The sequence below is a fragment of the Thunnus thynnus genome, chromosome 5 (genome assembly GCF_963924715.1).
Source record: "Thunnus thynnus chromosome 5, fThuThy2.1, whole genome shotgun sequence".
Classification (NCBI taxonomy): domain Eukaryota; kingdom Metazoa; phylum Chordata; class Actinopteri; order Scombriformes; family Scombridae; genus Thunnus; species Thunnus thynnus.
Window position 1 is genome coordinate 35,450,319 of NC_089521.1, and position 120,000 is coordinate 35,570,318.

General features: G+C 42.5%; 5 protein-coding genes across 9 annotated transcripts in view; 1 reads left to right on the plus strand and 4 right to left on the minus strand.

Moving 5' to 3' along the window:
- mdkb (midkine b) overlaps window positions 1–2,160 on the plus strand; it is a 10,164-nt gene extending 8,004 nt beyond the window's left edge. Inside the window, exon 5 of the mRNA XM_067591043.1 lies at window positions 1,619–2,160. Within this exon, the coding sequence (XP_067447144.1) occupies window positions 1,619–1,638 (20 nt within the window). The 3' untranslated portion in view covers window positions 1,639–2,160. The remainder of the gene's footprint in view (window positions 1–1,618) is intronic.
- A 123-nt stretch (window positions 2,161–2,283) lies between these two features.
- On the minus strand, window positions 2,284–13,170 carry chrm4b (cholinergic receptor, muscarinic 4b). Of its 5 annotated transcripts, none has more exons than XM_067591041.1 (3): window positions 11,107–13,170; window positions 8,532–8,631; window positions 2,284–5,788 (listed from the first exon to the last, which is right to left on the minus strand). In XM_067591041.1, the coding sequence occupies exon 3, from the start codon at window positions 5,784–5,786 to the stop codon at window positions 4,458–4,460; it is 1,329 nt and encodes a 442-aa protein (XP_067447142.1). In that variant the 5' UTR covers window positions 5,787–5,788; window positions 8,532–8,631; window positions 11,107–13,170; the 3' UTR covers window positions 2,284–4,457. The 5 variants fall into 5 exon arrangements, 4 of the variants coding, with proteins under 4 accessions (XP_067447142.1, XP_067447140.1, XP_067447143.1 ...); XM_067591039.1 differs by having other exon boundaries at window positions 8,532–8,634; XR_010928530.1 differs by lacking the exon at window positions 2,284–5,788 and adding an exon at window positions 5,953–7,749 and having other exon boundaries at window positions 8,536–8,634.
- A 7,962-nt stretch (window positions 13,171–21,132) lies between these two features.
- On the minus strand, window positions 21,133–50,112 carry ambra1b (autophagy/beclin-1 regulator 1b). Its single transcript, XM_067591044.1, has 19 exons — window positions 49,806–50,112; window positions 42,304–42,509; window positions 39,812–39,870; window positions 39,485–39,668; window positions 38,697–38,869; window positions 37,943–38,009; window positions 36,291–37,834; window positions 35,903–35,989; window positions 33,464–33,649; window positions 33,047–33,127; window positions 32,539–32,639; window positions 32,189–32,299; window positions 31,077–31,265; window positions 29,308–29,462; window positions 27,140–27,279; window positions 26,296–26,400; window positions 25,693–25,880; window positions 24,312–24,440; window positions 21,133–22,269 (listed from the first exon to the last, which is right to left on the minus strand). The coding sequence occupies exons 2-19, from the start codon at window positions 42,433–42,435 to the stop codon at window positions 21,725–21,727; spliced, it is 4,176 nt and encodes a 1,391-aa protein (XP_067447145.1). The 5' UTR covers window positions 42,436–42,509; window positions 49,806–50,112; the 3' UTR covers window positions 21,133–21,724.
- Window positions 50,113–54,637: 4,525 nt separating this feature from the next.
- On the minus strand, window positions 54,638–76,048 carry nox5 (NADPH oxidase, EF-hand calcium binding domain 5). The gene is made up of 16 exons (XM_067591045.1): window positions 75,777–76,048; window positions 75,525–75,675; window positions 74,371–74,581; window positions 73,538–73,775; window positions 72,188–72,341; window positions 71,029–71,201; window positions 70,326–70,508; window positions 64,805–64,937; window positions 61,959–62,101; window positions 59,942–60,148; window positions 58,948–58,992; window positions 58,327–58,451; window positions 56,940–57,024; window positions 56,714–56,813; window positions 55,585–55,751; window positions 54,638–54,994 (listed from the first exon to the last, which is right to left on the minus strand). Exons 1-16 carry the CDS (start codon window positions 75,894–75,896, stop codon window positions 54,863–54,865), a joined length of 2,367 nt encoding a protein of 788 aa, XP_067447146.1. The 5' UTR covers window positions 75,897–76,048; the 3' UTR covers window positions 54,638–54,862.
- Window positions 76,049–85,971: 9,923 nt separating this feature from the next.
- Window positions 85,972–111,154, minus strand: rpgrip1l (RPGRIP1 like). The gene is made up of 25 exons (XM_067591046.1): window positions 111,049–111,154; window positions 110,156–110,239; window positions 109,503–109,647; window positions 108,976–109,289; window positions 108,655–108,754; window positions 108,022–108,165; window positions 107,245–107,350; window positions 106,007–106,153; window positions 104,323–104,396; window positions 103,580–103,719; window positions 103,013–103,119; window positions 102,530–102,580; window positions 102,253–102,435; window positions 101,234–101,351; window positions 100,392–100,844; window positions 99,791–99,933; window positions 99,030–99,390; window positions 98,010–98,230; window positions 97,774–97,866; window positions 93,794–93,929; window positions 93,155–93,252; window positions 91,916–92,102; window positions 91,572–91,656; window positions 90,570–90,706; window positions 85,972–86,916 (listed from the first exon to the last, which is right to left on the minus strand). The coding sequence occupies exons 2-25, from the start codon at window positions 110,229–110,231 to the stop codon at window positions 86,780–86,782; spliced, it is 3,756 nt and encodes a 1,251-aa protein (XP_067447147.1). The 5' UTR covers window positions 110,232–110,239; window positions 111,049–111,154; the 3' UTR covers window positions 85,972–86,779.
- Window positions 111,155–120,000: the final 8,846 nt, after the last annotated feature.

Below are 120,000 nucleotides of genomic sequence, written 5' to 3' on the forward strand. Positions count from 1 at the left end.
CATATAATAATCACATTGAATTTCAAGCAGCTGCAGCCGAGTTCTGATTGGATCCTTTTACACAATCAGGATTTCAGCTTTAAAATGAAGTCGATAGAAACAACATGATTCATTCAGATTTACACAGTTTAAATATCTAATAGCTTTTCATGTCTGACAGAAAAACAGAGTAAAACTAGCCAATAGGAGCGCAGGCACATTTGATCGGCAGCAAAATCAACCAATGGAAGGCCGTCAACTGTTTCTGCTGATCCGTTTGTCTGAGGTTCTCAGCTGGTTTCCTCCAAAAAGGCTGAACTCTCTGCAAATACGATGCAGGGAGTTTATTTCCCACAGCTTGTCTTCTCAGGTACCGCTGTGTCCTGAAGTACTCGGATACTTTACTACAGTAAAAGCAGCAACAGAAAAATACTCCATTGCAAGTCCTGCATGAAAAATCCTCCTACAGTAAAAGTACATCAGTATTATGAGCTTGATGTAGTTAAAGTATTGCAGTAAAAGTACATAAGTATTATGAGCTTGATGTAGTTAAAGTATTGCAGTAAAAGTAGTGGTTTGGTCCCTCTGACTGATATATTATTATATATGACATCATTAGATTATTAATAGTGAAGCATCAGTGTTAGAGCAGCATGTTACTGTTGTAGCTGCTGGAGGTGGAGCTAGTTTACACTACTTTATATACAGTTAGCTAGTTTAGTCCAGTGGTTCCCAACCTAGGGGTCGGGCCCCTCCAAAGGGTCAGCAGATAACTCTGAGGGGTGGTGAGATGATTAATGGGAGAGGAAAGAAGAAAAAACAAAGTTCTGATACACAAATCTGTTTTCAGTTTTTGGACTTTTTCTCTAATCTTTGATTTTTGCTGAAATATTGGATCATTTGAACATTTATTGAAATGAAAGCATGTGAGAAGTTTAGAGGGAAAAATCACTATTTGGTGGAGCTGTTAACAACTCATAGACATGTGAAATGTGACCCCGACTACACACTGCTTTTTGTAAGACGTCAAAAGCCAAAAAGGTTGGAAACCACTGGTTTCATCTTTAACAATGTGTTGTATTTTAAAAGCTTGTTATATTATCCATTGTGTCAAATCTTCATCTGAAAAGTAACTAAAGCTGTCAAATAAATGTAGTGGAGTAGAAAGTACAATATTTCCCTCTGAAATGTAGAAAGTAGCATCACATGGAAATACTCAAGTAAAGTACAAGTACCTCACAACTTGTACATCAGTGCAGTACTTGAGTAAATGTACTTAGTTACTTTGCACCAGTGGGACTCAACCATCTCTAATATAACACCATAGTGAACGGAGCGTGTTGGCAGGAAGCACTCAGACGCCTTAAAGACAAAAATCAGGAGAAAAATCATGTTGAACTTCCTCTTTATTTACCTGCTCAGGTTAACTCACTGAAACGTATCATTACATCATCTCTTCATCTTTAACAGCTGAGACACGTTTTAACTTTACAGCAGTTTATTTCAGAACATCACTACGTGTGTCCAGGAGGCTGATAAAGAAAAGTAAACAGTTTCATTCTGATGAAAGTTGATCTCCCTGATTAATTTTCGATCAGTGATGTCAGCATGTTAATTAACGCTCCTCTTCCTCCTCCAGGAGAGAAGAAGTCAAACTGAAGGACGGAGACGAGACGCAGAAGACGCAGCAGGTTTCTCTCCTCTTCCTCCAGCTGAACAATCGTCTTCCTCCTTTATCAAACACAAACAAACCGAGAGACTCCAAAACACACCGACCACCTTTTCACTTTGATTCTTGTATTTCCAGTTTGATGTTGTTGTGTTGATTAAGTGTGGAAAGCTTTCCTGGTGTCCTCCCTCTAGATGAATAATACTGTCCTCATAGCTGATAGTTTAACAGTAAATCCTGTTAGTTCAAAGCTTTTTACAGTAGCTCAAGTTTAAATTAACATCCAAGAAATGTTCTGATCTGTCTGAAAACTCTCCTCCAGGCTCCAGACGTCGCTCTCTGGACTGTTTGTTTTTAGACACATTTAAAATATGTAAAAATTGGGAAGCTTGGATGGATCTGTGATGGCACGTTCCTCTATAAAATCTATTTTTTGAAGTATGGATTATTGACGCTGCAAGATGAGACTTGTATAAAAGAACAAATTAAATACTGTACATTGTTTTGGTGAAGTTTGGTCTGTTCATTGTTCTTCTGAAGGACAAAATAATACACGATGATCCTGCACAACAACACTTCAACACGTACACTCACCACACTGACATGAAGCTGCATCTTCTTCTTCTGGTGACTTTCTGTTATTTATATCCTGTTCTGATGTCATGGTCAAAGTTGAGAGGCTAGAGGTGAACGTATGTAGAAATGCTGCCTGTAAGGCAAAGCTCAGCCCACTCTGTTCTGATTGGTCAGCTTCAGGAAGCTTCCTCCGGCTCCGGAGGCTACGTCAACAAACTATAGTAGTAGGATTTCACTTCTTTTTCTCCTTCTGTACTCCAAATGTCAACTTCATGTTTATGGACGTGACGAGCTGTGCAGAGCAGCCGAACCCTGGGTTTTGTCTTACAGGCAATATTTCTACATATATGTTCACCTCAAGTCTCTCAGCTTCATCAGAACAGGATATATATAACAGAAAATCACTAAAAGAAGAAGATGAACCCTTCAGTACAGTACTTGCTGTCCTTGTCTGACAGGTATCTGTCAGGAGATTCCTTCCTACAGGTGAGTTCAGACAGGAAGTGACTTCAGCAAACGTACCGACTACCCTGATGTTAGCTGTAAGCTTGTGTTCAGTCTCTCTTTTCTCCTGCTTGTCTCTGTATGTTTATGAAACGTATACATAAAGTTGTGGATTACAAGCACATTTAGTATAATCATATCTTTCTGTTGACCTTCTATGTAAACTCATTGCTGCTAAAACTCTTCTTCATGACATAAGTGAGCAAAACTGCATTTAAAAGTCTGTGTGAAGCTTCTATTCAGCTTCAGCAGTCTGAGTTAGTCATATCAAGTGGATATCTGACACATTTACAGTCTTTTTAGCATCAAATTCCCTCTTTGTGTTTTCTCGGACAGTGTTTCCCTGTTGAGCTGCAGGTGGAAGTATAGTAACAAAAAGAGGAACTTTGGCACTAAAAAGACTGTAACGTTGAAAGATATCTACTTGATTTGACTCATTTGGACGCTGAAGCTTCATATTAGCTTCACATAAACTTTAAATACATGTTTGCACAGAAGGAGGACTGTGGATTTTGTCCTCCATCACTTCCATTGTAAGGTCATTATGAAGGATCTTCTAATGGTCAGTATGAACAGGAGGAATGATTACAGCAAGAAACACAGCTTTAATGTTCATTTGAAGACTGACTGTTGGTTTAAGACTCACTTAAACAACTGTGAACTCGTCCTTTAATGTCTGTCTCAGCTAAACAAATCAAGTGTTGATCTTCCAAAGTTTCTTTTTAGTACAAACTGTCTCTTTATGTTTCTGTCCTCTGCAGCTCAGCAGGGAAACAAACATGGAATTTTGTACCAATCAGGCTGTAAATATGGCAGATCTCCACTTCACTCAACTCAGTTAACTTCAGCTGAACTTTAGACATTATTGAGCTGAATCAGTTTGATCTCAGCCAGTTTGGAATCATTACAGCAACCAATAACTCTCCCAGTGAGCATGCATGTTAGCTTTTAGCATGTTTTAGCATACATGCTAAAGCCGCTCTGTGTCCGCTTTGGTGCCACCTGGAGGTAGAACTGAGAACGACACTGGCAGACATTGTTTGCTTTATTAGCATTAACCTCAAAGTACAGGCTGACAGGAACTTCATGCTCAAACTCCACAGAGTCGTGCTGTTAGCTGGAAACTAGATAAATGACTTCCCTGATCTTAAGTCTGTTGGTGTAAAGTTATTTAAGGCCTCCAGGTTCCATCATTGCTGCTGCTTCTTTGATTACAAAAACAAACAAAAAAAGGTACAAGCCTTTGGACATGAGAACTGAAGTAAACTATGACTCCCAAAGTGCACTTCATGAACAAACATCCAATCACAGAGCTCACACTTTTCATATTCAGCTGTTCAAATCATTTAACTTTGAGACTCTGGATCAAACTTTGAAGTGTTCCGATACAACGAAGTTCCAGCTCTGATTCACAACTGAGGCTGATGCTCATGGGTATTGTAGTTTTTGGAGGCATTAGCTGTTCCAAACTGATGGGAAAAGTTCTAAGAAACAAAGCTGAAGAAATGGAAAGAAGAGAACATGACGCTGCAGTCTGGTGACATCATCCAGGAGAGGAAACCAGCAGCTGCTTCTCCTCCCGACTCTGTTCTGCAACAATGCAAACACATTCTCAGTCTGTGGAAACAGTCTCATCACTGACTGTCAGGTGACCAGTGACAAACGTGTCCTTCAGCTGAAACTGAGAGCTGCAGCGATGTCATCGCAGCTTCCTGCTGCGGCAGCGTCATTACAGTTTCCTTCTGCAGCAAAGTCGCAGCTTGGTACCGCGACAGCGCAGCAGGCTGCAGAAGGTCTTCCTGAAGGTGGTGTTGCACAGAGCGTAGCAGCCGGGATTGATGGCGCTGTTGACGTAGCACAGCCAGTAGCCGGTGGTCCACAGCACGTTGGGGATGCAGACATGACAGAAAGTGGCGATGACGGCTATGATGTTGTACGGCGCCCAGGTGAGGATGAAGGCCAGCAAGATGGCCAGGATGGTCTTGGTGACCCTCCTCTCCCTCGCCATCACTCGACGCCTCCTGCGCTCCTGAGAATTGAAGCCGGGGAAGGCGGAGAACGCTGCCGAGGCTGCTCTGTGGAGCTCTGTGTTGGACGATGAGTCGTTCTCCATTTTGTCATCTTCTTCGCTGGTGTGCAGCACAGTGGTGCGAGAGACGTGCTGAGGAAGAGACAGCGAGGAATCTGCCAGCTCGCAAGTGTCGCAGGGACTTCTGGACAGTTTCCTGTTCCTGCGGGGCGTTGGCATGCTGGACTCTGACTGGTTCTGAGAAAGCTCTGAGCCTGGGTCGCTGGTCACCCAGCTGCGTCGTTTCAACAGGAAGTCTTTAATGGACGGATTGGATGTCCTGAGCGTACCTTGCTCTGATTGGAGCGTGCTCAGTCGGCTGCGGCTGGCGGCGGACACACGGCCATACAGAATGATCATGATGAGCGCCGGCAGGTAGAAGGAGGGCAGCGTTGTCCCGAGAGTGACGGTGGGGCTGGCGAGGAGCTGTGTGTAACACTCTCCATCGCGGACCACACGTTTGCCCCCGGCGGACTGCCAGTAGAGGATGGCGGGTGTCCACAAGACGATGGACAGCAGCCAGGCAGCGGCGATCATCAGCCCGGCCATCCGGCCTGTCCGCTGCACCGGGTAGCTGAGTGGACGCGTCAGGCAGAAGAACCGATCCAAACTGATGATCAGCAGGTTCATGACAGACGCGCTGCTCACCACATGGTCCACCACCAGCCACATGTCGCAGACCACCGCCCCCAACGGCCAGAAGCCGCACGCCAGGTACAGCGTGTACAGGTTCATGGACACCAGGCCGACGATCAGGTCAGCCGTCGCCAGGCTCAACAGGAAGTAATTGTTGATGGTCCGCAGGTGACGGTTTACTTTGATGGACAGGATCACCAACATGTTGCCCACAACGGTGATGCCGCTCAGGGAGGTGGTTGCCATGACGATGAAGATCAGCTGAGCCGTGCTGTACAGGCATGACGCTCTGATTGGACAGGAGGTGTTGGTGCAGGGGCGGAGCCAGGCGGAGGTGTTCAGATCAGGTCCCATGTCTCCCTGAAAACACACACACACACACACAATCTGACATTATTTATTGCATTGACCTACAACGTTTTGTAGGATATTTGACTTTATTATTTTCAGACAATGAAAACATATTGTCTGCATATACATCTTATATATATATATATATGTGTGTGTGTGTGTGTGTATATACAGGACATGTGCTCATTATAGAGTTTTTAAGAAACAACCTAACATGCTCACTATTTAGTTTGACACACAAAACTACACACTGGGTGTCTTATGTCAGTAAAAAAACAACAATAACAACAACAACAAAACAACCTGACCAACATAACACTTTTTAAAGTTGTTTCTTATCATTGGGACCTAATTGCCACATCCTCTCTGATAAATGTCCAAAAATCATTGTTAAACACCTGCAAATTACTGAATGAATGAAAGCACCTGTAAAATGAAGCATCACCGATGTATGAAGCTTTAGAAACAGCTGTAGTTATTATTGACTATGGGTGTAATAATAAACTTTATTTATACAGCTCTTTGTCTCCTCTCTGTATGTCATCATATTCATATATGTATAATAACAGTCAGAATCCTGCAGACTGTTTCACTACAAGTAAAATTCTACAACTACAACAATTTTGCAGCATTACTGCTAAAAAACCCCATTTTTGTTCATGTCTAGATGCTGTAATGTGTAAGAGTACATTGATTTAGTTTGTCTTGTAATTTACTGGATGATTAGAAGAGATGGTTCATCCAGTAGCTCATACTGGTCCCATGAAATTAATTCATCATAAATCATTGTGGTATTGTTTTTGTTTGATTTGTATTTTTCAGTGACGGTGTACACAACATGGTTTAATTCTGTCAGTAAAAAATGCAACAATTCATGAAATCAAGTTAATTTTACTTGTGTATTGCGCCCCACCCCACCATCCTTAACAGCCTATTAAAAAGATAAATGTCTTAAATAAGTGGAGGGAATTATAAATACCCACTAACTTAAAGAAATAACGTGTTGAATGATGTTTTCCCTTCTTAAAATCAAATTTAGGATGAATCATGGGTGGTAATTAAATGCAACACATCTGCAGTAAAAACAAATAATTTATTGTAATTGGGAATTTTTTCTCTGAATAAACTCAGTATTCAGACCAGATCAGGCGTTGTGGAGGTGTGGGTCTGTTTATTTGTGCTGTGAAACAATCAGAAAATAATGTTTAATTGATCCGATTCACCGGCTCTCTCACTACCACCGCTCCCTCTCTTCATTCACCCTCTAGCTCGCTCGACCACAGCTGCTCTCTCTCGTCTTTTTAAAAATGAGTCGGGAAGCAACAGAAACATCTAACTTCACTTCTAATGTTATCAAACGAAGCGAAATGTCCTCCCTTCGCCGTAGTAACGTCTTTGTCCTCCTTCATGGCAGAGTTTACAGCTCGACTCTGGATCAACTTTCCTGAATGATGAATCCTGTCAGTATGCAGGAAGTACTCACACACAGGCCACATGCAACATGCAGCCTTACATCCAATCAAAGCCTGCAGATCACATTCACTGTTTAAAATTCCTCAAATTTCATAAAACCATATCAGGACATCCCCTTTGTCACAATCTATAGGATGAAGTCACTAAAGTCGTGACTGTTGAATGAAAAGTAGAGTAAATCTTTTATTGATGACAGGTCATGTGACAAAAACAAGATGAAGAATTAATACATTTGTACATCAACTGCACAAAGATCCAGTAAATTAAAATACAATGTTATTAATTAAATTCATTTTCAGAAAGGTGATATTTCTTCTTATTTATCATTGAGGTTGTGGTGGGTGGTGGTGTGCTGCAGTGCGTTTTAATGAAAAGAGTTCCTGATATTTTGTCCACCCTGAAGGGAGGGGGTCTTCTTTGTCTTAGTAGGTTCAGTTGGAGACTCAGAGAGCAGGCATGAAACTCCAGCAACACATCTCCACTCTATTTAACTCTGAAAAGAAAATGTTTTAAGTTTAACTCCATAAAGGAAATAAATGACCTTGATATGTTATTTTTTTCTCTTTGCTTTGATGGTGTTTACATCCACAGATGAACAGTGTAGGAATTGTAGCTTTAGTTTTTATTGTAACTAAAGTTCTCCCTCAGTGGACTAAAGATCATTTGACCAATTTAAACAAATTTCAGTCATGAAATATAATATTTGGTGTTAAACTGTTTTCAGTCATTGACAGAGGATGTTTACATCTCTCCTGGTGATTCAACTGCAAACTGGACTTTTGCCTTCAGTCTGATTTATTCTGTTATTTAGAACATTTCTTTACTTTGTAGTCTGCATATACAAACACATTGCTGGTAATGTACACATTTGTGAACACAAAGATACAGAAATACAGTAGATATTATCAGCTGCCAGTGATAAATGCAGTAACCTTTATGGCAGAAAGACAACTGATATTATTGTTACCTAACATTGCTAACTTTTCTCAGAAAAAGATGGTTTATCTCACTAGCTGCCAGTGATAAAACACTTGATTCAGCAGACTGGATGAAAATTTTCAACTAAATTTGCCTTCGACTGCTAAGGGGCTGACAGTAATGTTAGTTTTGCATTTCCTACAAAAATGTAGCAAGTAAGCTAACATTAGCTTGTTAACTTTCATATTTTAGATTTTGTTTTCTCTTAAGTGATAACAGACATAGTAGCTTAGCTACACAGTAACCAATAAGTATTTTGTATTTAAATAAACAGTGTAACTTCAATAACTTTAATACTTACCAATGAAGAAAGCTATGGATGGTTGGTCGAGAGCTGGATATGTGGTGAAAGTGAAAACGGCACGTCATTGGCTGGAGCCTTGTTTGATTCTATTGGCTGCTGGAGGAAAGTGGTTGGATTTCTGTTAGAAAGGCTTTCTGGCAGAAAGCCCTGAAGGCAAACTTCTCCCATATGTGGGTCACTTTGGGCCCCATAATGACCACTAGAGGGCCCAAAACCCTAACCCTCACCTTAACCCTACCCAAACCCTAACCCTACCCTAACCCTGCCCCTCACCCTAACCCTAACCCCAACACTACCCTAACTCTATCCAAACCTTAACTCTAACCCTAACCCCAACCCTAACTCTAACCCTAACACCAACCCTACCCTAACCCTAACTTTAACCCTAACCCTTACCCTAACCCTAACTTTAACCCTAACCCTACCCTAACCCCAACCTTAACCCTAACCCTAACTCTTACCCTAACTCTACCCTAACCCTAACCCTGCCCCTCACCCTAACCCCAACCCTACCCTAACCCTAACTTTAACCCTAACCCTACCCAAACCCTAACTCTAACCCTACCCCTAACCTAACCCTACCCAAACCCTAACCCTAACTTTAACCCTAACCCTAACTCTTACCCTAACCCTACCCTAACCCTGCCCCTCACCCTAACCCTACCCAAACCCTACTCTAACCCTACCCCTAACCCTAACCTAACCCTAACCCTAACCCTTACCCTAACCCTAACTTTAACCCTAACCCTACCCTAACCCCAACCTTAACCCTAACCCTAACTCTTACCCTAACTCTACCCTAACCCTAACCCTGCCCCTCACCCTAACCCCAACCCTACCCTAACCCTAACTTTAACCCTAACCCTACCCCTCACCCTAACCCTACCCAAACCCTAACTCTAACCCTACCCCTAACCTAACCCTACCCAAACCCTAACTCTAACCCTAACCCTTACCCTAACTTTAACCCTAACCTTAACTCTAACCCTACCCCTCACCCTAACCCTACCCTAACTCTAACCCTACCCCTACCCCTAACCTAACCCTGCCCAAACCCTAACTCTAACCCTTACCCTAACTTTAACCCTAACCTTAACTCTAACCCTACCCCTCACCCTAACCCTACCCAAACCCTACTCTAACCCTACCCCTAACCCTAACCTAACCCTACCCTAACCCTACCCTGACCCTAATCCTACCCTAACCCTAACTTTAACCCTAACCCTAACTCTTACCCTAACCCTACCCTAACCCTAACCCTGCCCCTCACCCTAACCCTACCCAAACCCTACTCTAACCCTACCCCTAACCCTAACCTAACCCTACCCTGACCCTAATCCTACCCTAACCCTAACTTTAACCCTAACCCTAACTCTTACCCTACCCCTACTCTAACCCTACCCCTAACCCTATCTCTAACCCTAACTTTAACCCTACCCTAACCCTATCTCTAACCCTAACTTTAACCCTACCCTAACCCTAACTCTAACCCTAACCTAACCCTAACTTTAACCCTAACCCTAACTTTAACCCTACCCTAACCCTAACTCTAACCCTAACCTAACCCTAACTTTAACCCTAATCCTAACTTTAACCCTAACTTTAACCCTAACCCTAACCCCAACCCTACCCTAACTTTAACCCTAACTCTTACCCTAACCCTAACTTTAACCCTACCCTAACCCTAACTTTAACCCTACCCTAACCCTAACCCCAACCCTACCCTAACCTTAACCCTAACTCTTACCCTAACCCTAACTTTAACCCTACCCTAACCCTAACTTTAACCCTCCCCAAACCCTAACTCTAACCCTACCCCTAACCCTAACTTTAACCCTACCCTAACCCTAACTCTAACCCTACCCTAACCCTAACTTTAACCCTAACCTAACCCTAACTTTAACCCTCCCCAAACCCTAACTCTAACCCTACCCCTAACCCTAACTTTAACCCTACCCTAACCCTAACCCTAACTCTAACCCTAACTTTAACCCTAACTTTAACCCTACCCCTCACCCTAACCCTCTCCAAACCCTAACTCTAACCCTACCCCTAACTTTAACCCTACCCTAACCCTAACCCTACCCTGACCCTAATCCTACCCTAACCCTACCCAAACCATAACTCTAACCCTACTCCTCACCCTTACCCTACCCAAACCCTAACTCTAACCCTACCCCTAACCCTAACCTAACCCTACCCAAACCCTAACTCTAACCCTAACCCTTACCCTAACTTTAACCCTAACTTTAACTCTAATCCTACCCCTCACCCTAACCCTACCCAAACCCTACTCTGACCCTACCCCTAACCCTAACCTAACCCTAACCCTAACCCTAACCTAACCCTACCCTAACCCTATCCTAACCTTAACTCTAACCCTAACCCCAACCCTAACTTTAACCCTAACCCTAACCCTACCCAAACCCTAGTTAGGAAACCCAAAGCTAAATGAGCAGTTGTAAATATTAAAAAAATATTTAAATTCTCCAAATCTGAAAAAACATAATGTCCTGACATTATGAGACAAGAAAAGAGCAGAAAGTGTCCTTCTGATCAGCAGCTTACCTGTGATGTTTCACTTGCAGTAAGTATCAGTCAGCTCCTCTCCTCCGTCAGTTATCAGTCAGCTCCTCTCCTCCGTCAGTTATCAGGCAGCTCCTCTCCGTCAGTTATCAGTCAGCTCCTCTCCTCCGTCAGTTATCAGGCAGCTCCTCTCCTCCGTCAGTTATCAGGCAGCTCCTCTCCGTCAGTTATCAGTCAGCTCCTCTCCTCCGTCAATTATCAGGCAGCTCCTCTCCTCCGTCAGTTATCAGGCAGCTCCTCTCCGTCAGTTATCAGTCAGCTCCTCTCCTCCGTCAATTATCAGGCAGCTCCTCTCCTCCAACAGTTATCAGTCAGCTCCTCTCCTCCGTCAATTATCAGTCAGCTCCTCTTCTCCGTCAGTTATCAGTCAGCTCCTCTCCTCCGTCAGTTATCAGTCAGCTCCTCTCCTCCGTCAGTTATCAGTCAGCTCCTCTCCTCCGTCAGTTATCAGTCAGCTCCTCTCCTCCGTCAATTATCAAGCAGCTCCTCTCCTCCGTCAGTTATCAAGCAGCTCCTCTCCTCCGTCAGTTATCAGTCAGCTCCTCTCCTCCGTCAGTTATCAGTCAGCTCCTCTCCTCTGTCAGTTATCAGTCAGCTCCTCTCCTCCGTCAGTTATCAGGCAGCTCCTCTCCTCCGTCAGTTGTCAGCAGTTTATGTAGCAGGGGAAATATCAGAGTGATGCTCCGCCTGAACGTCTGTTTGTGACATCAGCTCAGACTCTGCTTCATGTGGGATGTAATGATACTGACGTCCGTTACTACGGATACCGTCTGTCTCACTTTATTTCTCTTTCAGCAGGGATGTCAAAGAGTAAAAACTGATGAATATACAGACTTACAGTATCTGTCAGTCAGCAGCTCCTACTGTATTCCACCGCAGGCTGTTTATTATTTTCAATATCCATTCATCCTAAGATTTTCTGCATTAACTGAGTCTATAAAATGTCAAAAGTAGTAAAAATACGTCCATCAGAAATAATCTGGAGGCCTAATATTGAAATATATATATCAAAATTGTTTGTTTCAATGCTTAAACACCCCAAAACATTCAGTTTTTATCTCAGAGAAGATGATGGAAAACTGCAAATATTAATTTAAGCAGCTGGATCCAAAAGCTTTAATTTAATTATGGATCCAAACATTTGAAGACATCACCTCTGACTGAAGTTATAACAGCTGAGAGACTCCGAGTCAATTCATCACACTGTTGGACCGCATCGTCATAGATATTAGTGAAACTTGGCAGGTTCAACTACCAGTAGCACATCCTGGTGGCCCATCACAAGCGTATCAGGGCGATACGGGAAGGTTTATGATGGAGATGGTCCATGAGGATGCAGAAAGTTCAATCTCAATTCTCCAGTGCTGGGCATCGTCTCTTCAACACATCCCAGCCACCACTCATTATCATATGCAACCACAACGTAACCTTTGATCAAGTGATTCCTTAATTGAGCTGAAAAGGGTCTGACATTCACTGTCAGCAGACAATGGATGAGAGCTATGTAACTTCAGAGTACTCTGAAATTAGTAGTTGAACCTGTGATGGCAACAGGACAGACGTACACAATGTTGTGCAAAGACTCGATTGCTGCATCAAAGGCTCTGAAGGAGCACAAATTGAGAGTTTAGCCACTGCCTCCAAACTTCACGTCAACATCAAACATTAAGGGAAGAGTACTTTTACAATTAAACTGAATTAACATTTATCTTCAGATTCATGATTCCACCTGAAGGATAAAGTCTCTTCATGTTTCAAAGGCAGACAGCACAAGCCTTAAACACCGACCTGCTCTTTCTTCAACACCCCAGGAATGCTGGCCAATAATATATCAGTGAGAGCCCCAAACTCCTCACTGACCATCTAAACCACCTCCTGCACACAGAAAGGATCAGATGAGGAACCCCCATCTCCTGCAGGGTCACCAAACCAGACCACTGACCTAAACCACCTCTGATCCTTCAAGCTACAAGAGCAGCAAGATGGGAAGACCAATTCACACCCCAGTATGAACTGATGGTACCATTTGGATAGACGACCCCCACCATTGGTTATCATAACTCACCTCTAAGAGCCAATCACACACAGAGACGAGCTGCCACCAACTTTAATCCCACTGTGGACTTTGATTTTCAGGACTTGAGTGACCCAAGAACTGATCACTGGATAAACCAGCATAAGGCACAAGACATGCTGCACTATATGCCATGCTCCATTCACACACATACACACACACACACACACACACACACACACACACACATACACACACACATACACACACCCTCTCACTCCTCATGAGTTGAGGATCAAGCCTAGGAGAGCATGAACCAGGAGCTCTCTTCCTATGGAAACTTCTCAAGTCCGGACCGGCCGACTCACTCATCATTACCAGATCCAGACTCCAGCTCCTCACCCCAGCACATCAGACTCCATCTCCACAAGAAGCCGCCCCAGAGAGCAAGCAAGTATTCCTACAAGACCTTCAACGTGCTTAAACCCTGATGCTTGAATTTGTTACTTCAGTTGGTGATTCAGAACTAAGCTGTTGTACCGTTGATTTGACTCGCTGCTTCTCAGGTAACAGTCATCTCATCTGTTTATCAGGTCTCTCATACCAACTACACAATAGATAACTCTGCATCATGCATTACAATCATTCACTAGCCACAGCCTTGTGCACCAGTTTCCCTCTTGTTTGTAAAACGTAGTGTTTAGTACTTGTAGCTGTAGTATTAGTAATAAATGTGTATGTAACTAAAGTGAACTTGTTTGTATTTTCTTGTGCATCTCAGTCACTTTAACCTTAACAGACCTATACCCTTGCAAAATTACAATTAAGATGAATGACATAATTATAATTGACCTCTCTTGTGTGGCCAACGAGGAGGACTGTTTCCCTGTTATTATACCTGCTGTAATATGAGTTATGTCACTGGACGAATAATTTCATGTTGGAGTTGTGCACAATAATAACTCATAATTCCCCATAAAATCATTAAGCTATTTGAGTGTACAAATTCCCACACACCCATGCTGTATTTCTTTGAGCACACTATCCAGTGGCCTGGGAGCCCATCGAGAAAGTAGTGCATTGTAATTTTGCATGTGCTTGACCATGCACTTATCAGTAACTGCTGTTCACCAGCACTGTAAGGAATTAGTGATGTGATGCCACTTCATGACATCTCAGCAACGCCTCAAAAACCAAAGACCAAACCTTCTGGAGGTGTTGATGACATTATAACCTAACGTTGGTGAAAATTTCAACCATTTAAAAAAATCGTTTTTTTTTTAACAATTCAACTTTCAAGATTACAAACACTCATAACACTGTTACCTTTCATTTTGGGGTTAACATGGTAAAAGTAAAACAGAGCTGGAAAAGAGCTTTAAAACGATATGAAAAGCATTTCTCTATGACTTATATCGAGGGAGATATGACAAGTCAAAGTCAGAGGCACACTAATTAGTTCAAACTTTGTTAGCCCACATCTCCCTTAATAGTGATCAGAGACACATGCAGTTTCAGTTCCACGGGTCTCTTATATGACTGAATCAGCAGGCCAAGTTTCATTCATATCTACGACGTCCAAAAGTGTGATGAATTGACCCGGACCGACCCAGGTTATCTTCTACTGACACAACATGAAGATACTCAGCAGATCAAGTAATGATGTAAATGATGGTTTGTTGTAGCTCTGATAGATCTTCTTCCCCTGTAGTCTCCAACAAACTCACATTTAAGAAGCCAAAGAATCTTTAATTGAATTAATGATCCTGATAATTTCATGAAATAATTATCTTACAGCCATGCTAGCAGCTGAGGCTGATGGGAATGTGTGTAGTTTTGCAGGTATTTGCTCATAAACAAGTATTTTTGACCAGTTGATGGCGCTGGATGAAAACTTAGAGGATCACTTGTTCTACTTCTATCCATCATCTATCTGTCCGTCCGTCCATCCATCCATCCATCTATCTATCTATCTTATCCCCCAAATTCTTTTCGGAGGTCCTTCCTGTCATTGGCCCTGCTGTACTCACTATAATAAACATGTCCCTCACCTCTGGTTATGTCCCTGATCAGTTTAAGCCACCTCTAAAAAAACTTGGCCTAGATCCAGCTGTTTTAAACAATTTCAGACCCACCTTTCATTTCCAAAATACTGGGAAAAGTTGTTGCTGAGCATCTTCTCCAAGTTGTGGAAAGAAATATTATCTTTGATAAATTTCAATCTGGTTTTCGTCAAAACCACTGAAACTGCTCTGTTACGAGTCATGAATGACATCCTCATGCAGGCTGATAAGGGGGAACTCTCCATCTTGACTTGAGCGCTGTCTTTGACACCATTGATCACTCCATCATCATTAATCGACTAAATACATGTGTTGGTATCTCAGGGAAAGCTCTAGAATGGTTTATGTCATATTTGTCAAATAGAGGTTTTTCAGTCTCTGTGGGTAACGATGTGTCCTCATCCAGTCCGCTGCTATATGGGGTACCCCAGGGGTCGATCCTTGGTCCAGTTCTTTTCTCTTTGTATATGCTGGACAGATTATCAGTCGCCTTGGCTGTACATCCTATCATTGCTATGCAGATGACACTCAGCTATATTTTTCTGTAAAACCAGATGATTTTAGCAACCTAAACACTCTCCGCAGCTGTTTAGCTATGATAACGGACTGGATGTCTGTCAACTTTCTTCAGTTAAATTCTGACAAAACTGAGCTTCTCATTTTTGGCCCTGAAAATACTGCTGGAGGCATCATTCAGCATATTGGCCCACTTGCCCCCTATGCCAAAACTAACGCAGGAATCTTGGCGTTATATTTGACCCTAAATTGAAATTTGAACAGCATGTCAATAAAATGGTTCAATCCTGCTTTTTAAGTAGGACTGACCGCAGATCCCACATCACTCCTGTTTTAGCCTCATTGCATCGGCTGCCAGTGAAGTTCAGGTCTTACACGGTTTAGCTCCTGCGTGTATATCCGAGCTACTAAAGCCCGTATACCACCGAGCAGTCACTTAGGTCTTCCAACCAGAACCTGTTGGCCGTACCACGTGCCAAATAAATAAAATAAATTAAAGTGTGTGTCTCTGGGTGATGACTGTACGCTCGCTGTGTTCGTATGTGTGAGACGTCTGTGTCTTCTTGAATGTGTCTTTCATGGTTTTTGTGTCCCAACGTCACTGTAAAGCACTTTGTGTTAAAAAAGGGTTAAAAGTTTTACTTACTTACTACTATCTATATATCCATCTATCATGTCTATCATCTATCTATCAATCTATCTATCAATCTATCATCTATCATGTCTATCATCTATCTATCAATCTATCAATCTATCTATCAATCTATCATCTATCTATCAATCTATCAATCTATCATCTATCATCTATCAATCTATCATCTATCTATCTATCATCTATCTATCATCTATCTATCTATCATCTATCTATCATCTATCATCCATCTATCATCTATCTATCTATCATCTATCTATCTATTGTCTATCTATCTATCAATCTATCTATCTATCATCTATCTATCATCTATCATCTATCTATCTATCATCTATCATCCATCTATCATCTATCATCTATCATCTATCTATCATCTATCTATCATCTATCATCTATCTATCTATCATCTATCTATCATCTATCATCCATCTATCATCTATCTATCATCTATCATCTATCTATCTATTGTCTATCTATCTATCATCTATCATCTATCATCTATCTATCATCTATCTGAGGGGAACATGAGAAAACTAATTTCACAGATATTGATCGGACAGATGTTGAGATGTTTCCTGTGAACTGGTGAACTGACAGATGTTGACATTAGTGCTGTAACACGAGTAAAGTGATTATTTTACCTTTTGGCTTCTGCTGCACAGATTGTGTCTTTTTCTCCTGAGAGTCCTTCACCTTCATAAAAACACTAAACTAAACCTCTGAAGTTCTCGTTTCAGCGCTGCGACGACCAAAGAACTCAGAAACTGAATAAAGCAGCTGGTTCATGATTCTTCTTCATGAGCTGTTTACATGTTTCACTGGTTCAACAGGTTCACTTTACTTTATAGAAGCTCTCATTAACAACTTTTCTGCTTGTTTTCTGTATGTGTCCTTAAAATCAAATGTATTATTATTATTATTATTATTATTATTATTATTATTATTAAGTCTTGAATCCTTGCAAGTTTCTTATGAAACCTATTTAGATGTTTAATAAAAGCTTTAATAAGTCTGGAGGGTTCAGATCTTACTGATGAACAGTCACAGAAGTAAAACTCAGGTTTTTCAGATAAATTATTTATTAGCTGTTAATCTAAATGACTACCTGAGTGTTTGTTAATAAAAGCTCAGATTCACAGATGATGAAGAGATTTGATAGATTTGGAGAAACATTTGGATAATTTATCAGTTCAACACCAGGACAAAAGTTCTCAGCAGCGTTTTCACTTCTGATTTTAGAACATTTTGTTGATCAGAAACTTTTTTCCAAATAATCTTCAACAATGTGATGACAGAAAAACTCTCAAAGCTCTTTAATTACATCACGTCTAAAAGTCAAAGCAAAGAATCAGTCGAGCTGTACAAACTCCAGTCAGGTGGTGACACAGGTGTACCTTTTGTACTCACGGCGGCGCTCCGTTTCTCTCACAGGAAACGAGCGACGACTCGCCTCGATGACCCTCCGACACACACACAGACACACACACACAGACACGAGATCGTCTTTAAAGTGTTCATTGATCAAGTAAAACCAGGAGGAGCATTCAGATCACATCACGTCACCTGCCTGTGTTTGTGTTTCTCTCTTACATGCAGCTGCTGTCCTTGCAGGTTGCCGTGGAAACGAGATCCCTGATCTCACCTGCACAAATAAAGGTTAAATAAAAAATAAAAAGTAAACAGTTCCAATCGGGGCTCTTCCCTCCTCCAGTCTTCATTTCCATAGGTCCGTTAACCACCTGATAACCCGACACACATGTGCAGCTCTGTGCAGCGTTAACTGCAGCTCTAACTGAAGCACCTGCAGCTCTAACTGCAGCTCTGTGCAACAGTCTGGAGAGGAAAAGTAGTGCTTGATCAGAAATTCAAGTTTTCTTCTGCAGGAGGAGGATGGAGGGGGGGGGGGGTGTCTCACACACACACACACACACACACACACACGTTTCTGGAGGCTCCTTCACGCTGAGGTTTCGTTCTGATGGATAATCGTCCCGTCATTGACCTGCCGTCGGTATCTGACCTGCAGAGTTCTGGTTCACTAACTGACACCTGTACAGCGAAGGTCACCTGACTCCGCCTCTTCCTGCCGGTTTAAACGAGCCCTGAGAGCTCCGTGACGACCTGCCGGCTGAGCCTGTGGGAACTGAAGAAACGAGTAAAACTTTCTAAACCTGCATGTTTGTTTATTCGTTCATCTCCGTTATATTTACGTTATTAATTGATTAATTACAGTCGTGTCGTCGCTGATTCGTCGCTCGGCTCAAAGCTTCCAGCAGAGAAACGTCGGATCATCGCTGGAATTATTGAACAAACATCTAATTAAAGCTCATTAACAGCATCACGGAGCTGCAGCTGCTGACATGATGACTGACAGGTCGCGAGTCATCAAGCCCCGCCCACCTCATTTACATACTGAGATCCAATCACAAAGCAGGATCAATTAAAATAACGATCACCAGGTGGAGCCATGTGACGTCTCCAAACCGACCAATCAGAACACAACATGAAGCGACCAGCAGCACGTTTCCAATTAGCGATTAGTCGACTTTGATTATTGATTATCGATTTAGTCGTTTTTTTAAACTTTATCTGGTTTCAGTTTCACAAACATGATGACTGAATATCTGACGACACATGAAGAGGCTGCAACGATTGATCGATTAATCAATAATGAAACTAATGCAGCTCTAGCGTACACACGCACACACCAACAGTTCGGTTTGTGTGACGTTTCATTTCCTGTTTTGTGTTTCCATCACAACCGAATAACGACGTCAGTCTGAAGGAGCCTCACACATTCTCACAGGAGCGCGCTCAGTACGCCCCCCCGTCCACGAGCATGCTCAGTACGCCCCCCCCCCGTTCACAAGCATGCTCAGTACGCCCCCCCCCCCGTTCAGACTATGACACAGTAAACAGATTTATCCAGATTTGACCTTTTCTCTCTTTACACTTCAACATTCTTTCATTTCTCGTCTCACATGAAGTGAAACGTTGTGACTCGTTTCATCTGTTCAAACGTCCGTCTGGTGATTTTCTAGAGTTTTACTCGTGTGAAGAAGCGAAGCGACAGAACTGATCTGCTAACGAGTTCAGCTGCTTCATTTATTAATCAATCAACAGAAACATGAGAACGGCTGAGTCATCGTTTCACGTCAGAAATGTGCTGATTCATCTGAAACGTGAAGGTTTGATGTTTGACTGAAATAACAGCTGATATTTTACTAAATACACACATTTTACAGGCAAAATGAATAAATGGAGAAAAGTCAGATTAACTGGTAATAATGAAGGTTTGTTACAGCTGTAATATATATACATATATATATATATATGTGTGTGTATATACATATATATATATATATATCTCTGTATATGTTAGAGTGAGCAGCTGTTTGTCGTGACTGAGCCTTTTTAAAGATTTTAAAGAATAAAACTACAGAAAACCACCAGACTCATTATTTCATGTGTGTTTCCTTCGTTCCAGACGTCTGCTGGTTGAAACAGGAAGAACACGTCCAGCTGTGAACTGAAGAGTCGATCCAACAACTATTTTCATTATCGATCTTTTTCTCACTTGTTTGGTTTATAAAACAGAAAACGGCGACAAAACTCACAAATAATGAATTAATTTTCCTTTCAGAAAGAAAAGCAGCAAAGAGAAAATATATAATAATATAATATATAATATAATATATAATAATATAACAATATAATATATATATATAATAATATAATATAATATATATAATAATATGTCATATATCATATAATAATATATAATATATATCATATAATTTGTAATATAATATATAATAATATAATGTAATAATATAATATATATAATAAATATAATAAATAATCTGCTTTTGCTTTAAAAATGATTTCATTGATTATCTAAATGGCTGCAGATTAATTTCTCTTTGATCAATTGATAAATTCAGACTCGTCGATATGAACCAATCAATCTCACCTGAAGGTCCATTTAGCAGCTGTTCTGGAGCTTTCGATCATGTTTAGATGATGTTCATCAGAGTTTTCATCCGTGTTCATAAAATATCTTTAAATTGATGACTGAAAGCTCCGGAACAGCTACTCAATGGACCTTCAGGTGAGATTCTGATTCTTTAATGCAACAACTGATCGATTCACTGATCTTCAGAAGATTATCTGCAACTATTGATAATCACATTTTCAGAAAGTTAGTATTTAAAGTATTTTCTGTTTCTGCTTGTGAAGCGTCGCTGCTTCTGTTTATCTGGATTAAAGCTGCAACAATCAGTCGAATCTGCAACTATTGATAATCGATTCATACAACAACTTGTGAGGATTTGCTGCTTTGATCCGTTTCACTATTTCACAACACAAACGATTAATGAAAGTGATCAGCAGAACAATCGATAATGAAAACAATCATTAGTTGCAGCTCTATGAAGACGTCTGCAGTCGACTCCGTTGTTCAGGAAACTGTAACAAACGTTTTTCCGACTAAACGTTTAATTAATTAATTAATTGAAAAAAAAAATCGTCAGTTGCAGCTTTAGTTTATCGGGAGTCAAATTTACAGATTTGTGCTCAGACGACGAAAGACGTCATTAAAACGTGTTCACATGAACATTTATACTGTCAGACACACACACACACACACACACACACACAGGGCATGATGAAACAGGAAATGGTTCTTCTCCTCTTCTGTATCTGTTTGATGAACTGCAGCATTATTGAAGACATGCAGTGGATTCAGTCTCAGTTCAGTTGTCGATGATGATTGGTTGTCACGGTAACATCCTCCATGATATAGAGTCCCGCCTCCGACGCGACGTCTCGTCCTTGAACATCATAATTACACATGGTACAAAAAACAGGCTTCAAAAGAAACGTAGTGCTGAATTCACTTTTTAAACACTTCAATCACGCACTATTTCACATCAAAGTTCAACATCACATGGCACCGAATGCAGCACGTTGGAGTAAATGTGTGTGAGACCCCCCCCCCCCCCTCGCCCCCCCCCCACCCCGACATGGCACTTTAATAACAGGAACCTCGTCTCCGTCACGCCGACACTGAGAGAAACGGGCGGAGAGGAGCTCAGCTCTGACTGGCCTCCGTTCAAGTAGAAGCCCTTTCTGACGTGGAATGATGGCGGTTCAGCTTCAGTCAGGTTAGACGTGCAGAGGAAGCCGATGCCTCTGCAGGTTTACAGGTGAGGGGGGGGGGGGGGGGGGCGGGGGTTCTTGTGTCCCTTCTTTTCCAGGCGGGAGACCCTGTACAGAGTCCAAGCAGCACCCGTTCTTTGTGAGATAAGGCTTTGAGGAGCACCAACGCTCTGCTTCTCTCAGCCAATAGGAGGACTACCTGCTGTACGGGTCGCCGGGGTAACTGTTGGGGCCGCCTCCTCCCCCACCACTGCCGGGGAGGGGGCTGTGAGAGGAGGAGGAGGAGGAGGAGGGGGGGGAAGAAAGGAGCAGGGAGGAAGAGGAAGGGCCCGGCAGGGAGTCGTCGTCTGTTCGTCCCCCGTCAAACACGTCGTCCATGTCCACGGCCAGAGAAAGGCTGGGGGGCCGGGGGCCGGACAGGACCTGGGGGCCCCACATGGGAGCCAGCTGTTCAGACGGGCCGGAGGCCTGGGGAGGCGGGTAGATGTGGGCTGGGGGCTGGGTGAGGAGCAGGGACCCTGAGGAGGAGGAGGGGGCGGCGGGAAGCCTGGAGGCCCCGGAGCCCGTCTGGGAGCCGCGGTGGATGCGATGGCTGACAATGATGTTGTTCCCGAAACCGCCCATGGACGCCATGGTGGTGCTCTGCTCCCGCTGCACCACTGCCGTCATGCCGCCCTCCGCAATCAGCCGGCGGATTCGTGCCAGAGCGTCTTCACCCGAACCGACATCTGGAGATTCTCCTGAAGCAAGACAGCAGAGACAAGGATAAATGTCAAACTGTTGTTCACGTTGTTCACAAGTCATGGTGCACATTTATATATCAACGTCACACTGTTGTTCACAAGTCATGGTGCACATTTATATATCAACATCACTGTTGTTCACAAGTCATGGTGCACATTTATATATCAACGTCAAACTGTTCATGTTGTTCACAAGTCATGGTGCACATTTATATATCAACGTCACACTGTTCACAAGTCATGGTGCACATTTATATATCAACGTCACACTGTTGTTCACAAGTCATGGTGCACATTTATATAGCAGAGTATTGAATGAACAGCAGAGTGTTGAGTGAACAGCAGAGTATTGATCAGAGTGTTGAGTGAACAGCAGAGTGTTGAGTGAACAGCAGAGTGTTGAATGAACAGCAGAGTGTTGAGTGAACAGCAGAGTGTTGAGTGAACAGCAGAGTGTTGAGTGAACAGCAGAGTGTTGATCAGAGTGTTGAGTGAACAGCAGAGTGTTGAATGAACAGCAGAGTGTTGAGTGAACAGCAGAGTGTTGAGTGAACAGCAGAGTGTTGAATGAACAGCAGAGTGTTGAGTGAACAGCAGAGTGTTGAGTGAACAGCAGAGTGTTGAATGAACAGCAGAGTGTTGAGTGAACAGCAGAGTGTTGAATGAACAGCAGAGTGTTGAGTGAACAGCAGAGTGTTGATCAGAGTGTTGAATGAACAGCAGAGTGTTGAATGAACAGCAGAGTGTTGAGTGAGCAGCAGAGTGTTGAGTGAACAGCAGAGTGTTGAGTGAACAGCAGTGTTGAATGAACAGCAGAGTGTTGAATGAACAGCAGAGTGTTGAATGAACAGCAGAGTGTTGAATGAACAGCAGAGTGTTGAGTGAACAGCAGAGTGTTGAGTGAACAGCAGAGTGTTGAGTGAGCAGCAGAGTGTTGATCAGAGTGTTAAGTGAACAGCAGAGTGTTGAGTGAACAGCAGAGTGTTGATCAGAGTGTTGAGTGAACAGCAGAGTGTTGAGTGAACAGCAGAGTGTTGATCAGAGTGTTGAGTGAACAGCAGAGTGTTGAGTGAACAGCAGAGTGTTGATCAGAGTGTTGAGTGAACAGCAGAGTGTTGAGTGAGCAGCAGAGTGTTGAGTGAACAGCAGAGTGTTGAGTGAACAGCAGAGTGTTGAGTGAACAGCAGAGTGTTGAGTGAACAGCAGAGTGTTGAGTGAACAGCAGAGTGTTGAGTGAACAGCAGAGTGTTGAATGAGCAGCAGAGTGTTGAGTGAACAGCAGAGTGTTGAGTGAACAGCAGAGTGTTGATCAGAGTGTTGAGTGAACAGCAGAGTGTTGAGTGAACAGCAGAGTGTTGATCAGAGTGTTGAGTGAACAGCAGAGTGTTGAGTGAGCAGCAGAGTGTTGATCAGAGTGTTGAGTGAGCAGCAGAGTGTTGAGTGAACAGCAGAGTGTTGATCAGAATGTTGAATGAACAGCAGAGTGTTGAGTGAGCAGCAGAGTGTTGAGTGAACAGCAGAGTGTTGAGTGAGCAGCAGAGTGTTGAGTGAGCAGCAGAGTGTTGAGTGAACAGCAGAGTATTGAATGAGCAGCAGAGTGTTGAGTGAACAGCAGAGTATTGAATGAGCAGCAGAGTGTTGAGTGAACAGCAGAGTATTGAATGAGCAGCAGAGTGTTGAGTGAACAGCAGAGTATTGAATGAGCAGCAGAGTGTTGAGTGAACAGCAGAGTGTTGAGTGAACAGCAGAGTGTTGAGTGAACAGCAGAGTGTTGAGTGAACAGCAGAGTGTTGATCAGAGTGTTGAGTGAACAGCAGAGTGTTGAGTGAACAGCAGAGTATTGATCAGAGTATTGAGTGAACAGCAGAGTGTTGAGTGAACAGCAGAGTGTTGAGTGAACAGCAGAGTGTTGAGTGAACAGCAGAGTGTTGATCAGAGTGTTGAGTGAGCAGCAGAATGTTGAGTGAACAGCAGAGTATTGATCAGAGCGTTGAGTGAACAGCAGAGTGTTAAATGAGCAGCAGAGTATTGATCAGTACCTGCAGCAGAGGTGGACGTGTCGGCCTCTGCTGAGGCTTCGGTCTGGCTGCCGTCCTGAACTCTGCTGCTTTGAGACTCCAGCTGCGCCTGAGCTGCTCGGCTGGTGGACGGAGTCTCAGGAGGGACATCTGTGGAGAGAAGAGACCACGCTGAGGAGAGATTCAATCATCCTTTCATAAACACTAATGTTTTAAACCACACATCATTACCTACGAAGCAAACCAAGCTAGAGATCAGCGGAGTAGAGCTGTATCAGTGTATGTCGGAGCAGGTATGACAGGTGTATCAGTGTATGTCGGAGCAGGTGTAACAGGTGTATCAGGTATAACAGGTGTATCAGGTGTATCAGGTGTAACAGTTGTATCAGGTGTATTAGGTATAATAGGTGTAAGAGGTGTATCAGGTGTGACGGAGGTGTTGGAGCAGGTGTAACAGGTGTATCAGGTGTAACGGGTATAGCAGGTGTATCAGGTGTAACAGGTCTATCAGGTATAACAGGTGTATCAGGTGTAACAGGTGTAACAGGTGTATCAGGTGTAACAGGTGTGTCAGAGCAGGTATAACAGGTGTATCAGGTATAACAGGTGTATCAGGTGTATCAGGTATAACAGGTGTATCAGGTATAACAGGTGTATCAGGTGTATCAGGTATAACAGGTGTATCAGGTATAACAGGTGTATCAGGTGTATCAGGTATAACAGGTGTATCAGGTATAACAGGTGTATCAGGTGTATCAGGTATAACAGGTGTATCAGGTATAACAGGTGTATCAGGTGTATCAGGTGTATCAGGTATAACAGGTGTAGCAGGTGTATCAGGTGTAACAGGTGTAACAGGTGTAACAGGTGTATCAGGTATAACAGGTGTATCAGGTGTATCAGGTGTATCAGGTGTATCAGGTGTATCAGGTATAACAGGTGTAGCAGGTGTATCAGGTGTAACAGGTGTAACAGGTGTAACAGGTGTATCAGGTGTAGCAGGTATAACAGGTGTAACAGGTGTATCAGGTGTAGCAGGTATAACAGGTGTATCAGGTATAACAGGTGTATCAGGTGTATCAGGTGTATCAGGTATAACAGGTGTAGCAGGTGTATCAGGTGTAACAGGTGTAACAGGTGTAACAGGTGTATCAGGTGTAGCAGGTATAACAGGTGTAACAGGTGTATCAGGTGTAGCAGGTATAACAGGTGTATCAGGTGTATCAGGTGTATCAGGTGTAACAGGTGTAACAGGTGTATCAGGTGTAGCAGGTATAACAGGTGTATCAGGTGTAGCAGGTGTATCAGGTATAACAGGTGTATCAGGTATAACAGGTGTATCAGGTGTATCAGGTATAACAGGTGTATCAGGTGTGACGGAGGTGTTGCAGTGTTTCAGTACTGAGTGCTGGCTGGGAGGTGCTGGGCTCTGATAGGTCCCTCTCTGTTTGTGTCTCGGCGTTCTGCAGCTGGATGATTGGTGTCTGGGTTCCTTGTGATGTCACTGAGGGGGCGGGGTGTCGGGGCTGAAGGCCAATGGCGTTCATCAGTCCCATGTCTCTGTCCAGCCTCCAGCCTGAGCGGTTTGGCCTGACGATGAATCACAGAGCAGTGTGATGGTTAGTGAGTGCTGATAAAATATTATTTACATTTAGTAAATTATTATAAGTTAAAACTTGTTTTGCTCTCAGATCAAGTTACTTTCACACTTTTTAACTCTAATGTTTATTTTTTAAGTCGTGTTTTCATGTCCTGTGTTTGTGAGATGCTTCTGTAGTTGATTTAAGACTTTAAAGAACGATTTTACTTCCAGATGTTGATTCAAACATCTGTCTGCTGTTTCTACATCTAAACTGTTGTTTCCACTTTAGGTCACATGGTGCAAAGGTCAGGAAGCACATGACACACTAAAATACAACTGATGGTCATTTTGGGACTTAAAGGTAAATAAAATCAGATTATTGGTGTTTTATTGAGCAGCCTGATGTGTGCTGCAGGTTCTCACCCTGGTCTATCAGAACCTCGGCTCCGGCTGGTTCCGCTGTTGTTGACGGAGAATAAAGGCTCGCTGCTCGACTCTGCAGGACTCTCGCCGTCGCTTCGGTAGAACCTGCACACACACACACACACACACACACACACACACACACACACACACACACACAGAGTTAATTCACTCCTATGCAGGAAGTCTTAAAGCAGAGGAGGGATTTCTTCGTGGAATTGCACAGACCATGACCTCGTTAGAAGCACTAATTGAGCCTCTTCAATTAATGGTCTTCCTGTTCAGATTGCCCATTAAGATAATCACATCAGGTCACATCTCAGTGTGGAGGGACTGGAGGGGAACATCAGCTGCCAGTTTATTAGGTACACCTCCATAAAACTTATTTCTGCTTGATTATCGATTATCAAAATATTTGCCAATTAAATTGATCAATTCTCAATTATTTGACTAATGCAGCTCTATTCTAAATGAACTGATTTATTGTTTGGTCTATTAAATGTCAAACATCCAAAGATATTCAGTTTATGATCCCATGAAGCAGCAGTTTGAGGTTGTTTAAATACTAAAACAATGAATTGTGTATTAAAATGTTGCTGCAGCTCTGAAGTCCAGTTCATCTTGTTTATAGATTAACTAGTTACAGATCTATATTATATATCTATAATCAATCAACACGTCTGTTAATATAAACTGAACCTTGCTGAAAGGACAGTTTGTTGTATTGATCTGCAATAGTTTGATCAAACTGGTAACTGAGTGAATATTAACTCCAGTAGGTTCAGAGAGGAAGACGTGAGCAGCATGAAGGATTAACGGCGGCGGCGGCGGCGTGCAGACTCACACAGGCCGGCAGATCACCAGGTCCCCCTTGTTGGTTCCATACGCCAGACCCATCCCCGGATCCGGCAGCCAGCGAGCTGAGTTGATACTGACGTGGCGCCGCTGGTCTGGAGCCATCGGATAGACGACGTTAAACACCATCTGAAACACACACACACATACACACACTTATTACACACACACACACTGATTACACACACACACTTATTACACACACACACACACTGATTACACACACACACACTATCTGAAACACACACACACACACTGATTACACACACACACACTATCTGAAACACACACACTGATTACACACACACATACACTTATTACACACACACACACTCATTACACACACACACTTATTACACACACACACACACTGATTACACACACACACACTATCTGAAACACACACACACACACTGATTACACACACACACACTATCTGAAACACACACACTGATTACACACACACACACACTGATTACACACACACACACTGATTACACACACACACACTATCTGAAACACACACACACACACTGATTACACACACACACATACACACACTTATTACACACACACACACACACTTATTACACACACACACTTATTACACACACACACACACATACACACACTTATTACACACACACACACTGATTACACACACACACACTGATTACACACACACACACACACACTTATTACACACACACACACTGATTACACACACACACACTGATTACACACACACACACACACTTATTACACACACACACACTGATTACACACACACACACTTATTACACACACACACTGATTACACACACACACACACACTTATTACACACACACACTTATTACACACACACACACTGATTACACACACACACACTTATTACACACACACACTGATTACACACACACACACACACTGATTACACACACACACTTATTACACACACACACACTGATTACACACACACACACTTATTACACACACACACTTATTACACACACACACACTTATTACACACACACACACACACTATCTGAAACACACACACACACTTATTACACACACACACTTATTACACACACACACACACACTATCTGAAACACACACACACACACTATCTGAAACACACACACACACTTATTACACACACACACACTGATTACACACACACACACTTATTACACACACACACTTATTACACACACACACTTATTACACACACACACACTTATTACACACACACACACACTTATTACACACACACACTTATTACACACACACACACTTATTACACACACACACACTTATTACACACACACACACTATCTGAAACACACACACACACACTATCTGAAACACACACACACACACTGATAGCTGTGTCGTAATCTATTATATTAATAATAATTATTAATAATTAATTATCAATAATATTTATTAATAATTAAAGCGACCACGCTGCGCTCCACTGGTGAGATGATGAAATTTTGCAACTGTGTTTTAAAATCACTGATGTGTTTTAAGTTTTGATCAGATTTAATAGTTATAGTCGACAGTATAATATATATATTATATAGTAATAGTATTATATATATATATATATATATGATATAATACACATATATATGTATACATATATATGTGTATATATATGTATACATATATATGTGTATATATATGTATACATATATAAACACATATATATGTATACATATATATACACATATATATGTATACATATATATGTGTATATATATGTATACATATATATACACATATATATGTATACATATATAAACACATATATATGTGTTTATATATGTATACATATATATGTGTATATATATGTATACATATATATGTATACATATATATACACATATATATGTATACATATATACACACATATATATGTATACATATATATACACACACATATATATACACATATATATGTATACATATATATACACATATATATGTATACATATATCTGGGGGGGGGGGTGCCCACAGTAACGAGGTAATTAATTAATAAAGTACTACTACTCTAGTATTAGTAGTACTGGTCTGTCCTGCATTATTAAGTGCAGCAGTGATAACAGCGTTAGAGGCAGGAAGTGGTTCTGTTAGCACCGTCTCACCCTGATGGACGTCTCTCCTCCATGCGGCTGTTGCAGGCGGAAGACTTGCGCCACCATGTGGTCGGTGGTGGGATGCAGCAGGATCCTGCGAGAGGCCAGGCCCACCATCACGTAGCAGCCCATCGGAGACAAGCTGACGGATATCGCATTCGGACCTGACGGAGGACAGACATCAGTGAAGGTGGTTAGCATGACGCTAGAGACAGATATTACATACATACATTCACTTTTCATAGTGATACAGTACTGAGAGGTATTCATCTGTACTATCGTCTCCCTTCTGCCAACACAGAACTCCATAAGACCTGGAACAATAACCAGAGCTGTTACAAACGGCGCAATCATCCGCTCCCATGGTTTCTCACTCCATTGCTATGCTGACGACACTCAGCTCTTCCTGTCGTTCCCACCGGAAGACCACACAGTCTCGGCTTGGATCTCGTCATGCCTTGCCGATACATCAGCATGGATCAGCTTCAACCTCTCTAAGACTGAGCTCCTTACCATCCCAGCCAGTCCCTCTATTCAAAAAAACATCAGCATCCAGCTGGAACCAACCCAACTCATGCCCACAAAGTCTGCCTGACGCTTGGGTGTCATGATCGATGACCAACTAACCTTTAAGGTTCACGTAGCCTCAGTTGCTCAGTCGTGTGGGTTTGTCCTGTACAACATCAGGAAGATCAGACTCTACCTGTCTGAGCTTGCAGCACAACTCCTGGTCCAGGCTCTCGTAATATCACACATCGACTACTGCAGCTCCTTACCGGCAGGCCTCTCCGTATGTACGTTCAGACCTCTGCAGATGATCCAGAACGCGGCGACGCTTCTGGTCTTCAACCAGCCCAAAACAGCACATCACCCTGCTGTTCATCTCCCTCCACTGGCTCCCAGTTGCTGCCCGCATCACAGAACAGCCACTAAACCAGCTCCCGCCTACCTGAACTCCCTCATTCAGGTCTACACTCCCTCCCGCCCACTACGCTCTGCCAATGAAAGGCGCCTGGTACCACAACAGGACCCTCAGTCACCAGCTAGACTCTTGTGCTCTGTAGTTCCCCGGTGGTGGAACGAGTTACCAAACTCTGTTTGACCCGCAGAGTCCCTCTCAGTCTTTAAGAGAAGACTAAATACCAGCTCTTCATGAACAAAAGAAAACAAAAATCTGCTTCTATGCATCTCCTCTGAGCCTTTTGGCATCTACGTGCTACTGGACTGAAACTCTTTCTGACCCGTACTCGTGTCGTCGTCTCCTGAACAGATCCTTGTTTGTGTTGTATCGTCGCTTTGGATAAAAGCGTCTGCTGAATGAAACTGTAAACTGTAAATGAACTGAACCAGACCTGCTTTTAATAATAACTATGATTTAAGATCATTTTTCTGTACATACACAAACATCTGGAACAAAATTAAAATTGTGTTCTTACAGTTTAAACATTTACTAAAACATTTCCTTCTTCTCTGAACTTCTACACATCTAACATCTGTTTACTCTTGTTATCTTTAGTTAAATGCTTTATTCTTTTATAAAGAGCAGGTATGTTTCAGCCCACATGTACAGCGAATATTCTGCCTGTTGTTGTATAGTTTTATTGCTGGTCATGTTGTTATTTCCTGCTACAAATAAAACATGAAAATAATTTTTCCTTTGGGTCATAATAATAAACATTTAACTGAATAAACTGAAATGCAAAAGGAATTCATATTATACACAATTAAAGGTGAGCTTGATGCAAGATTTAAAATGAAATGAACATGTGAAACTGTACCGAATCTCTTGGTGTAGAGCATCTCTCCCAGGTTGTGAGGAGCCAGAGAGTAGATGGCCAGGATGCCTTCGTCTGGAAAACCCCGCTGACTGCTGGGAATAAAAACAGCCAGCAGCTGACCGTCTGCAGAGATGTCACAGCTGGCGTCGTTGTAGATCTTACAGTTTGGCACCAGGACGTTGACCGAGGCTGAGCAACAAACACACACAGACTCAGAACCGCAAGTCCATAAATCTCCTCAACATTCAGTATTTTCTCCAGATTTGGATCAGAGCTGCAACTAACGATTGTTTTCATTTCATCAATTACTCTTGATTATGTTCTGGTTTCATTGATTAGTTGTTTGGTCCATAAAATGAATGACGAATATTCAGTTTACTGTCACAGAGACTAAAGAAACCAGAAAATATTCACATTTAACAAGCTGCAATCACAGAATTCTCAAAACAATTAATCAATTATCAAAGTAGTTGGTGATTAATTTAATAGTTAAGCTTCTAAAACAGCTTTTAGACGAGTAGTTCCTCCACTTCTTTAGTCTGATCTACAAAGTTCTTCAGATGAAACACAAACAGGAACTTTTAAGTTCCTGGATCAGTTCCTGAGAAGAGTCCCTGTGGTTCCACAGTTCCTGGAACTTTCTGATCAAAACGGACAAATAAAAGAACCGAAGAATTATTAAACAAAAACAAACACAAACTAGAGCAAAGACATGAAAGAGAAACCACGTAGTGACTCCTCAGATGAGGAAGAGTGACACCAGCGCGCTCTTCCTCCAAATCCTGTCAAAGCTTTCTTAAAAACTCGTCAGCAGCCAGAATGAATGAATGAATGAATGAATGAATGAATGAATGAATGAACGAATGAATGAATGAATGAATGTCATCTGGGAGCTGAAACACTATTTTAAAACCTTTCTCCCTTCTTAAATCTCATTATCGACGGGTTTATCAATCATTTTTACGTTGATGCTTGATATCTTATTTATTTAATAAGTAAAGTCTACTGTAGTCTTTGTTCTACAGATAAACTTCATAGTTATTATGAGCTCCATGTGATGAAGCTCTCGCGGTGACGCTGCCAGCAGGCGTCCCGGCTCACAGCTGTCGTACCGTTGCTGATTTCAGGCAGATCAAACTTGGTGAAGTCCCACCACTGCAGGCGGTAGGTGGTGTTGGCGATGTTGCTGGCGACCGCAGACTGTCCGTCCCCGATCGATGCCCCTGAGGAAACAAGTAAACACTGTCGATATTACACGTATTCATTCAGTTGGTCGGATGTTTTCTGATACAAGATAACGTAAGTAGCACAAAACGGAGAACTGAACAACATGCAGCGACGCTTATCAGCATCTGGCTGGTGGCTGGAGGTGATTTCCAAACTTTAAATGGTGTTTTTGGTGTCAGTGCAAAGTGTGTGTGTGTGTGTGTGTGTGTGTGTGTGTGTGTGTGTGTGTGTTTACCGGCCAGTACTCTGTTGACAGAGGAGTGTGTGGCCAGGCCAGGCTGCCCTCTTTCATGGAAGATCCCAGCGTAGGGCAGGTACTCAGGAAGGAGGAAGCGCCTGGAGGAGAACAGACATAAAACATCTTCTAAACTCAGCGTTAACTTCCATTAAACTGCAGACTCATCAAACACAGATTAAACAACAGTAGAAGAAGAGCAGCGGAGGCTTTTAGTCTCTAGTATGGATCCTACACTTCCCACAATGCAACACTGTTACCCCCCCCCCCCCCTTGCTTCCTGAATGCCCACATCTTTCAAACTCCACTCCTCCAGTCTGTAACACAGTCTTTCTGTTAAAACTCTCAGACCCAAGTTAAGGTCACGCTGATGTCATCCCTGTGACATCATCAGGATGATGAGTAACCTGAGCTTCATGTTTAACCCGGTGAAACGTCCCGGGTTAAACGTCCCGGGAACGGACTCTGCAGACTGTTCTACACGTCGTGGTGATGAGAGCTGACTCACCGAGGGACGAAGCGACCCAGCGAGGGCGCTGACATCCTGGCGTTTCGTGGCGTCCTGTGCCTCGCTCTGTCTCCGTTATCGCTGAAAGAAATGATTCCGTTAGAGACAGGCCTGCAAACTCAACTGGGATGAAATAATCTCTCCACTACAACCCAGTAACCCAGACTTCAAAGAAAAATAAACAAACTATCTGTTTGTCTGTTTTTTAACTTTTGGGCCCATTTTGTCCTTGTTGGGTTGTCTTGGCACAGCTGAGCTGCAGACATGCCATAACGCTTCATCTCCCCACAGCTACTGTTTAGACAGATTAATACAGTTTGTTTTGTGCAGAGCAAACAGTGTTTCTCTCCTCTCGTCTCAGTCGGCTAAAACTGATGACATGAATTATACATCCAGCTTATAATGTTCTTTTCTTACTCCAGCTCCTCAAAGTCCACGTCACTGTTGTCCATGGAGCCGGACGGGTTACTGGCAGGGCCGTCGGAGGACGACGACATGGCCCGCAGGCGGTTCTGCTGATAGCGAAGCGAGCGCTGGCGGATGCTGTCACGTCTGGACAGATACTGGATCATCCTCTGGGCGTAGTAAGCAGCTGGAGAAAGCCTGAACAGCACAGAGGACAAACTTCAGACTTATTGTTTCATCAACAAACTGAAAGTAGGTGTGACTGAGGTAGAAAGAATACAGACAACCGTTTTCTTTGTGTATAACTTCTGGTTTCTAATGTCCCGAGACAACAGAAACAGTCCACAGAGACAGAAAAGCAGCCGTCTTAACCACATTTACATGTTAATTTCACTGTTAGAGAAGTGAATATTGTTATATTCTGTCTGATCTCTTTGCAGTTTTGATGAGAGACTCGTCTATAAACCCAGTGACCTCTGGCATTCTGCCTCTGAACAGAAAGTCCCTGTTTGATCCTCTGTTGTTCTACTGACAGAGTTTATTACTGAGAACCAGCAGCTGGCTTTCATTTCTCCCACAGCCTCGTCTGAAAACCTCTAACGAGATAATTACAAGGTTGCTGTTCACTTGTACAACTAACAGAGCTTCATATCACCAACTCTGCATTTACAACTACTGTTAGTTTACCTGGCTGGAGCAGGTTAATGAGGTGTGTTAGTTTACCTGGCTGGAGCAGGTTAGTGAGGTGTGTTAGTTTACCTGGCTGGAGCAGGTTAGTGAGGTGTGTTAGTTTACCTGGCTGGAGCAGGTAGATGAGGTGTGTTAGTGTACCTGGCTGGAGCAGGTTAATGAGGTGTGTTAGTGTACCTGGCTGGAGCAGGTTAATGAGGTGTGTTAGTTTACCTGGCTGGAGCAGGTTAATGAGGTGTGTTAGTTTACCTGGCTGGAGCAGGTTAATGAGGTGTGTTAGTTTACCTGACTGGAGCAGGTTAGTGAGGTGTGTTAGTGTACCTGGCTGGAGCAGGTTAATGAGGTGTGTTAGTGTACCTGACTGGAGCAGGTTAGTGAGGTGTGTTAGTGTACCTGACTGGAGCAGGTTAGTGAGGTGTGTTAGTGTACCTGGCTGGAGCAGGTTAGTGAGGTGTGTTAGTTTACCTGACTGGAGCAGGTTAGTGAGGTGTGTTAGTGTACCTGGCTGGAGCAGGTTAATGAGGTGTGTTAGTGTACCTGGCTGGAGCAGGTTAATGAGGTGTGTTAGTTTACCTGGCTGGAGCAGGTTAATGAGGTGTGTTAGTTTACCTGGCTGGAGCAGGTTAATGAGGTGTGTTAGTTTACCTGGCTGGAGCAGGTTAATGAGGTGTGTTAGTTTACCTGGCTGGAGCAGGTTAGTGAGGTGTGTTAGTTTACCTGGCTGGAGCAGGTAGATGAGGTGTGTTAGTTTACCTGGCTGGAGCAGGTTAATGAGGTGTGTTAGTTTACCTGGCTGGAGCAGGTAGATGAGGTGTGTTAGTTTACCTGGCTGGAGCAGGTTAGTGAGGTGTGTTAGTTTACCTGGCTGGAGCAGGTTAGTGAGGTGTGTTAGTTTACCTGACTGGAGCAGGTTAGTGAGGTGTGTTAGTTTACCTGGCTGGAGCAGGTTAGTGAGGTGTGTTAGTGTACCTGGCTGGAGCAGGTTAGTGAGGTGTGTTAGTTTACCTGGCTGGAGCAGGTTAATGAGGTGTGTTAGTTTACCTGGCTGGAGCAGGTTAGTGAGGTGTGTTAGTTTACCTGGCTGGAGCAGGTTAGTGAGGTGTGTTAGTTTACCTGGCTGGAGCAGGTTAATGAGGTGTGTTAGTTTACCTGGCTGGAGCAGGTAGATGAGGTGTGTTAGTTTACCTGGCTGGAGCAGGTTAGTGAGGTGTGTTAGTTTACCTGGCTGGAGCAGGTAGATGAGGTGTGTTAGTTTACCTGGCTGGAGCAGGTTAGTGAGGTGTGTTAGTTTACCTGGCTGGAGCAGGTAGATGAGGTGTGTTAGTTTACCTGGCTGGAACAGGTTAGTGAGGTGTGTTAGTTTACCTGGCTGGAGCAGGTAGATGAGGTGTGTTAGTTTACCTGGCTGGAGCAGGTTAGTGAGGTGTGTTAGTTTACCTGGCTGGAGCAGGTTAATGAGGTGTGTTAGTTTACCTGGCTGGAGCAGGTTAGTGAGGTGTGTTAGTTTACCTGGCTGGAGCAGGTTAGTGAGGTGTGTTAGTTTACCTGGCTGGAACAGGTTAGTGAGGTGTGTTAGTTTACCTGGCTGGAGCAGGTTAGTGAGGTGTGTTAGTTTACCTGGCTGGAGCAGGTTAGTGAGGTGTGTTAGTTTACCTGGCTGGAACAGGTTAGTGAGGTGTGTTAGTTTACCTGGCTGGAACAGGTTAGTGAGGTGTGTTAGTTTACCTGGCTGGAGCAGGTTAATGAGGTGTGTTAGTTTACCTGGCCGGGTCGGGGTATATCGGGTGGTCTCTGGATCCCGACATGTCATAGCGAGACAAAGATAATAGAGATGATTCCAACAGTCGCCTGTATGAAAGAGATTATTAATATTATCATTATGACATTTTATTTGGATTAATGGTAATATTTAACTCACCGTGTGACACAAAGTAGCTGTTTGACAGAATTTCAGCTATTAACAGTTAAAAGACTGTGAAACAGATTTAAACTTAGTCTCTAAAACAAAACTAGATTAAGATGAACCCAAAGACAGATACTGAGTCTACTTCTCACACGTTTTAATCACTTTATTCTCAGACTTGTGACTGTGTTTGATCTGCTCTGTGTGTTCAGGCACCTACAGTGAGAGAACATGCAGAGCACGTACCTCCTCAGCGAGTCTTCATCTGGGGGGTCAACAGGCATTTCTTGGCTTAAGGCCTCCGGTGGCTCTGCCGATCGGCCTGCGGCAGCCTGCCGGTACACCCTCTCCCACTGTGCTGTGTCCTGGTTGTACACCAAACCCACCGTCTGCTCACCAGGCTGGCTGGAGGACGGGGCTATAGGGAAGGCCACTGTTCCTGTCCCTCCACCTCCGGGCGGAGGTGGCTGCTCGCTGGGCTCCGGAGGCACTCTCCTGTCCTGGGTCTGAACTTCTAGAGTCCTCCGGCCCTCTTCAGGCTGCCACGGGGAAGAAGAAGAAGAAGGGAAGGAGGAGGAGGAAGAGGAGGGCTCCAGAGTGGAGGCAGAGGTGGAGGAGGCCTGGTTGGTGCGCTCCCAGCGCTGAGAGTCATGGTTGAAGGTCAGCAGGTTGTGGCAGGCCCGGCAGCGGTTCAGGTGGCCTCGGGAGGCGGGGGGCGGGGTGTTGTTCTCCAGGCTGTGGGAGGCGGGAGGGGGAGGGAGAGGAGGCTGGTAGTGGATGATAGTAGGGGAGGCGGAGGAAGAGGAAGATGAGGAAGGCCCAGGTCTGTCTGGGTCCATGTTATTATTCAGCAGCTCTTGGTTCTGCTCTTGGCCTCCGTCCGCCATGCCGCCGCCGCCGCCCCCCAATGGAGGCTCCAGGTCCTGCATGCGGTCAAACTCCATGAAGTAGCGGCTCAGGTTGCACTGCAGCACGTTGCGGAAGGAGGCCGTGTTGCTGCGGGAGCCGTCCCAGAACGGGTGATGCCCGCTGCTCGTGCCGGCGGCGTCTCGGGCCCCCAGCTCTCCCTGTTGGGGGAAACCCCGTCCTTCAGTGGCGGAGGTGTAGACGGGGGAGTGAGACGAGCCGTCCTGCTGTCGGAGCACCGAGAGGAGGCTGATGGAGGAGGAGGAGGAGGTTCTGGGAGGCAGCATGCCCGGACCGACCGCCCCGCTCTCCCTCATGCTCAGCAGGTTGCGTGTCCAGTCGGGTCCCGGCCTGGAGGTGGAGAGCGGCTCGATGCTCGGAGCGGGAGGGTTCAGAGACGTGCCGGTGCTGTAGTACACGGAGGTGAAGGCTGAGGGGCGTTCAGGCGGCTGTCTGGGCTCCGTACGGGCAGACGAGAACGTGGAGGCCGAGGGGGGCTGGGGAGTGTCGGCTGACACCCTGGGATCAGGGGGGGTCGCGGAGGAACCGTCGCCGGCCAGGGAGGGGTTACGATTGATGGAGCAGCGACTACACAGACAAACCAAGCCCAGGTGCTGGGTGCAGCCGGGGAAGGGGGGCCCGCGTTCAGGGGTGGGGTACTGGGCCAGAGGCATGCTGGGAGATTCTCCGACACTGCTTCCGTTTTCTCCCAGAGGGCGCGGCTGCTCCCCTCCCGCCTGAGCCCCCGGGGAGCGAGATGACAAGATGTGCAGGAAGTTGTGGAGGATGGGCGTGCGACGGACCGGCTGGGAAGGCAGGAAGGAGCGCTGACGGAAGTGAGGCATCTCCACACTGTCCATGGGAACCTCCGAGTCCTCCTCGTTCTGGAACAGAAGGTTCAACAGCTCTGAGAATTCAACCACCACCTCTCAACCTCCCACAACACCTGACACACCTGACAGTTCTTACTCGTTACTGGCCTGATTACTTACTTGCTGATTGGACGGATTCACTATCGCTGTCAGCAGGTTGTGACCCAGCGGGTCGAACCTCACCAACCTGGAATCAACACAATTGTACAAATTAAGTTCTGTTATGTTTTTCTGTGATGTCTGAACACTTTTATCTACAGAATGTAATCATCATTTATTTAGGCCACATGCATCAACCTACACACAGAAACATGCAGACATCACTTCCCACATCAACTGGTTTCTATAAACAGAACGTGTGGTGGGAACGTGAACCAGCGAACCAGTTTCTCTAAAGCGATCTGAGGGTGATGTGATGAGTGAAATATAAGACGACAGATGGAATCTTTTAGTAAAACACAGTTTGTTCAGGTTGATAAACTGCTGCATTCACACATCAATCTGTAAAATGCCGATCAAAGCTGCATTTATCAACGTGAGATTCATTTTGTGATTCTGTTTATATGTACAGTCAGTTTAGATTTGAGCGCTACAAACTAATTTAACATTTCTGAGATGCTGTGAAATGAAGCTCAACAGAACCATGTGTATGTACGGCTTTATCTGATCAGAACTACGTGTCTGTATATTTCTGTCTCACACACAGTTTTAGTCGTGCATCTACAGAGTTTATGCATCTGGCGCTTGTTACTCAGCAGCACCTCCTACTGTCCGATCCCTGTTTTCTGCAGCATGTAGATATGACGACTCTCTAAACCTCTTTACAGTCACCACAGATACCAATAACACGTCACGGCTGCTCCATCAGACCCACCGGACTCTCTCCGTGTCGCTGCCCGTCTTGACCACGGCGAAGGGCTCCGGTCGGCTCCAGTCCCAGAAGTGGAGCTCGTTGTTGGTGGCGATGAGGAGGAGCTGAGCAGTGGGGTGGAAGGCCAGGGAGGCGATGGCGACATTACTCTCTGTAAACCAACTCTCACTACCACCCTGCAGAAAGAGCACACGCTCCACATTATCACTTCATTCAGAACTGACGGGGATTCATAATCCTTTTAAACTTCTCTAGTCACTTAAACCCAAAGAGTGTTGCACGTCGGATTGAACAAACTCTTAACTGTCTGAACTTGTTTCTGGTTTCATCATCAGCATCATTGACGCCCCTGAAATGTCGTATAAGACGACCTGTTTGTTCCATTTGTGGGCGAGTTTCATTCACAGAAATGTTCCCAAAGAGCTAAAAGGCAAAACGCTCCATGACTCATATGAGAGGTGTCATGTGACGTCACAGAGATATTAGAGGAGAGAGTTCAGTGGCTGATGTTATACTGCGACATGATGCTGCACAGAGACACTGAGACAAGTTTCCAACAACTACTCAGTAAACTCAGTGAACTGGCAGCCACGGTGATGGTGAAATGGTGAACAGAATATTCATTTTGCATCACGTTTGCTTTACTTATACATTTAATTTTTGAGGTGTGATTTGTGTACGGACCCGTACACAAATCTGTTGGTACGAGTGATTCTTGCGTGAGGCCCGTTGTGTCGTATTTCACAAGGTAACAACACTCCATGCAGAACCTCAGAGGTACTAGTACTCACATGCAAGTCCCAGATGCGGACTTCGCCATCAAGGCACCCAGAGGCCACCAGGCCAGGGATAGTGGGGTGAAAGGTCACACACCAGGGGGTTCTACGGTGGCCCACTAGGGAATGTAGGCACTTTCCAGTCTTCACTTCCGTTATGTAAATGTTGTGGTTGACATGTGTGGAAGCCATCAGGGTCCTGTGAGAGGAGAGACAGTTGACAAGTGTGATATATTCTGATACAGCTCAGTGAATGGTCCCCTTACTACTGTTACTGTGACACAACTTCATGTTTTAGAGTCATTCCTGAAATATTCTCCACTCTGTTGGAGTATTTCTCACCTGTCGGGGCTGAATGCCAGCAGGAATGTTGAGCGAGGGCTGTCCGGCAGCTCCACTTTCTGTCAGGCACAAACAAACACATTTACACTCAGGTAAGTAGATTCAAACTCTGTGAAAACATACAGATATGGTATGATCACAGCTGTTCACATCAAACTCTGACATCATGTTTGATGAATCTGCTGCAGATAACAACATGAATCCAGTGAGTATCAGCGTGTTGCACAGCAGGAAGCATCAAACCTGCTGCAGAGTCACATTTAGACAGAAGAAGATAGAAATACGCTGCTGTCAACATGACATCAGATACAACACTGTTAGAAAGCTGTTCCCTCTGAAAATCATTCTTTCAGAATGCAGAGGGAGGACTGATTACTGTCATTATTGATTAACCTGCAGATCATTTTCAAATTAATTAATAATTTTATCTATAAAATGTCAGAAAATGGAGAAAACCGGCTGTTATCATTTCCCAGAATCAAAGGTGATGTCTTCATTTTGTCCCACCAACAGTCCAAAGTCCAAATATATTCAGTTTATGTGCAGATATTAAGTCACACAGCTGACGGACTGTTAGCCTAGCATGCTAACCCTACAGTCTATCTGTAAAGGTGTTAATGGTTATCAGGCCATCAGCCAGTTGATGTGCTGGATGATTGAGACCGATATGCTGCCTGTCAGTGTGGTAGTGTCAGTGACTGAAAGAGCTACTAATCCCCGTAACCCTAACCCTAATCCCCCAACCCTAACCCAACCCTACCCCCTAACCCTTATCCCATAACCCTAACCCTACGCCGTAACCCTAACCCTTATCCCCTAACCCTACTCCATAACCCAACCCTAACCGAACCCTACCCCCCCTGACTTTAATCCCCTACCCCGTAACCCAACCCTAACCCTACCCTCTAACCCTTATCCCATAACCCTAACCCAACCCTCTAACCCTAAACACACTGAAAACACTTTGAGGAGGAGGAGATGAGTTAAAAGTCAAACTAACCAGAGCAGACAAGCTAGCTCACAAACAAAAGATTAACCAGTTAGTTACCAGTTAATTATCCATCATTCAGTGCTTTATATCCAGATGTGTGTATACGTTATTTATGCTTGTATATATGTAAATATACAGTATATAATTAAACTGAGCACATCCCTGTGCAATATCACTAAAACCTTAAATGATTCAAAACTGTATCATCTTACTATAATTTTAGTATTTTTATGGTGGAGTGTCGGGTATTTGATCTTATTTGGTTAGACAGACTCCATCAGCAACAGCGAGCACACCTGAGACTTATAAGCAGCTTATAAAAGAACCAGTTTAGTCCTGGGTTGTGTTTAATGCTACAAGGCTCTACATGGTGAGAAACTGCCTGAACAAGTAAGAAACCAGATTGTGAGACTTCATGAAGATGAAACAGCACAAAACTGCAACATTAAACTTTGTCAAAGAACATGAAAAGAAGCCTGATGAATACTGGCAGCACTTTCTCTGTTCAGATGAAACAGTAAAGTAAAGTAGTTTGGATCCGATGGGTCCAGCATGTGGACTACCACAGTGACTGCATAGTGCCGACTGTGTGCTGATGTACGTTTATAGATGGACTATGAATTACAGGTGTAACGGTACACCTGTGATTCAGTTTATTGCGTTTTCAATACAGCAGAAAAAATAGAAAGCAAGAAAAATAACATTTTGGTCTTTTATTTTGAAAAATGTAAACATCCAACAATGGCTCATTGGCTCCTTTGACATATATGTATAAAATCTGGCTTAAAAAAAGCCTCCTGGAGCCAAACCCTAAATCCAACAGGAAGTCAGCCATTTTGAATTTAACAAACTCCTCCTAAAGATTTAACCCAAGCGACAAATTTGGTTGGTGACATCTAAAAGACCTTAATGATGCTAAATTGCAAAGCTTTTTAGTTTTCATGGAACACCCGTGGCGTGCCGGTCAATTATGCCCAAAACGTGAAACAGGAAGTTGTTTTAACTCGGCTTTCCATTGTCCAATATGCCCCAAATTTGTCATGTTTGATGAGAGTCCAGGTCTGAGCACATCTACATGTCAATATTTGGTCATAGCGCCACCTACTGACAACAGGAAGTCAGTCTTATGTGACAAACATCATCCGATTTACATGAAATTTACATGGTGTGGTCTAAACATGACGTATGATTAGTGGGTGTTCTCTAGCGGCACATAGTGGATACAGGAAGTGATATTTGACTCCTTCCTGTAACATCTAATATTCATGAAAATACACGTGCATGTCAGGTGACCTCCTTTAAATGTAGTGATACCACAGCTGCCTGCAGCTTTAACTCATTAACATATCTTGACAATGAAGAGTGAAATGGTTATTGGATTATTGAAATGGTTGCTATTGATCTTCTGTGCATGGACTAATTGATTAACGCTGGGCTTTCAGTTCCAGCAGATTAAAGTTGAGTTTGTCTCGTGTGGAAGGAAAGAGTGAAAGCAGCGTACCTGACTCTGCCATTTCATCCAGCGCACTTTCTCCTCCACCAGCAGCTGCAGGAGCCGCTGCGAGCCAAAGCTCTGCGAGCCTCGCTCCCGGCTGGACAGGATCCGGACCGAGTTCCTCTGACGGGACGCCATTTTGCTGTCAGTGGCCTCGGCTGATTGGCTGCTCACTCCCGCTGCTGCCAGTCCGTCGCCATGCAGAGTCTAGGCTGAGATTCAGAGTGAATACATATGAGAGGAAGTTGTCATTACTGCTGCTTCATGAAGTCAAAACAACTCATCAACAGAAACGTGATATCTGGTTAATTTATGAGGTCAGAAGACTGAACTCCAGCCGGTCTGATCAGGATTAGACCTGGACCAGCCTCCCGCTGCCTCCACATGCTGTCAATAATCCACAAAACTAATTCAGTTACCTTTTAAAGATCCTTAAAATGATCAGTTTCAAGAATATTAATGATTTTTATAATGGATTCATTATTTCTGCCACTTTTCAAGCACAAATATGAAACATTCTCCGGTTCCAGCTTCTTTAATGTTTCTTCAATTCTTCAACATCCTGTTAAATATGTGAAGCTCTGGACTGTTGGTGAACCGAACGCATCACTGCGGGCTCATCTTTCAAGAATATCATCTGCAGATTAGAGCTGCAGCTAAACATTATTATGATTATTACTGATTAATTGATTAGTCCATGAAACGTCAGAAAGAAGTTGAAAAACGCCCAGAGCTCAAAGTGACATCTTTAACGAGCTCATTTTTATCCAACCAACAGTCCAACTAAACGATGACGCACCATAAACACGATCATCGTATTTATAGACGCTGGAAGCAGGTTTTTATTTTAATTCACATTTAAGAAGCTGGAATCAGTCAATTCTTCTTAAAAAATGACTGAGAACAATCAATGATCAAAATGGTTGGTGATTAATTTAATATTTGGCAACCAATCGATTAATCGACTGATCGTTACAGCTCTAATTCATACTCATAAGGCTCTTTCACACAGCCTGTTCAAGGCGGGAACGCTGCGGCTTTATTCCGCCTCGCTGTTCTGTATAAAAGGTACAGACATGGGGGGGGGGGCAGAGACCTGACGCTGCTGTGTTCCACGCCACGCCACGCCACGCCACGCCACGCCACGCCACGCCTCTGAACCCGGAGCGCCAGCACACGTGGGCGGCTTTATAGCGGCTTTGCTTGGTTCAGTGTAAAGAAACAATGGCGGCCTAATGACGGACCTTCTTTACAGCTGTAACGGGGAATATCTATATAGAAGAGTCCGTGCTCTGCAACCCTGAACTGGTCTAGTCTCATATTCCTGCTTTACTCCTCTTACTCCTGTTTAATTCCTGCTTTATTCCTCTTACTGTTGCTTTATTCCTCTTACTCCTGTTTAATTCCTGCTTTATTCCTCTTACTGTTGCTTTATTCCTCTTACTCCTGTTTAATTCCTGTTTTATTCCTCTTACTCCTGTTTCATTCCAGCTTTACTCGTGTCTTATTCATGTCTCTTTCCTGTTTAAATCTTGTGAGCTCCATAAGAGCTAACAGAGCTAACAGAGCTAACAGAGTGCACAGAGCTAACAGAGCTAACAGAGTGCACAGAGCTAACAGAGCTAACAGAGAGCACAGAGCTAACAGAGCTAACAGAGAGCACAGAGCTAACAGAGAGCACAGAGCTAACAGAGCTAACAGAGAGCACAGAGCTAACAGAGCTAACAGAGAGCACAGAGCTAACAGAGCTAACAGAGTTAACAGAGAGCACAGAGCTAACAGAGCTAACAGAGCTAACAGTGTGCACAGAGCTAACAGAGCTAACAGAGCTAACAGAGAGCACAGAGCTAACAGAGCTAACAGAGAGCACAGAGCTAACAGAGCTAACAGAGAGCACAGAGCTAACAGAGAGCACAGAGCTAACAGAGCTAACAGTGTGCACAGAGCTAACAGAGCTAACAGAGCTAACAGAGTTTCAGGGTTTCTGCAGGTTTCAACAAGTTAAATTTAAGACTTTTTCAGACCATTTTAAGACCTGCTTCTCGTGTCCATACTGGAGTACACCTGTCATGTTCAGGGATGGGATTGATACCAATGCAGTTATCAATTCTGCTTATCGGTTCAATTCTTTTTCGATTCCCTTATTGATTCCTGATCAATTTTCTGTGTGGGAAAAAAGTGGGCCTACACAGGTTTTCAGCGTCAATGCAAATATTTTATTATCTCCACTGTTTTTCAATGACCTTACATGCTGATGAATATATGAAACATAACTGGTAGAAAAGATAAATAGTCCGCGAACAACAGTTAACTGCATTAATTAATGAATGAATTAATGTGAAAGCATCTTACAGTCTCCTGACTGCATGAGAATAAGAAACTGAAGGGGAGGAGGAGGAGGAGCAGGAGTGCTCCTCTGTGTTATTAACATCATGTCTCCAGCAGTGGAGAGCAGCCTCTCTGCTCTACTGTGTTATTAACATCATGTCTCCAGCAGTGGAGAGCAGCCTCTCTGCTCTACTGTGTTATTAACATCATGTCTCCAGCAGTGGAGAGCAGCCTCTCTGCTCCTCTGTGTTATTAACATCATGTCTCCAGCAGTGGAGAGCAGCCTCTCTGCTCCTCTGTGTTATTAACATCATGTATCCAGCAGTGAGCAACCTCTCTGCTCCTCTGTGTTATTAACATCATGTCTCCAGCAGTGAGCAGCCTCTCTGCTCCGCTGTGTTATTAACATCATGTCTCCAGCAGTGAGCAGCCTCTCTGCTCCGCTGTGTTATTAACATCATGTCTCCAGCAGTGGAGAGTAGCCTCTCTGCTCTACTGTGTTATTAACATCATGTCTCCAGCAGTGGAGAGCAGCCTCTCTGCTCCTCTGTGTTATTAACATCATGTCTCCAGCAGTGAGCAACGTCTCTGCTCCTCTGTGTTATTAACATCATGTCTCCAGCAGTGAGCAACCTCTCTGCTGCTCTGTGTTATTAACATCATGTCTCCAGCAGTGAGCAGCCTCTCTGCTCCTCTGTGTTATTAACATCATGTCTCCAGCAGTGGAGAGTAGCCTCTCTGCTCTACTGTGTTATTAACATCATGTCTCCAGCAGTGGAGAGCAGCCTCTCTGCTCCTCTGTGTTATTAACATCATGTCTCCAGCAGTGAGCAACCTCTCTGCTCCTCTGTGTTATTAACATCATGTCTCCAGCAGTGAGCAACCTCTCTGCTGCTCTGTGTTATTAACATCATGTCTCCAGCAGTGAGCAGCCTCTCTGCTCCGCTGTGTTATTAACATCATGTCTCCAGCAGTGGAGAGCAGCCTCTCTGCTGCTCTGTGTTATTAACATCATGTCTCCAGCAGTGAGCAGCCTCTCTGCTCTGCTGTGTTATTAACATCATGTCTCCAGCAGTGGGGAGCAGCCTCTCTGCTGCTCTGTGTTATTAACATCATGTCTCCAGCAGTGGAGAGCAGCCTCTCTGCTGCTCTGTGTTATTAACATCATGTCTCCAGCAGTGAGCAGCCTCTCTGCTCCTCTGTGTTATTAACATCATGTCTCCAGCAGTGGAGAGCAGCCTCTCTGCTGCTCTGTGTTATTAACATCATGTCTCTAGCAGTGAGCAACCTCTCTGCTCTACTGTGTTATTAACATCATGTCTCCAGCAGTAGAGAGCAGCCTCTCTGCTCCTCTGTATTATTAACATCATGTCTCCAGCAGTGAGCAGCCTCTCTGCTCCGCTGTGTTATTAACATCATGTCTCCAGCAGTAGAGAGCAGCCTCTCTGCTCCTCTGTGTTATTAACATCATGTCTCCAGCAGTGAGCAGCCTCTCTGCTCCTCTGTGTTATTAACATCATGTCTCCAGCAGTGAGCAGCCTCTCTGCTCCTCTGTGTTATTAACATCATGTCTCCAGCAGTAGAGAGCAGCCTCTCTGCTCCGCTGTGTTATTAACATCATGTCTCCAGCAGTGGAGAGCAGCCTCTCTGCTGCTCTGTGTTATTAACATCATGTCTCCAGCAGTGGAGAGCAGCCTCTCTGCTCCTCTGTGTTATTAACATCATGTCTCCAGCAGTGGAGAGCAGCCTCTCTGCTGCTCTGTGTTATTAACATCATGTCTCCAGCAGTGAGCAGCCTCTCTGCTCCTCTGTGTTATTAACATCATGTCTCCAGCAGTGGAGAGCAGCCTCTCTGCTGCTCTGTATTATTAACATCATGTCTCCAGCAGTGAGCAGCCTCTCTGCTCCGCTGTGTTATTAACATCATGTCTCCAGCAGTGGAGAGCAGCCTCTCTGCTGCTCTGTATTATTAACATCATGTCTCCAGCAGTGAGCAGCCTCTCTGCTCCTCTGTGTTATTAACATCATGTCTCCAGCAGTAGAGAGCAGCCTCTCTGCTCCGCTGTGTTATTAACATCATGTCTCCAGCAGTAGAGAGCAGCCTCTCTGCTGCTCTGTGTTATTAACATCATGTCTCCAGCAGTGGAGAGCAGCCTCTCTGCTCCTCTGTGTTATTAACATCATGTCTCCAGCAGTGAGCAACCTCTCTGCTGCTCTGTGTTATTAACATCATGTCTCCAGCAGTGGAGAGCAGCCTCTCTGCTCCTCTGTGTTATTAACATCATGTCTCCAGCAGCAAAGAGCAGCCTCTCTGCTGCTCTAAGTTATTAACATCATGTCTCCAGCAGTGGAGAGCAGCCTCTCTGCTGCTCTGTGTTCTTAACATCATGTCTCCAGCAGTGAGCAACCTCTCTGCTGCTCTGTGTTATTAACATCATGTCTCCAGCAGTGGAGAGCAGCCTCTCTGCTCCGCTGTGTTATTAACATCATGTCTCCAGCAGTGGAGAGCAGCCTCTCTGCTGCTCTGTGTTACTAACATCATGTCTCCAGCAGTGGAGAGCAGCCTCTCTGCTCCTCTGTGTTATTAACATCATGTCTCCAGCAGTGGAGAGCAGCCTCTCTGCTGCTCTGTGTTATTAACATCATGTCTCCAGCAGTGGAGAGCAGCCTCTCTGCTGCTCTGTGTTCTTAACATCATGTCTCCAGCAGTGAGCAACCTCTCTGCTGCTCTGTGTTATTAACATCATGTCTCCAGCAGTGGAGAGCAGCCTCTCTGCTCCGCTGTGTTATTAACATCATGTCTCCAGCAGTGGAGAGCAGCCTCTCTGCTCCGCTGTGTTATTAACATCATGTCTCCAGCAGTGGAGAGCAGCCTCTCTGCTGCTCTGTGTTATTAACATCATGTCTCCAGCAGTGGGGAGCAGCCTCTCTGCTGCTCTGTGTTATTAACATCATGTCTCCAGCAGTGGGGAGCAGCCTCTCTGCTGATCCGTCAGCTCCGGGGAAAAACATCAGTGATGGATTGGACAATAAAGTTATAATAAAGTACTGTTATAATACAGTTAAATAAAGTACTGTCCTCCTTCTGCTCCCTCTGTCCTCCCTCCTCCTTCTGTCCTCCCCCCATCCTCCTGTCCTCCTCCTATCCTCTGTCCCCTGTCCTCCTCCCCCCATCCTCTCCCCTCTGTCCTCCTCCTATCCTCTCCCTCCGGTCCTCCCCCCATCCTCCTGTTCTCTGTCCTCCTCCTGTCCTCTGTCTCCTGCTGTTAGCCTTCCTAGCGTGTTGTGGTTGTGTACACCACGCCTGCGGTGGATGAGACTGCAGACAGATTAAAAAATGGCTTTTCTACATGTTAATGCTTGTTCAACAGGTGCATTGATAAATTATTGGTTTTTTACTCATGAAGGTTTTATTGACACAACAAGCCTAACTGTCGTCAACTTGAGTTATCTTCACTCCCACAATGCTTTGCTGTTTGCTGATTTATTTGGGGTCTAGACCATAATACCTCCTCACAACATGACATCTTCTCTTTGAATGGATAAAGTAGCTGTGAAAAAACAACTCCTACATGGAGTGTTGCATTATGGGTTGTTTGTAGCATTAATGTTGCTAGGCTAGCAAGTGTCTTAATGTCAGTTTATAGAGAGCGTGTTAGAGTCAGTCAGCACTTCAGTGTTTAGTTGGTCCAGATCAACCTGGAGGAGTCTCTGAAGACAGAGGAAATAAATTCATGATGAGTGAAAACGAGTCCAGAGTGTTTTCTGACGGGATATATCAAGCTGTCAAATACCACAGTGACAGATGATGAGCAGTCGTATTAATGCTAACTTCTGACTGCTTCCTAGAGCCTGCTGGGAGAGAGTGCGAGTATGTAGCTATACTATCATTTATATTCAGAAAGTATTTTTCCAGAAGCAGGTGTTGGAAAAGGGGGAGTCGTCTTATATTCAGTGTCGCCTTACATTCAGGCCAATACAGTATTTACAGACCAATTATTTTATAACATGCCGCGCTTCCGCTTCCTCGCACACCGCTTTCAGCATCTCTCCGGGTGGTCGTTCACATGGGGCGATGACGCCGAGGCGACGCAGACTCCAACGTAGCACGTAGCCTCCTACGTCTCCACTGTATTACCATATATAACGCAGTACATACTCAAACACATTGGACTACCATATATACCAGCTGTGGTAGGCATTTTTAAAAAGATGCCGTGATGACAGTAATGAGCTCGACCCTGCGGTTCGCATCACATGACCACGGTGATGCGGTTATTGTCACAGCTCTACCAGTTCACTTCTTCTCTGCTCCTCAGGAATCCTCTCACTTTCCAAGACTGTGTTAAACTATCTAGTGATGAACTCCGCTGCCATCTCTCCTAAACATCTCCATGCCTCCACAGTATGTCTCTACTCTCCATCCTCTTCATCACTTCCCTTACTTCCTCCTTGCTTATCCACCCACCTCCTGATTCACTATCCCCACATCATCCAACAGTGTCTCTCATTTTCTTCATTCATCAGCCCCTCAGCGGACTCCTTCCACCTTCTCAGCACTCTCCTCACCAGTCAGCACATCTCCATCTGTGTCCTTCATCAACCTGACCTGCTGCACACCTTCCCTCTGTCAGCCAATCAGCACAGGTCCTTCTCTGTCCTTACTGTCCAACCTCTCACAATATATATATATATAAATATATATATATATATATCATATTTGTACATAAACAGCAGACATTATTCTGCTCAGTTATATATTAAACATCATATTTATACAATAATAAACAGCAGATATGATCCTATTCAGCTACATATTATATATGTAATATTTATACAATAATAAACAGCAGACATTATCCTGTTCAGTTATATATAAAATATTCAGAAGACATCGGTCCGTAACATACAACGTTAGTTTATAGTTTAGCTCGATAGTTAACATTAACAACATTTTACATTTCAACGTTTACAAACATTAAAAGTTAATTTAAACACCGTTAGCTGCAGCTAGCCGCGGAGCTACATTAGCAGCTAACGAGCCAACAATCTGAAATGAGGCGCTGAATTATTTGGATTTTTAAAGATGTGTGTTGGCTCACAGCCGTAGACACATTAATAAGAAGTGGTTTCATGGATAATAAAGAGAAATATGATTAAAGGAGGACTGTCGGGCCTACCTTTCCTTACGAAGCCATCCAGCGATGCTAACGGGCTAATGCAGAGCTAGCAGCTATGCTAGCAGGTTAGCTAGCTCGATGTGGCCGCTGCAGAAAATAACCTAAATAAAGGTTAAACATCGGAGTTTACCAGCGCTTCTAATGAACAACGTCCTCTGAGATCAACAGACAACACTCATATTATCTGCGGGAGAAGAAGAGAAAACGTTTTTAAGGCTATGTTCTGTTTCTCTGCTGCCGACGACAAACTGATACTGCGTAACTAGCTAGCCGCTAGCTAGCCACACACAGGCTTATCAGCAGAGTGCCGATCACAACTCATCGAGCTAACACAGACCTTCATTCAAATAAATTAGTTTTTTTACGGTGAAATCCGGCGACCAACTGAGAATGGTGTTCATGTTACTTATGAAAATATGTTGATTCTATTTAGATAACCTTATTATAACTGGAAACACGTTTAAGTCGCTAGAAAATATCTTCAGTGGAACCTGCAATGGGCTGCTCTGTGATCGACAAGAAATCCTAGAAGTGGTAGCTTTTATCATTCAGGAGAAAATTAGATTTTTCTGAAAGAACAAAAAACAAATTTACTCCTATAAATAAATCAATAATTTACAAGACTTTCACTATAATAAATAAAACATAACATGAACCACGAACTTAATATAAAACATGCTGGTTTAATCATTTTAAAATTGTTTATTATTATTGTTAAATTTCAGACTTTCAGGTTGTTTATTGCTGAAATGTCCATGTGGCTTGATGTATGTGAGAAAGACAAAACAACAACTGGACATTCAGGTCTTCAGAACACAAAAGCACCATTAGGAGACAGAATCTAACACATTTTTATAATATGAAATGGAGCTGGACTAATAATAATAACTTTATTTATATAGCACCTTTAAAAACAGTTTACAAGACAGTTTTAGGTCATTCCAAAGCTGAGGAGTCCTGATGGCAAAAGCACGGTCACCTTTAGATTTAAACCTTGACTTTAAAACATCCAGAAGGCTCTGAGTTCAATACCCGCTCAGGGCAGCGCTCCTCTTAGCTCTGCTCTTCTAAACAAAGATGCTTTACATGTTTATCATGTACCATCATACTGTGTGACTCCAGCCCCCTTTAATATTATAAGAATGTCAGAGCTGCAACCCTTTTTTATGTAATTAAAAGTCTAAATATGAAAATCTGCTCTTGCTTACTGTTTGCTGTGTCACATGTTAGCAGAGCTCATAGCGTCGCTGTCATACAGACATGAGGTTGTAGGTTTGATCCATCTGCAGGCAACGTTAGTCTTGGTAGAATTTCGATGAAATTCAGCTTCCAGCAATGCAGCACAATCAGTTTCAGCTCATATCTATCCTCAGTATCTACTCTCTTTGCATTTTCTAATTAATATTTTTATTAACTGGTCCCACACGCTTACAGCTAGAAACACAGTTCCAATTCTAACATGTTGAGCATGTTTCCACCATGTGTGCTATTCCTTTTTTTTCTAGAATATTCCAGTGATTTTATATGAAGTTTTATAACTAAACACACTTGCATCGCAAACACTTACCTTAACCCTGGACCATGAGCTCCTTCTCAAACCATCAGACAGTGATCCGTTTGAAGAGGATCAACATATTCCTGAAGTCTCTGAGTCCTCTCCATCTCCTGATATCCAACCTTTTCAGCAACCTCGGTTGCACTCAGCATTCCCCAGCGCTTTTTGGTTTTCATCCTTTGACAACGCCAACGCTGTTGGGCCTTCATCTGCCAACAGCTTCAGGGGAAGATCCCGTCTTCGGCATTTGAGGGATGTCATGCGTTTCAGACACCTCTTTTTGACCCACTTGAGATCCGGTCACTCAGACAGGCGAAGCCACCGCAGGCCGAATTCACCCGCCAACACTCTGACCATCCCTCAGCTTCAAACATATCTGCACTCAGTCAGTGAAATATCTCCACCACTCTGACAGTAAAGCAAAACTTTTCCAACTGTTCACGGACTCATATGAAAAGATCATTCGCCCTCTCCGAGCTTCCCAAACACTTCTGGGTTCCCAGCGTTGCGTCTGTCGCAACGCTTATGATGTCACGGCGCATCCCGTTGGCCAAAGAGTCTCAGCCTTCCACATCAGCCCTCGCATCAAACTGTGTGTAAACTCTCTGTTTCAGAACGACCTAATTTCTCCTCTATTTTCTGTCAGGCTTTAAAAACAGTCTGAGCACATGCATCCCTCCATCCCAGCATCCTTTCCTCTTCTCTTGCTCCAACATTTCCTGTCCCATCTTCTTTGGCCACCTCAGCTCTTCCCACCTTGATAACCAGCTATCACAGCCGCACAGAGCGCACCCACAACACTACTACTAGCCACTAACCCTAACCCTGCCACCCGCAGCCCCTCCAACCACCCTCGGCCCCCTTCCCAATGGTGTGGAGTAAAGAGGAAGACCAGTCCTCTACCAGGATGGGAGGATGGTCTGTAATAAGGTGGAGCCTATGCCAGACCAACTTGTCCTCATAATCCAACTAAGCACAGCTTGTGTCAGTATCTCAATACCCCAAATTAAAATCAATGTTCCAGCTGCTGCCTTAAAGAATCACCAAGACTGCAAGTTTGTTCACTTTCTCATCCAAGGTTTGTCGACAAAGCCGACAGACTCCTGCAAAAAGAAGTAAAGAAGCATTCAGGATCAGCCGACTTTCCCCACATTTAGAATCAGTCTGATTGGTGTAGCTATAAGGACATTAGAGACTCATCATAGACCTCTCATCCCCCCCCACAGCTCCTCTGTCCCAAGCATTAATAGCCTAATTCCCAGCCTGTACTTCTCCATGCAGTATGCAACAATCTCCCTCATCCATCTCACAGGACAAAGAGCTTGGTTGTCCACAGCAGACATTACAGCACCTTCACAGTCCGTCCCATCCACCCTGACTACTGGCATCTTCTCAGTGTCCTCTGGAAGGGCGCATACGTCTCTGCAGTGTTTCTGACCTTCAGGCGCAAGAGCAGCCGAAAACATTCGACTCTATCTGAAGCACTCTGCTGGATCCTGACAAACAACTACAAACTCCCGAATATCATCCGTCTCCTTGATGACTTTCTCACTGTCAGGCCATCATCTTCACCCCATCTTACAGTCTCAACACTCTGATTTATGCAGTTTACGAACTTGGAGTTCCTCTCTCCTCAAAGAAAACAGAAGGTCCCAGCACATCCCTGGAATTTGTTGGCATCATCCTCGACTCCGTCTCACTCCAAGCATCCCTGCCTACTCCTTTCAAATGTCCTTCTGGTTCACAGATGCACCAAACATCAACTACTCTTACTGCTAGGCCACCTCAACTACACCATCCGTATCATCCCTCAAGGTCGATCCTTCCTGTCACACCTCCTTTCCAGAACCACCACCGTTCTATATCTCCATGATGAAGCATGCAGATGGAGCTAAAACTGTGGCACCAGTTCTTCTCCTCCTGGAACGGCATCTCCCTTTAGCTCCTTGAGATGATGACCACGTAACAGAGCCAGAAGACATCCAGCTGTTCACAGATGCAGCCCCGTCTGTCGGCTCAGGCAGCTACTATGGTGGCAGGTGGTTCTCAGCCGATTGGCTTCCCAAACTCTCAATCTGAATCCATCCCTCCTACATCATCTTGGCTCTCCTCCATCCATATTATCCAATAAAATATTCCAAATCCATATTTTGATTGGCATGGTCTTTGTTAGTACTAAGCAGCGGTGTACACAACTCCAAATCTTGAGATTGTATCAGTGCACAGTTGTGATAAAGACTAAATAAACAAAACAACGGCACTCACTAATCCATCATGTCGCTGATGATGGATTAGTGAGTGCTGTTGTTTTGTTTTGTTTATGTGGTCTTTGTTAGTGAAATGACTTTTTTTAAATATTAAACTTTATAATGGCAGTCTATGGGAGGAATGATCCTACTACGTGGGAATGTTGGAAACTCTTTGTAACTTTGAAACTCACGTACTTGGACGTATGTTGGCCTACAGACAAAGTTTAAAATGTTCAGCAAATTTTGATTTTTCAACGTTGTGTTCTGTGTTGTGATACCTCTTGTACTTTTGGAGCAATTTAAGTCCAAAGTGAGACCAGAGCAGCGATTCTTCAAGTGTCCAAGCACATATCATAACTGAAAATGTTTCCACAAGCCTCCTCTCTCTCAACATGTAAACATATAATCAGTGGGAGTTATAGTGTTTTAGATCTAAACCTTAATTAATAGGGAGAGCGCTGTCAAGCTTTCATTGACTGCAATACAATCTGCAGGTGTTTCTTAAAGTTACAGATTCTCTCCTCATGCTCAGTCAGTCCTGCTGCCTCTAATAACGTTCAAACCTCCGAGCTCGAAGCTTTGATTTATGCAGGTTCTCCCCAACATTTCACTGTATGTAGCAGGGATGTCTGCTGACTCAGTGGTTAAGCACTGTTCTCATGGTGAACTTCCTGGTGAGATAACAAGGTCATGAGTTCGATCCTCCTGCTCTTTCTAAGGAAATGTTTCCATTTTACCAGTAGAGCAGACGCAGCTGGTTCCAGTCAGCTGACTGAGACGCCTCTCTGCCTTTTAACTGTGAGGACATTCAGTGGCTTCATGGTTTCAGCTTCAGTCTCACACACACACACACACACACACAACACACACAACAGTAGCATTTATAAACATGAATAAATAATTGTAGAAATTATTCTGATATCTTGGTCAGATCTTGTTTAGTAAATGCCAGCAGTGTTACTGGTGCTGCAACGACTTCACGACAAAACAACTGAACTGTGTTGAATATTAAAGATTGATCCGAACACTGAACTGATCAGTTTCCTTTAATGAGAGGAGAAAAAATGATGCACCGGGCCACAAAATGTTTATTACCTGATTAATTCTCTATGAGTCATCAGCTGATCTACACAGATACATGATACAGATGATGTGTCACCAGTAAAACCAGTGTAAACATACAGTAGTTCAACAGCTAACACAATGAATCCAACACACACACACACACACATATAGGGTATCAGATGACGTCCTCAGAAGTTCTCCTTGTAGAAGTTGAAGCCGAAGTGTTCACACTGAGCTTTGATGACTTTAGCGAGAGCCGGAGAGCCGCAGTAGAACACGTGGACCTTCCCTTTCTTCTCCTCCGACACCTTCTGGAACACCTGACACACGACATGTTTACCGCACACACGTACGGTGAGCAGGTGTAAATATATACTATATATATATATATATAAATATGCTGCATATATACTCAGATTATATACAGTATATAGTAACCAGGACCATTTCACCAGCTGATCATAGAACCATTCATGCTCTCAATTTAACAGAAATGATCCATAGTTCTGATCTTGGACTAAGATGTGTGGATTTACTTTAAACTCCTGCAGATTTCAAATAGTTCAAAGAACTCAGAGTTGCTGCAAACTGAAGTAAATCAAAGAAGTTTTGGCTTCTCTTCATTTAACATGCATCAGCACATCAAGAAGTAACTGATGATACAGTTCTTCTTTGTTGCTTTCTTCAAACTTCCAGCTGACTGAATGTGTTCCTCTACAAGAGGTTGAACTGGCAAATAATTAAATTGAGAGCATGAATAATTAAATTGAGAACACAGATTTAAACTGGAAGTGGAAAGTAAATAATTTTCTTCATTTTCTTGGTGTTCTAATGTGTGGATATGTTTGCTTTAAATGTCAGAAAACAGAAATATAAAGCAGTGGCGTCTGAAACATCACAGTGTCCTCACCTTTCCCCACTCCGGGCGTCCAGGTTGGGTTCTAGTCCTCAGCCCGGTGATGGAGTCTCTCTTCTCCTTCTTGGCCAGAAGGTCCAGTGCCATCTGCAGGCCAATGGCCTTCATGTCATTCTTACTGAGCGCTGACGTCATGTACATGTGCATCTCCAGGAAGCGTCCTGAGAGACATCAGCATGATGTAAGTAAACAGCAAAGACTCTGCCACACTTCCTGTTCTCTGGTTATATTCTGGTCTCCTGATTGCAGCTCTGAGCTCTCAGCTCCGGGCGTCTGGAACTCAGACGTTTGTGGCTCGATCAGAGTGAGTGTGTGAACCATTTTGTCTGCTCAGGTAGAAAAACAAAAGTGCATCCCATTAACCATTTACAGTTTTCTATGTTAGCAGCATGGCTTCACTTTGAAATGTTGTTCACCACCACAACAGGGCCCTGAGTCGCTAGCCAGACTCTTCTCTTCTGTAGTTCCCTGATGGTGGAACCAGTTACCAAACTCCATTTGATCGGCAGAGTCCCTCCCCATCTTTAAGAAAAAGCTAAAGACCCAGCTCTTTCACAAACACCTGCGCACCTGATAAACTGATCAAATAAATTATTATCCGCTTCTTCGCACTCTATGCGTTGCCTTTATGTTCTGCCTGTGAGCACGTTACGTCCCACCTGCCTGTCCTGTTTCACTCAGGAATACGTCACGATACGGAGGTCAGATACTCTGGAAATGCTGATTCATCTGGACTTTAACAGTGATGTGTGACGGTTCTGGGAAACACAGACAGATGATGTCGTCCTGCAGATTACAGCTGATAGAGGCGCTAGATCAGAAAACGCTCCTATGTGTCGTTCTGGGGTCACGTGATCAAACTACGTATGTAGAGTTTCATTTGGAGGATTAGTTGGTGTGTTTTAGTGTTTTTCAGTACGTACAGCCTTCCTGCAGATCAGTGGAATACTGTGAAAGGTTTGGTAGGACCGTCTATCACGTCACAATGCAAACCAAACCTAATTCACCCATAAAACGGCTCCACAGCTACTGGAGGTCAGAAACTCCAGAGACCTTCAATACATCCAGCATCACAGAGCTGCTTTCATGCCTGTAAAGTCTTCTATCTATATCTCTGTCTCACCCTCTGGCTCCTCGTCTGCCTGGTCCATCTCCAGTTTGGTCAGTAAACTGACGAACCATTCAAAAGACTTCTGGTCTCTGTTGATCCAGATGAAGTCGACCTGCAAATCAACATTAAAAATACTGATCCCAGAGCAAATCTAAACTCAACACGTCACAGTTACATGAAACATATATATTTATAAAAGTGTATTTTCATTGCTAATGAACTGATATTGTTTTCTTACCTTCCGTAACTTCATCTCGCTGTCTTTGATGTTCTCACACCAGGAGTAGTTACAGTTGGGACAGTTCTGCTTCCTCCTGCGGTATCTGCACAACACAACACCTCGTTATCATTCATCTGCTTCCTTTAAAGAACCAGCGAGGAGCCGCTAACAGCTTCCATGTTGACTGAAAATGTTAGAGCTGCGACTAACAGTTATATTTATTATTCATTGATTCATCTGCTGATTATTGTCTAGATTCATTTTTTACTCTATAAAGAGAAAATGACGGCTCAAGGTCCATTTACTGGCTTCTTCTGAAACTTTCAACCATATCGGCTGCTCTTCATTAGCTCTCAGTTGTCATGGAGATGGATCTGAAGTCCCGGATGTGATACTGGCAGCTGCGGTGCTTGTATGATAACACTAACACATCCATCTCCATGACAACAAAGCAAAACCCATCTACTGATACAGTTGAAAGCTCCACTAGTAAGTGGACCTTGAGTTGGAACTGTTTCATCAAACTGCTATTTTCAAAGTTGAGAATGATGTTCGACCTCCCAGCATGCTTTGGGTCTGCCCAGAACACCAACTTTAGAGCCTTAGAGCGTCAGAGCTTTAGAGCTTCAGAGCCTCAGAGCTTTAGAGCTTTAGAGCTTCAGAGCCTCACAGCTTTAGAGCTTCAGAGCCTCAGAGCTTCAGAGCTTTAGAGCTTTAAAGCTTCAGAGCTTTAGAGCTTCAGAGCCTCAGAGCTTTAGAGCTTTAGAGCTTCAGAGCCTCAGAGCCTCACAGCTTTAAAGCTTCAGAGCTTTAAAGCTTCAGAGCTTTAGAGCTTCACAGCTTTAGAGCTTCAGCACTTTAAAGCTTTAGAGCTTCAGAGCTTTAAAGCTTCAGAGCTTCAGAGCTTTAAAGCTTCAGAGCTTTAGAGCTTCACAGCTTTAGAGCCTCAGAGCTTTAAAACTTCACAGCTTCAGAGCTTTAAAGCTTCACAGCTTTAGAGCTTCAGTGCTTTAAAGCTTTAGAGCTTTAAAGCTTCAGAGCTTTAGAGCTTCAGAGCTTTAGAGCTTCAGAGCTTTAGAGCTTCAGAGCTTTAGAGCTTTAGAGCTTCAGAGCTTTAGAGCTTCACAGCTTTAGAGCTTCAGAGCTTTAGAGCTTTAAAGCTTCAGAGCTTTAAAGCTTCAGAACTATAAAGCTTCAGAGCTTTAGAGCTTTAAAGCTTCAGAACTTTAAAGCTTCAGAGCTTTAGAGCTTTAAAGCTTCAGAGCTTTAGAGCTTCACAGCTTTAGAGCTTCACAGCTTTAAAGCTTTAAAGCAAGCTGGGAGATGTTTTTCCGGTTTCTCTCAGTAGACCGGGATGATGCTGCAGCTGCTCTCTGACGCAGGTGTTTGGATTCAGGTGTCTCACCTGTACATGATGCTCTGCAGGATGGAAGCAAAAGGTGTGATGCCGATGCCGGCCCCGATCAGGACGGCGTGCTCAGAGGCAAAGATCTGTCTGGTAGGAGTCCCGTACGGTCCGTCTACGTAACACTGTTTCAGAGCATTTAAGTTTCAGTCAGCTGTGCTTTTTACATCTCTCCATTTAAATGACACAAATATGAGTCAGAATAAAGCACATTCCTACATCACATCTGGCCTTTACGCAGAAAGTATAGTTTTATATATAGTAGAATGTATAATGTGTAATACAGCACTGTATTTACCACCATGAGCAAAAATAACTGCTCAGTAGTTTCTCATTATAATGAACAAAAACAACTTGTTATAACGAGATGCTGGTTCATGTTAAAACAAGTACATTTTCTGGTTCTGATGAGGAGCAGGAACTTTTTCTATAAGGAGAAACTTTTCATTTAACGGGACCAGAAACTTTTTTTTAAAGGAGAACATTTTTCTTTAACAAGAAACTTTTTCTTTAATGAGAAACTTTATCTTGTTATCAGAAAGTTTTCCTCTGTAAAAGATGTTTTTCATCATAACACGTAGTGTGTCTGTAAATGAAAATCTAAATGTGTTGTTTGCTCACCTTTATGTTGCAGAATCTGTGGTTCTCACCAAACTTAGCAGGAACCTGCAGTTTAAAAAGAGAAGCAGTTGATACCAGATGAACATACAAGTTAACCAGAAAAGAATCATTCTGGTGATATTCTGTATTTCTCTTCATGTTTAGACTCAAACCAACACTGAGTCCTGTGATTTATCTTCTTCCTCTGTGCTGAAGAGCTCTGTTGTCGTCCAAAATTTAATCCCAATTAAAAACACATCAATGAAAATAAACTACAGCGAGCAGCAGTTTTCTGAAGTTACTGAGACTTTTTAAACATGAAACGATATATTTGTGTTTTTAGGGCAGAAAGTGTCGAGAGATGCACTGACTTGTTGTTGGTTTTGGTCTTTTTAATGAATTAAATAAGAAACATAGCCATAGAGAGACAGCCTGTTGTGTTGTTTCACTAGGAGTGTGTGTGCGTGTGAATGAGTTCACATAAATAAATGTTCATGTCACATGTCAGCATAAGAACTGAACATATAAAAGGACTAGAGCTGCAACTAATGATTATTTTCATTAATTAGCATGATGATCAGAAAACAATGTTTTGCCACAAAATATTTTTAATTTACTGTAATGATTAATTGATTATACATCTCCATCCATAAGTGCTGTAAATACTCACTATAGAGCACCAAATGTGGATTAATCTGCTGCTAAAAATAGTCCCCAACAAATGCACTATTTCCTGCTGTTTGTTTGTTGAAAACTACAGTGAGCAGCTGTTTTAGGAAATGACTTTAAACATGAAAGTGTTTATCTGTGAGCTGTTTTTAAAGTCTTCAGGAGGAACCAATGAGCTCTGAGCTGAGAGACACAGACAGGAAGGAGAAAAGCTTTGACAGATGGACTGACATGTTGTGTTTTGTTGACAAGAAGAATATAGAATAACATCAGAATGATCCTTTAATGCTTTGAAACAGCTGAGACTGAAGATATCGAGGCAGAGTGACGCCTCTCTGAACCTCACGTCTCTGAGTGGAGGCGCTTCTCCTCTCTCTGCGGGCCCCAGTTCGTCTGGAAGAGGCTCCGCCAGCCCCTGAGCTCCGGACCCCGACACCGACCCAGGGGCTGGACGGGACTGTGAGCGGTTCTGACGGTACATCGTCAGCTCGATGGCGTCGTCCTCATTTGATGCTACGGCTCCATTACGGTTCGTAGAGCTGAACAGCTCCTCCTGCAGGGAAATCAGAGGAGAACTTCACTACGTCATCAGGTACGAACCGACTGACGCTGAGCTTCACTACGTCATCAGGTACGAACCGACTGACGCTGAGCTTCACTACGTCATCAGGTACGAACCGACTGACGCTGAGCTTCATTACGTCATCAGGTACGAACCGACTGACACTGAGCTTCACTACGTCATCAGGTACGAACCGACTGACGCTGAGCTTCACTACGTCATCAGGTACGAACCGACTGACGCTGAGCTTCACTACGTCATCAGTTACGAACCGACTGACGCTGAGCTTCATTACGACATCAGGTACGAACCGACTGACGCTGAGCTTCACTACGTCATCAGGTACGAACCGACGGACACTGAGCTTTACTACATCATCAGGTACGAACCGACGGACGCTGAGCTTCACTACGACATCAGGTACGAACCGACGGACGCTGAGCTTCACTACGACATCAGGTACGAACCGACTGACACTGAGCTTCACTACGACATCAGGTACGAACCAACGGACGCTGAGCTTTACTACATCATCAGGTACGAACCGACGGACACTGAGCTTCACTACGACATCAGGTACGAACCGACGGACGCTGAGCTTCACTACGACATCAGGTACGAACCAACGGACACTGAGCTTCACTACGACATCAGGTACGAACCAACGGACGCTGAGCTTCACTACATCATCAGGTACGAACCGACGGACGCTGAGCTTCACTACGTCATCAGGTACGAACCGACTGACACTGAGCTTCACTACGTCATCAGGTACGAACCGACTGACGCTGAGCTTTACTACATCATCGGGTACGAACCGACGGACGCTGAGCTTCACTACGACATCAGGTACGAACCGACGGACGCTAAGCTTAATTACGTCACTTTTTACTCATTTATTAATTCTCTTTATTTCATTTCAGGGTGAAAACATCCCCACAGACAGATGGTGAGCAGTGTTTGTCAGTGTGTATTAGTGTGTATAAATCTGTATATAAGTGTGTATTAGTATATATTAGTGTGTATAAATACGTATACAAGTGTGTATTAGTATATATTAGTGTGTATAAATACGTATATAAGTGTGTATTAGTATATATTAGTGTGTATAAATACGTATGTAAGTGTGTATTAGTATATATTAGTGTGTATAAATACGTATATAAGTGTGTATTAGTATATATCAGTGTGTATAAATACATATATAAGTGTGTATTAGTATATATCAGTGTGTATAAATACGTATATAAGTGTGTATTAGTATATATCAGTGTGTATAAATACGTATATAAGTGTGTATTAGTATATATTAGTGTGTATAAATACGTATATAAGTGTGTATTAGTATATATCAGTGTGTATAAATACGTATATAAGTGTGTATTAGTATATATCAGTGTGTATAAATACGTATATAAGTGAGTATTAGTATATATCAGTGTGTATAAATACGTATATAAGTGTGTATTAGTATATATCAGTGTGTATAAATACGTATATAAGTGTGTATTAGTATATATCAGTGTGTATAAATACGTATATAAGTGTGTATAAATACGTATATAAGTGTGTATTAGTATATATCAGTGTGTATAAATACGTATATAAGTGTGTATTAGTATATATCAGTGTGTATAAATACGTATATAAGTGTGTATTAGTATATATTAGTGTGTATAAATACGTATATAAGTGTGTATTAGTATATATCAGTGTGTATAAATACGTATATAAGTGTGTATTAGTATATATCAGTGTGTATAAATACGTATATAAGTGTGTATTAGTGAGTATTTTGAACCTGAGCCTTCATCAGTTGCCGGCGGTTCTTCAGGCTGGTGGCCAGTCTCTTGGGACTGAGCGTCGGACTCTCTGGTTGTCTGAAGTACTCATACAGCCGGTTGGTCCACTGGCCCATTGAGCGGATATGAAGCCACAGAGAGTCTGCAGGTCAAAGGTCACAACACACACACACACTGAGCTTGTTAATATCACCTTATTATAGATGTTTAGATTTGTTTATATGATTAAAGCATCTGTCAGATGTTTCTGATGTAGAGGTGCATCAGCGCACATCCACAGGAACCTGCAGCCAATCATGTTTCAGTGAGTCGAGTACTCTGTTCCCTCACTTTAGTCTTGTAGGCAGAGCCTCCTCCCAGGAGACATCAGTTGCCTTTATAGGCATGAAGTCTGGAGAGGAGCTGCCTGAAGGACAAACTTTCCTTATTGTCGTTTCTTATCCCACAACCTTCATGAGGATGAAGTGGATGAGCACAGTTAAAGATGAACTGCAGGTATTTTCCACCTCAGTGAAGGGCTGTCAACTCTGACACATTGACCATGAGACACATGCAGTTGACACTTTTCACACCTCAATTCATAACTGATAACATCGCAGCACGAAAAGTGCACACTGATGGTGCACAGACAGACAAGACAGAGCAGCACAGTGTGACAACTGTGCTGCAGCGAGTTATTCAGAGCATCAGGGGAAAGCCAGAAATATACACAAATCTATATTGTAATGTATGTAATCTCTGTCAGCATCTGTTCTGGCCTCATGTATCTTTCCAAATTTGCTCCTCCATTTTAAAACATAACCATGCATCCAAGGTGAGGAGCATAGATCTTTCATATACTATGTTTCAAAGAAAAAACATGTAATATCTGGAGTGTGTTTTAAGAATGCTGCCCAATAAACACAAATTAGCAAAAGGAAAAAAGTCTTATGAAAAAGGTATTGGTTCATAAGGCCAGAGAGAGGTCGAGTGGCTCAATTGACTATGAATAATGCTCATTGTATTATTTAGTATGAACAAATGTACTGTACTCCTGAAGTCGCCCTCGGAGCCCTGCCTCAGAGTGTTTCCAGGTGTTCTCTGTGTAAAAAGTAGGATAATGCCTCCAGAGGGAGCTGTGTGAAATCTGATCAATTGTTAAGACAAAGTTAAATAAATGAGATGATTTTAGTGAAAACTGGTGATTATAATTTTTCTCAGTGTCCGTGAGTCATTTCTGATACTACCACCAGGGGCACCCTGGCATTGATCCTACAGACTCTGAACTCTTCATCATTGTTCATAAAGATCTTCCTCATGTGGTGCTGTGATGATGATGATGGAGAGCGCTGTCTAACACGTCAGCTGGGTTGAGATCTGGTGACTGTGAAAGTCATAACATGTGATTCACATCATTTAATACTCATCAAACCATTCACTGTCATCCTGGAAGAGACCACTCCCATCAGGACAGACATGTTTCATCACAGGATAAAGCTGATCACTCACAACTACTTTTCATTGATTAGCAGTGACCCTTCCCTCTAAGGGGACAAGTGGACCCAAACCATGCCAGCAAAATGCCCCCCACAGCATAACAGAGCCCCCAGTCCCCCTCAATGTAGGGGTCCAGCATCCAGACCTGGACCAGGTTTTACTTTCATTTGAGACACAAACTGTACATACACCGATCAGCCAAAACATTAAAAGCACTGACAGGTGAAGTGATTAAGGTTGATTATCTTGTTAAAATGGCACCTGTCAAGGGGTGGGATGTATTAGGCAGCAGGTGAACAGTCAGTTCTTGAAGTTGATGTGTTGGAAGCAGGAAAATGTACAAACGTAAGGCAAAACTGTGAAGGCTAGATGACTGGGTCAGAGCATCTCCAAAACAGCAGGTCTTGTGGGGTCTTCCCAGTATGCAGTGGTCAGTACCTAAAGTGGTTCAAGGAAGGACAACCGGTGAACCGGCTACCGGGTCCTGGGCTCCAAGGTTCATTGATGCAGGTGGGAAGTTAAGGATGGTCCATCTGGTCCAATCACACAGAAGAGCTACAGTAGCACAAATTACTTAAAAAGTTAATGCTGGCTATGATAGACAGGTGTCAGAACACACAGTGCATCACAGCTTGCTGCGTAGCCGCAGACTGGTCAGATTGTCCATTCTGACCGCTGTCCACCGCCGAAAGTGCCTACAATGGACACGTGAGCATCAGAACTGAACCATGGAGCAATGGAAGAAGGTGGCCTGGGCTGATGAATCACGTTTTCGTTTACATCATGTGGGCAGCTGGGTGTGTGTGCATCATTTACCTGGAAAAGAGACCAGGATGCACTATGGGAAGAAGGCAAGCTAGTGGAGGCAGTGTGATGCTCTGAGCAATGTTCTGCTGGGCAACCATGTGGATGTTATTTTGACACGAACCACCTACTTAAACATTGCTGCAGACCAAGTTCACCCCTTCATGGCAGCAGTATTCCCTGATGGCAGTGGCCTCTTTCAGCAGGATAAAACTCACCGCCACACTGCTAAGTTCTTCAAGAATTGTTTGAAGAACATGACAAAGAGTTCAAGGTGTTGCCTTGGCCTCCAAATTCCCAGATCTCAATCCGATCGAGCATCTGTGGGATGTGCTGGAAAAGCAAGTCCTACCTCACAACTTACAGGACTTAAAGGATCTGCTGCTAACGTCTTAGTGCCAGATACCAGAGGACACCTTCAGAGAGTCCATGACTTGACGAGTCAGAGCTGTTTTGGTGGCATGAGGGGGACATACACAATATTAGGCAGGTTTGGCTGATCAGTGTATATACACACATACATACCATCTAACAGTACTGTGAGTGTGAGACAGGTGAGCCGTACCTGACTGCTCTGGAGCACTGCTGATAGTGAATGGATGCCACTCGTATTTAGCGATCACCGGGATGTTGATGTAGACGTAATCTCCAGGTTTGAAGTGGAAAAACTGAGGACGCTTGATCACCAGATGAGTCACCTGCACACAGGTGAGAAACATACTAAAATATAGAAAGTAAAGGATCAAAGGAAATTCAATCACTGAACTACAAACATTCAGCAGTGTTATTGTTTACAAAATGGATCCAAACATATAAATGATGTGTGATACATGATAACTAAATGATGTATTTCATTTAAAAACATATAAGACAAATATGAAAACATTTCAGTGTTTCTGTGAACTCATCTGAAACTGACAGTGTGAATCACATCCAGATAAAACTTTATCATCCATCAACACGCCGTCATCTTTAAATGACAAACCAGTGACCATCATCATCCTTCAGACAAACCAGTGACCACCGTCATTATCATCCTTCAGACAAACCAGTGACCATCGTCATCATCCTTCAGACAAACCAGTGACCGTCATCATCATCCTTCAGACAAACCAGTGACCATCATCATCCTTCAGGCAAACCAGTGACCATCATCATCATCATCATCATCCTTCAGACAAACCAGTGACCATCATCATCATCATCCTTCAGACAAACCAGTGACCATCATCATCATCATCCTTCAGACACACCAGTGACCATCATCATCATCATCATCCTTCAGACAAACCAGTGACCATCGTCATCATCCTTCAGACAAACCAGTGACCATCATCATCATCATCATCATCCTTCAGACAAACCAGTGACCATCATCATCATCATCCTTCAGACAAACCAGTGACCATCATCATCATCATCATCATCCTTCAGACAAACCAGTGACCATCATCATCATCATCATCATCCTTCAGACAAACCAGTGACCATCATCATCATCATCCTTCAGACAAACCAGTGACCATCATCATCATCATCATCATCCTTCAGACAAACCAGTGACCATCATCATCATCATCCTTCAGACAAACCAGTGACCTTCATCATCATCATCCTTCAGACAAACCAGTGACCATCATCATCCTTCAGACAAACCAGTGACCATCATCATCATCATCCTTCAGACAAACCAGTGACCATCATCATCATCATCCTTCAGACAAACCAGTGACCATCGTCATCATCCTTCAGACAAACCAGTGACCATCATCATCATCATCCTTCAGACAAACCAGTGACCATCGTCATCATCCTTCAGACAAACCAGTGACCATCATCATCATCATCCTTCAGACAAACCAGTGACCATCATCATCATCATCCTTCAGACAAACCAGTGACCATCGTCATCATCCTTCAGACAAACCAGTGACCATCATCATCATCATCCTTCAGACAAACCAGTGACCATCATCATCCTTCAGACAAACCAGTGACCATCATCATCATCATCCTTCAGACAAACCAGTGACCATCATCATCATCATCCTTCAGACAAACCAGTGACCATCATCATCCTTCAGACAAACCAGTGACCATCATCATCATCATCTTTCAGACAAACCAGTGACCATCATCATCATCCTTCAGACAAACCAGTGACCATCATCATCATCATCCTTCAGACAAACCAGTGACCATCATCATCCTTCAGACAAACCAGTGACCATCGTCATCATCCTTCAGACAAACCAGTGACCATCATCATCATCATCCTTCAGACAAACCAGTGACCATCGTCATCATCCTTCAGACAAACCAGTGACCATCGTCATCATCCTTCAGACAAACCAGTGACCATCATCATCATCATCCTTCAGACAAACCAGTGACCATCATCATCATCATCCTTCAGACACACCAGTGACCATCATCATCATCATCATCCTTCAGACAAACCAGTGACCATCGTCATCATCCTTCAGACAAACCAGTGACCATCATCATCATCATCATCATCCTTCAGACAAACCAGTGACCATCATCATCATCATCCTTCAGACAAACCAGTGACCATCATCATCATCATCATCATCCTTCAGACAAACCAGTGACCATCATCATCATCATCATCATCCTTCAGACAAACCAGTGACCATCATCATCATCATCCTTCAGACAAACCAGTGACCATCATCATCATCATCATCATCCTTCAGACAAACCAGTGACCATCATCATCATCATCCTTCAGACAAACCAGTGACCATCATCATCATCATCATCATCCTTCAGACAAACCAGTGACCATCATCATCATCATCCTTCAGACAAACCAGTGACCATCATCATCATCATCCTTCAGACAAACCAGTGACCATCATCATCCTTCAGACAAACCAGTGACCATCATCATCATCATCCTTCAGACAAACCAGTGACCATCATCATCATCATCCTTCAGACAAACCAGTGACCATCATCATCCTTCAGACAAACCAGTGACCATCGTCATCATCCTTCAGACAAACCAGTGACCATCATCATCATCATCCTTCAGACAAACCAGTGACCATCGTCATCATCCTTCAGACAAACCAGTGACCATCATCATCATCATCCTTCAGACAAACCAGTGACCATCATCATCATCATCCTTCAGACAAACCAGTGACCATCGTCATCATCCTTCAGACAAACCAGTGACCATCATCATCATCATCCTTCAGACAAACCAGTGACCATCATCATCCTTCAGACAAACCAGTGACCATCATCATCATCATCCTTCAGACAAACCAGTGACCATCATCATCATCATCCTTCAGACAAACCAGTGACCATCATCATCCTTCAGACAAACCAGTGACCATCATCATCATCATCTTTCAGACAAACCAGTGACCATCATCATCATCCTTCAGACAAACCAGTGACCATCATCATCATCATCCTTCAGACAAACCAGTGACCATCATCATCCTTCAGACAAACCAGTGACCATCGTCATCATCCTTCAGACAAACCAGTGACCATCATCATCATCATCCTTCAGACAAACCAGTGACCATCGTCATCATCCTTCAGACAAACCAGTGACCATCGTCATCATCCTTCAGACAAACCAGTGACCATCATCATCATCATCCTTCAGACAAACCAGTGACCATCGTCATCATCCTTCAGACAAACCAGTGACCATCATCATCCTTCAGACAAACCAGTGACCATCATCATCATCATCCTTCAGACAAACCAGTGACCATCATCATCATCCTTCAGACAAACCAGTGACCATCATCATCATCATCCTTCAGACAAACCAGTGACCATCATCATCATCATCATCATCCTTCAGACAAACCAGTGACCATCATCATCATCATCCTTCAGACAAACCAGTGACCATCATCATCATCATCCTTCAGACACACCAGTGACCATCATCATCATCATCATCCTTCAGACAAACCAGTGACCATTGTCATCATCCTTCAGACAAACCAGTGACCATCATCATCATCATCATCCTTCAGACAAACCAGTGACCATCATCATCATCATCCTTCAGACAAACCAGTGACCATCATCATCATCATCATCATCCTTCAGACAAACCAGTGACCATCATCATCATCATCATCATCCTTCAGACAAACCAGTGACCATCATCATCATCATCCTTCAGACAAACCAGTGACCATCATCATCATCATCATCATCCTTCAGACAAACCAGTGACCATCATCATCATCATCCTTCAGACAAACCAGTGACCATCATCATCATCATCATCATCCTTCAGACAAACCAGTGACCATCATCATCATCATCCTTCAGACAAACCAGTGACCATCGTCATCATCCTTCAGACAAACCAGTGACCATCGTCATCATCCTTCAGACAAACCAGTGACCATCATCATCATCATCATCCTTCAGACAAACCAGTGACCATCGTCATCATCCTTCAGACAAACCAGTGACCATCATCATCCTTCAGACAAACCAGTGACCATCATCATGATCATCCTTCAGACAAACCAGTGACCATCATCATCATCATCCTTCAGACAAACCAGTGACCATCATCATCATCATCATCATCCTTCAGACAAACCAGTGACCATCATCATCATCCTTCAGACAAACCAGTGATCATCATCATCATCCTTCAGACAAACCAGTGACCATCATCATCATCATCCTTCAGACAAACCAGTGACCAACATCATCATCCTTCAGACAAACCAGTGACCATCACCATCATCAACCATCATTGCTGTTTTCTGACCGATGATGTTTTTAATATTTTAAAGGCATCGCTGTGTTTTCTCTTGACCAGTAATTATGTAACTGGTCTCATCAGATTGTTTTATGTTTCATGTTTTTTATGATTGGTGTATTTTTGCTGTGTTCTCACTGACTGTCTGTTTATTTGTTTATTTATAGTGAAACTGCAACACAGATTTCAATCTTGAGGACAGTCGGTGTCAGAAACTCTCAGGAAGTGACTCTGTGGATTTTAAACTTTCTGGTTTGATACGTTGAGCAGCAACAGACATCATTAGATTATTTATTTAACATTTTCCTCTCATCAGTTAGTGTTTGTTTCTATATAAAGAAACTAACGAGTCGAGCTGTAAACTGAGCAGTTTAATGTAAAAAACAGCAATAAGAAGGAAAACTGCAACAGTTCACGACTTTTCTAGTGTGTCTATAAACCAACAGTCAGTCATCAAATGAACATTAAAGCTGTGTTTCTTGCTGTAATCATTCCTCCTGTTCATACTGACCATTAGAAGATCCCTTCATAATGACCTTACAATGGAAGTGATGGAGGACAAAATCCACAGTCCTCCTTCTGTGCAAAAATGTATTTAAAGTTTATCTGAAGCTAATATGAAGCTTCAGCGTCCAAATGAGTCAAATCAAGTAGATATCTTTCAACGTTACAGTCTTTTTAGTGCCAAAGTTCCTCTTTTTGTTACTATACTTCCACCTGCAGCTCAACAGGGAAACACTGTCCGAGGAAACACAAAGAGGGAATTTGATGCTAAAAAGACTGTAAATGTGTCAGATATCCACTTGATATGACTAACTCAGACTGCTGAAGCTGAATAGAAGCTTCACACAGACTTTTAAATGACTGTGTGGACACACTGTGGGTTTTATCCTCCATCACTTCTATTGAAAGCACATTTGAAGGATCTTTTAATATCCAGTATGAACAGGAGGAATGATTACAGACACCTGACTGCTGGTTTAACACACTGGAAACACTGGGAACTGTCCTTTAACATCAAAAATATCTGTAGCAACTTAACAACTTCACAATATTAGACAGCTTCTATCATTTCCTCTTATTGGCAGCGATGTGAAGATATGAAATATTAAACGGGAATAAATGCAGAACTTCTTAAACTACAGATGTGTTCTTATTGACTAATCTGTGAGGAGCAGCAGGTTTAACCCTGTTAGACTTACGAAAACAGACATAAAACACACAATTACTGACAGACACATTGATGTAAAAATGTGATTTGAGTAAGAATGAAACTAAAAGTGTCGGCACAGTCGGGCACCTTGGACGGCAGCAGGTTGACTTCCACGATGTAAAGACCTCCCATACGGGAAACTGCGATTCCCACGATCTTCTCCAGCAGGAAGACCAGACCCGGAACCACAAACCACTTCCAGAAGTTGGCACAGTGCACCATCAGCAGGGACCAGACCCACACATAGGACAGGTGAGACCAGTAGAACACCTGGAGGACCACAAGAGTCTGTTTTAATGCAGGGAGCCAGAGTGGGCTGCTTCATCACCTCATTCGTTTAAAACTGATTTAATCTTTCACCTGTTAAACGACACTTTAGCCTCTGTAACTTTGGTTCAGGATCACACACTCATTCTGATGTTTTGGTTCTAAAATTTAAAGAATTGAAGAGTTGAAGAACAGTAACTTTCACATATTGGGTACATTATTTTGTGTACTAAAATGGGGGTACCTTGTAAGAGGATATGATGGATCTTTTTCACTTTTCCAACCATTTAACATGCAGACTTTCTATATTTTTGAAGTAATTTTTCAGATTTTAGTGTCACACTGTGTACTGGATGTGCAGCTCCAGATCAGGATCATGTAGCATGATGTAACCCAGATGAACATCCAGGTGACTTCAGTCCAGGTTAATATTGTCATCACTGCAGTAACTGTCCTCAGACACCAGAGGGAGCCACTCTCACACAAACCCCGAACACAGGAGCATGATGATGATCCGACTCACCTCGAAGTGTCCGCTGCGTCGTACGAAGGTGCTGGAGCAGAGCACCATGAGGCAGATCACCACCTGCAGGACGACCCCGGTCACTGAGGCGGTTCCTTTAACCCAACCGATCCCGGGCCGAGTGGTCAGCAGGTACTCCCACACGCTGAACCCGCTGTGCTCTGACAGCTGGACTGAAACACAGAACACAGAACACATGTAGTGAACAACTGGCCTCTTTCATTCATATGTTGTGTCTGATATTTAAGACAAAATACAAACAGTTTGATTGTAAAGCTTCTTATTTTTAATGCAGAATTTACAGAGTCTGTGTGAGAATGAAATATATATTAGTTATAGTCAGTTAGTGATATTTATATATATATATATATATATATATATATATATATATATATATTAGTGTATATTTCTGCTTTAAATCATAAAACTAAATGATGGTTTCAGAAGTCTCGTCTGTGCATCCACAACTGGAAAGAAACAACGAGAAAAAGTTCAAACCACAGAGCAGACTGTTTAAGACATAAAATACTCTGTTAGGTACAATAATGTGTGTCTCATGGTTTTTCCATAAAAAAGTATAATTAACACTTTAAAATCCTTAAAATTACATCTCTGTTTGCCTCATTAAAATCCAGAATCTATGAATATGCAAATTATTTAATTTCTCCAGTTTTCCTGCTGGACGCCGGATGTTTCCTCCTTCACTGTAAAGTTCATCCTCAGTGTTTGTGACATCACACTGTGTCGGTTGAATACTGAACCACGAATGGCTCCAAACTAGTCGTGATGTCACATCCTGCTCACGTGTTAAAACCAGATTTTCGTTGAGCTCAGAGAAACTTTCCTCCTTCAGCAGATGAATGAAAACAAAGAGAAAAACAACAAACATGTTTCTGACTTTAAGTTAAGAGAGAATTTAGAATTACATGAAGGAAGACAAACGTGTCTGAACCGACCTGAGACATTATAGCTCCTTTTATTATTAGTTTAGTCACTATTATTATTATTATTATTGTAAATGCTATTACATGTTCTGTTTTTATTTCAGTGTGTTTATTTTTCCAGATAATATAAAGATCTCATATACAGATATTTACAAAAGACAGATAAGATGTTTCCTGCTCATGTGTCATGAATATAAATAACTGCATGTTGGTACCAAAGTTGCAGATGTGAGCAGTGGTGTGCACCAGCGTGTAGCAGAGGATGGCGTAGCCCACGATCTGATGCAGCAAGATGTTCTGATCCAGAGGTAAAACTCTCACCACCCACGTGACCCGCAGCCACGTCAAGCAGCGCCGCAGCATCAACACCTGCACACACACACATTCATTGTCATTTATAATCCAACAACATTTAAAGGACAAGTTCACATTATTTCAAGTCTGTCTTTGTGCAAAAATAAAAAGTAAACATTTATCTGTGAGTCAATCAGGTGGAAATCTTCCAGTTTCAGCCTTTTACTGTTATTATACTTCCACCGCGGCTGAACCTGTCCTTCAAGGCTTTTTTTCATCATCCTTACCTTTGCTTCAAATCCATGCAGAAAAACTAAATGTAACAAAGACACACACCTACAACACAACACCACCTCATCTTCTCAGCATGTGACTGAACGCAGTGATGAGACACACTGAGCCAGAACTTCTAATCTCTTTATTTATTGTTTGTCTAGCTGCAGCTGCAGTACTGTTTCCTGTACTACAACTAGAGTGCAGTAGAGTACAGTACAGTACAGTACTGTAGAACACAGTACAGTAGAGTAGAGTACAGGACTGTAGAGCACAGTACTGTAGAACACAGTAGAGTAGAGTAGAGTAGAGTAGAGTACAGTACAGTACAGTAGAGTACAGTACAGTACAGGGTAGTACAGTACAGGACAGTAGAGTACAGTACAGTACAGTACTGTAGAACACAGTACAGTAGAGTAGAGTACAGTACTGTAGAACACAGTAGAGTAGAGTAGAGTAGAGTAGAGTACAGTACAGTACAGTAGAGTACAGTACAGTACAGGGTAGTACAGTACAGGACAGTAGAGGATAGTACAGTACAGTACTGTAGAACACAGTAGAGTAGAGTAGAGTAGAGTAGAGTACAGTACAGTACAGTAGAGTACAGTAGAGGGTAGTACAGTAGAGTACAGTAGAGGGTAGTACAGTACAGTAGAGGGTAGTACAGTAGAGTACAGGACAGTAGAGGGTAGTACAGTAGAGTACAGTACAGTAGAGGGTAGTACAGTAGAGTACAGTAGAGGGTAGTACAGTACAGTAGAGGGTAGTACAGTACAGTACAGGACAGTAGAGAGTAGTACAGGACAGTAGAGTACAGTACAGTACAGTAGAGTACAGTACAGGACAGTAGAGCGTAGTACAGGACAGTAGAGTACAGTACAGTAGAGTACAGTACAGGACAGTAGAGCGTAGTACAGGACAGTAGAGTACAGTACAGTACAGTAGAGTACAGTACAGGACAGTGCAGTGGAGCAGTGAGTGCAGTGTTGCAGTGTTACCATGACGAAGGTGCAGTTGAAGTTGAGGCACTGGCCGCAGCCCTTGGCCAGCATGTAGCAGACGCCGCCCTGGCTGTGCTGCAGCATGGCGGCGATGAACAGCAGCAGGCTGAGGCCGGCGTACACACACAGGAACAGCAGCTTACGGCTGTTGTTGTGCCAATACGCCCGAGTCAGGTAGCGAGGAGTCTGACGCCTCTTCTGGTCCACGTCAGGAGGCTTCAGCCAATTAGCAGCACTGAGGAGGAGGAGGGGGGTGATCAATAGTTCAGTCTATAGAATATTAGAAAACAGGGAAACATGTCTCCAACAGTCCAAAAACCAAAATATTCAGATTTGTCTTGTGTAATAGTTAATCAATAATTTGGTAATCACACTGTTGATCAGAACCTGAGTAACAGATCAATTTTCACAGATTTATAGATCAAACACTTCCAGAGAAATGTAGAAAATACTCAGCAGATTAACTGATAATAATCAAGTTTTAATTGATTGATCAGTTGTCTCTCTGTAAATCAGCTGAGTTCAACATATTCATGGAAGTTCAGTTGTATGTGAGAAACTAATATCTTCATTTATAAAAATGTCAGTTTTGATCTGCAGGTCGTGTTTTTGATCATTAAACTGAAAAATCTGAATATTTCTTCCTCCTCTTCTTCTTCTCGTATGTTACAGCAGACTGCACTCAGAGGAGGCGCGTCGCTGCCCTCCGCTGGTCACACGTAGAACTCAAATGATTGCAAAGTTACTGAGATGCAGAAAACCTGATGGTATCATTTAGAGACTTATTTACTCATCATTAGTTACAGCCAGCTAGTGATTAAACATCTGACCTGATGGTGAGGTTCTCCATGACCTCGGGGAAGTTCTCCAGCTCAGCTTTCAGCTCCTCGAAGGTGATGGAGCCGCTGTTGTCTTTATCAGCTGACTCGAACAGCGCCAGTGTCAGGTCATCCAGCTTCTCCTCCGGCAGAGAGATGGCGCTCTCACGCAGACATGACTTCAGGACTGTTCGCAGCTCGTCAGGATCGATCGAACCGCTGCCTGAAGACAAAAACACAAACTGCTGAAGAGGAAGAATTTCTGAACTTTTCCTTGAAACTTTTAGAAAAGATGTGAAAATAGAGGAGAAACGTTGTCAGAGTCACTGTCCTCAGAGCTGTTTGGACTCAATAGACCAGAATGCACTGCAGCCCCAAGGCAGGCTGGGTAAGAGAGGTCAGCTCTGTCAGGACTCAAATTCACAGGTCAAAGTTCACCAAAGTTGAACTTGATGTGAAAAATCAGACGTACTTCACAGCTGCGAGTGAATCTGTGATTCTGGTGGAATAAGTTTAAACACTGATGTCATCGAGCGCTCAGTTCGTCTCTGAGTGAGTTTGAGCTGAGAGCTTCACGCCTTGATCCCACGGGCGCGGCTGCGTCGCGTTCTGTCCTCCGTACGGCGTCATATCACACTGAGAGCGTTTTGCTCCGGCGGCGGCGGAGAGAAGAGAACAGCCCTCTACCTGGAGAGGAAGCCAGGAACCCGGCAGCGTCCATGGTGACGGATATCTTCTGACCTGCTACCAGCGGTTCTAACGTGATGTTGATGTAGTGATGTGATAAATGATCAAGGCGATTTATTTTGAAACATTGACCAGATGCTCTACGCTGTTCCTGTGTCTGACTTCCTGCCCAGCTCGATCTGCTCTGTGCAGCTTGACGCAGCTTCCTTCAAAAATAGACTAGGGAGGAGCGGCGAGCTGCTTCTAAAACACGCTGCGGCGCGTCTGGTGGAATCACAAGCGTTGATTAGTGGCTGCAATCAGCTGCGACCGCCATGCCGAAGCCAGAACACGAGGCAGAAGCACCAGGTGGGATCAAGCCGTCACACAGACGAGACTTCCCTCCATCTATCATTCGTCTCTATGAATATATGCATGAAGCTCCCACATTACTTCCTGTGTGTTTCTACGGTGTGTGTGTATGTGTGTGTTTCTCTGACCGTCTACATCGTACACCTGGAACAGGAACTTGAGCTTGTCGGTCTCGCTGCCGTGGATCAGCAGGTTCAGAGCTTTCAGCAGCTCATCCAGACTGATGGAGCTGCTGCCGTCAGAGTCGAACAGAGCGAAGAAACGCTCTGCGAAGAAAGACTGAAGACAAACACGTCAAAAACACATCGTGAACGTGTCACCAACACGTCACATGACAGGAAACTCTCTGTAAACAGGCCTCGCTTACATCTCCGACTAACCTCTTTGACCTTGAGAGCCGTCTTAAACTCATCCAGGTCGATCTCTTTGTCGTCTCCTGCGATGCTCTCAAACTGTTTGGTGACCCACTCCAGCCAGCGGGCGTCCTCGTCCAGACTCATGGTCACCTGCTGAAGACATGAAGGTGAGACACACAGGTCGTCAGGAAGAGAAGCAGCAGACAGACGCAGCAGCCAGAATGAACCGAACAATGTCTCTTTATTGAAGCTCGAGTGCAGGCAGAGCAAAACCGAGCTGAATAAACTGAACTAACAAAGCAGAACAAAGGATCCAACAACACTAAAGTGAGAACCAGGTACAAACTGAACTAATGAAACAAGGAACAGGTGGCAAGACACAACGGAAGGCTGGGAGCTGGTTGGCTGGGAGCTGGTTGGCTGGGAGCTGGTTGGCTGGGAGCTGATTGGCTGGGAGCTGGTTGGCTGGGAGCTGGTTGGCTGGGAGCTGGTTGGCTGGGAGCTGATTGGCTGGGAGCTGGTTGGCTGGGAGCTGGTTGGCTGGGAGCTGATTGGCTGGGAGCTGGTTGGCTGGGAGCTGGTTGGCTGGGAGCTGATTGGCTGGGAGCTGATTGGCTGGGAGCTGGTTGGCTGGGAGCTGATTGGCTGGGAGCTGGTTGGCTGGGAGCTGATTGGCTGGGAGCTGATTGGCTGGGAGCTGGTTGGCTGGGAGCTGATTGGCTGGGAGCTGGTTGGCTGGGAGCTGGTTGGCTGGGAGCTGATTGGCTGGGAGCTGGTTGGCTGGGAGCTGATTGGCTGGGAGCTGGTTGGCTGGGAGCTGATTGGCTGGGAGCTGGTTGGCTGGGAGCTGATTGGCTGGGAGCTGGTTGGCTGGGAGCTGGTTGGCTGGGAGCTGATTGGCTGGGGGAGAAACAGGGAGCAGGAGCAGCCTGAGGAGGCGCACAGGAAGGAAACACAGAGCAAACAGGAACTACAAACCCAGAAAACACATTAAGTAGGATCAAGGAAGCCAAAATGCAACCATTAAACAAAACATTCTCATTCTGAACCAGTTGAAGACAAAAGTATTATAGTTTACACTGTTAGTGCTGTTTGCTCTTCCAGCAGAACTAGTTCAATACAACGAGCATCAGTGTCTCTAGTGGTCCTTTAATATAATCTGATCTGTTCTTCTCCCACTCAGTCCAACACACATCTGGTGTACTGGTGCATAATGGTGACCATGGAACAGCCAGACTGGGACAGAACCAGGAAACAGGTCACCTGCTGCTGGAGATGTACAGGCAGTGGTGCAAAGTAACTGCGTACATTTACTCAAGTAAATTACTGTAGTACAGTTTGAGGTACTTGTACTTTACTTGAGTATTTCCATGTGATGCTACTTTCTACATTTCAGAGGGAAATATTGTACTTTCTACTCCACTACATTTATTTGACAGCTTTAGTTACTTTTCAGATGAAGATTTGACACAATGGATAATATAACAAGCTTTTAAAATACAACACATTGTTAAAGATGAAACCAGTGGTTTCCAACCTTTTTGTCTTTTGACGTCTTACAAAAAGCAGTGTGTAGTCGGGGTCACATTTCACATGTCTATGAGTTGTTAACAGCTCCACCAAATAGTGATTTTTCCCTCTAAACTTCTCACATGCTTTCATTTCAATAAATGTTCAAATGATCCAATATTTCAGCAAAAATCAAAGATTAGAGAAAAAGTCCAAAAACTGAAAACAGATTTGTGTATCAGAACTTTGTTTTTTCTTCTTTCCTCTCCCATTAATCATCTCACCACCCCTCAGATTTATCTGCTGACCCTTTGGAGGGGCCCGACCCCTAGGTTGGGAACCACTGGACTAAACTAGCTAACTGTATATAAAGTAGTGTAAACTAGCTCCACCTCCAGCAGCTACAACAGTAACATGCTGCTCTAACACTGATGCTTCACTATTAATAATCTAATGATGTCATATATAATAATATATCAGTCAGAGGGACCAAACCACTACTTTTACTGCAATACTTTAACTACATCAAGCTCATAATACTTATGTACTTTTACTGCAATACTTTAACTACATCAAGCTCATAATACTTATGTACTTTTACTGCAATACTTTAACTACATCAAGCTCATAATACTTATGTACTTTTACTGCAATACTTTAACTACATCAAGCTCATAATACTTATGTACTTTTACTGCAATACTTTAACTACATCAAGCTCATAATACTTATGTACTTTTACTGTAATACTTTAACTACATCAAGCTCATAATACTTATGTACTTTTACTGCAATACTTTAACTACATCAAGCTCATAATACTTATGTACTTTTACTGCAATACTTTTACTACATCAAGCTCATAATACTTATGTACTTTTACTGTAGGAGGATTTTTCATGCAGGACTTGTAATGGAGTATTTTTACACTGATGCATTGGTACTTTTACTGCAGTAAAGTATCTGAGTACTTCTTACTGTGTACAGGTGTGTCGTCTGCATACTCACCGGCTGCCTCCTGAGTTTAAGTTTGTCTGCTGATGTCAGCTGGCTGTTCGCCCAGAATATTAAGACAGAAAAGCTCAGTTCACCCAAAATTCCTACAGATGTCTTCTCTCTGATCTGCTGCTATGTATATTTACATAACTCTGGTTTCTGTCAAACTGTGAGCAGAACAAACTGAACTGTTTCCTGTTTTGTGTTGAATCTTAAAACCAAAACAGAAAACGGATTAAACCTTCTGTTCAGAACAAGATGGATCGTAGTTTATCATCTCTGTGCCTCGAATGTCAGAGTGAAAAAAGGGCATTATATTCATCTTCTCTGGCTCATATTTTTGGAACTTAGTGGTATTTTCCTGCTGAGGATGTGTCACTTCCTTCTCTGGAATTTAAACTGCTGATTATTTTTGGCTGGAAAATGTTTTTTGTTCAAAGATCTGCTGAGTGGAAGAGTTACTTTACTTCCTGTCTTTACCTGTGAAGTGGAAACTGCTTCCCTGAAGATTAATAGCCAAAAGCACATCGTAAGAGCTTCCTGTGTGAAAATGTTCCCAACAGGTACCATCAGAGGTGAGCTGGGACTTTACTGCTCATCAGACAGAGGAAGATTCAGCCTTAAACTCTTCATCCTCAGCACAGATCCAGTGAATTAGTGAGTGATTATGGGATGTTTCAGCTGAGCAAACTGGGAGAAATGTGAACTTTGTTTATTGCAATAAAACTCCGTAATACAACTTGCTCTCTGTGAATTCATCTTTAAATTCAACCTGCAGACAGAATAACTCACTCCGACTGAGGACAGGTCAAAGGTCACATCTAGAACTCTGGATGTACACGTGAAAGAAACCAGGTGTATGTTGTTCCACATGTTGTGGAGTGTGTTTCATATGATTTAACTAAATAATACAATTGTTTGGTAAAAAAAACAACCTTAAACTGCACACAGATTTAGAGACGTTCTCTGTCAGTGTTTTTAACTGATCAACTCTTATTTACCGCTCTTATCTGTTTTCATTCAACACAATTTCATTTATGTGGCAAAATATGATCAAAATGCTGCAGAGAAACGACTCAGCAGTCAACAGATCAGACTGATGAAGCAACAACGAGCTTCAAGTTACAACAAGTTTGACTTCAATAATACATGAAAGGGTTAAACGGACGGCTGTGACAGCTTTGCTATAAATCACATCATTTACCTGAAACTGATTGAGAAGAACTTGTGATAAATGTGATCTATTAATAAATAAGGTCGTATCGTCCTAAATGGTTTAACATACTTTCATACTTTGGTCAGTTTGATGGTGAAACTTATATTAAATTACTGTTGTTCCTTAACTTTTACTTTGTGAACCTGCAGAAACTCAGACTCAGACTTCAGCTTTCTGGTATTTACTCGTGTTGTTGTCTCCTGACTAGATCCTGCTTGTGTTGATTCAGTCTCAGATGTACGTCGCTTTGGATGAAAGCGTCTGCTAAATGAAAATGTAATTTAATGTAAAGAATCTGATCCGTCTCCGTCTCAGCAGCGTTTGTTGAGACACAGATTGATGTGAATGTTAAGGAACGTATTTCTGTGTTTGTGAGCAGCAGCTCAGCCTTCATGAGCAGCTGAAGGCGTGTGGACGTCCTGCTGCATCTCTACAGACGGACCACTATTGATAGACTCCAGCAACATTTAGGATGTTGCCATGGTGATGTCAGCCACAGAGACAGAAACACAACAACACATGTTGGGATTAAAATCAATACTTCATTTTACAGCTCTTTTAATTTTACACTAATTTCCTGAAACATTTCTGAGTAATTTGCAGGTATTTAACATTTTTTAGAACATTTTACAGAAATGGTGGTGTAGTTTGGTACAAATAATAAGAAACAACTCTTAAGTTGGATTAGTTGGTCATTTTTCTTTAACTGACAGAAAATACTCAGTTTGAAGTTTTGTGTCATTTTAGGTTGTTTCTTAAAATACAATGAGCACATTTCCCATAAACTACCAGATGACATCACCCTGTCAAAGACTGTCACTTATCAACTTAACACTTTTTTCTTACATACAGTTTTTTCTTATAATTTGTAGCAAATGTCTTAAAAATGAACCGTTAGATACCTGAATGCAATTACTCAAAACATTCAGAAATTCCAGGAAATCAATATAAAAATATATTGTATACCTGTAAAATATGATGCTCATTCATAACCTCGATTTATTTATTAGTTTCATATCAAATATACTTTGAATAATAATAATGAAACTATTTGCTGACCTGCACTTAAAAGTCACTTTTTCTTTTCTGTCTAATGATGTTTCTGTTTGTTGTTAAAAACCTTTAAAAAAACAGTTCAGTTTGTTTTCTACAATTTTAAGTGAACAAAAAACTTTGTTTCATTAAAACCTATAAAAACATCAGATTACACTACTGATACACTACTGATACACTACTGATACACTACTGATACACTACTGATACACAACCATTACACTACTGATACACTACTGATACACTACTGATACACTACTGATACACAACCATTACACTACTGATACACTACTGATACACTACTGATACACTACTGATACACAACCATTACACTACTGATACACTACTGATACACTACTGATACACAACCATTACACTACTGATACACTACTGATACACTACTGATACACTACTGATACACAACCATTACACTACTGATACACTACTGATACACTACTGATACACTACTGATACACAACCATTACACTACTGATACACTACTGATACACTACTGATACACAACCATTACACTACTGATACACTACTGATACACTACTGATACACTACTGATACACAACCATTACACTACTGATACACTACTGATACACTACTGATACACAACCATTACACTACTGATACACTACTGATACACTACTGATACACAACCATTACACTATTGTTACACTACTGATACATGCCTATTACACCACCGTTACACTACTGTTACACACCTGTTACATTATTGTTACATTGCTGTTACACTACTGATGCACCACTGTCAGACTACTGTTGCACTATGTTTACACCAGTTACACTACTGTTACACCACTGTTACACTACTGTTACACTACTGATGCACCACTGTCAGACTACTGTTGCACTATGTTTACACCACCGTCAGACTACTGTCACACTACTGTTTCACCACTGTTACACTACTGTCAGACTACAGAGTAACAGACTGGATAATATCATAAACTGCTCAAACATCCCAGTAAATACTACAAACCAACTTTTAACAGCACTGACTGTAAAAGCAGAGGGAAGTTTTACCTGCTGCTGTGACTGGATATTCCCAGGAGCTGTGACTGGATGTTGCTGGGAGTTGTGATTAGATGATGCTGGGAGCTGTGACTGGATATTCCCAGGAGCTGTGACTGGAGGTTGCTGGGAGTTGTGATTAGATGATGCTGGGAGCTGTGACTGGATGTTTCTAGGAGCTCTTCTCCCCTCTTTCTTCACCTCTTCTTGTTCCTCACAGCTCCTGTCTGTCAGCTGGAGCTGACATCCTGCCGCCCACTGAGCTCAACATGTTTAACCCTCTGTGAACACAAACAGCAACACTGACATGACATGAAACAGCAAACAGGAAAAACACAGTAGATATATTATATATAAAATATATTTTTATAATTATTGGTTATGGTTCTGTCCTAGTCTGGCTCTATGTCCCTCCACCAGTCCACCAGATGGTTTTCTGGTTCTCAGGTATTCTGCCTATTTCAGACTGGACTGATGGGAAGAAGGACAGATAAAGAAGGCTGCAGATTATATTTGAGGACCATTTGAGATATTGCTGCTTGCTACATTGACCCTTGTAGGCACTAAGTGCTAAAGTGAAGTGAAACACTAGTTGTGATATTCAGAGCTGCAGTTGTCTTTTAGTCTGATTTATGTGAGTAGATGCAGCTTTAATATGCAGTTTATTTTGCTGTGTGCTTGTTGTGACTTGTGCACTTATTTAAATTGTGTTTATGTGAGTTCTGGGACGGTTTGTGCATGGTCATATTATGTTTTCTGGGTTTTCTTTGGTTTTTTGTTCTGTGTTCCTATGCTTCACACCTGCCCTGTGTCTCCCCCAGCCAATCAGCTCCCAGTCTGCCCTTGTGTCTTGCCACCTGTTCCTTGTTGTTTCATTAGTTCAGTTTGTATTTAAGTTCTGGTTTTCGTGTCAGTGTTGTTGAATCCTTTGTTCTGAGGGTTGTACTACGAAGCAAGTTCAACATATCTGGCTCGACATACTTGCAGTCAGAGATAAGTGGTATCATGACGGTAATTATCAGCTGTCTTTGTTAACTCAGGCTTTCTGCTTCAGGTTCTGTGCGCGTTCTCATAAAAGGGGGCGTTTGGCGCATCATTTGACTCTTCTTCTACACAAAATGGAGAGATGGCGTGCCGCCTACCTCAGTCAGGAGGAACAGGTCATTATAACAGAGAGCTATGAAGAATATAAATACATTATCACAGCAAAAAACAACACTGTTGCTGCAAATAAGGCGAGAGAGGAACGCTGGCAAAAATATGCTGATTGTGTAAATTTGTAATATATTTATTTTACCTCTCAGTGCGTCCCACATTCAGAGCAGCAGTACTCAACAAGTACGTTTAGGTCTGACTCTGTCCCATCATGAAGGAAATCGACTGAATATTATCTATGATAAATACCAACAGACTAATCAATTTTCTTTTATTTGTTCAAAGTATTTTTTTCATCAGTTTTTAGTTTATTAATAGTTTTTACGATTCTGAAATATAGTTTGAGATATTTTAACAAAATCCCGTCCAACAAGTAACCTATTGCACCATTACAGATTTACAATATGACACATCAAAACAATGGTAATAATGATAAAAGACTAATTTCCAAACATTTTCTAATTGGTGTTCTAACAGCTGCAGCACCAGCAGTGTTAAACAGACCAATCAGGACCAAACATAAAAACATCCTCCAAAGTGGTCTGTAGTTGTTGTGTCTTCATCATTCTTTCAGTGTTAAAGTGTTAATATTATCTGAAGCAAACAGGAAAAAAGGAAGTCTGGAGGGGGCCAGCTGGCGAGTAATGGAGGGGATTAAAGGGAGTGTCACACCTGACCTGGTGCTGGCAGCTCCCAGCAACATTTGTTTGTCCTGAGTATGTACAAGTGGTATAAGTGGTATTAGTGGTTTAGTGGTAAAGTGGCCGTCAGGTGTGAAAAGTCTCTTTCTAATTTACAGTGGAAGGAGACACTATGGTTTTGCTGGAAACACTCTTGTTGACCTCACATAGAGGTAACTTATCAATGTTTGCTGATGTGTTGAATCCACTTCATGCAGCTCTTCAATAATGTTTCAGGAGATCAATGAGGAGATGCTGTCTGTGCACTCAGGATGGCTATGAGGGTAAATTTATCTTCATCATATGGTGAATTATGGACCCAGTTATGTCTAATGTATCAATGACATGCTTGAGGTTTAGCTGCTTCAGGTGGCCTCAAAAATTTAAAGGAATTAAGTGGCTTCACTTGCTAGATTATTTCACAGGAAGAGGAAAATGTCCAACACTCCCCTCAGCCTGTGGCCTCCACAGGGTCAGTTTTATATTCTCTAGTATCCTATGTCCATCCTTCAGTTAGTCTGATGTAGGGTAAAGTTCCTGCATGTTTCGAAGGCAGACAGCACAAGTTGTATAATGTTGTTTTGGGTTACACACATAACTTCAAGATGTTCAAAAGCGGGGAAATAAAACGGTGAAAGTCTGATCACGCCTGTTGCCGTCCTTCATCTGCTGCTGCTGAACGCAAGTGACGAGGGCGGGTCCGATGCACTGACTCTAGACACTGATTGGCCAGGCGTCTAAAGACAGAGAGACTGATTGGTGCGGTGAAAGAAACACATGAACATCAATATTCATGAATGCTTTTGTATCGAGCATTCATGGTTGAATGTGGGCGTGTAGAGGCGGGATATGAGGCTGATCCACGTGCACACATTTCCAGATGGACTGTGATTTATAAAGGTATATATATGTGCATTCGTGTGTACGCAAGGTTTTATAAATCTGATTATTTTTTGGCGCACGTACACTTTTAGTATGAATCCTACGCACTGTTTTATAAACAAGACCCGGCTCTTTCTTCAACATCCCAGGAATGCTGGCCAATAATATATCAGTGAGAGCCCCAAACTCCTCACTGACCATCTAAACCACCTCCTGCACACAGAAAGGATCAGATGAGGAACCCTCATCTCCTGCAGGGTCACCAAACCAGACCACTGATCCAAACCACCTTTGATCCTTCAAACTACAAGAGCAGCAAGATGGGAAGACCAATTCACACCCCAGTGTGAACTGATGGTACCACTTGGATAGACGACCCCCACCATTGGTCATCATAACTCACCTCTAAGAGCCAATCAGAGACGAGCTGCCACCAACTTTAATCCCACTGTGGGTTTTGACTTTCAGGACTTGAGTGACCCAAGAACTGATCACTGGATAAACCAGCATAAGGCACAAGACCTGCTGCACTATATGCCATGCTCCATTCACACACATACAATTATTGTTGTATGTTGATATGTGTGTACATGACAATATGTGATGTTATGTACTTTATTTAGACTTTTATTTCACTGCCTTTAAGCCAAGAAATGTACCACTAACATATTTCCATCATCCATGATAACACTATGATGTTTGGTACCATTCTGCTTGTTTCACTGTCAGAACACTGAAGTTACTATCAAAGATGCAAAATTAGGAACAACAAGAAGCCGCCCCAGAGAGCAAGCAAGTATTCCTACAAGACCTTCAACGTGCTTAAACCCTGGTGCATCATGATTTGTAATTTCAGTTGGTGATTCAGAACTAAGCTGTTGTACCGTTGATTTGACTCGCTGCTTCTCAGGTAACAGTCATCTCATCTGTTTATCAGGTCTCTCATACCAACTACACAATAGATAACTCTGCATCATGCATTACAATCATTCACTAGCCACAGCCTTGTGCACCAGTTTCCCTCGTTTGTAAAACGTAGTGTTTAGTACTTGTAGCTGTAGTATTAGTAATAAATGTGTATGTAACTAAAGTGAACTTGTTTGTATTTTCTTGTGCATCTCAGTCACTTTAACCTTAACAGACCTATACCCTTGCAAAATTACAATTAAGATGAATGACATAATTATAATTGACCTCTCTTGTGTGGCCAACGAGGAGGACTGTTTCCCTGTTATTATACCTACTGTAATATGAGTTATGTCACTGGATGAATAATTTCATGTTGGAGTTGTGCACAATAATAATTCATAATTCCCCATAAAATCATAAAGATATTGGAGAGCACAAATTCCTACATTGACCAAGAACACACAATGCTGAGTGAAACATGAACACAGTACACCAACATGACTGAAGAGTCTCCAGTCACCTGTTGCTTGATGAACATCTCAACGTTCTACTTGATCAGCTGTTTATACCGGTTGGAGCACAGAGTGACGGTTCTCTATGAAAGGAACCTGGAGCTGCACATTAAAAAACAACTGACTCAAAAAGCTCAAATTAGAAATTGAGCAGCTGGAGAAGTTATTGCAGTCCTTAGAGTTTCTTTGGCTAAGTGTGATTGATAGTGTATACTTGTGACTTGTGACAGCAGTAAAATGTAAAAATATTGATTTTCCCCCACATGTACAGAAAATCAGCTCTTTATTGGAGACAATACAAAACATCATACAGTAAAAAGATAATTTAAGGCACACTGACTTCTTTCTCTGTTTCTCAGTAATAAACATTATTCTGCAGGTTTATAAGAGGTCAGAGTCACAGGTGAGATCACCTGTATCAACACACTGAGAAACAACCTCAGATCAGCTGACTACAGTAAAAATAACAAACAAGTGAACACATGAAATAACTGGAAATTATTTCACATTTGTAATGTTTAACAGCAGAGTTTAAACTCATAAATTAGATCAGATGGTAGTTTTTTAATCAGTAGATTTGTCTCCATACAGTTTTCTCTTATCTACAGATTTCACATGATGGCTGTTTACCTGCCAACATGTCACATGACTGACACAGAGGCTCACCTGTCAGACAAAACTGACCAGCGATTATCCAGAGGAACTTTTTAATCTTGTCACACACACACACACACACACACACACACACACACACACACATTACAGAATGAATATGTAGTTTGGATTTGGGGCACAAAGTTTTTACCTGCTTGTATTTTGACCTGCAAACAACAAATTCAGCAAAAAGGAACATCAACAGACATTCACAGTGTGAGTGCTTCAAAACACACCTGACCTGTTAAAATCACACCTGACGTGTTAAAATCACACCTGACGTGTTATTATCAGTGTGTCAGCTGATCTGGAGAGTCCACTGTGTGTTTCAGAGAACAGTAGACGTTTTACTGAAACATACATGTACGAGGAGCCTCCCGCCGCCGTGTTTGTGTGCTGTGTAGCGGCCATGTTGCTGCTTCATGCTGACGGAAGCGGGATTGAGACGGGCATCTGCTGTAGCTCCGCCTCCTCCATGACGCACTGCAGAGCCTCCAAACCTTCCAGAGACACCAGCAGACTGCCCACCACCTCACTGCTGTCCTCCACATCCACAACTACACACAGAGACACACACACACATTATATGTACTTACACACACATATATACTTACACACACATTATATATACTTACACACACACATTATATATACTTACACACACATTATATATACTTACACACACATTATAGATACTTACACACATTATATATACTTACACACACACATTATATATACTTACACACACATTATAGATACACACACACATTATATATACTTACACACACACATTATATATACTTACACACACATTATAGATACTTACACACATTATATATACTTACACACATTATATATACTTACACACACACATTATATATACTTACACACATTATATATACTTACACACACACATTATATATACTTACACACACATTATAGATACTTACACACATTATATATACTTACACACACACATTATATATACTTACACACACACATTATATATACTTACACACATTATATATACTTACACACACACATTATATATACTTACACACATTATATATACTTACACACACACATTATGTATACTATGTTTATAACGTGTGAATGTATATATATATATATATACATATATAATGTGTATATATGTATATAACGTGTGTATATATGTATATAATGTGTATATATGTATATAATGTGTATGTATGTATATAATGTATATAATGTATATAACGTGTGTATATATGTATATAACGTGTGTATATATGTATATGTGTGTATGTATATAATGTATATATATGTATATAATGTGTGTATATATGTATATGTGTGTATGTATATAATGTATATATATGTATATAACGTGTGTATATATGTATATGTGTGTATATGTATATAATGTGTATATATGTATATAATGTGTATATATGTATATAATGTGTATATATGTATATGTGTGTATGTATATAATGTATATATATGTATATAACGTGTGTGTGTATATATGTATATAACGTGTGTATATATGTATATGTGTGTATGTATATAATGTATATATATGTATATAATGTGTGTATATATGTATATGTGTGTATGTATATAATGCATATATATGTATATAACGTGTGTGTATGTATATAATGTATATATATGTATATAACGTGTGTGTATATATGTATATAATGTGTGTATATATGTATATGTGTGTATGTATATAATGTATATATATGTATATAACGTGTGTATATATGTATATGTATATAACGTGTATATATGTATATAATGTGTATATATGTATATAATGTGTATGTATGTATATAATGTGTATATATGTATATGTGTGTATGTATATAATGTATATATATGTATATAACGTGTGTGTATATATGTATATAACGTGTGTATATGTATATGTGTGTATGTATATAATGTATATATATGTATATAATGTGTGTATATATGTATATAATGTGTGTATATATGTATATGTGTGTATGTATATAATGTATATATATGTATATAACGTGTGTATTTATGTATATAATGTGTGTATATATGTATGTGTGTATGTATATAATGTATATATATGTATATGTGTGTGTATATATGTATATGTGTGTATGTATATAATGTATATATATGTATGTGTGTATATATGTATATGTGTGTATGTATATAATGTATATATGTATATAACGTGTGTATATATGTATATGTATATAACGTGTATATATGTATATAATGTGTATATATGTATATAATGTGTATGTATGTATATAATGTGTATATATGTATATGTGTGTATGTATATAATGTATACATATGTATATAACGTGTGTATATATGTATATAATGTGTGTATGTATGTATATGTGTGTATGTATATAATGTATATATATGTATATAATGTGTGTATATATGTATATGTGTGTATGTATATAATGTATATATATGTATATAACGTGTGTATATATGTATATAACGTGTGTATATATGTATATAACGTGTGTATATATGTATATAATGTGTATATATGTATATAATGTGTATATAATGTGTATATATGTATATAATGTGCATATATATGTATATAACTTGTGTATGTATATAATGTGTGTATATATGTATATAATGTGTGTATATGTATATAATGTGTATATGTGTATATAATGTGTGTATATGTATATATTGTGTATATGTGTATATAATGTGTATATATGTATATAACTTGTGTATGTATATAATGTGTGTATATGTATATAATGTGTATATATATGTATATAACTTGTGTATGTATATAATGTGTGTATATATGTATATAATGTGTATATATGTATATAATGTGTATATATGTATATAACTTGTGTATGTATATATGTGTGTATATATGTATATAATGTGTGTATATGTATATAATGTGTATATGTGTATATAATGTGTATATATATGTATGTAATGTGTATATATGTATATAACTTGTGTATATATGTATATAATGTGTATATATATATGTATATAACTTGTGTATGTATATAATGTGTATATATATGTATATAACTTGTGTATGTATATAATGTGTATATATGTATATAATGTGTATATATGTATATAATGTGTATATGTGTATATAATGTGTATATATATGTATGTAATGTGTATATATGTATATAACTTGTGTATATATGTATATAATGTGTATATATATATATATGTATATAACTTGTGTATGTATATAATGTGTATATATATGTATATAACTTGTGTATGTATATAATGTGTATATATATGTATATAACTTGTGTATGTATATAATGTGTGTATATATGTATATAATGTGTATATATATATGTATATAACTTGTGTATGTATATAATGTGTATATATATGTATATAACTTGTGTATGTATATAATGTGTATATATATGTATATAACTTGTGTATGTATATAATGTGTGTATATATGTATATAATGTGTATATATATATGTATATAACTTGTGTATGTATATAATGTGTATATATATGTATATAACTTGTGTATGTATATAATGTGTGTATATATGTATATAATGTGTGTATATATGTATATAATGTGTATATATGTATATAACTTTTGTGTATATGTATATAATGTGTATATATGTATATAATGTGTATATATGTATATAATGTGTATATGTGTATATAATGTGTATATATATGTATATAATGTGTATATATGTATATAACTTGTGTATATATGTATATAATGTGTATATATGTATATAACTTGTGTATATATGTATATAATGTGTATATATGTATATAATGTGTGTATATATATGTATATGATGTGTATATATATGTATATAATTTATCTATATATGTATATAACGTGTGTGTGTATATATATGTATATAATGTGTATATATGTATATAACTTGTGTATATATGTATATAATGTGTATATATGTATATAACTTGTGTATATATGTATGTAATGTGTATATATGTATATAATGTGTGTATATATATATATATATGTATATAATGTGTATATATGTATATAATTTATCTATATATGTATATAACGTGTGTGTATATATATGTATATAATGTGTATATATGTATATAATTTATATATATATATGTATATAATGTGTGTGTATATATGTGTATATAATGTGTATATAATGTATATATATATGTATATAACGTGTGCGTACCGGTCAGACTGCTCTCCACCAGGTCTTGTCGTCTCTCCAGGATTTCGGGGATCCTCAGGAAGGCGACGCCCACGTCCTCACACTCCCTCTCCTGCTCTTCTTCCTCTGGAGGCTCGCTCACCACTGTGAACCGGATCCTGTCCAACAACCATCATCATCATCATCATCATCATCATCATCATCATCATCATCATCATTCATCTCTTAACTAAAGATGTGTTTCTGCTCTGAACATCCCAAAGAGCACCTGTCAGTCAAACTGTCTGGGTTTCACTTTAACTTCATTACATTATATTTATATTATTTCTGCTGGTTTGAACATGTAAATCACTTTGTGACTTTGTGTTGAGAAGAGCTGCATGAATAAAGTTAATTCCACATCCTGGCAGCTCAAACTGAAGAGGACTGTGAATGATCATATATATATGTATGTATATATATATATATATATATATATATATATATATATATATATATATATATATATATATATATGTATATAACATATAAAATATTTGAATATTTGTTTATTTTCGTCTATTTACGTTCAGTGCTGTGTGAACTGAACCTTTTTTCTCCCGAATATAAATGAGTAAATTAGCAACACAGGACAGCATCAATACAACCAGACAAATCAAAGTTAATGGAAGCACAATTCAGCATTAGTGAGTGATGATTTATTGATTAGAGGTCAAACAATTAGTCAACTGAATGATGGACAGAGAGCAAACGGCAACAGTTGATTAATCTGCATTTGTAGAAGCAAACATACCAAATGTTCCCTGCTTCTCTGGTGTCACATATTAATACGTGTTAAAGCTAATAATATAAATGGTGTCGCTGTGTGGATGACGTCTATAACAGATGAAAACAGGTTTTCTGATTCCAGCCTCTCGTGAGGATTTTCTGCTTTTCATTGTAAAGTCAATAAGTTGTGTTTGATCAGTTTGACAGTAGAAACTACTATAATAAACTCCAGCTGCTCTCCAGATGTTTCCTCACCTCTCCATCGGAGGGTTTCGTCCCTGCAGGACTTCCCTCAGCAGCTGACGTCTCGCCCCGTGAGTCTCTGCGTCCACAGGAACGACTACCGGGACAGAACGACAACCATCAGGTCAAAGGTCAAACTCATATTCAACACACACAAACACACACGAGTCTCCACTTACTGTTGGGATTTACAAACATATTCTTATTGCAGAAAATATTAAATTCATAATGAACTATGTGACTGTTTAGTGACCTTAAAACAGCAGAGAATCTGTCTCAAACAAACGTCCTTCATATATGGGACACCTGAACAGACTCGTAGTTTTACCATCATGCAGCTGCACAGTGACTCTAACCTTTGCTGTAGTTGTAGTTGATGCTTTTGCCCTGCGGGGGTTTGGGCAGGGACAGGGGGGTTTCCTCTGTGGGCAGATCCAGGAAGGAGTACTCCACAAACAGGCGCACCACACTGCTGTCCCGGGACACCCGAGATTCTGGTCTGAGGCTCAGAGAGACCACCTCCACCCGCATGCGCTCAGCGGCCTGAGGACCGACACACAGATCTCAGTTTAAACGCACCAAACACAGGCTTGCTTTAGTTCTGCTGCTTCTAAAGAGGTCGAGAGTAAAAGCAGCAGGTCAGCAGGACAAACACAGACAGGATTCACTCTTCATGGTCCAACAATAACACAGTGAAGAGAAGCAACAGCTTCCTCTGAGCTGCTTTACTGCTAACGTTAGCGGAGTAACAGCACATTAACGTTTGTGCCTCTCATGTATCAGTCACAGGATAATTAAGCTTCCTGCTGTTCTAAAGGTATTTACAGAATCCACAAAGACTCTTCTAACCATCTGGATAAAAAATATTCTGCTGTACAATCACAAAGATTTTGGTTCTGTTTCCTGTCCAGGTAGCCGCCAGGCTGCCATCTTTGTTCTGATACAGACAGAGAGGGGCAACCTGGGAAACAAGCTCAACATCTTCCTGATGATTCAGCAGGTGAAATATTTTAGTCTTTGAGGATCAGAACAGCAGGTAGCTGGTTAGTTACTCTGAGACTGATACAAACTAAATAACCTCTCATTACTGACAGCTACCAGTGTCAGACGCATCCTGTCCTCAGGTCTTTTAGCTGCTTCAGGCTGCGTTATCGTCTCTTTACTCCACAATGAGGCTGGTGAGTAAAATGTTCTTATAACTGATCAATGAAAACAAAAGAATGGGTTCATTCTCTTCATCTGTCAGAGAAACACTAAGTGTGTTTGGAATAAAAGATGTTTTTATTCAGATCTTTAAATCTGAATAAAAACATCTGAGAACAGTTCAGACTGACAGGAGATCAGCTGTCATTACTACACAGTGCACAGATAATTAAATAAATGCATTTAATGACTGGACTGTTGCTGGCTGACTCGATGACACGTACAACACCACAACATTCACACCGACTCTGTCTGGAAGTTTGTGGTTTCAGAAACAACCTCCTGCCTGAACGCAGAATACAGATCGAACTCCGTACAAACAAAACACCTTCACAACACACCATCCAAGGTCTCCTTCTATGTGTGGAAGGTAAACAGAGGCGTTCACTGACCTTCCTGCCCACAGCCTGGCCATGAACGATGCAGTCATCGCTGTCGGACTGGGTCGATTCCCTCTGATCCTCTGCAGCTGCTGGGACCTCCTCAACATCTGGACGGATCCGGACAGGAAGCAGGGAGGAGAAAACACAGATCAATCACTGGAACAACAAGAGAAGAACTCTGATTCTTTGACAAACTGTTTCTATCTTGAACTCATTGCCTCCTTTATTGCGTTTGGTGAGTGGACGCTTATTAATAAGCTGGATATTCAGCAACAAGCAGAGTCCGCTGCCTCTCAGAGTCGTCATTAACTTTTCTGAAGTCTGCTCTAAAGATTATTCACAGCCACATTCAATATTTATGTTCGTGTGCTCGGGAAGCGTAAGAAAAAAAAGCCCATCTGCACCTTTCAGACAGAGCACAGGGCTTAAAAACAGGCTGTGCAGGGAGAGTTTGGGGAGATGATGATGAAGAGCAGCTGCTTGTTTTCTTCCAGTGTGAAGAAAACAGAAAACAGCCAAGAAGAACAACAACAAGTGTTTTGTAAACAGAGAATTAAAGAAGCAGACAACAGTAAAAATCAGTATTCTCTTACCTTCTATAATATTTACAGTGGCGCTAATGATCAATACTAATCAATATTTCCTCACCTTCAATAATCTCCTCGGAGATGTCGGAATCGTCAGAGTAAGACTGAGCGCTCGCTGCGACCAGCTGTCCTTCAGAAAAGTGAGACTCTTCATCCTCCTCTTCCTCTGCCGTGATGCGAGCAGCTTCAGACACGAGCTGCAAAAACACAAAAGACGTTTCATACGAGGCGTTTCATACGAGGCGTTTCATACGACGCGTTTCATACGAGGCGTTTCATACGAGGCGTTTCATACGAGGCGTTTCATACGAGGCGTTTCATACGAGGCGTTTCATACGACGCGTTTCATACGAGGCGTTTCATACGAGGCGTTTCATACGACGCGTTTCATACGACGCGTTTCATACGAGGCGTTTCATACGACGCGTTTCATACGAGGCGTTTCATACGAGGCGTTTCATACGACGCGTTTCATACGAGGTGTTTCATACGAGGCGTTTCATACGAGGCGTTTCATACGAGGCGTTTCATACGACGCGTTTCATACGAGGCGTTTCATACGAGGCGTTTCATACGAGGCGTTTCATACGAGGCGTTTCATACGACGCGTTTCATACGACGCGTTTCATACGAGGCGTTTCATACGACGCGTTTCATACGAGGTGTTTCATACGACGCGTTTCATACGACGCGTTTCATACGAGGCGTTTCATACGAGGCGTTTCATACGACGCGTTTCATACGAGGCGTTTCATACGAGGCGTTTCATACGAGGTGTTTCATACGAGGTGTTTCATACGAGGCGTTTCATACGACGCGTTTCATACGAGGCGTTTCATACGAGGCGTTTCATACGAGGCGTTTCATACGACGCGTTTCATACGAGGCGTTTCATACGACGCGTTTCATACGAGGCGTTTCATACGACGCGTTTCATACGAGGCGTTTCACACGACGCGTTTCATACGAGGCGTTTCATACGACGCGTTTCAAACGAGGCGTTTCAAACGACGCGTTTCAAACGACGCGTTTCAAACGCTGTTTCATACGATGCGTTTTATACGATGCGTTTCATGAGCTGCGTTTCATACGAGGCGTTTCAAATGAGGCGTTTCAAACGACACCTTTCATACAAGACGTTTCATACGAAGCATTTCATACGAGGCGTTTCAAACGCTGTGTTTCATACGATACGTTTTAAACGATGCGTTTCATACGACGCGTTTCATACGACGCGTTTCAAACGAGGAGTTTCAAACGACGCGTTTCAAACGACGCGTTTCAAACGACGCGTTTCATACGACGCGTTTCATACGACGCGTTTCAAACGAGGCGTTTCATGAGCCGCGTTTCATACGAGGCGTTTCAAACGAAGCATTTCGTACGAGGCGTTTCAGACGCCGTGTTTCATACGATGCGTTTCATACGAGCCGTTTCAGACGCCGTGTTTCATACGATGCGTTTCATACGATGCGTTTCATACGATGCGTTTCATACGATGCGTTTCATACGACGCGTTTCAGACGCCGTGTTTCATACGATGCGTTTCATACGACGCGTTTCAGACGCCGTGTTTCATACGATGCGTTTCATACGAGGCGTTTCAGACGCCGTGTTTCATACGATGCGTTTCATACGACGCGTTTCATACGATGCGTTTCATACGACGCGTTTCATACGATGCGTTTCATACGAGGCGTTTCATACGATGCGTTTCATACGAGGCGTTTCAGACGCCGTGTTTCATACGATGCGTTTCAGACGCCGTGTTTCATACGATGCGTTTCATACGACGCGTTTCATACGATGCGTTTCATACGAGGCGTTTCATACGATGCGTTTTATACGACGCGTTTCATACGAGGCGTTTCATACGACGCGTTTCATACGACGCGTTTCAGACGCCGTGTTTCATACGATGCGTTTTATACGAGGCGTTTCAGACGCCGTGTTTCATACGACGCGTTTCAGACGCCGTGTTTCATACGATGCGTTTTATACGAGGCGTTTCAGACGCCGTGTTTCATACGATGCGTTTTATACGAGGCGTTTCAGACGCCGTGTTTCATACGACGCGTTTCATACGACGCGTTTCATACGAGGCGTTTCATACGACGCGTTTCATACGACGCGTTTCATACGACGCGTTTCATACGACGCGTTTCATTAGCCGCGTTTCATACGACGCGTTTCAAACAACACGTTTCATACGAGGCGTTTCATACGACGCGTTTCATACGACGCGTTTCATACGACGCGTTTCATACGACGCGTTTCATTAGCCGCGTTTCATACGACGCGTTTCAAACAACACGTTTCATACGAGGCGTTTCATACGACGCGTTTCATACGACGCGTTTCATACGAGGCGTTTCATACGAGGCGTTTCATACGACGCGTTTCATACGACGCGTTTCAGACGCCGTGTTTCATACGACGCGTTTCATACGAGGCGTTTCAGACGCCGTGTTTCATACGACGCGTTTCAGACGCCGTGTTTCATACGATGCGTTTTATACGAGGCGTTTCAGACGCCGTGTTTCATACGATGCGTTTTATACGAGGCGTTTCAGACGCCGTGTTTCATACGACGCGTTTCATACGACGCGTTTCATACGAGGCGTTTCATACGACGCGTTTCATACGACGCGTTTCATACGACGCGTTTCATTAGCCGCGTTTCAAACAACACGTTTCATACGAGGCGTTTCATACGAGGCGTTTCATACGACGCGTTTCATACGACGCGTTTCATACGAGGCGTTTCATACGAGGCGTTTCATACGACGCGTTTCATACGACGCGTTTCATACGACGCGTTTCATACGACGCGTTTCATACGACGCGTTTCATACGACGCGTTTCATTAGCCGCGTTTCATACGACGCGTTTCAAACAACATGTTTCATACGAGGCGTTTCATACGACGCGTTTCATACGACGCGTTTCATACGACGCGTTTCATTAGCCGCGTTTCATACGACGCGTTTCAAACAACACGTTTCATACGAGGCGTTTCAAACAACACGTTTCATACGAGGCGTTTCATACGAGGCGTTTCATACGACGCGTTTCATACGACGCGTTTCATACGACGCGTTTCATACGAGGCGTTTCATACGACGCGTTTCATACGAGGCGTTTCATACGAGGCGTTTCATACGACGCGTTTCATTAGCCGCGTTTCATACGACGCGTTTCAAACAACACGTTTCATACGAGGCGTTTCATACGACGCGTTTCATACGAGGCGTTTCATACGAGGCGTTTCATACGACGCGTTTCATTAGCCGCGTTTCATACGACGCGTTTCAAACAACACGTTTCATACGAGGCGTTTCATACGAGGCGTTTCATACGAGGCATTTCATACGAGGCGTAAACTGGGACCTGCTGAGCTCCAGTCTTCAGCCTGTGACCAGTACAAAAACAGACTTTTAGTCGATATTTCCACCATATAATTAAATCCTGTTGAGTTAAAGTGAGACTCTGCTGCAACAGGTGGTAACTGCAGCAGGTATCTGACGCCTCAGCACACTGACTGACGGCAGTAAGGGTCTCTGTAAGGGTCATTTGATCCTGTCTGAATAAAAAGACTGTCAGACTTTTAACTAAAACAGGAAATTCAGTCCTATTCCTCCAGTTTTATTCCCTCCACCGGCTGCCTGCTTGTCTTAGAGGAGAGAACTTTTACAGCGCATCGTGAAGACCTTCTCAGGAGGTCAGGAGTCTCCTGGTCGTCCCTGGCAACCTGCTCGCTGAGTCTCTTTCCTCTTTCAAACGCCTTCTTAAAATGTTCTTTTACTCTTCAGTGTATCCGGATTTAGCTCGTTACGGCATGTCTCCATTTATTTTAATTAAAGGTCTGGTTGTCTTTATTCTTACCTGATTATATTTCAGTCTTTTATTGCTCCACATGTTTTATTGTTATATTTATTGTTTATTTATTGTTTGTAATCTTGTGATCTTTTTAATAATAACCAAACAGGATGTGAACAGGCTTCTGAACATCATCTGACATCACGCATGAAAACATCTCACCTGCTCGTCTGCAGCGGAGCTTTCTATGAACGTGACCTTTTTAGCCGCCGGTGCCTTCGCTTGTGTCCTCTGTCTGAGCTTCGGCAGCGGTGCCTGATGGGAGAAAACACTCAGGTAAGAGGATGTTATGATCATTAACACCATGAGCTGCTGCTGCATGTCTCTGTTGGCTGAAAGTGTCAGAGCTCTGTTCTCTCTGTTCTTCATGGATGTTCAGGATGTTTTTATCTGCTGACCTTAGAGGCAGCACCGTCAGGGAGGGAAGAGGGATGAAGAGCCTCATCTTTGTCTTTCTTCTCTTCCTCAGCTGTTTCCTCTTCACGCTTCTCTTTGGGGATGAATTCGGGTTCTTCAACAGTCATAACGGAGCCTGGAGGACGGTAAGCGAACCTCCACTTCAGTGTGACTTCAAGATGGCCGGCAGGAAGTCCGGAGGGGTCGGTCAGCTCAAACACACCTGCAGCACAAACAGGAAACACATTCAACTTGTTAGAAAACACTGAGAAACAGCAGGACGCAGGGCGGGACAGTAAAATCATTCAGAGGCTTCATGAAACTCTTTCAGGTATATTTCTTGTGTTCAGGACCTCTCTCTCTGTGTGTCAGGTTTTCTCCAGGAAGTTGTTTAGCTGATGTGAGGACGCACCCAGAACGGATTAGTTTGTTACTAAATGACCCTAAAGAGGCGTCTGTGGCTCAGGAGGTGGGGGGGGGGGGGGGTCCTCCACGCGTAGGGTTGGTGGTTCGATTAATTAACTAATTAGTTAAACCTCTGAGACATTAGTTTCTTTCAGAATGAATGAATAATGAATATAGTGGACCTGAGGAATCCAGTGGTACCAACCACATCATGCTAGCTCCATGTGTGATGACTGTAGTGAAGCTTGACCTGACTGGATAAAATGACCTGTAGTGACCTCGAGGGTGATCACAGACTGTTCTGAGGATGTTTTCCTGGGTACATCAAATGGTTTCAACTGATGAGACATAACTGCGTATGAGAACGGCCTTCATATGTCAAAGGCGTCTAAACAAAACAGTGTTTATTACAGATTTATGACTACAAAAACCTGACACATCTCAACATCATCTTGAGCTTCTCAGCTCTCAGATGATGTACCAGCACTTCTCTGTGGCAGATACTGCTGACCAGACAGAACCGGTCTGTGGTGGGTCTCTATGGGTCTCAGTAGGTGGCTGAAACCATTAAAAAGCTGATTTAGATCAGATGACACTGTGAGAAGACAACGTCTCACCGCTGATGCTGTCGTCCCGGGACAGAGGCAGCAGAGACACTCGGGCTTTGCCCACATACACGTCCATCTGCTCCTCCTCGTAGTCGAACACGTAGAACTGAAGGGCCTCGGACTTCAGGTACCGGTCCAGATCCTCGTCCATGGGGACGGAGTAGGACTTGACGTCGTTGAACTGGGGGTGGGAGCAGGCGTGGACGGTGGCGGTGGGATAGTCGGGGAAGTCAAAGAACTTGTAAACCACATAAGGGCTGAGCTGCTGGGAACCGACGGGCCGCTGGGAGCCGGCGGGCTGCAGGTCTCTGCAGCGCTGCACGTTGATGCAGAGTTCATTCCAGCTGCTACTGCTGCTGAGCGGCTGCAGCTGAAGAAGACGGTTAGTTTCAGTAAATGTGTTACAGAGCTGTGTTACTGTACATTATATAAGAGTAAAAGAACTGAAGGTTCATCACAACCCTCACTTTGATTTTCATGTTCTGTTAAAAGACACACAAGCAGTGAGACGATCAGACTGTCAGAAACCTGTTTGGAGGAGAAAACTGACTGGTTCAACTTTGACTTACTGTGTCTGTGTGCACTGTCTGTGTAATGAGGGATTATTTGGAGCATTACAGGTGTGCTCACTTTCACTTTTACCTCTAAATAAAGTAGTTTAGATAATCTGACAAGCTGTTTGACTGTCTGACTGCTGGTGTCTTTTTCGGAGATGCTGGCCGGAGCGTTTTTCTTTACAATGAGGGACATGTAAAGCGCAAGTACTGTACCTGTCCGTCCTGGCTCAGTGCGGTGTTGATGTAGCCCACAGCCTTCACCTTCTCTTTATACAGACAGATGGTTTCTGTCATCGGTATCCTCAGCCTCATCCAGTAATCCACAGAGCCGAAGGACCGCGCCTCCTCACACTTACCTGACAAACAATAACAGCAGCAGCACAGTCACACACTTCCTAAAACTCAAAGTCTCTGTGTGAGTTTGACAAAACCTTGAAAAATAAGCAGTTTCTTTCCAAAAATCTCTTTGAGAATTACAGTAGAGATTCTTTGCTGTTGAGGCTTTCCAGGAGATTTGTTCTGTTTACATGAAGTCTCAGGAGTAAAACCGCAGTCTTCACCTTCAACACACAGCGCAGGAACTGCAGCTTAAACGCGGCGCTCAAGGTCAACAAACACAAGGTGTTTCTCTCTTTACAGCTAAACCTTCATAGTGAATCAGAGGACTTGGACCTGTAGCTTCAGGTCAAAATCCCACCAGCTAGCACCTAGAGCTGGTCTACATAGTCTGTATCACAAAGCAAGTTCAACTGTGTGTGTGTGTTTCTTTATGTTTACTGCGTTACCAGCTGCAGTTTGATCTGCTCTCACTCACCGACCAGCGGTATGGTCCCATGAACCTTCCCGTCCTGTTCCAGGAGCTGCTGCAGCCGAAGCTGTCCGCTGGCCAGAGTCCTCCAGTCCAGTCCTAGAGCCTGATGTAGCTCCACGCTGACAGAGTACCTGTGCAGGTAGTCCAAGAAGCGCTCGTCCATGCTAACCACATACTTGGATGTGAAACCGTACTGCGGCCTCTGGCCCGTGGCCACCGGCGTGGAGTGCAGCTCAAACAGATAGAAGGAGTAGGTGCAGAAGGTGGAGGGTTCGGCGTCACCCAGAGTCTGCAGGGCGGACGCAGACAGAGCGGCGCCGACTATCTGCAGCTCCAGAAGGTTCTCTCCTCGCTCCAGATGAAGACTTTCATCGAGCTCATCTGCCTCGTCTTCATCGGTGATGTCCGGTTTGAAGACGTGGGCTTTGGTGCCGTAGGCGATGTCTCTGAGCTGAGCTGAGAAACAGGAAGAGAAATGAGACCTGATGGAGAACAGACACAGAAACTGCAGTTCTCATCTTCATCACATTACCTCCTGCTTCCTACATATGAAGCTGTAAAGTAGAAAGTGTTTCTGCCTCATTCTGTTTGACGTTTTTGCTTAACTAAATGAATAATTGATTATTAAAGTAGTTTCCCATTTATTTTCTTTGGATTATAATCAATTAATTGGCTAATTATTGTCGCTCTAACAGACGTTGAAAACAGTTTGTTTGGCTGCTCTTCTGTTGGACTTCTGACAAAGTAGCTGCTCAACTAGTGTTTTCTGTAGCTGCTACCTCGTTAACCACAGGAAGTGAGGGCATCAAAGTGGATGAAGTGATGATGACGATGGAGAGAATTACCTTCCAGCTTCTTGATCTTTGCTGCTCTGGTGTCCAGCAGCTGAGCCTGATGTTGCAGCTTCTGCTCAGACTGGAGTCTGTCGCTGTCCATCTTCTGCAGCACCGCCGCCAGCTCCGCCTCATCACAAGAGCAGAGGACACGTCTACTTAGCATGGTTAGCTTGGCTAGCATGGTTAGCATAGTTAGCATGGTTAGCATGTCAGACTCTGATCATCACAAACTCTGAGCGAGGAACATTTTGACTGCACAGGGGGAATTAATATCTTATCAGGTTTACTCTGTGTGAGAGGAGTTAGTTAGTTAGTTAGCTAGCTAGCTAGTTAGCTAGCTAGCTAGTTAGTTTTGGTTCAGTAGCTGATATATGAAACAGACCTCAGAGTTTATTACGAGTAATTATCTCAACGAGGCAGGACTTTCACTTCGTCCACAGTCCAGCAGTTTTAGGACGACGCGCTGATCAGAAGCAGGATGTTAGTCATCCAGCTGCTCTACACATGTTTATAGTCAACTGTATATCGTGTTTCCTTCCTCTGTTATTGCGTGTTTATATTGTTTCATGTTTTAAATTCATGCGTATTGGCTCTTTTTTTTAAGACACTTTTCACTGTCTGTGTTCTCTGCATTGTATTAAGACAACAAACCTGGACTGAACTAAAGCAAATATACTTGGGCTGCAGCTCACCATTATTTCCATTATATTTTTTAGATAAACTGATCACATTTTGCCCAAGACCTTGGTGATGTCATCAAATGTCTTGTTGTGTCTGGCCAACAGATATTCAGTTTGATATAAAACAAAGAATCGCAGCAGCTGGAAACCAGAGAACCAAACGGTTCCATCAGACGACCTCAGCTGAAACGATCAGGTGTTTAACGGCTGGAGACTAAAGGCAAACAGCCCCTGAAACAAGAATCAACATCATCTCCATCACCAGAGAAGGTCCGCTGATTCTGCTCTGCCTTGTTACTCTCTGAGCTCAGTTTCAGGCTCCTGCAGTGAACCTGGTTTCACAGATACCTTGTAGTCTTTGCTGATCTTGCTCTCCATGCTGAGGATGCTTCTGGTCTTCTCCAGCTCCTGGATGGTTTCAGCGTGAGCGGCTCGCAGCTGTCTGACGGCGCTCTCTGTGCCGCCGCTCGCTCCGTCCTCCTCCTCCTCCTTCAGGAAGCCCAGCTCGCCGCTCTTCTGACATTTACGCTTCTGTGTTTAAATGTTTCATGTGTTTAACTGACCTTTTCCAGGTAAAGTATACCTGACAACATACTGCAGATTTCACCTTTATTGTTCCACTGACCTTAATTAGCAGCAGAGCCTCTGTGAGTTCGTCCACGTCGTACTCGCTCTCCTTTAAGGAACATACACAGAGAATAAGTTACTGGTTTATAGCATATATAGTGTCTCTATATGTAAGACTATCAAAGTTTAAACAGTTCCTGAATACTCTGAATCCAACAAAATCTACTTAATAACTTGATGACACATTAAAATACATGCAGCTGAAGGTACTGAGGGATATTTACAGGGTTTTCATCTAAAAGGAGAAAAGAAACTTCACTATTGCAGCTGGAATCATTTGTATGTTTGACTGTTAATGTTGTAAAACTGAAGATGAAATCTGCAACAAGCAGACAAACACTGAACTGCTGCAGGTTTACTGGAAGTCAGCTGTTTATTTAAAGTCACTCTGAGTGTCTGCAACTGTGTGATGTTTAATGAAATACAAACCTGGACTGAAATGTATGTGTGTTTGGATATATTGATTACTGATTGATCTCACCCTGCTGTGGGACTTCAGACGATCAGTCAGTTCTTCCAGCTGCTGCTTCTGTTCCACAAACTGAAGATGAAGCTTCTGATTTTCTTCTGTCAGCTTCTCGTTTGTGTCTGAAAACAATAAATCTGATTATTTTCATTCAAAAATATCTTTTGAACATCAGTGTGATTTATGATCCACTCTGCAGCAGAACATGATTCTTAGATTAGATTAGATTAGATTAGATTAGATTAGATTAGATTAGATTAGATTAGACTGGATCTGCAACTGTTTTGATAATCAATTAATGAGGATTTGCTGGTTTTCTTGTTGTAATATTTTGAAATGAAATGTTTTGGTTTCAGGCTGTTGGTCAGTCACACAAAAAACATTTTAACTCTACACATTCAGACTCTGGTTTTATATATATTTTAATTATGAAAACAATAGTAAGTTGTAATCCTACATCAGACAAAGGTCCAGTTACAAACATGAGCGTGATACTTTAGTCGACCCTCATCATTCACTGGCTGACTTGCAGATGAGATGTTATATGAGATGATGTATGATGTCATAAAGAGGTGCCGGTACCCCTCTCAGCCTTGATTTTGTCGAGGATCTGGTTTTTGTCGACGAGGTCGGCCTTCAGCGCCGTCTCCAGCTGTGCGATTTGTAACTTCAGCTGCTGCTCCTGAACGCTCCACTTCTGCTGCTGAGAGACGTCGAAGGCACTGAAGACACACAGAGAACATCATGATTCATCTAAGCTGAACTATTGATCATCATCAATAAAGACTGAAGAGTGTGAAGTGACAGATGTACAGTATCTGTGTAATAACACTCTAAACAACCTAACTTAGTCATATCAATATGTTCCATCAACTCCTTCCTTCATACAGGAGGCCGGTTTGTCAGAAAATAAATGTTTCAGCTGTTCTTAGTTTAGTTCAGCTGCAGCTGAGAAGAATGATGGAGGAAACGCTGAAGATGGCTTCAGCATCTGTCTGTCAGCTGGCCGTTAAATAACGTCTCTAAAAGATCCAAATGATGGATATCGATGTAACAGAAGTCATAAAAGTTGATCTATTTGTAATTTCACTTATTTTAATAGTTGCGAGTTATGTTCAACTGAGCCACATTTTACTTTGAATTTCCTGTTATAGTGTTAAAGGGAAAGATCTCCTCCACACGTTTTATGACGTGTAAAAATACTCTAATGTGAATAATAATATTTTCCACAAAAAAGTTTAATTACCTCTTTAAAACAAATCTTGAAATGAGATCTACTCCCACTGAAAACAATAAGAGCAAAGCATCAGAGTTGAGCTGCTCACCTGTTCACCAGTTTGTCATTATTGTCCTTCAGCAGGTCTCGTTCCTGCTGCAGATCACCGATTCGCTCCTGCAGCTGCAAAACACCAGATTACCAACACGTAGTTTAGTTATACTCTGTACTACAGGAGGTAACATGTTACTGTGATTTACTGTGTAGTTATACTCTGTACCGCAGGAGGTAACATCATGTTACTGTGATTTACTGTGTAGTTATACTATCATGTTACTGTGATTTACTGTGTAGTTATACTCTGTACCGCAGGAGGTAACATCATGTTACTGTGATTTACTGTGTAGTTATACTATCATGTTACTGTGATTTACTGTGTAGTTATACTCTGTACTACAGGAGGTAACATCATGTTACTGTGATTTACTGTGTAGTTATACTCTGTACTACAGGAGGTAACATCATGTTACTGTGATTTACTGTGTAGTTATACTCTGTACTGCAGGAGGTAACATGTTACTGTGATTTACTGTGTAGTTATACTCTGTACCGCAGGAGGTAACATCATGTTACTGTGATTTACTGTGTAGTTATACTATCATGTTACTGTGATTTACTGTGTAGTTATACTATCATGTTACTGTGATTTACTGTGTAGTTATACTCTGTACTACAGGAGGTAACATCATGTTACTGTGATTTACTGTGTAGTTATACTCTGTACTACAGGAGGTAACATCATGTTACTGTGATTTACTGTGTAGTTATACTATCATGTTACTGTGATTTACTGTGTAGTTATACTATCATGTTACTGTGATTTACTGTGTAGTTATACTATCATGTTACTGTGATTTACTGTGTAGTTATACTATCATGTTACTGTGATTTACTGTGTAGTTATACTATCATGTTACTGTGATTTACTGTGTAGTTATACTATCATGTTACTGTGATTTACTGTGTAGTTATACTATCATGTTACTGTGATTTACTGTGTAGTTATACTCTGTACTACAGGAGGTAACATCATGTTACTGTGATTTACTGTGTAGTTATACTATCATGTTACTGTGATTTACTGTGTAGTTATACTCTGTACTACAGGAGGTAACATCATGTTACTGTGATTTACTGTGTAGTTATACTCTGTACTACAGGAGGTAACATCATGTTACTGTGATTTACTGTGTAGTTATACTCTGTACTGCAGGAGGTAACATGTTACTGTGATTTACTGTGTAGTTATACTCTGTACCGCAGGAGGTAACATCATGTTACTGTGATTTACTGTGTAGTTATACTATCATGTTACTGTGATTTACTGTGTAGTTATACTATCATGTTACTGTGATTTACTGTGTAGTTATACTATCATGTTACTGTGATTTACTGTGTAGTTATACTCTGTACTACAGGAGGTAACATCATGTTACTGTGATTTACTGTGTAGTTATACTCTGTACTACAGGAGGTAACATCATGTTACTGTGATTTACTGTGTAGTTATACTCTGTACTACAGGAGGTAACATGTTACTGTGATTTACTGTGTAGTTATACTCTGTACTGCAGGAGGTAACATGTTACTGTGATTTACTGTGTAGTTATACTATCATGTTACTGTGATTTACTGTGTAGTTATACTATCATGTTACTGTGATTTACTGTGTAGTTATACTCTGTACTACAGGAATTAACATCATGTTACTGTGATACTCTGCTTTGTGTCACCTGCTCCATCTTCTTCGTGGAGATGACGGAGCTCTGCAGCTGTTTCTCCAGCTCCAGACTCTTCAGTCGTTCGTCCTTCAGCTGAGCCGACAGCTCGTCCACCTTCATCATCGCTGCGTCATGACTGACCTTCAGGGTCCTCTGACTCTGAATCACACAAATACACGTTCTATTAACAACATTTACTGTCATCTTTTACTCTGAGTGTTGCAGAAGACGTCAGCGTCTCAATGTCCTCTGCTGTGAAACTGATGCATGTGCAGCATTGAAAGCAGCTGATTGGATGAGATCAGTGAATAGTGCAGGTACATCTGGAACATCTGGAGTGCTGAGAGGCTGAAAACACACATGTAAGACACTTTCCAATCTTACGTTTGGTGACCAACAAATTCAAATTTCAGTTTCCTGCTGTTGTTTGTTTCTGTCGGATCGTGTGGAGGATTTTCCTAAACATGAGACATTCCTCCTTTATATAAAAAAACTCTTCACATAATTAATTAATAATTCTCAAACCAGGTCAGCATCTTCCTCAGACTCCTACTGACTAAATATTTGATGGCTTTCTTTTCCACAGTGAAAACCTCTGAGACAGACAGTGAGGACGTTATATATAAAACTTTCAAAAGAACCCAAACTAAGATTGATTTGCCTTTAAATTCAGACTTTGAGGACACAGTGAGTGTAGCGTGTTTTAGCATCAGGTTGTCTCATCTGACAATAAATGTACTACTTAAACAAAGAGCAGAGGAGGAAGGATTGTTCTGTTTACACAGCCTGTTCATGGCGGGAATGTTGTGCCGTTATTGCCTCGCTGTTCTGTGTAGAAGCTACGAACACAGACCGGTGCTGTTCGGACTTTAGCCGGCAGAGGAAGTGGTCACACTGCCGGATCAACGTCGGCGTAAAAGGGACAGCTGGAACACTTGACGCCATCCCTGTTGTGATACATGTCACGCCTCTGGTTGCAGAACGCCAGCATACGCGGGGGCGGAGCTACGCCGGCTTTGTTTGGTTTAATGTAACAAAGCAAAGCCGCCATGACGGGTCTCTGTATGAACCCTCAGACTCACTTCCTGTCTGATAACCCATCTGTGCTTCATCACAGACTCCGTCTCAGACCGTGAGGATGTTTCAGGTGTTTGGTGAAGACACAGGTATTGATCTGTCAGTGCTGAATTGATTATTTGCCTCATGGGTGGATGTTTCTGCGGCGAGGACGAGGCCGTACGGCTGCTCACCTCTTGTATTTGCAGGAATCGACCCTCCAGCTCTGCGATGGCGTTGGACCTGTCAGCCAGCTGCTTCTGCAGTTTGATCATCATCACGTTGCTGTTGACATGTGACCTGAGAGAGAAACACGAGCGTTACTGTGAAACTCTGACAGACGCAAACACCTCCTCCTCCGTCTGCTGTAATGAAGAAACAAACACAATCAATAGAACACGGAGCTGCAGGTAAACACTGCTGGAGAGTCTCCCAAACCGGTTCATTAACAGACACGTGAGCTGCTGATGAGAGGAGACACGAGGGCAGCAGTTACTGAGGACGACCACAGAGAGAACATGAGACTGAAATTTAATGTTTCCCTTCATTTCATCCTGCTTATTGATCCTATATCCATATTATTATATATGTATAAATATATATATATAATAGACTCATGATGCACAGGATGAAAATCGATTCTGCAGAAACTCTTTTTTTATTCCTTATTAAAAGCTGGTGCCTACATTACCCACAGTGCACCTGGAGACGGCGGTGTGTTGCAGAGCTCCTGCCTGCATCAGAGATTTCCTGCAGGGTTTGCAGGTTGTTGAACGAGGCTTTAAACTAAAGGAGACCTCCTGCTGTATCAATAATGTTACTTACAATCATGTAAAACACAGAAAATCCAACATAAGACAATATTTATCATTTCTGTGTGATGAGACTTAAAGTAAAGGTTTGCAGTCTCTGAGTTTTGGGGTTTTGGGTGATTTTGGGTGAACTGACCCTTTACGTCAGCAGGTTTTTACCTGAGTTTGGAGGTCTGCTGCTGTCGGACCTGCAGGAGTCTGTCTTCATACTCTTCCTCCTTCTTCCTCAGTTCCTCTCGCAGCAGGTCGGACGCTCCCTCCATCTCCTCCATGTGGCTGCGCTGCGACTCGATCACGTTCTCTCTGAGACGGACGCACATCACACATCACACGTCACACGTCGCACGTCGCACGTCGCACGTCACACGTCACACATCACACGTCAGACGTCACACGTCACACGTCACACATCACACGTCGCACGTCACACGTCACACGTATGATGAACTTCTGACTGGAAACGACTTTTTATTTGCTTGTTCCAGTTAAAGTTGCTGTTTTTTTCAGTTTTATATCTTTGTAAACAGATTTTTTGTGATTGAGACTGTTGGTCAGTCAATATACTAATCAATGAAAATAACTGGAAGATCAATTGATAAAGGAAATAAAACTGCTTTTGGGGATGAAAGAGACAGAGTGTGATTTTCAGTGTTGTTTGGTTTTTGTAGTTTATAAATAAAATGTATTATTATTATGATGTTACAGGAGATTCTGTTAAAGAAGCAGAATCCCAGTTTCAGTGTGAAGCAGCTGGTTTCTACTGGTGATGTTTGGTGGTTCTGTGGTTCTTACAGGTTGCGGATCTCGGCTCTGGCCTCCTCCAGCAGACTGTGTCCGTATCGAGGCAGCTGGCCGGTCGGAGGCCTCCCGGCTCCCTCCAGACTCCTGGTACCTGCAGGAGGAGGAGACACACTGAGCAGCCTCTGATAGAACCAGTAACATGGCTGATAAAAGAGCAGCGAGGACACAGAAACCGTTTATACTCCAGTTATTCTTCACCAGCTGTTAGAAGAAGACTAAACTTTATGGAACAAATGTAAACTATTATCAGAAAGTTTGAGATGGAGCTGCAGCCTCTGCTTTTAACTTCACATAGAAATAACTGTGACGTACTTTTGGGTCGTGTTTGAGAGGGAGAGGACGCGTCGTCTCGCAGCCTCTTCATCCCTGAGTTGACCCGCGGCTGGACGTGGCCGTACGGCGTCGGCCTCCTGCTCTGGCAGTTGATGAGCTGCTGTTTGGACACCAGGAGGCGCTGTTTCAGTCTCTCGTTCTCGGCCTGCAGTCCTCTGACCTTCTCCTGGAGCTCCTCCATCATCTCCTCCATCTCCACGTCCCGCACTCTGGACAGCGGCTGAGCGCCGCCCGCCGCCAGCTGCTCCATGCGACCGCGGTCCTTCACCAGCCTCATCAGCTTCGTGCCCAGTCTGACGGGGGGAGGACATCAGAAGAAAGGAGGTTTCTGCAGCTATTCAACCGTCTGACAGGCACTCCTGATGGAGAATACTAACCCTTATCCTACCAGCTTATCCTCCTCTACCAGCTTACAGACTTTAAAAACAATACATTTTAATATCTTTATTCAGATAAACTCAACAGGGCCTGTATGTTTGGAGTCAAACTGTGTGTGTGCGTCTCACTTCTTGATCTTGTCGTCCTGTGTGTGAATGTGCTGTTTGAGGAGCAGAGTCTCCTCGTGGAGGCGCAGGAACCGGTCCTCCAGCTCCTCACGGGACACCCGAGAGATATCCTGACGCGCTCGAGCATTTTGATACACGGACGGATCTGTCAAAAGACAAAAAACAAACAACATTGTTGTTGTTATTGTTTTTACATTTTCAGTCATGAAGCTGCTGATGAATTAAACATCACGAGCAACGAGGAATATTCACGTCCTCAGAAAACACAGAAGCTGTTCATACAGTAAGTTTAGTTATAATATATGTATATAATATATTATTATATATTTATATTATATTATATATAAGTCATAAATACTCAGTCTTTACATTTTCATCCCTTTGTCTTTGTATGAGACACAGTAGAGAGTTCTGCTACTTATGTAGGCATCATGGTATTAATATGTTTCCAATATATAAATATAATTATTTATATATAATTATTCTGTTTCATATTCATCAACGCAGCAATTAACTGGAAACAAAATGAATCTTTTAAATCTGGGTTAAAGTGTTTCTAAGGGCTTCCAGAGGAAACAGGAACATCAGGGATATTTATACAACATAAAGTCATATGTAAAGATGAAGGAGTGTGACAGAGCAGCATCAGTCACCTGCAGGCCGGGAAAGATTCACACTGAAGTCTCTGACAGGAACATCTGCTGATGTCTCATCCAGCACACTGGACATAGTTCAACCTGAAAATACAGTTAATAACAACACTGCAGTCTCAGAATGTACATTCACTTCATGGCAGACACCGAGAATCAGATTTCAGATAAATGTGGGGTCAGTATAATTAATATAAACTGTACTGCAGTTACTAATCTATTAGATTAAAACTAATTTCCCCGCCGAGATAAAAAGACAAAAGGCAGAACAAGACTTAAGATCATTACTGACAGATTGTGTCTTCTAATTTATCCGGAATACAAGTTACACCCTAATAAAATATAATGTAGGTAATATAATTTGAAATGTTATCGCGTTAGACAATTAGAGCAATACGAGGCTCTAACGGGACATTTCACAGAAATAAGTGGTGCTTGGTGTTTTGGATTTGTGCCGAAATAAAATAAGTTATTAAATGATTCTTCGGCGTTTTGAGTCACATATCTAAAGTTTAATGTAACGTTACTTTCTGCAGTGAGAAAGAAAAGCTGACAGAATTTAAACAGAGTCTGGCGTCACATCCTCCTGGTTTATCTGAGATAAATAAAGCTAAATCACTAATCTGGGTAAATGTTCCAAAAACGGTTTGAAAATTGTGAGTGGTATACAATACTGAGGTTATATATTTGTTAATCTCAATCAACTCTCAGACTGGCGCTGAGTTTACGTTAGCAGTTAGCCCCGTTAGCCCCGTTAGCGGCACTCTGGTGGCAGCTAACGGGCTAGTTAACTCTCTAGTTAAGCTATAATATATTACAGCAGTCACACATGTGTCTTTATATTTTATGGAATACATTTAAGGCATTTTCATGTTTACTTTTTAAGCATTTCTTACCTTTAACGGCGACTTTTTTCGGGTCACAGACCGTTGCTACAGAAAACATAACAGCTCGTCTTGTCGTTATGACGCTACTACGCATGCGCCGTGTGAAGAGCTCTATGGGAAATGTAGTTTTCTTTGAGGTTCAGCAGTAGTTTTACTTGCTTCTTATTTACTCCCATCATGTTGTATTTTCACACCACACGTTTAACATTGTTTATCACACTTAGACTTAATTGGAAAACAACACAAATGGATAAATAATAAAGAAAGTTGCTTTGGCTGCGTGTGAATGTGTAACTGTAACTTTAGGACTACTTGTGCCTGAATTTTCATGTATATTTCCACAGCGATACTCCCTCATACAGCATGTCTCCAGTGTACATCCATCAGCTCTATCTCAGCTGCTTTACATTATTTTACCCGTGACAATTGCTCTGCAGGGACATTTGGCCAATTTGAGGACTTTGTCTGACCCGACTTTACATGTCAGCCTGTTTATGAGCAGCGTGCTGGTGGGACGGCTCACTGCTGTACATACATCTGGGGGAATTTGACAGGCATGCTGTCAGATGTCTGCCTTTCATGAATTGGCAATGGATGTAATTTAGCAGGCTGATATGATACTGTCTGGACAGAATGAGTTCACTCTGCATGTCAGACTGGCGGCCGGCTGCACAGCGCTCACTGGGCCGTGACGGTCTCCCATCACGGCTGCTTTTTCAAGCCGTAACCTTTGACCCCTCCCCCATCTCTTTAGGCCAAGGCGAGCTGGGGATGGCGAGGCAAAAGCAGCAGCCGGCTGGCCACGCAGCGAAATGTGCAGCGTCTGTCAGAGAGTCAGCCTGTCGTTGAATGCTATGATGCCTGCAGACCTTTTGTTCAGCAGGCCGTGCACACCTCCCTGCAACGACTGTCAGCGCTGATCAGACGAGCATGGAGCCCCTTTACCTTCATCTCATCCTCATTGTAATGTAGGGAGATTTACCCTCAAACAGCTCCTGCCTTGGCTTTTATTCGGTGTATTCAGATGAAGTTTTTTCTCTTTTGCTTTTTTCTACTGATATTGATATTGTAGTTGATTGTTCTCGATCTCGTTTGACACTGATATAGATTTTTCTCTTTGTCTACCTCATATTATTACTTCAAGTCCCTCTCCACACAGAAATGTGTTTTTCTTCAGTTGGATGTTTTTATGTTCATCTGCTGAAAGAGGAAACTTTCTGTGTGCTCACAGTAAATCCTCTATAACATATTATAATGGACTGTGTTCATGTTAATGTTTAAGTGTTATGAGTATTACTGTAAGAAACGTTAGTTCAGTTCAGACATGAGGTCTGTTGAGTTGCAGCACTGATATTTCTAGAGTGTCAGTGAACATGTTAGACGCTGTGAAGCCTGTCCGTCATGTGAGCTACCTGTAACGGTGATCAACGGGAGATAACGCACCTGTAATTGGCTGAGAGCTGGGGGGGTTGCCCTTTTTCTTCCTACTAGAGGACACGGGAGTTAGTCTTTATGTGAGAGGCTAAGCAAGAGGCTGGTGTAGAGCTCATGGCAGATGTTATTTTGGTGTTATCTATGGCCCACAGTAGCCTGGGTTATTGTGCACAGTAAAGTTGCAGTGAAACCAACTAATGTCTCATCGTCTGCTTATTGAGGGATGTTACAATATATTTCTATACCTTCACAGTCTGATCTGTCAGTGTGTAATGTGTTGGTTGTGGCTCATACTGATGAACCTACAGAGAATTATCCGTGACTCTGCAGCTCCTCTCAGCTTTACGGAGATTTATAACAAGTTTCAGGTCATTGTTTGGCTGTCCAGCTGCAACTTTTCTGTTTTGGTTCACTCTCAGCGCTCTCCAAAGAGCTACTGTACACTACCTGCTCAGCACCAAATGGTAAAATAGTAGTTGCCTGGAGCCAGAGCCCAACCTCCGTGGCAGATGAACAACTGGTCAGACTGCCTCGACCTGAACGAGGAGGTGATGACCTTGGGCCATAAGGATGGATTTGGTCATAGTTCCACCGACCCCCTATCATCACTGATAGATATACAAGAGGGATGCACACAAGGCACACAGGTCACCCGTCCTGTTGGCCAATGCCAGGGCTAAGAGAAGCGCTGTCTTGAGAGAGCACCTCCAGGTCTAACTGACCCAGAGGCTTAAAAGGCAGACCTGCTAGACCATCCAGCACTGTTTGAAGGTCTGATTGACGCATGAAGGGGCCTCAGCCTGCGGGCCCCCCGCAGGAAGCCAGTCAGCAAACATGGATCTGTGTTAGCCCTGAAGGTGGACGGGGCATGTGCATTCTGAATCCAAGAGACCACTGCGGCTGAGAGACCGAAGCCGCTCAGTCTCACCCTCTCAACCTCCAGACCATGAGGCGTTGTCCCAGAATCAGATGCGAGAAGATGGTGCCCCATGCTTGACATAGAGCCATGAGTAAATCCGGTACTGGCCACAGGCCTGTCACCACTAGTCAAACCAGGTCCGGGAACCACCTGCCACCTGGACTGGGTGCCACAGCTACTACAGATAGATGCTGCATCTGGACCCTGTAGAGCAGCTGTATCATTGGTCACAAGGACGGGAAGGCATACAGCAGGCCAGGGGGCCAAACCGGGCGGGCTAAAGCATCCACCCCCAACGGGGGTGCGTCGATTGCCCTCAGGGAGAACCAGAGAGGACACTGGGAGTTCTCATTGCATGTGAACAGGTCAGCCACTGGTCATCCAAACCATTGCCAGATCTGTGTGACTATGTCCTCGAGTGGACCCCCTCTGGACATCCTATCTGTCCCCGTGTTGAGGGTCCATGGAATATTGAGGGCTTTCAGGGAACAGAGATGGTGATCTGCCCAGGTCAGGAAGGATACTGTCATCTCGTGTAGAGCCGGGGATCTGACACCCCCCTGTCTGTTGAGGTAGGCCACCATTGTGGTGTTGTCTGACCTCACCATGAAATGCTTCCCACTCAGTTGCGAGGTGAAGTGGTAGTGCACCTTCTGGACTTCTCTTACCTCCAGCAGGTTGATGTGGCGGGGGCGCTCAACCATTGGTCTCCCACACTGACCTTGCTGAGAGTCCCGTCCCAACCGGCCAGGGAGGTGTCCGAGAAGACATGGACATAATAGGGAAGCAACCCAGCTGCACCCCTTCGTGGAGGCAGCTGAATGAGTCTAAGAACACTAACACTGCTGTTTGTCCTGGTTTGGGTGCAGCTGGAGCCATGCGAACCAGCACTGGAGATCATCATCATCCAGAGGACTGACAATGATGCTTTCCACTGGCACTGAGACTGTGGGCTACACGCGTTGGGCCAGCTGGAATTGTGATGGAAATCTCGGAGCTGGGAAATCCAGAGACCTTGGATGTCTTGCAAAAGAATGTATTGATACTTGATTGATTAAGGAAACCCTGGAATACACAACTTCAGTGCAGTTTAGTTAATACCATGCAGCAGCAGCAGCAGTTCCTTGAATGGCCACTTGAGGCTCCAAAAGTGAGTCAAACCCCATAGGCCCCCATGTTAAAATGCCAACTTTACAGCAGAAATAAATATGTTTACAGCCTGGTACAAAAAATGGTTTTGGTCTCTATAGCTAATTTCCCCTTTCATGACAACTGTGCGGGGGGTGAATTTTTTTATAACTCACTCATTTAAATTTTATCAAGCTGTAAAGTTATGCATAATGAAGGACATGGCTGCTTTGAGTGACAGGTCCGCCAGCCGCTAGGTGGCTTGCTTCAGCCATTTGGCCCGCCTCTTTGCCCATTTTGGATTGGCCGGGAGTTAGGCAGAGTCACGCACTGCCAAGATGGCGACAGCATGAGCGGCTCACTTTGAGCTTCAAAACCACTCTTCAGAAACCAATGGAATACTGGAAGAGCATATGGAAGAAGGAGGCATCACATAACACCAATGCTCAGTGGCCAGTGGATCTAAAAGCAGGCCACAGCAATCTCCCAGATCAAGATCCAGTAACCATTACAATGGCAGACATCCAAGAAAGACTGTCAGGTATGAAGAGCTGGACAGCACCAGGCCCGGACATGATCCACACCTGCTGGCTTAAGAAACTAACTGCACTCCATGAACACCTGGCAGCACAAATGAACCAGCTGCTGATGGATGGGACCCACTCAGAGTGGTTAACCCAAGGACGGACAGTCCTGATCATGAAGGACCCCCAGAAGGGCACGATCCCATCCAACTACTGGCCAATAACCTGCCTCTGTACAACATGGAGGTTCCTGTCAGGCATCAGAGCAGCTAAGATGAATAGGCACATGGCCCAATACATGAGCAGGGCCCAGAAAGGAATTGGTAGTAATACCAGGGGAGCCAAGCACCAGCTACTGGATGATAGAGCAGTCACCCAAGACTGCAAGACCAGGCAGACCAACTTGTGCACCGCCTGGATTGACTACAAGAAAGCCTACGACTCAATGCCACACACATGGATACTGGAATGCTTGGAAATGTACAACATCAACAGAACACTTAGAGCCTTCATCAAGAACTCAATGGGGCTGTGGAAAACAACTCTGGAGGCCAACTCAAAGCAAACTGCACAAGTTACCATCAAGTGCGGCATATACCAAGGTGATGCACTATCCCCGCTGCTGTTCTGCATAGGCCTGAACCCCCTCAGCCAGATCATCTCAAAGAGTGGCTATGGGTACCGGTTCCAAAGTGGAACAACCATCAGTCACCTCTACATGGATGACATCAAGCTGTATGCCAGAAAACAGTCACTAACCCTAACTCACTTTAAACCTGGATGTACCTGCAGGATTTATGACAGGAGCCAGTCGTGGCCGAGGATGCAACTGGTCATAGTCACAAGTGTAGAGATATTGTTGTTTGTTCTGGTCTTCAAGTAAAAGTCCTGCGTTCAAACTTACTTGAGTAAAAGTACAAAAGTATTAGAATCAGAATATACTTATAGTATCAAAAGTAAAAGTACTCATTATGCAGAATAATATATATTCTGTAAACTGTATAACTGCACTGTAACTTTCACTGTGCTGCTTTATGTCATATTCTATTTCAGCTCATTTTTATTTTATATTTCCCTCTTTTTTCTATTTAAATGTGTAAAAATGTATTTTTATAATGCTTCTTTTTTATTTTGTCTTAATGCATTTGATATTTTATGTAAATCACTTTGAACAGTTAATACAGTACTTTAGTAAATGTGCTTTTCATCACTGCTCTACAGTAATTCATGACAGTTATTACAGGAAATCATCTGAAACTCACCTTTCACAACTAATCAGAAAATTAATTTCAGAGGAACCTTTTTGTATTGCAATTTAAAAAATAATAAAAACCAGTTTACAAGAGTGAGTGATGATTCCTTCTCAGACTGGTTTAACTGGATACTTTTAGAGGCCTGAAGCTGTGAAATGATCCAGTCATTCATAATAAAAAGATTATTTTCAGTGTCACTGATCTGAGCTGCAGCATCAGAAACTGCTCTGATCTGACACCAGGTGGCAGTTAGGTAACATGTCTGAGCTGAGTGTCTTCCTCCTCCTCCTCCTCCTTCTCCTCCTCCTCCTAGAACTGGAACTAGAAGATCATGGGCCTGGAGGGGTAGCTCAGGGCTTATGCCCTTTTCTATCCATAGTAGGTGGTCTATCCTATCTGGTCTTGATTGGTGGGAGGACCTGGAGGACGCATGTGGGTCAAGGCACAAAAATAATAATAATAATAATAATAATAATAATAATAATAATAATAATAATAATAATAATAATAACAATAAAAAAGGCAAAGTAGTGTTTGCTGTGTGTCACTTACATTGAGGTATGTGTGCGCATGTGGGTGATATTAAGCAGCAGTGGTGGAAGAGTATTCTGTGTATCCGGGTTCAGTTACTCAGTCATGGGGGTCGGGTGTCTGGGGGGCTTCGACCAGCTGTGGAATGAATGACAGGGGAGTGTCAACTGTTTTCTGGAGGGCAGGATTGTTTGTTGCTGTCCTCAAGTGTTTCAGTGCTATTGCTTGATGTGTGTCTTACAGTTTGGATGCCTGTTATGGTGTGTTTATAATGTTTACTGATGTAGGATGGGAGTCTGTGTGCTAGTTTCAGTGCTTGTAGCTGGTTGTCAGAAATGGTGATCCAGGCGGGACAGAGTATTCAGAGAGCGGTCGGATGTATGACAGGTAGACGTGATGACTGTAGGTGATGCACCGTGTTTTCCACAGAGGGCTTTGAGATGTTTGAGTCTATTGTTTGCTTTTTGTTCCAGGTTATTCATGTGTTTTGTCCAAGTCATGTTGTTTTGGAACTGAGGAATGTTGTTTCTTTACTGATACTGATTTCCTGGTTGTACAGTGTTAAGTTGACACTGTTGGGTTTCTGGTGTCTTGGCAGGGTTCACTTTGATTCTCCACATATTTGTGGAGTTTTCTATTTCATTTATGCATGTGTAAAGTTTTCCAGCTATTAGTTCTGGGCAGAGGTTGTATGTGAGCTGTGAGACTTGGGCTATATGTCAGCATAGAAGAAAGAGAAGAGGGCTCAAAACGGCACCCTGAGGAACCCCTGCTGGGAGGTGAAAGGTGTTGAGATGGTGGAGGCAACACTGACTTTGATTTGATGGTTGTTAAGAAAGCTTGAGGTGATGGTTTGACTTCTGAGAGTTTCAGATTGAGGTCCAGTAGTCTGAGAGTCCACCTGTCGAATGCTTCTTCTATGTCAAAGAATATTGCCAGGGTTATTTCTTCGCTCCTCCTCCTCCTGCTCCTCTTCCTCCTCCTGCTCCTCCTCCTCCCGCTCCTCTCCTCCTCCCCCTCCTCTCCTCCTTTACTCAAGTAAAGTACAAGTACCTCAGAACTGTACTACAGTACAGTACTGAGGACAGAGACCTGCAGAGGTCCAGGACAGATGTGGATCTCAGTAAATCAATCAACTGCTCTGCAGGAAAACATGATGCTCACTGTTTGTCTTTAATTATGATGCTGACACTCAGTTGACCTCCGCTAACAACATTGAATCAGCAGAGATTTAACTAATGAACAGACTTTGATGAGCTTCAGTCTCCACTGTGACGACCTCCCTGCACATCGATGTATGACTGACCTCTGACCTCTTCCTGTCCTGCAGCAGGCGGGTCAGACTCTATTTAGCAGCAGAGCGTGATGGAGGAACGGCTGGACCTGATGACCTCAAATTCAAATTCAGACGTGACTCAACAGAGAGCCACAGTGAAACCAGAACTACAGGTTCTGATCCAGAAGTAAGAAAACCAGTAAAAAGCTTTGGACCAGATGGTTCTCAGCAGCTTCATATGTTCAGATATGATATCTAATATCTTTCATTCAGTATTTATGCTGAAATTTCAGTTTCGGTTATCATGAAACAAAATAAGTCTGTTGACTTGGTTTGGCTTTAAGCAAATTAATTCCCGATAGTCAGTTTTTATTATCAAACACTGATCAATATTAATATTAAAACTGCATCAGCGTTGGTCGGGACCTCGCGCTCTGGCCCGTCGGGATCAGATGATTTTGCTTTTTAAAAATGAGCGATATTTCTTACAGGTGTGGTGTGCTTTTATTTTGAAAGTTTGATTGACAGGATGAGAATTTTCTGCAGGGTGAGACATGTCTGTCAAATCCGTGATACGATCCGAACCGTGAGTTTTGTGATCCGTTGCATCCCTAGTGTTAACATGTCAGCTTTGTAGACTATATTTTGTATGTCTTGCACATAGATCAGAGTGTGTAAGTCATGTATTTGATACATTTATTCATACTTTCTGATGTGAACCTTCACTTTTAGATCTGTGAATGTTTTTAGTGTTCAGTCTTTCTAGTATTCAGCACTGATCTGTTCCTGTATCACATTATAAGCTCTGTGGTACTTTATATATTTCTGTATACTAAGAAAATACACAGGAAACACGTGTAAATCATGTGATATGTTGTCTGTTTTTGATGAGAACATAAATCTGTTGTCACAATAGAACAATACTATAAATTTGAATTTGTTGGTAAAATCACACATCTGAACCAGTCCATGGCTAAAATGAGCTCTTCTTTGTTTAGAAACAATATTTATATGCTAAATGTCTATAAAGAAGAAGCCTTTACACCACTCAGGGGTTTTAGTTTTTAAAAGCAAATTGTTTTATTGGCATATAAAATTGCCCCCCACCCCTCCGATTTCATCAGATGGGACAATGATATAGTTTGATGCGGTTTGTTGGTTTTCCTCCTGTCCTCCCAATGTTTTGAGTCACCAGCTGCCACTGGTGTGGGGGTTGAATGCAGCTCATTTTTGTAGGATACAGCAGAAAGGTCTATATACATACAGTACATTATATACAAACTCTGTATGAAGTTTGGTGTTATTATCATTTATTTTACAATAATTATAGGTCTTATATTTATAATTCAGTAGTGGGGATGACCTATGAGGGGAAGGGAAAAAATGGAGTGAGGGTGACAGTTTAGTGATAAAGTGCTGCAGAAAAATACCATCAAAACTAAAATTTGTAGCTCTGTACTGCAGTTTTTCCTTTATTAGGACCCGAGCAGCTAGCGGTTCACTCACACTCTCCATTCAAATATATGAGTATCAGTTACTTATTGTCTCTACACACCTGACAGTGCACATGTCAATCACACTTTCACCAGGTCATGTGGGTTAAAAGTCTTTACTTTTCTAAAAATAGACTTGATGAAAATTAGGAAAATAATTTGTTTTACACACAAACTCATCAAGAGTTTTCAATTTACTAATTGAAATTCAAGTGAATGGGCCCAAAACTTGCATCATTTTGATGCTACAGGTGTGAACGAGACAGACAGGTGTGAGCGAGACAGACAGGTGTGAGCGAGACAGACAGGTGTGAACGAGACAGACAGGTGTGAGCGAGACAGACAGGTGTGAGCGAGACAGACAGGTGTGAGCGAGACAGACATGTCTCACCCTGCAGAAAAT

Excerpts from the sequence above, each read along its gene's own strand:
- rpgrip1l (XM_067591046.1), bottom strand. The coding sequence starts at position 110,231 with ATGTCCAGTGTGCTGGATGAGACATCAGCAGATGTTCCTGTCAGAGAC. Across the intron at positions 103,120-103,579 it reads CAAAATCAAGGCTGAGAGGG|ACACAAACGAGAAGCTGACA; the intron begins GTACCGGCACCT and ends TATTGTTTTCAG. Across the intron at positions 99,934-100,391 it reads TGGGACCATACCGCTGGTCG|GTAAGTGTGAGGAGGCGCGG; the intron begins GTGAGTGAGAGC and ends ATTGTTTGTCAG.
- chrm4b (XM_067591042.1), bottom strand. The coding sequence starts at position 5,786 with ATGGGACCTGATCTGAACACCTCCGCCTGGCTCCGCCCCTGCACCAAC.
- ambra1b (XM_067591044.1), bottom strand. The coding sequence starts at position 42,435 with ATGGCGTCCCGTCAGAGGAACTCGGTCCGGATCCTGTCCAGCCGGGAG. Across the intron at positions 38,870-39,484 it reads TCCGCATCTGGGACTTGCAT|GGTGGTAGTGAGAGTTGGTT; the intron begins GTGAGTACTAGT and ends CTCTTTCTGCAG. Across the intron at positions 33,650-35,902 it reads ATATACCCCGACCCGGCCAG|GCTTTCTCCAGCTGCTTACT; the intron begins GTAAACTAACAC and ends TGTGCTGTTCAG.
- nox5 (XM_067591045.1), bottom strand. The coding sequence starts at position 75,896 with ATGAGTCTGGACGAGGACGCCCGCTGGCTGGAGTGGGTCACCAAACAG. Across the intron at positions 72,342-73,537 it reads TCAACTGCACCTTCGTCATG|GTGTTGATGCTGCGGCGCTG; the intron begins GTAACACTGCAA and ends GTGTGTGTGCAG. Across the intron at positions 56,814-56,939 it reads GCGAGATGAAGTTACGGAAG|GTCGACTTCATCTGGATCAA; the intron begins GTAAGAAAACAA and ends GTTGATTTGCAG.